Source organism: Manacus candei, unplaced genomic scaffold (genome assembly GCF_025592945.1).
Source record: "Manacus candei isolate 608988 ecotype Guabito, Panama unplaced genomic scaffold, ASM2559294v1 h1tg000014l, whole genome shotgun sequence".
NCBI lineage: Eukaryota > Metazoa > Chordata > Aves > Passeriformes > Pipridae > Manacus > Manacus candei.
In genome coordinates, this window is record NW_026138062.1 from 7,528,661 (window position 1) to 7,672,839 (window position 144,179).

Consider the following 144,179-nt stretch of genomic DNA (forward strand, 5'->3'; position numbering starts at 1 on the left):
AACATTGGAAGTGCAATTTATGGAGGAAGCTTGAAGGTAAAGTGCCAAATGAATATTGGCCTTTCATGCACTTCTGTGGTAAGTACATGTGTAAGTTGGATTCATGATGGAGAACAGAAAGATGATTATTAGATATTCTCAATGCACACTGTAATGACTTTAAAATTAATTTCCTTAGGACAAATCCAACAAATCCAACTCAATATTTTTAAAAAAAATCTTGGTCTGGATAAGATATCATTTACTGTAATAGGCAGCCATTTCCAAAAGTAATGAGAAATGTAAAGAATAATTTTTGGGCATAAATAGAAAACAAGTCAGAAATTAAATCCCCAGAAGCATGGACATGATTTATATACAATTCCATTTCTCACATCTCAAACATGGACCATTACACATTGTTTTACTCAGCCTTATAAACACAGAAATTTTTATTTGTTTAAAATGATCACAATCACATTAAGATCTAATCTTTGGCCATTAAGTTCTGATGGGGAGTTTAGATGCTGTGCAAGAGTTTTTGTACAGTTAGTAGCAGTTAATTTATTTCTTAAAGGCAATTGACTCCTACTCTTTTTTAAACTAATGTTTAAAAATTTATACTTTGGCTGATTCAGTCTCTGACCTGAGTCTCTGACAGGTATATATCAATATATTACTTGAAACATGTACGTTTTCCTTTTCTTCTGGTGACATAGCTTGCCACCCTGCAGCCTGGGAGGAACCCTGTAAAGAAGGTAGCCACTACAGCCCACGGAAGGGATCACATCAGGGCAGACAACCACACTGTAGCCCATGGAGGACCCCACATTGCAGCAGGCAGACATACCACCCCACTGTATTCCATGGAGAACCCACACTGGAGTAGTATTTCCTTGAAGGACTTTATCCCATTGCAGGAACCACATGTTGGAGCAAGGGAGCAGTGCAAAGAGCAAGAAGAGGCAGACACGAAGTGTTATGAACTGATCAGAAACCCCTTTCCCCATCCCACTCTGCACCACTTGGTGACGTAGAGCTACAGGAGCTGAGAATGACAAAAGTAAGTTGAGCCTAGGAGGAAGGCAGGGATGGGGGGAAGATGCTTTAGTTTTTGTCTTTGTTTCTCACCATCCTACTCTTTTTTTAAATTGGCAGTAATGCTGAAAAATCAGTTTAATAACAATGGAATATGTATCAGGACTAGCACTCTATAATCATATGAACAGTTCAACATTTAATCTAGACTTCTTTTTGTTTAGCAGGCAGATAATAATTTTATGGATGCAAGAACAATTAATTGATGTCCCAAGTTTCAGAAAAACATATGTAGACAAATATGATAGTAAAAATACCATTGATTAAATTCTCAATTACTATATGTATATGTTGTGGTTTAAGAACGGTTTTCTTCAATATTCCCACTGAAACTACTCCAAACCATGTGCCACTTGGCCCCCTCTCCCCTCTACTCCTCTCCCCTGCAGAAGGCTGGAGAGGTAAATTGGAGGCACAAAGGTAAAATTTGTGGGTTGAGATAAGAAAAAATTACTGGAAACAGCAATGAGATAAGAAAAAAATGCAGTAACAGCAACAATATTAATGACAGAGGGTACAAGAAAAGAAATATTATTGCTCACCTTCCAGGGAAAACCCCTACCACTCCATCCACCACACTACATGGACCTAGAAGCAAGACCTTCCCCCGCTCCTGGAAAATTATGTGAGGTGTTATAGAGTAACTTCCAGGTCCTAGCCATGCACCCTCCTGGTTAATACAAAAATTAACCCTATCCTGGCTGGAACCAGGAAAGTATAAAATGTTTTGCTGTGGCTGTTCACGTCCTAAAGAATATTAACAGGAGTGTAAACTTTCCAGAAGGGCTTTAAAATATCTCAGAAAGATATATTAGCATAAATTACACATTTAAGAGACTGGAGAGGTTTTGAATGGATGCAGGTCACAGGGAAATTTTAACTTCTACCTTCTTGTACATTTTTTTCAGCTTCTTGGCAACTAAGATTAACCAATTCCTTTATAGGAATTGTAAGCAGCTATAAGGAGCATTTCTCTCTCTCCCTCACTCCCTATCCCTATATTTCTTTCCCCCTCTCTGTTTCCCTCAGGTCACCATCTGAGTTAACGGCTCACATTTTTTTGAATTTATCCTGCTATATAGATACCTATTTTCATCTAACAACAGCAATATTTTCCTGAATTTTTAAAGTGTCATATATTTAAATGAGTTTTTAGCCACATGATTCTCCGTTTCAAAACTCATCTAAAAATACTTTTCTCTTGTCTTCTCAAATTTTGTCTCTTTTTTCAGTATTTCATTATAGCTATAAAGGAGATTTTTGTTATATTTTGAGTATGCAAAAAATTTTTTTTTTACTTTGTCCTACCTAATATTATTATTAGGGTTTGAATTTCTGATTTAACTTTCTCACTCCCACCCCCCACCTCCAGGTATTATTGTATAAATTGCTGTCAAATTTTCAGTACCCTCTGTTATCAATTGTTCTATATTGGGTTTTAGTTAATTTTTTAAAATTATTTCTGGTTCTACTCTTGTTATTCTTTACATATAAATAAGACAGAATTCTTCATATTCAGGAACTTACACAGGATCAAGACTTTCTCATGCATGCCCTTTTCTGTTTTATTTAATTTTAAAATTATTTACTAACAGAATCTAGTATTGCTTTTTTGGTCTTAATGTGTCAGAAGTCCTATTGACTATTGTAAGCACTTTGCCAGAGTACCTATAGTTAGCTGCAGCTTTTAACAGACTGACATAGAAGGGATATTCTGCCTTATGGATTTCTGTATTTTTAATATGTATTTAAAGTAGTTTTTGATGCAAGGATATTCATCTTCATGTAGATAGTCAGAAAAATGTTGCCAATATCTTTATGACTGTAGACATGTATTTCTGAATTCTCCTACTGGAGGTTCAACTTTGATGGGCTTCACAGGGTTTATGAGGTCTGCAGATGCTCCGGGATAGAACAGCTACACTGATGTCCAGAGGTAGTCATGTGCAGAGAGAAAACTCAAGATCTCTTGTACAGTCATTCAGATAATATAACCCTAGTCTTAGTCAGAATAAATGAGAAAATTATTATTCATCCAACAGAGTTTAATTCCCACAGGGATTAGATTCTAAATGAGATTACGTACCAATGCCCAAAGGCCAGATTAGCAACTGCATGAGGCAAAACAAGTGTCCATTCAGGTAGGCAATATATATGAGCAGACTCTATGTATAGCGTCAACCCTGTAAATGATAATTCCCACATCTATTTTTGTCATGATTGTGGACTCAACTCCAGAATCGAATTTGGCATGAATTTTTCATATCCTTCATTGACTACCCGGTATTTAGAAAGTTTAGGGGTGGACATGGCAGTGTTAGCTTAATGGTTGGACTCCATGATCTTCAAGGTCTTTTCCAACCCAAACAATTCTGTAATGCTATAATTCATAGACTATCAGGCTGACATCTGAAGCTGACATCTGAAGCTGATTAGTACTACTAACGTCCATGGCAGATTTGTCTTGGAAAGAGGCAACAGGGGTGGTACAAAGCAGAGCCAGGAAAAGAGCTAGTACTGCAGTGTTCCCTGGATACATAGTTCAAGCCTTTCCATTAATAAAATAGTTTAATAAATTAATATAATAAACCTGTTTCTAAAGGAACAATTACAACTCAAGTTACATTACAACATGAATCATAGATAAGCTGTGACGCTGCCATCAATAGGCCATCCTTCTTCTGTAGGCCATCAATATCCTCATGCAACAGTTACAGATCTGTAAAATTGACAATAACTATATATTCACATGAATACTCAATTGTCATATGCAAATTTAGAATACAGGTTGTGGCACTATAAGAGCTTAATCCTTTAATCATAATCACCACAGGAGTAATTTGTTTGAGTAGTACCTACCTATTGGCACTGAGGGAATTGCTCAGTTAATTTATAAACTGGGAAATTTAAACACACAATGTGGCAGAATTAATCATATTCTTGGATTCTAAAGACAAAAGGATACCAAGAAGAAGTATTTAACTTAAAAAGTTGTAAATAAACTTCACTGATGTTTGGTGCTTTTTAGAACTATTTCTATGTAGGAGCTAAAACAATATATTTAATGGGAATCTACAGCATCAAAAAGTCAGACAAAAAATGATGAAGTTCTCATTTTCACACTGAAAAGTGAAAGATGTTTGAGATCATGAATGATATTTATTACAGAAAGTGTGATTTTGTATTGCAAATTAAGGCACTCTACTGTTCCATGCTAAATAACTTAAAATTTCATGATAGAAAGGCGTGCTTCATTGTATGTAAATTGCAGGATTAAATTCATGGATGCTGAAATAAAATTAAAAAAAAATCCCATTTGGCTTGGCAATGAAAATATATGTTGTTCAAAATATTTATTAGTTAGCTAATTTCTGTGTAACTTTAATAGAACCAGACAAGTTTGAAAATCTGAACATATAAGATAAAATGCCGTAAAAATTAAATTCTGTGTTCTTGGAATCAAAAGAAAAGTGTGTATACTTTACACTTATTCGTCAGAATAGACAGCTATTTTGTTTATTAATAAATTCTTTTGGATGAATGCACGTCTACAACCAAAATAGAGTAGCTATTATTTTCATACATTTACTGTATGATAAAGGAAAACTTGAAGTGGAATTCATTAGGTATCTATTTTGTGATGAAAATTGTTCCTAAAATGCCCTTACTAATAGCTGCATAAGGAGAGGTACTTTAGAATCACAAACATTAAACAAATAAAAAATAAATGGTTTTTCTAATCCCACCTCCCATCATTACATATCCGGGAAAAAATAACAGAACAAGAAGCTTTCAAAAATAGGCAATTCAAAAACTGAAAACCTGGATGTCCATTAGTGTAACTAGACATAAATGAGAGAAAAAAGTACATCATAGGACTCAAATTATATCATCATAGTCAAAAAGAAAAATCTGAATACATTATTGCTACTATCATTATTGCTATTACTATTAGCATTAGCACTGACATTAGTTGCACAAAATGAATTTTTAAAATACTTAAGTACTGCAAAAATTAGATCAGATATTTTAACATATAAGCATTTTCCGTTCTATATTTAGAACAAATCTTCAAAAAATTCATGTTTACCATAACTTCAAATACTTTTTCCAAAACATACTTAAATGAGAACTAAGGTAAGGTAATAAGACTACCCTAATATGTTTTACAAAACTAATTCTGAATAATAATAATCCATTAACTCTTAATATTGTAATATAAAATTGATTAATCAAAATTAATCAAAAAAGTGTTATTTTTATTTTTTGTGTTTTACATGTACTTCTAAAATATATCGATTGAAATATTCTTTGACTTTTTTTAAAATTATGTCAGAAGAGAAACTTTCTGGAAAATGAATGATTTTTTGGGATTTCCTGTAATAGATATGCTGCCCTTACTACAGTAAATACTGTATTAAAAACAGTGTTTAAAATTTGGGCCTGTTTTTTATGCAGATTTTTTTTCCAAATCAATCTTCTTGATACCAATTAACATTTTAAATGATGGTTTAGAACTCTCTCATTGACATATTAGAGCTTTTATTAAGGTTTACTTATTTAAAATAGATCAGTACATAAAATCATATGCATGTTTTCTCCAAATTAACTTTGAAGGTACTGTTGTCAAAACATTTCTATTAGGGATATGTTATACATTAGAGCAGTAGATTAATCAAGCTCTATATTCATCTCACTCACAGATATGTTTCTTTACATTCAATAAGAGATTACAAATCTTAACTTTACATGATTTCACACATGACCAAGGAGGCCAAAGTTTTGAGGTGAATCTGACTAAAGATTTTCTAGTCTGTCTAGTTCCCAGTTGTCATTCCTAGAGAGATACCCAAATCTGAAAAAGCACCTGCAAGACAGTTAAAATACCTGAGGACATTAAAACTGACTTGTGGACATCCAATTGCCAGCAGCTGAATCAAGCTCCAGAAGTAGAGCAAAGGTCCCAAAAGTCCTCTCTTGTACCTGCCAGCCTCCTTTTGACTTTCGAATATCATAGAGCTTCTCAAGTGGAACTAGAGATGGAAATGGAAATGCACATCTCAAGTGGGCAATAGAAGAAGGTGCTTCTGAAGTTAAGCTTCTGAATCTCAAGTTGAGTATCACTATTAATGACTGAACTCCTTCAAATAGCTTTCTTACATCCACTACAAAATACTAATCTAAAAATTAGTACTGATCTAAAAGGTCTATTTAATTGAAATCAACAGTGAATGTCATCAACAAAACCACGTTAAAAGAAAATTATCTATAGTTAGCAGAAACTGAACTTACCAACAAGAAAAGATTGGTTTCAGGGGGTGGAAAACCAGCTTCCATCAAACTGGTATATTTATAGAGCAATCATCTGACAAGATGTCAAAACATCAGAGGAATTCCTGGAAATGAACACAATTGCAGTGTAAAAGAGGTTTAAATGAACTTTCAAAATGTATAAAGAGCAATCTCTAGACTTTTCCTTTTTTTTAGGGTAAATATTGAAAATAAAGTTGTCCATATTGATCTTAGCCATACTACGTAACTGAACATTATACTTAAAATACGTAAATATTGAAGTGGATGCTGAGTAAAATTTCAAATTGAAACATAAAAAGCAGCCTCTTACTAATACATGCACATGGTATAAAAGAAACATTTTCACTTCAATGCCTACCTGAATAAAATCTGAGACTCATACATATGGTGGATTATCAAGCTATACTTCAAGAAACACAAATCTATCTGACTTGCCAGACCTCAAAAGACTGACTTCTATTTTAGATGAGGCACTTATGATGTCTGTGCTTATACAGTAGTTCATGCATCTCTGCTCACAAATCTACTACAAAAAATTATTGTTGATACGGACAAAACACTGTTTTCCTCAGTTATTGTGGTTCAAAACCCTGCTATGTCAACTTCTTCTCTACCTTCTTATTCTCTGATGTATAATGTTTTGCCATAAGTCAACATATGAAACGGGGAGGATTAAAAACTGGCTGATTTAGTAACTTTTATTGCCCTGGTTCTGTATAACTTCTTAAACTCAGTTTGGACATTTTCATATTTTTCTTGAAGAATTTGCAATCTACATTCATTTTATGAGATATAAGAAGAGGTTTTTTTAATCTTCTATTGTAAACACTGAATCAAAAAAGGATATTCTAAATACCACTATCCACACTGTAAGCAGAATTAGTAAACTTATAAGTACTCTAAAATCTTTTAAAGATGTTAAAGGCAGCAGAAAACAGCATGTGGTTATGTCTATAATGTCAATTTCTGTTGTTCAGGCTCTTACCTGGTCTGATATACATTTAACATATTGATTTTAGACTCTTTAGTGTAGTTAGTGAGAATCTAAGACTACTGGTCTGTATAGACCAAATAGACTACATTAAGTCTTCTTACTATATAATATATACTCCTGGCTATGATTCTAAAAATAAATATACAACACACTAAATAAGATTGTTGATGCATATAAATAAAATCTAAATTATGTGGATAACAGAACATATACAATATAACACCATTAAATTAGTTAGATTTCCATGTAATAATAATAATGTTAAAATAATCTGTTGGAGCTTCTATAAGCTAGTGAAGGACATGAAACCCTTTCTTGCTGTGAAAAATAACTTTGTGGTTTCTGTAGTTCTTTTGTACTAAATTCAAAGATCTTTGGTTTAATTTCAAAAGGAATAAAAAGAAATTTTCAAAAGAAATAAAAATACCAAAACAGTAGGGGAATGAGTTTTATTTCTCTGCTCGTCTACATCATACATTTAAAATTCAGGGTGGGGTCTTATCAAGGGATTACAAGCCCTGGTACCAATATAGGCTGGGGGAGGAAAGATTAAGAGCAGCTCTGTGGTGAAGGACTTGAAGGTACTGGTGGATGAGAAGCTGGACATCAGCAGGCAATGTACACTTGCAGCCCAGAAATCCAATTGTGTCACTGGCTGCATCAAATGCAGCTTGGTCAACAGGTCAAGGGAGTTGATTCTGCCCAGCTATTCTGCCCTCGTAAGAACCCACCTGGAGTGCTGTGCCTATCTCTGGGGCCCTCAGTAAAATAAAGACATGAACCTGCTGGAGCAGGTTCAAAGGAGAGCCAAGTAAGTGATTAGAGGGCTGGAGCACCTCTCCTATGAAGATAGGTTGAGAGAGAGTTGTGGTTGTTCAGCCTGCAGAAGAGAAGACTCCAGGGAGACCTTATTGTGACCTTTCAATACTTAAAGGGGGCTTTTACAAAAGATAGGAATGAACATTTTAGTAAGGCCACTTGCAATAGGACAACGAGTAATGATTTCAAAGTAAAAGAATGTAGGTTTAGAGTAGATATAAAGAAGAATTATTTTCTTTTAATTGAGAGTTGTAAAACACTCAAACAGGTTACCCAGGTTGGTGGCAGATGCCCCATGCCTGGAAACTTTTCAGATCAGGCTGGATAGGGCTCTGAGCAACCTAATCTAGTTGAAGATGCCCCTGCTTATTGTAGGGAAGTTGAACTAGATGATTTTTTAGAGTTTTCTTCCAACCTAAACTATTCAATGATTCTGTACCATTTAAAGGTATATGTTCCTATCTTTTATCAAAGTCAGGAATTTCTACCTGGTCTTGAGCAATGGTTCTCAAGAAAGTTAATGTTTAAGAATGATTTTGAGAGTTTACTGAGCCTATTTAAAGATCTAAAATACTTCCTCAAAATTCTGTATTCAGAATAGATCTTTTCACATGTAACCAGATTTTCCAGTTTGCAAAACTTTGTTGAATATTTCAGACTTGACAGGAAATATTCAAGTAAGAACAATGCAAGCTAATGTATTCAAGAAACATAAGATATAGATCTTCTCTTTTTTTCAACAGCCTTAGATTTTTTTTATGGTATGAAGGGCTTTTTTTCTTTATATTCAGCAAATTAATATGTGATTGTATACTTTTTTTTATTTGAGGATGCTTACGATTCCTTATGATAATGTAAAATTCACAATTACCTATCTTATAAAATGTAAATATTAATTCTATATTAATGCACAGTATCTCAAAATAATAATCTAAATATCAGACTATAATTAACAAGATGTTATGGTGAACATTCTAACAGTGACCTGAGGTCTGCATAAAAAACAACAGTATTATTTCATGCTTAACATATGCTGGTCACTGTTATAAAAGAAATGTATGCCATCAGCCAGGGTTTAAACCAATTTCTGCTTTAAAATAACTAAATTAGTATTTCAGAATAAAATCTCAAGTAATTTATCTACACAACTTTTACAATATCGTCGCTTCAATTATGCTATGAAACTGTTATGAGTCCTCTTGGTTGTAATGTGTTACACCATCAAAAGATCCATTTCTTTATCTTCTTTTAGTAATTGCAAAAAAAAAAAAGATCAACCAAACTTGTTCAGAGGGTAAGAAAATTGTCATGAAACTTGATCTTTTTCTTGTAGTTGTTCCAAATTAGTTGCAATAACTTCACAACTCTAGAACATGTATTAACTTTATCACCATCCTAATGGCTTCCAAGTGCTCATTTCTGCACCTTGATGACAGCAAACTTCTCTAGGAGAATCAGCTCTGCCCACTTTTTCAGAAACTTTTCTCCCTTACAATAAATAACTACTTGATTAATTTTTAGTAGTACCCACCCGGCAATTTTACTGAGATCCACTGCTTTTTATTTAAGCCTGTTATATATTTTTATGATGATAATTTCAAGAAAATGCCTAGGATTAGCTGTGCTGAGCTATTTGTCTGTGGAGCAGGAATCTGCAGATGGTGGAAATGCAACTGGATTTTGATTATACTAAAAAAATTAAGGAGTAGTCAGATACACAAGTATGAACATCTCTATAACTCCAGGGGGAAAAAATAAATATTCTTGTGATCTGAATGAAGAGCAAAAATCAAATTTTGTGTGGTTCCCCTCCATCAATCAGATGCGAAGGTAGAAGATCGTTTTCTTAAGTCTCTGTAATACACTCTACAACAAATCCAGTGACTTGTTTAATATGTCTAGATTTGTTTCCCATGTATTCTGGAAGGACTGCTTTATGCTTATTTTTAGGACACAAAATAAATAGATAAATAAATAAATATAGATAAAAGATGCATAGTTGAGCTGTCGATTCTGGCTCTGAACAGGCAATATTCTTGTTTTACCTAAAAGACTCCTACTTTCTTCCTGCCCTATAAATCAAAGGCTTGTCATAATCTAATAAGTGTAATAATAGAAAGATTTTGGACCAGGTATCTATCCAGCTGTCTTTGGAAGAACCTTTTAGGTTAATGATTGTTGACCCTGAAATTGCTAAATCTGTTACCTGCCTAAGTCTTTGAATACAAGGCACGCTGGTGAATCAATCTCATCTTCCGAGGAGTGCAGCAGGAATATACAGTTCATGAAATATCCTCCAGACATCCTCGTATTTTTGCTTAGATTTATCTGACATGTAAAGAATCAATCATCTCCAACACAGTTAGGGTTAGGTTGTGGGTTGGTTTTGGTTGGATTTCCAAATGATTTCTGTGTGAACAGCTATTTAGTACTGGTTGTTTACAGATCTGCATGGATTCTGAGTTAGATTTTCATACCTGATAATATGCAGTTATTTAAGGAACTTATAAGTTATGCTTCCCTGTTGTGGCACTTTATTTGACTATTTTCTTTTGATCTCTCTGACTAAGTAGAAATTTAAATCTGTTTCTGAAGTGTGGTCAAAACAAACCTTTTTACTTAAAGTAATCTTAAATACAATTTATACAGATGCAACTTCCTGATCTAGTATGGCCCTCTGACTATTGTCTTCTCTTAGTTGTTCAGATTGGTAGTGATGAGATTGAAAGAAGTCCTAGACCAAACAAAAGGGACTTCAGGGCACTGGGACCTTTGGTCAAAGGAGTAGGTGCAGTCCTCAATGCCTTCAATTCCAAGGTTAATACTGAAATAAACAGGAAAACTAGCCTGAATGATACATGACATAGAGGCTAGTGCTATTAGGTAAATTTTGGGGCAGTTTAAATGGCCCTAGGCCTGCTCATGACAGATGGGGTCTACATGTCTCAGAGGGGGAAAATGATTATGGCCCATGCGTTGGTGGGACTGATTGAGAGGACTTACAGTACATTTGAAACGGGAAGGAGATGCAGCCACTCTTACTAGAGATGAGCCTGCAGATGGCATGCCAGTGCTGGAGGTGAAATCAATGCCCAGCTGAAGTGCAGCAATGCGTGCAGTACAGGTAACAGACAGGAGGAGCTGGAAGATGTGTAGCAGGAAAGCTATGAAGCTGTGATGTAGTCACTACAATGGAAATGTGGTGGCATGACTCTCATAGCTGGAATGATGCAATGGATGGCTCTGAGCTCTTCAGAAGGAGTAGGCAAAGGAGGAGAGATGGTGGAGTAATACTCTATGTAAAAATTTTTGATTGTAGGGGTGATAATGGTGGTGCTAGGTTGACAGTTGGACTATATGGTCTTGAAGGTCTCTTTCGACCTTGACAATTCTGTGATTCTGTGAACTACCTGTAGGGGACCAGACATAAGCATGTTTTGTTTCAAGCATTCTGAGAATTGCTACAGGAAAGGCAATCAGAGGAGAGGGTTCTGTGGAGGTCGGGCAGTGCTGTTCTGAACCAACATCCTGCTCCATCTTGAGACTCATGCTCAGTCCCCCCGCTCCCTCAACTCACTTCCTGCAGAAGGGCTGGCTGTACAAGTGAACAAAATGCGCAAAAATTCTAACTTACACAAGAGGCGTGCACCAGAAAGGTTATAGATTAAAATTATAAAATTATAAAATGGATCAGATAAGGCCTCCTTGCTCTCTTTTCCCTCTTTTTTCTCTGCCTCTCTTTCTTCTCTCTCTTTCTTCTATCTTTCTCTTTCATTTTCTTTGTTTACTCCAGCTCCAGACCATCCCAGGGCAGGACAAATGTGGGATCTCAGGATAGGTGCTATTTTTTGTTTTCTTCTCTTGCTTTGCCTGAGGAAAGCACGGCTATCATATTCTACTTCATACTCCATACTGAACTTTGTTGTGGGACTAGAGAGCTAGTAAAAGAGTGTATTGTGGCTTGTGAGACATCACCTTTGAAGAGTGTTGTGGGAATTGAGAACTTATTGAAGTGTACTGTACAAAATAAAGGGCTTGTTCCCCTCCACTTTTGTGGAAGTCTATTATATTAATTTAAAGGCTCATTAACCAGCACCTTTTCAGACTAAATAGTGAGCTGGTTTCTGGAGTTATTGTGACTACATAAAAAAAACATAAGATTCCCTCACGCATGGTCCAGTGTCTTTGCTCAGCCTGACAACAATTTGTAACAAACTTCATGGCCCCTACCACTGGGTTGTGGTAAGAAGTGCCACAGAAAAAATTACCTGCACAGTGGAGTTTTAAAGCATATGTCTACATAGTCAATTTTTCCCCTGAAATAAAAACGGTTTGTCTTGATTGATACGAGTACTACTTTCTTTTTTGTAAGCTATAAAGTGATTTTTTTTTTCCCAATAACTAAAATTTTAAAACATTTATGAATATTCAGAGACTCACAGGGTATAGAGAAAGGAGTGAGTAACAGGATGCTTCTCAACATCTCTCAGAATGGATCTTACTTTTCAGATCTTATTCATGGTATTTTTGATTGTACATATAACTGGTAGTCTGAAAACACTGCATAAGCCATTTATTTAAGATTTAAATATTTTCTATTAGAGTTTAATTTTTTTTTCCTTTACTGGTAACTGGTTCCTCTCCTTTGATATCTACATTTCTTCTGTTAATTTAAAATTAAAGGGGGTATCAAGACTTACTGAGAGTGACAGTGTCATCTAAGAAGAAAAGAAGAGAAGAAATAGAAAGGTTCCCATCAAAGTAGGTACTCTGAGAAATGCTTCTGACAAGACCCAGACTGAAGCTGACAGCAGCTGGATTATGCAATCAATTTATGTAACTATGTAAAGAACTCTTCAAGAGTATGTAAAGGTGGATTTGAATTTTTTTGATTCTGTAACATCTGTGAATACGATTTCGCTGCTATGTACAGGAAAAGCTTTCACGTTGCAACACATGAAACTGAAGATGCGTCTGCAAAATACAAACCATTTTTCAGTAAAATTAATTCTTTTTTTTGTTACTCAGTGTATATTAAAAAGTAAAAGCAATCAGTGAATATACCAACTGATATTTTTCATGGATAACAGATCTGTGCTGCATGGACCCTTCAGGTCAAAATCAATAAGGGGAAAATACTTTCTCTCCAGGTTTTCTTTTGCTGTTGCTATCCTTCTGAAGTGATTATAGTAAACCTATTCAAACAGTGTCCTGGCATTAATTTGACATTTTAAAAGATCGAAAAGTACCATGTTAGATAGCTAGGGAGCCCCCAGACTGTAATAACACCAAAAAGGAAACTAATAAAGTAAGGAGCAAGCATATGGCATGCAGTTGCATTTCTTGCTATTGATTCTGAAACTGCTGAAGTGGAACTTCTTTATCAGCAGCTACATAATCAGCAAGTCAAAGCAATGCATCTCTGTCTGAAAATACAGTAAAACCACTCTGTCAATTTAATCAAAAGATATCAGTTAGAGAAACCTGGAAAATTATATGATATTACATACTGATATGTGTAAGATTGTCAAGTCTGATAACTGACAAGCTGGTAAACTCAAACTGTGAAGAAATGCCTGGAAACATACTGATCTTTTAATTATTAGACCAACATGGCATCTGTTGAATCTTCCTAGTATGCAGAGGAAACACTTCTATTGCTATATTCTTTAAAAAAGAATGATTTCTACACTCAGAAGTGAACCATTTCTACTGACTGCATTCCAGCTGGTGTGGCAATGTCTTTGTCTCCAACTTCTTGCTTTTGAGTTGATCACCATAATCTATGGCACTTCATTATATTCACAAAAAAATTTGATACTATTAATAAACCTAAAAAGCCTTTCTATTGTAGACCTTGCTTACTCCAAAGCTGTAAGCAAGACCAGATGAAACTTGAGATGCCCTCTTTAATTCTTTCAGATCCAAGGAGATTTGACTTCCAGGAAAAATATTTTAACAGATTATAACAGCAAAAAAATTAGTCCAAAGACTAAGAATAGGGAAAAAAAAAAAAAAATTAACAGTATACTTAACTATGCCAATATACCTCATTATTCAGTGTCCATAACAACCCAAACTGTAATCCATCAACATTCCACTATAAAAGCTAACTCCCTGATTAAGATTTGAAGAGGAGGAAGAATGATGTCCTTCTGCACATGAAATAAAGTTCCTGTGGCTGTATTCTGCAGCACGTGGCTATGCAGTACACAGATGAGGTCCTGAGGCTGAAAAGTCATTTGACTTCTTTGCCATTCCATACAGAATCACAGAGAGAAGACTAACACATCTATAATACCATAACTAATATTTTTTAAAAAGATGCATTAGTTTAGACCTTAAAAAACATTTCTGTGTAAGGAACACTTTGTATCTGCATTATGTGTAGAAGTAATAGAAATTAGTGTTCTGCACAAGAATGCTTTCATTTACTTATTTTTCAAGTAAATTCATTATAAGAGGGTTTTTTTTTAGTCTGCTGGCACTATTCATGTTGGCTTTTGATCTATCATTTTAACAGGATTCTTTTAAATGTCAGTAATTCCTTAGATGTATTGAGTGTAAAACCATATACAAAGATTTTTTTGGATATTTTGGGAATTTTTAGAACTAATTAGAATTCATATTTGAAGGATCAAATTTGCAGAAACAGGGAAAAAAAATCATTCATCTTCATAAAAATTCTGGCTTAAACTATTAGAAAAACAAGACAACTTTCAAAGTTAGTTTATGTTATGGACTTGAGGAAAATGCTCCATCTTCTGTGTATAAAATCATATATAGGACCAGATCATTAGTTGGTGTTAGACATTATTGAACTTTACCTACTGAAATATGTTAACTCATTTACTAGTTTTATGACTTTAAAATCCATCTGTATATATAAACAAGACTGATCTTCCATAAAAACTACTATGACTTTACAGAGGAACTTACTTGGTCTTTATAGACCACACCTGCAGTAGCAGGTAAAACATATTGGTAGAAGTAGAGATAGAGTGTAATATGTTACCTTGGGAAGCTCTATACTAGATAACTTTCTTATATAATTTATATATGTGTGTATGTATTAATTTATTTATATCAGAAATAACTGGATTATTCTACAGACTCAATGCTCACTTGTGTCGAGCTCCTAGATATCTTTCAACTCAATTACATCCAGAAGAAATCCAGCTCATGAGCACAGCATTCATTTCATGAAGCAAGCACAGTAAATGGTATGATAAAGAGATTTTTTTCAAAACCATACTGCTATGACTTACCAAAACACTATGATAGGCAGTTGTAGCTGCTCATCAATGGAGCTCTGACATGATGTGAAATTTGTCATTAGAGAATAATTGAGAAAATAAGACGCTACTTTTTGCCATAAAGGAAACAAAGCCAGATGAAATGGTGGTGTCCGTGCCTGTTTAAATCTCATTGCCCATATTTAATACTTGTTTGGGCTTCTTCTACTCCCAATAGTCCTTAAGAATGGGTATTCCCGATGTGTTTTGTATTTAGAGTTCATTTGAACTTTGATTTTTTTGTTGAGACATATTCTAGAGCTAACAAAAACAGCCTTGTTGCTTTTCTCTTCAAACAGCATCTAGAGTGTTTGCATCTGACTTTGGATACAGATTTCTAGCACTTTAATAGTTCTTGCATATTCTCATGTTCTCTTTACTGCTTATGCTTATGGGGTTTGTTTGTTTACTTGTTTTTTTCTTCCTGAAAGTAGTTGTCAAAATAAGTTACCTTGTTGAACAGCTTAAGTCTAGCTTGCTAGTAATTGGCATCTCTGTATAACGACCACATGTGAATATATTCTCTTATACATGCACACAGACACATTTAATAGTGACCATATAGACATAACATAATTTGTGCCTAATATACATGTATATACTATATATATGATAATTCAGATTTTGTATATGGAAACATGAAAATGACTGTCTCACTCCAGTGTAAGACCTATGAAGGAATCTCTATCTTCAGTGGCCTCTGTTCTTAATGTTGTTTGGTGTTATGTTTGGAATGCCGTGATTACTTTGAAGCTGTACATGTTGCTGTCTTTATAAGAAAAGTCCTATTGCTGTTTGAGACCATGAAGTTAGGCAAAACCCTCAGCTTTACTAGTTCCTTTCTTTTCAGCCACAAATACATATACATCAACCTAACTGTCTTGTTACATCTTTTCATAATCATGAGTTCTATGAGGCAAGGAAAGTTCCGGATCAGTACTGTGACAGTATGAGAAGATTCTAAGTTTCAATTATTCTAAGTATTCTAAGTATCATTTAAATATCGTAAGTATTCTTAGTATTCTAAGTATCAATAATAATGGACCTTGATATTATTTATTCCCTTTAGAATTTCAAGCTTGGAGACCAATGACTCAGTCACAAAACTCTCATAGATATAAGGGAGATCCAAGCTGTAGAGTGTTTGCCCTTGAAAAAAAAAATCTGTATTTTCTGAGTCACAGTACTATTTGCAAAGAGTTTTGCACTGAGTATACTGACATAATGATTGCAGCAGCAGATTATAAATAGCTGTATTTATACATAGCTCTAAACTAAAAGAGCAGCAGCTATCTTGAGACATTTTTAGTAAGATTTTTTCCCCCACTCTTTAATTTATTCCTTTCTCCGTTATGCCTCAAAGAATCCTGGGCTTGAAGCTTTAAAACTTATGACTCCTCAACATGAAAACAGACAGTTCTTAATCACAGTTTAGGTGTTGTGGTTTTCAGAGAGAGGAGCAGCAGCTGTACAGTCTTCCTGTTCCTTAGCAACAGAGCAAGGGGAGATCAGGAGACTCCACTGGAGGGAGCCTGAGGTGCTCACTTGTTGCTTTCAATATCTTTCTCCACCTGCCACAGACTATGAGTGGACCAAAACCAAAAACAGACTGCCAAGGAAAGGTTCTGTATAAATGATTTAATACTGCTCCATACCAAGTGTCTAATAACAAAACACTAAATTTGCTCAGTTAAGCATTCAATGGTAAGGAGGGGGCAGAAAAAAAAGTGAAAAACATACATGCTAAGCTCTCAGTTAAGCCAATAAAATTTCCTTATAAATTTTCCTCCCAAATCTTCATTCGCGAAGCCTAGCCATGATGATGAAATTTTACAGTGTTTCTTTAAAATACTTGCTCACAGTAAAAAAACTGAATAAAATAGAAGGAACATAAAGCAGACTTATCTTTGCTTGCTTATCAGGCTACGACAATAAAGTAGGGACAAGAATGGTACAGAACAGGTTATCATTTGCAAAATCTGGAGTTTATGAGTGTTTAGAAATAAATTCAAGACAATATGTAATTTAAACATTAAGGTATTCTTAGGTAGTTGAAATTATATTACTTAAACGTAAATATATCAATTTTTGAAAAAAATCCTATGCAAGACTAATTAATCTGTGGACTCACAAGAGTCCAGGCTGCAGATTGTAATTTTCAAAGGTGATCTTCTGTCAAAATAAATCACTACATGCTACATTTCCATGGATACATTTTTTTTAATTCTTTATTATATTTAGGCTTTTAAAGTAGTTTAGTTGTTTTGCACATTCATGGTGTTGTGTTCCATATGTTTCTTTATTTCACAAATTAGGATATGGAATGCTCTTATGATGTCTTGAAAATCTCTACTTTTACTACAGCTGTTGTAACTGATTCACTGTCTAAAATAAAGGAATGTTTGACTTCTCCCTAAATGAACAGTTGTGTTGTTTTTTTTTCTTTATATCAGAGATTAATTTAGACATAAAATCATTCTGCAATATGATAGGTAAAATAACTATAGATAGATAGCATTAATACAAAACTGAAGAAAGACTTTTTGTAATGGAATTAACTTTCTGTAGAATGTTTAAAAAATAAAGACTAGAAAGAATAATTTTTTTCATTACTATTACCTTATAATAGTCAGATATGCTAATTATAATGTACCTTAATAAATATTAGCAATAAGAAGTGTTAGAAATTCAGGTGGATTTCCTTCCACAGATTGGTTGTCTACCCAGAGGCAGGAGGAACAAATAAAAGAATAAATGCTTTACATAAAATTTTATGACCCCTTTTTAGTGCTTTGGTTAAACCACAATATAAGTAAGCAGGTTTCATGTAAATACATTAATTCAGTAGTTTAAGTTAAATATTAATCACTTCTTGTCTTAATCTACTGCCTAATGATGCTATGAGTCTTAAAGAGCTGGCACATATCCCCACAAAGGTGTTTGCATTTAAGTTGCATGTAAAATGACTCCTCTGTTCCATTCCTTCCACATGAGACCAATGTGGATTTAATTAATTTGAGTTTATAAAGCATTCTCATATTCTTGGATGAATTGCACAATAGAAATGCCAAGTGGTAGTGTTAAATAGCAGAATTCAAAAGAAAAATAATTGAAAGAAAAGAAAAATTACGTAAGTTATTTACTATGAATAGAATAGGAAAGGGTTATATCAATAATTTTAAAAGTTTGTATGTTTTACAAGTTTGAATGTATGGCTTGGTCTGGAAGGCAACTTAAAGATCATACAGTTTCAACCCTACCATCATGAGCAGGGATGACATCCACTAGACTAGGTTACTCAAAGCCCCTTCCAACCTGGCCATGAACAGTTCCAGAGATGGGTAATCCACAACTTCTCCGGACAACTTGTTCCTGTGCATCACTGCCCTCTAGGTAAAGAATTTCTTCCCAACACCTAATCTAAATCTCTCCTTGTCCTATCTGTCCATGTAAAAACCGCTCTCCCTCTTTTTTTATAATCCCCCTGCAGGTACTGAAAGGCCACAAAAACATCTCCCTGGAGACCTTCTCATCTCCAGGCTGAACAAACACCGCTCTCTTAACCTGTCTTTGCAAGAGAGGTGTTCAGCCCTATGATCATTGTGACCCTCCTCTAAGACTCTCTCTAACAGGTCCACATCCTTCTTTTTTTGAGGAATCCAGACCTAGATGCAGTACTCCAGGTTACAAATAAAATGCACTTTAAAAATAAATGTATTTGTTATAGTTTCAGCAGAGATTTTAAAGTTTCAGAGTACTAAATTTCACTATACCAGACAGTCTGATACTGAATCATTCAGAAAAAAATTCTGCAGATACCAGGTACTGCTTCAAAACTGAAATTGTTCCAGGTTTAATCATGTAATGAGCTGAATAATATAGAGACAATGCTAGCAGCTTCAGACAAATAGTTTTATTTAGAAGAGTGGAATTTTCTTATGGTTTTAATAGCATTTTAATTAGGAGTGTTTTATGAGTCTTCATAAATTTTTGCTTGTGAAATTCCAAGAGTGTAGAATGTTCTTAATCCCATTAAAAATGAAAATATATTAAAATAAATTTAAAAAATAAAAGAAGAATTAAAAAAATAATAAATACTGTACAGGAATTTAATGCTACAAAACTGAATAGCACTGAGACTCATTAACTGCCATAGACATTGGTGAGAAATGAAACTGCTTAAATCCTTACAGAAATTCTCAAAATTTTGATAGAATTTCAAGTATCTAAAGAGGAAAAAGCTGTGACAGTCTGTCTTTTACTACAAGAGGCTTGCTAAATGAGAAGTGTGATGATTTTTGCGTTCATTCAATATGCTTATGTATGTTGTATGTTGAAGATCATTTTGTGTGCCCATGAATCATTGACTAACTTTCCATTTTCTCAGGTGGGTTATTTTACTGTGCAAATATCATAACTCCAGTTCATTACAATGCCTTCTAAGCAGCTTTCCTGGGCAGCATACCCTATTTTGTACAGTTTATTTATTACCTTCTCTCTGGGGATGTCCATACTTCTTGACAATGTATTCTTCAACACCTGAATTGTCTTCCTGACTCCACATCTAAAAGGGAACACACCATTTGTGTGATGCTTTACATCGCTATTATAAGTTTAGGATGGTCAATACTCGACTTCTTACTACTTGCTTGAAAAGTATTATATTTTTGCTAAGATTTCCCAGTTTATAAATGAGATGTCATTGTCAGATCAGAACACTTCCCAGTTGTAGAAATATTTTCTGTACTACCTCTTATACACTGACTCTTCTGCATTTTCTTATGATTTTCTGATGTCTAAGAGGAAGAAATCCTACAATATATTACTTAATAAGCATGTTACAGGACATCTGTCCTTTGTATAACTGACATAGTTATCTATTTTATCTTTTCTTTGATATGTTAAGACGATTTACTCAGTGAAATAGGTAAAACAGACACTTCATCTTTGAATTGTCTTGAACATACTTAATTTTACTATAACGTATTTCTACTAAGAGTATTCTTACTAATATTAAGAATGTGTGGGTGTTCTCAGGAATGTGAACTAACTCTCCCTCAATGCTTGGAGAGTAGGAGGAAAAAATATCTTCAACCTACAGCTGTTTCAGATTAAATGTTGGAGTTCTCCTGCATTCCAAAACAAAACCAATTCTAAGTGTGTTTTTTGACAAATGATCCTACAGATTTCCCACCCACAGATGCTTAAACATACAGAGGCAGCTACTGTGCAACTTCCAAAATGAAAACTTGGAAAAATATTGTGAAATAAAGTCAAAACAAAAAGCATTACCTGGATTTGAGTGAGAAAATTCTTCCATTTGATAAAGAGATCAAGACACTACTTGATTTAAAATCTGTACAGAGGCTATGCTTCATGCCTTGTGTAGTCTTACATTTGAACTAGTCTTTGTGAACAAGTCCAACAGGACTTTGGTATTATGTCCTCGTGGGAATCTCTGCATTGGAAACTTCCTTGCCTTTTTTAATTTCTTCCTCTATTTCCATTTACAGGTTGGCTTAGAAAAGGTACAGAATCACAGAATCACAGAACATGTCAAGCTGGAAGGGACTCAAGGATCATGGCCCTACACAAGACCATTCCCAAAAGTCACACCATGGGCCTGAGACTATTGTCCAGATCCTTTTTGAACTCTGTCAGGCTTGGTGCTGTGACCACTTCCCTGGGGAGCCTGTACCAGTCCCCAGCCACCCTCTGGGTGAAGAACCTCTTTCTCATATCCAACCTAAACCTCCCCTGACACAACTTCAGGCCATTCCCTCGGGTTCTGTCACTGGTCACTACAGAGATCAGTGCCTGCCCCTTCTCTTCCCCTCACAAGGAAGTTGTAGACTGCAATAAGGTCTCCCCTCAGTCTTCTTCTCTCTGGGCTGAACAGATCAAGGGACCTCAGACACTCCTCATACTGCTTCCCCTTAAGGCCCTTCACCATTTTTATTGCCCTCTCTGGACACTCTCTAAGATCTCTTTCTCATGAAACGAGAAAGGGTCACCTTTCTAAGTGACTTAGGAAATCAGAAGTTTTAACTTAGATAAAATTGTGTCCTAACAAACTAAAAGATTTGCTTTCTTGGCATAGTAGTTGTCTTTTCTTTTAGGACTACAATTCGTTTCAGGATGTAGAATGCAGATGAAACAAAAGAACAAATAGAGAGTGGACTGTAGGCCCACCTGCAAAAAATTAGCTTACAAGCCTCAGAAAACTTGATCAGTAAGAGATTGTTCTGTTAAGAAGTAAATTCAGTTAAAGATTGTTTAAGCTAATGGGAAATTCTAGCTATCTTTAGCCAATCATGAATATATATGTCTCTTAGTTGGTTCTAGAACAATTAGTTTAGGGGTTAAAGGTCAACTGAATCAATTATAGATGTTAGGAGGTCTGCCAAGCTAGTAAAACTCTGAGAAAACAACTGCCCCCCACCAGAAGAAATGAATGCGAGATGGCAGTCTAGCTCCATGAATGAACTCCATGGTGATATTTATTCCCCAAATTATGACATAATTCAAGGTTGGACTTGTGGGAACGAGGTTTCAATGAATACTGTATTTATACCTGAAAACTGTACTGATTCTTTGATTCATGCATGGCAGAGTACCCCCATGAATCCCCAGATGGTATATTGAAGAGATGCCCAATCCAATGATTTCTGGTTCTTTGGTTTAATTCCTTTTTTTCACTTATATTGCAGTGCTCAACACTGTACACAATACTCAAAGCGAGGCCACACCAGTGCAGAACAGAGCAATCACCTCCCTCCTGTGGCACTGCTTTCCAGCATCTCATTCCCCAGAGTGTAAAACATCTAGGGTTGCTCAATTCCAGGTACAGAATCCAATGCTTCCCCTTGTTGAACTTCATATAGTTGGTTATTGCCCAGTCTTCTAATTTGTCATGGTCTCTGTGCAGGGCCTCCCTGCCTTTGAGGGAGCCAAGATGTTGCTAATGAAAAATATTGTACAATTGATATAGAAAATTGAAATTATTCTATCACAGAAATATACAGAGAGGAAAAGCTGGAGATTTTACATTAAATGCAACTATTGTTCCAAAGTAGGCTTTTGAAAATAATGCATATCTGAAAAGTTTGTTTTCTCTCTCTTCCTTTTTTCCATTATTTTTCTTACATCTTTTTTTTTTTTTTCATTTTCCAGCATAAAAATGTCCAGGGGCAGTGTGAGGCTGGGAAGTTTATGGGTTATAGTCTGGACGAACTTATGTTGGGATAGGAACAGCTTCAAGATGGCTTCTAGAGAAATAATGATATTAATAAACCTTTCTGGAACTGTATCTGATCCCTCTCAGCATAGTCCTCATTTTCTCTGCCAAAAGATATACAATGCAAAGGCCAGTTTCTGCATCCCTCTTCTACTTCTCCAGTGAAAAGAAACAAAGGAAGTAGGAAAAGCTTAAAAAAATGAGATGCAGCAGAGTGAGTGTTGATGCAATCCTTCCAATGTAGTCATAACTAGATATTGTCAGTCAATCTGGATTTTTTTTTTTTTATTTTGATATTGGGTCAAAAAGCTGTAGGAAAGTACAAAGTGCCATGAAAGAGTTCTGCTTTTCAGAATTAGTTTTGATTCTTACACAGAACCAATTAAAGCAAGATAGAACAAATGGAAAACTAAAAATAGAGAACTAGTTACCATGAGCACCTCAAATTACACAATTCAACAAAAGCTTGAAATAATCTATATATTTTCCAGAAAATCAAAACTGAGAGCAGATATCAAATAAATACGTTAAAGACTCTACTTTCATGCTAAGCATAGTAAAGAGAATTGTTTTCAAACTAATTTCCTCTAGACATAACCACTGTCTTCAAGAAAAGTAAAAATACTTACAGAAAAGTCTTTACCTGAAAGTCTTTTTAACATCTGATAGGGACAAATAACATCAGAAAATATCTGAAAAATATCATCACAGTTTCTCTATTCTCACTGTCCCCTGAAGCTCAAAGTCTGGACTGCATTTCTTGACTTCTAAGGATAGATTTTGAGGGTCACATTTACATTGCAATTTTGTGAGGAAATACACCACAGAAATAAAGGCTGGGATCACATGATGTTTCCATTTGTACTCTCTAATTTCAACTATAGTTCAGCTTGAGTAGACACGTCTTTGTCAAAGCAAAATCTCAACAATTGTGTGCTGCATACATCATCATCATCATCATCATCATCATGGTTAGGCTTTGTGAACGAAGATCTGGGGACGGCTCTACCCATGGTTGTTACAAGCGCGCTGGTGGCTAAAAAGGTCAATATGAGATAGACGCGTCCTGTTGCAATGCTGCATACAATAGCATTGACAATGTGACAACACCCTCCAGCCTTGAACTTATGAGCTACAAAAATCTAAACTACCCTGCACTACCCTAATAAACTGTACTTGCTTTCAACTTTATCCAGTAGTTATGGTCTTTTATTTCCCTTCTTTTTCGTGAGGAAAACAGTATAGAAACATGCTGTGATAGAAATATAATTGATGAGGATTTGATCTTCAGTTTTCAAAGCAGCATAGGCCTTCTTGAACTGCTAAACAAATTACTTTTGTTGCATTTAGTATACTGAAGGTGTGTTGCATCAAGCATGACATATAATGTTTTTGTTGGAGTCTAGGTAATTTCTAAATTTGTCTATCTAATGTCTGTTTTTATAGGTTATATCTGAGTAGTTTTATTAACTTTAATTGATTTGATTTACCAAAATTAATCTACTCATGCAATCCAGACAGTATACTGAAAATCATCCTGATTACAGATAGATAACAAGCAAGGGCCATCTATTCTGCACAATTTCCCCCTACCATCCCCCCAACTGTAATCTCACAGTGGCACCATGTCTCATTATCTTCAATCACATCTGTTGACACTTACATTCCAAAAATACAAAAATACTTCAACAGTAGAGGAAAAGAAGGTTTAGATTATGGATATTACAGCAGGTGCTGGGAAGCCCACTGAGAGAAAACAGTGTCAAACTTATACAACATGAACACACAGCTTGCTGTTGCTTTGACTAAAGGCAATTTTATGGCAAAGCAAGGACACAGGGGAACACATTCGAGAACAAATAAGTAGAAGGGAAATGGAACACAAAATAACACAGGCAATGCAAAAAGTAGATAAATGGCCAAAAACGCATTATTACCATCTGGCCAAGAGCAAGGTGCCTGATGCCTTTACACATGGGATATTGGCAAAATGAAAAATGCACGTGGTGTTTCTTGCAGTAAGTCGAAAACATAGTTCCATTGTTCAGGGCTCTAACATCACAGTAAAACCAAAAAAGATAACGTGATTCTTATTTCTATCTGCAATCAGTTAGATAGAGGGTAACTGATTTAGTCAAGAAATTTTCCAAACTTCTTAAATTGCACAAATATGTTGCTGTTTTGTTTCTTTATAGACAGCACTAAAAGTACATTGCAAATATAGAAAAAGGGCTGCACAACTTATAGTGTAAGAGAGCTTGAATGATATTCGAAGTAACTGGGATCAAGGGATAAATATGGTACTTGTGTACAGAAAACTCTAAAAGGAAAGTACGGAAAAGAACAGTCTCATTTCAGAGGCTGGAAGAGTAGCTATTACCACAGTAACTATTACCAGGCACATGAAGGAGTATGGAAAAAGGCAACAAGTATTTACCAGGGGGAGTCTGGCTTGACTAACTTGATTGCTTTGTATAATGAAACAACTTAGTAAGCAGATGAAGGAAAGAATGAGGGACTTTTGACATGGTCTCCCAACAACAGCATTTTTTGTAAAATGGACTGGATGGATGGAGTTTAAGTTGTATGAAAAACTGGTTAAACAGACAAGTTCAAAGGATGGTGGTAAATGGCAGTAACCAAGAGTGGAGTCCCTCCAGAGCTGATATTGGGCTCAATACTATTCAATATCCCCATAAATTACTTTCATGACAGAAATTAATATGCTGTCATGTCATTCACAAGTAAAAACAACCTCAGGGGAGACTCAGACAATAGGGAAGGAAAAAATGGAAGGCTGGGCCAACAACAACCACATAAGCTTCTACAAAAGGAGATGTAAAATTCTTACATCTAGGTCAGACTAATCACTAGTAGTTCATGGGAGATCTAATCATAGTCTCCTGGGACCTGCACTCTTCATAACATGTACAGTGACAGGACAAGAAGCAATAGAAAAGAAGTCATTTGAGGGCAAATCCCTGAAGTGACTGACTCTATATATATCAAAACAAACAAACAACAACAACAAAAAACCCCCCACCAAAAATTTGAGGACAATTAAATGTTGGAATAAAATGCCTGGAGGAGTGGTGGAATCTCCCTCACTGGAAATACTTAAGAATTCGCTTGATGGAGTCATGGATAACCTTACCATAGTCCCTCTTTTTTAACAGAAGGCTAGGTCAGTGGAACTACAGAGGTCCCTTTCAAACCTCCCTTTTGTGTAATTCTGTAATTTCTGTGCTTCTGTTGAGGCAACAACTTAAATGACAGGTACTGAGATAAGCCATACAACTCTTCCTTCTCACATCTCTAAATCTGGCACTAAGAACCCCCCACAAACCTTCTGTACCATGCACTATCAATCTAACACTGAGATGATTCCTTTTTCTCCTCATTCTATAAAACATCAACTCTTGAAATTGTGAAACTTTAAGTCATAGTCCTTTTTTAACCTAGAAAATCTCAAGTCGTTTGTCTTTGCAGAATTTTATCAAGCATATATTACATACCATGTGGTAGATGTCTCTCATTATCATTATACATCATGAGCATTTAATGTTGAACATGTGATTTTTATTTATTTTTTTACTTAAGATTTCTTTACTTAAATTTTAGCAACATCTTCAAATTATTTTCTCAAGAAAATAATTTCTCTAGGGCGGTTTCTAGCTAAAGATGTTTTGTTACATTCACTGAGTAGCATATCATGTTCAAACTTTACAAAAAAATGCATTACTTATTCTATTCTAAAACAGTTTTTCCAGTATGAAGTATATAGCGTTTACTGATTCTTTTTTAAAGTTTTTTTTTTACATTTTTATTTTGTTTTTCAGAGATAGTTCACATTCCAAAGTACACATTTCAGATTTCAGGCAAACTGATTTTGTATAATGCTTCTGGGTACCAATATGTTTCATTCTTATCTACAATTGCAGTTTCATAGCAACTAATATAACTCAGAGGAGAAATAGTGTAAGAATACAAAAACCAGATTAAAATGAAGAGCAAAACTAATGACATAAATGAAATAAACAGTACTATAAGGTACTCCAAAGACTTTATTGTCTCTCCTGGATATGTCAATGTTACTATGGGAACTTCAGTTTTTGCATTTGACATGATTCAGCTGTGGTAAGTGCTGACTGAAAAAAATGAAAAGAGCAACCACCAAAAAGATACTGTGATTTTTTTTTTTCTTTAAAATGTAAAATTTTTTTTCCATTTTACATGATCCAACAGATTGAAAAAGAATGTGAAGAAAGCAGAGAAAAAATGAGAAATTCTCTCTCATATCACATAGAATTCATTATCAAAGAAAACAAGTAATAGGGTTTATATAAACTTAATTTTAATGGTTAAAAGATTTTAAATTATCCAGTGAGTGTATTTTCAACAGGGGTCCATGAACCATATAAAATAAAGTCTGCAGAATCTGCACTTAAATCTTGAAAGTCTTTGTCTTTTTTTTCAAAATTTTGAATGCTACCTTGCAGCAGCGGCACACAGGATATTATGCTTCCTAACCCAGCTCCTGGATCCTTTATCTGTGTAAAGACACAGTTGTATTTACAGCACTATACACTATATCTGAGAATCCTTGAAGATAGGATCTAAGTTGTGTACCACCCAAGCTGCAATTACTGTTCCTCACAGTAACAGCTCTTTACACTCTTATTCCCCTTATGGATAGCCCTTTCTCTCCAGTCTGTGCAGTGACAGGAACCAAATATCTCTGCCTACCATGGATAGACTTTTCACTGATTCTGATAAGATTTGTCAGACTGTCTGCAATGGCTGCTAGAAGAAAAGGCTATTTCCTCAACAGTAGGTGACTACTGCATTTACACATCAACATAGCAGCAGAAAGCTTGTGTTCTGCTCAGAGTAAGATGACTCAGTTTATTGCTTGTACAGCTTTTCTTAAGGAAAGATAAGGTGGAAAATTCAGAGGACCATCACAAAGTCAGCACTATGTTGATATCTAAATGAGAGGAAGTTTTATTTGAGAAATGGTGGATTTGCCTGTGCAAATGTAGATACAAACCCACAAAAAAATCTAGGACCTGCTTCTTTCAGCTGTGCCTGAGTTCTGATTTATGTCACCAAATCCAAAATTTTCACTACCCACAGATTTACTTCAGTAGTTACTATCCCTCATCCCATTCTTTCATTAGGAAAATGAACAGTGAAAGCACAGAAGATAGAAGATATTTGAAGATAGACCATCAAAATCTCCATAATATTGTGGTGGAATTTATACAGTGTTGACATCCAGGCAAATCTTCCTTTTTATTTAATTGAAAAGATTGATCTAATGTTTATTTCCTGTATGTTGTGTTAGACGGCAAAAATTGTGAGGAAATAATTGAGGCAAACTGACAAAACACTTCACCAAATTAATAACTTAATTTCCTTTAGTACTGCCCCCAATATTTCTCAGCTAGATCTAGATCTGAAATGTACAAGAGAATCTGAATCTGTCCACAACAGTGTCAAGCAATTAAACTGTACTTTATTACTTATAGAGTGGTTTCTCAGTATTTCTTAAGCAACTCCCTTGAAAATTACTATTTATGAGTCTCATTTCTCTAAAACTACTGCCAGTGCCATCTGCTGTGGCCAGATCAGAGGATGAAACACTAACGTCAGTGCCTGTTTTGTCATTTCTCAAGAGACCAAGATTCTCTTCTCATTCAGATTTCACAGCCCATATCCCTCTAGATTTTATCTATTATCTGACCCTTTCATGTCAGTAGCATAGTTTTCCACATCATTGGACTGACATACACTCTGTAATGAATTGACTATGATTCTGAGCTTGGCTAAACAGTAGAAACCACACAAACCTTTAGTAAGCAATTACTGCTGCAGAGTAACATACTGTACTTACTGCCAGAAACAGACCAACATTTTCTGACTGGAAAAGCTATGAGAGAAAAATCTGAAGGCCTGTCACATCTGCTCATTTTCTACCTTAATTGTTCATGTACAGTTTAACATCCACATGTATCTTCTAGTGCCTCAATGAGCAGAGCCAAATTGTTTAACTCAGTTCCTTTTTAAGTAGAATGGCACACTAGAGATTTTTGCAAAAGGAACTGGTGCAGTTTATGTGAGACTTCTTATCTTAGCAAACTAAATATATTCTCTAAATGTTTTCTTCTTTCATACAATAAAATTGCTGCCTATGTGATTGTCCCTTTGTGCAAAATTGAATTTCACATTTGCTGCTGTAGGAATCTTGCTGATAAGGTTGTGGTTGTGCTTAAAAACTTTCTGTACTGTGTTTATGTTATACAACTACCTTTTCATGATGTTTATAGAAATTTAGAATTCCAAACTCAAATCATTAAAAAAGCACCTTTTCCTGTCAAAAAGTTTGGTCTAGGGCATATTTCACAGACTACAATGCCTTATCACTCTCTGACCTCACAGAAAATGCTAAGGAGTTTCTCATGTATAGGCAATTGTGAAGTAAAAATGTAATATTTGCTCAAGGAGTGTCTAGAAAAAGGTCCTGGTAGCTAAAACATGGCTTTTGAAGAGGTTTCATATGGCAAAATGGAAGCTGTCAATCTTTCGTTGCAAATATTCTCTAAAAATGAATAATAAAATTTACAGGATGGCAACTACAGGATTGCATTAAATCCTCTAATTCATTACAAAATCATGGTTTTAATTGATTTTTTTCCTTGAGGTTTATTCAGTACTGCATCTTCTTCTATTTCCTTTCTTTCAATAAACTTAGATGACATTTGTGTTTTTCTTTCTCAAGTTTATTTCATCCCATTCATAAATCCTGCACAGCTGTGCTGTACAATCGGTATACAGCATCTGCTGATACCAGTCCCCATTTGGGACTCCTGCAGTGTGTCACTGGCATGTCCCTTATGGTGAGTTTCAAATGGATGTGGCAAGATATAGTTGTATAAAGACACAGATTTTATATAGACATTATATCACCTGGACACTACCCTGCATTTAAAGAATCTCCATGGACTCAATTAAGTCAACTTTATGAGATGGAAAGGGAAAATCTAAGGAAGAATATATGATACATAGTCATCCTGAGTGTTGGTATGTCTTGACTGCAGAAGTAAAATTCCACAGATTTGTCATGTCTGTCCACGTAGAGGGCTGATGCTGTTAAGAAGCTACTAGGAAAGTATTCCTTATGTTTTGTCATAGTCAAAAAGAATAATCTTCTTGTCCAGGATACTTGAGATAAATAATAACAAGAGCAACTGCAGTTTGAATGAAATTTTGGCATTCCAATTACAGATAATCATGAAGCAGGGAGCCAGACAGCTAGCTATATAAGGAACCTTCACTAGCTCTAGTATTAGTCACATTTTTCTTTCTTTTTCCCCTCGTGCAAGAAGCTGCTTTAATTCCTACAAATACACAAGACTGGGGGCATTCTCAGTGAGGAGGATTGAAGTACGTTTCCTTGCTTTTATAGATCATACTTAGACTACGTATTTGAAGTTCTTTAATGAGGGTAGTTAATAAGGTTAATAGAAAAAGAGGAAATGACAACCTTTTCCTATGAATCATCAAGAGACAGAGGCTAATACAGGTGCTTTTAATTTCTCTCTGGAAAAAATTGTTTTTCTCCATTGAATAGGTAAGAATGCAAGGAGTGCCCTCTAGAAGGCACCCTGTGCCACTACTACTGACTAGAGTTGGGCATTGTAGTTGTGGACCAAAAGATTTTTTAAAAAATCACACTCTTTGTCATGGGATAAAGATGATTTGAATGGAAAATATAATCATACATTTAATTAAGGTATTCTGATTGGAATAGGACTAAGTAGATCATGGTTATATACACCAAACACTTACTTCATTCAGACAAACCAAAGTAGAGGTTGTGGCAGTTTCAATATAAATATATCAAAAGGCAGAGAGAGAGGAAGAGGCAGTATTGTTCTTCTGCAGAGCACAAGGAAGGCTAGGAGTAAAAATATGTGAAAAACAAAGATAGTAGGCAATATAGACAGGGACTCATTGAAAGAATTGACTCTGGTACTGAAACATAAAAAAAGAAAAACCAAAACTAAAAGAAAATTCAATTATAAAAATGCTGTATAATAAACTGTTTGTGTATTTTGTAAAGAAAATAATTTACATGGATGTGAGGCTAGCCTGTGTAGATTTGGTCCTGATCTTTCATTCATGTTACGTGCATGACTGAAAATAAATGGTGCAAAAAACTGTAGTCTGCTGTTACAGAAAGGAAGCATCTTTTGATGTTGCTTTTGTTGAAGGTTTTAGTCAAAAGTTTTTTGTAGGAATAATGCATATGTAAGTAGTCTAATAATTTTAGTGTTCATGACAGAAAGTTGTCATACAAGTAGCATTTTCAGTGTACACTTTCTTTGAAACTACTTAGCTATCATGATGTAAAAAATATTTAGTACTCAAAAAATAGGATATGCATATAGCCGGAATTTTGTATTTGAGTCAACATTTTATTTTTATTGGCTTAGAAGATCCCAAGTTAACTATAGATTCATTTCTCACTTTTCTCTTTTTGAAGTGAACTCTGATGTTAGCCTCAAGTGCAATTGTTAGGAAGCAGCGGTACAGTCTGAAGTAATTGTGTTCAATATTCAGAAGGTAGTTATAAGTTCATGTCAAGGTATTTCACAATTATCATATTGTTTGATGATATACTGAATGAATTTCAAGTATAAAATACCAAGGACCAATTGTCTAGTTTTGAAATTTCCAGCTTTTGATTAAAAAAAAAAAAGACCTGTGCAACAAATATTTTTCTCCTTTATTTGCCTGAGGAAAAAAAAATATAAAAGACAAACAATTTAGAATCAGTGAATTATAACGTCTGTAAGTTGTAGCTTGTCATTTAAGTCCTTCTCTCCAATATGCGAATGAAGCCCTCTTAATTTTAATGGCATTAAAATGGTGAAGGTGATGTCATGGAAGGGATGAAGAAGAATGGTGAAGCAGTGAAGGAATGGGAGTTCCACTCACCGACATCTATCATGATATGTGGTTATAAGCACTGTAAGGTACTGTTTAGAGTTACTGAATAATGTCATCCCTTCCAGAGATTTTATGAAAATCACATAATAAAAATATATTTTTGTCGAATTTCTGTAAATTCATTGATAATATTGAAAGTTTGGGCTAGTAAGTTCCAGAGACATGAGTAATCTGAGCAGATATCTTAAATCTATGTGTATGTGTGTCATTCTATGTTCTCTTTGCTGCCAATGAAAAGATCATGTCTACAATATTCTCAACTTAAAATAGATTTTTTTTAATAAAAAATCCACAAAATTGAATACAAAATATATTTGTTTTTCTACATGGACTACGAAGTCAAAGGAAGTTAGCTTAGACATAAAATCACTATAGAAGTCTAAAAGATGGAATCCTACTGCAACTACCTTCAACATGTGTGAATCCATTTCTGAGGCTGTATTACTCTGACTATGTATATGTATATCTTAATTTTTTATGCCAAAATCACTAATTATATTAGAAATTTTGTTTTAAATTGCTTTTAAACGTTTCTACTAATTAATTATAATCCCTCATGTCTTCCTCTCTTGCCTCTTTCAACCCAAATGATGAAACTCCTATTTTCTTAATTTTGGGGGCTTTTCTTTTTTAAGGAAAAGTGAGAATTTTAGACAGATTTTTGTCTTTCAGTGATGTTGATGTATGGAGTTAAATATGATAATAACTCTCATTGCTTTGAGTTCAGAACTTAGAAGTTGCTGTAGGCACTTGCATTTCTGTAATAAAAAGTTATCCCCACTGAGACTGACAGACAAAAGCAGAGGGATAAAAGGGAAGTCGTATAAAATATTTTTTTTTTTTGTTTGGTAGGGCATGACTTAAAGTCTTTTAAACTTTCTTTTGCAACAAAACAGCAAAAAAACTCCTAAAACATGGCAACATTTATATATATATATATATATATATATATATATACACACACGTATAAAAAGGAATGTAATGGCAGTTTGCTTCTAGAAATAAAACACAGATGAGAACAGAGTTTACTGTCACAGTTTACGCTTAACACAGTTTGTCTTCTGGAATTTTTTTAAAGAAAACAAGTCATTAACCACATTAATATTCTGTACTGCTCTATCACAGGGCAGATGTTTATCTGCATGCTTCATTGCATTATGAACAATGTGACCAATGCAATTGCCTTTCATGGTGTGGAAATGCTTGCTATGCAGAAATGTAAATACATAACATTTCCCAAAATTTTGCAATAACAGTCTGCTTCATAATTAGTAACATTTTTTGACTTATTTTTCCTACATTCCCTCACTGTTCCATTTTCGACACACAACTACATCTATGTCACTAAGTTCAGCCTAGGATCCTCTGTTTGGGTTTTAAATTATTCCTACATCTCTGCTTACTCAAAAATGAAAAAGTTTTGATTTGTTCTATATTTATCCTTCATAAGGACAGGTTAATATTTTTTTTCTTAGTAATCATAGAGAACTATGATAATCTCACTGTAAAGTAGAGTTACAAAATATGTCAGATGAATACTTCTCACCTAAAAGTGTCTTTTTTTTAATCCTTTACTTGGAAAGGATTCAACAATTATGCACAAAGTAGATGTGTAGATGCATGTTAATGTGAATATGCAATCTCATCTATTACTAGACATGAAGAAGAAGCAAGCAAGATAAAAAAAAAAAGAAATACATAATGGGATATCTAGAAAACCTGCAGTCCCTCCTCATTCATCTGAAATGAAGAATGAGCTCAAAAGCATGAACAGGATCATTATGTTCAGAGAACACACAAACGACAGAAGTAAGGTTTATTCCCTCACAGGTAAGATTTACCTTTACAATAAAATTTTCATCCTATAATACTCAATCAAAATGGAAACTCCCTTGCAAGGCAAGAGCTAGGTACTAATCTGCTAAATCAACACAGCATGAACTGTACTTCAAGTACAACAGTGCCACTTATTTTCCTGCAGAATATCAAAAACACTCACAACTCACAAAGCCATCTCTGCAGGGAACTGTTATTTCATTTTTCTGCAAGTTGACAAGGTGTATCCAGACAAGATACTCTTTTATAAGTAATGTGGGAATTTGGTAGATACAAAAGGAGTAACAGGATGATTTGCACATGCTCAACTAAGTTATAAAAATACTTACTACATGAACAATACATACAATGTGAATAATATTTGATTTGTATAGAAGACGATGCATTTCTGAATTAGAGTGGAGTACAGATAAGGATTTTGTAAAGGGTGATCTGTACATTTCTAAAGTACAAAGGCTGAATTCTTGCACAATATTTCCATCTTGTAAAAATGCAAGTACTAAAGATGGTAATTAGGACATGAGGCAGAACACTGAATAAAGAATTGGATTTCAATTCCAGAGAGAAAATGAAGTTAAAATACATACACAGACCTCAGAAATAAGAAGTTATTTTTGGGTTTTTTTATAACATGGATGATAATAAGAAAATAGAAACACTTTCAAAAATTATCAACTTTCTGAGCTTGCTCTGATAAATCTAGGAGTTTCTAGCTGCTGACCCCTGTAGAAAATGTGATCTTTACTTAAAATCAGTTTTCAAAATTATTCAATCCAGTTACTCAATGCCTGTTACAAAAGAACATTTATAAAGGAGGGTTTAAAAGGTCTTTGTGTATATACATTTTCAGTGCAAAACAAATCAATGGATGGAGTAGGTTCTCAAAGGACATTTTGATCTTTTGTGTAGTATAGCCTCCTAACATTTTACATAGAACACGTGTACAGGTGGTAGAGTTAAAAAATGCTGAACCTGAATCCATTTGATAGAATTTTTAATTGATACAGTGAAAAAAGCAAATGAAATCAAATCAATGAAAAGACAGGTTCAAAGTCCTAGACACCTCATGTTGAAATGTTCTGAAAACAGCGTTGGAAAAGGACGGTGTAGATCCCTGAGGAAGGACACGAAATCAAGGCAGATGCTTTTATAAAAGTGTCAACACTCTTCCAGAGCACACAGTTAACAAGCTTGATTTTGCAGTGGAGAAGATCAATAAATAATTGGGATTGAAAAAGCAGTTCAGAGCACAGAACAATGAATTTTTAGTCTACAAAAGGGGTAACAAAAAAGGAAAAAAGTAAGCCATTTCATTAGACATAGATTTTAAAGCTATCACTAATGATATAATATGAATGATGTGCAGTTTAATGTTATAAAGTGCTAGGCTTTAGTCATCTAGAAATGCTACCTCTGAAAAATCAAGAGTCAGATATTCAGTTGGTTATTTGGCATGACATTAAGTGATGTGACTGGAATTGGTCGTAGATGGAATCCAATTATCAGGTGGCAAAGTTTTCATGTTACGCTTCTAATACTGACCACTGTCTTCTGATATCGTGGCATAAAGAATGAAGTTGTGACCACGGCATAAGTGACCCTTTCAGTTGTGCCTGCTGTTGTCATTTTATTGAGCCATTGCAGTAATATTATAGTACCTTCATAGTAACATTGTAGCAATGGTATAATAATTTCACACACAGTTCTAAATAAAATCAATTCTTACACCAGACTGGCCTTAATCAAACAAGTAGAAGTGTTAAACCACTCTCAATTCTATCAGGCACCAGAACTTTAAAGGAAGATTCAAAACTATGAATACGGTTAGAATCTAAATCTTCAGTAATTTAAAATGGGTCCATTCAGTAATTTAAAATGAAAAAAAAAGTCAGACCTTAAAATAGTGGTGTAATTTAAACTGTGGAATTGAACTGAGACATACCTAAAAAAGGGATTAAATCATACTTACGAGTTATTTTAAAATGTTTTATAAAGCAACCACAGTACTGTGTGCTGACACATTTAGAAAGAAATCAAATAGAAAATTAATATGCAGATTCATGCAAATTTTTTTACAGCAGGTTCTCATTAATTTTGGAAGGATGTAATACTTTGCATGTTGCAGTTGTCTGAACTTCAGGACTGCTGAATTTCCTTTGCTATCCTTCACTTTTCCCTTGTTTGTCATATTGTTATGAAATTTATAATATGACATGGATTTTTGGCTTTCAGTTTGTAAGGAAAGATTTATTCTTGTCTATTTAGATGTTGAGACCTGTGTGGTTTGGCAGTGTCATCTGGTTTGAATAGATTTAATCAAATTTAACCAATAGTTTTGTTTTGTTAACAAGAAAAAGACAGAGAATCAATCTGTGAAAACAAAGAAAGACATAAATTTTAAATAGAGTATACTAGAAACAGTAACTTTAACATAATCACCATAAAAATTAAAATTGTTTGCATGAAAGTGCTCTTAGTTCTGCTCAAAACTACTGAAAAATCATGCAGAAACCTATCTTGCAGACCTATTTTCTTACAGCACCTTGTACTGCTTTCTAGCGTTTTGAAGGTTAATCTCACAGACAGATCTCAGTTTTCTAATGCAGATATCTTTCTGTCATGTAGAACGGTACCTGCTAATTAAAGGTCAGTTTCAGTAAAATAAGAAATGTTAGTCAAGCTTTTAAAGGTTTTCATTATGGATTGTGTCCTATTGTACGCACATTATATACACTGCTGGACAGTGGTGCATAGTAATACTGTAATAAAGCATCATTGGTACGTACATATTTCTGGTGATGATAAGTGTTATCCTCATGACAATGCAGATGTTCCTTCTTTGTTACTGTTATGAGAAAAAAAAAGAGAAAAAGAAAAAGAAAAAAAAAGAAAGCAGAAGCAGGTTAAATTGTCTGTTAAGAGTTAAACAAACCCATGGTTAGAAATTCTTAGGAAAAGCATTCATCATCCTCTAAGTCAGTCTGGAGATTTGATTTGCATATCATGTGTTATTTGCACTTCAAGAAATACAGGTTCTATTCTGAAGAAACTTTTAGGAAAGACTGTAGTTCTGAGGAAGTTGGTAGATATTTCTTTCTCTTCTGTGGAAAAATCAGTAATATGCCACATGGTGACTTAATCATTACTTGTAGAATGATTGAGAAGTCTGTACTCCAAATGCAACCTTTCCTTAAGGTTACTTGCATCTCACATAAAAACTTATTTACACAATCAGATTTTTTAAAAAATGTTTGTATTAATATAAAGTTTCTCAAGGAACCTTTAGATGTGGATCCTGATTCATTCTTCTTGTTTGTAAAGTTGAAAGAACTTCTTCTCATGGGGAATCCTGGTCTTTAATATAGTAAATGACCTATTACTGTATACAGCATGGGTCAGACTGATGAAAATAAATTTAAAATAAGAGTTTGGAAATTAGATCTTAAACACATTACTCAAAGTACTAAAAATATTAAAAATTGGTTTTAAATGGAAATTCTTTAGTAGAACATATTATTCTGTATATTCACAATATTAACATGTACTTCACAGAGCTGCATAAATCAGTGTGTGGCTCAGAAATAAAGTCTTACTTGCAGTGACAGATACATAAAAAAGCTGGACTTGTGGGAGGTGGCAAGTTGAGTTGACTAGTTTTAGTTCTTTTTAGATATGTTTGACAGATTGAGACCATATTTTTTAAACTCCGGTTATAAAGGTCTTTTACCACAAGGCTTTTGACTCTGTCCTTACCAGCACAGGGAGTTCTGAAAACAAAGAAAACCAGAGCCAATATGTTCACAATCTCCATTATGGTATTTTAATGACTGAATTTTTTTAGAATCAGTGAGGTCAATGGTGCATCAGACAGTATGTTGTTATGTTGGAATTTACTGCAATGGAGAAACAACTGAGTAACCTCTGAAAAAAAAGGAGTAATGGGTAACAAGAATAGAATAACCAAGTTAGTTATACTGCTCTTTCCTTATTTAACTTGATAGCAGCAGTTGGTGCTCATGGTCCTCATATGCACTATGTGCAGTTCAGAGGGTTTATTTCAGAGTCATTTTAGTCTGCTGCTCTGACCTGACTTTCCTTGCCGTGAATGTTGGTCAAAGCTGTTCAGTTCCTTTTCCACTGGGCACTGGACTTGGTAAATACTTAGCGTGGACCTTCTGGTTTAGTGTTCTCTAAATGGAGTCTAATTCACACAGTTAAAATGTGCTCTGTGGACAAGACTGAAGTGATAACCAAGGATGGCAGGATTCATGTCGAAATCACAATACTGTTTCAAACAAAAATGATACAGACCCACAGATCATGGGATAAATTGTACAACACTACAACATTCTTTTTTTATGCACATACATGATCCCTTAAGAAAATTCCAAAAGTGTAAACCTAGATGCAAAAACTATTGTCAATATTTATGAGCACTGTATCAATAAAATTATTTCAGGTTTCTGATTCTTTTTGTTTGTTTCTTTGTTTTTCTCCTAATGATTTACAAGATTTCATATTTTTAATTTTAGTCTTATTTGCAAAATGTTCCCTCAACAGAGGTAATGTATTAGATTTTTCTTACAAAGTTTTTTTCATAATTAGAGAAAAGACTTTAATTTTAATTGAGGAAATTACCAGATACTAGTGAGTGAAAGAAACAGACAACTGCTTTCACCCAGAGAAATACAGTAATATCAGTTAAATACAGCAAGAAATATAGCAATTTTGTGATTACATTTACTATCAAACATGGTACTGTCAAGCGTCTAGTGTTTCCTTTGCATTGCTATTATTGTCTTTATCTGGTGTTTGTTGACTTTTCAATAACAAGTCCTATTAGATAATTTTTTGTATTACATATTAATTCATTAATTGCTTTATAGATGTCACTTAGTATGTATTAGTCTCCTGAACAGAGTAGGATTGTAAAATATGGTGGGCAAAATCCTGTGACATTAGTTCAATTCTGCAGTAATTGCATTTATTAAAAAGATATAAAAATAGATTATAATTGAAAGCTGCCAAAAATTGTTTTCCTCTTCCTGTATTAGAAACATGAAGAACTCTTGGTGAGTGCTTCCAGGGTTCTGACTGAGAATTCCTCTATGTCAATGTACAAGTGACCTAACAGAGATTAAAGTCATGCTTCTTCTACAGTTTTTTAAGTCTTATGATCTAACAGGTTTGACTCTTTAATTAGAGGGTTGCAAAGGAGAATGTCAAAAGTGCTTCCTGCTGTAGTACCTTGCTTGTTCTGTAACCATACAATTCAAGCGTCCTTTGTAGAAATATACATGGATTAATGTGGTCCTCGGTTTAATATATCTCTGAGCAAATTCCAAGTTCTTAACTTAATGAAAACTTTGCATTTACATCACTGAAAACCATTTCTGTTCTTCCAAAACAGAATAGGGCATTAGTTCTTCGAACTGATTACTGTTGTTGTTTTAAAAGTAATCTCAGTGTAGTAAAGTTTACCTGAAATTAAGCCTGATACAAAGCAAGCTAACCACATTCAATTCATTTTGATTTGTTGCTTAGCATACAACATTTTTAGCAATTTTCTACCCACACTTTCTAATTTTTTATAGTAAAACTTTAAACAATAAAAAATACATAAATAAATAAAATCTCATAGTCTTTAGAGAAACATTGCACATTCAGGAAGAAAATCAGAAGTTGTTTTCCCATACTAAACAGTTTATACTTTTGTTCTCTGCAGGTTCGAATGTCTGAAGCCATTTAAAATTAGTCAAGAGTCATATATTTTTCTTAATTTTAATACCAAAAACTGTTTTACACAACTACTACAACGAAGAGTAATCCGTTCTAAAATAATCTGCTATAGAAATTGTTACACCAAAGTACTGATGGAACTTTTGTCCAATATCTTTTACAATTTTCTATTATTTATCATCAAGTCCTTTCCTTGTATTTAATCAACTATTTAGTACATCTGACTAAATCTAATCTTCATTCTCTGATTCTCCCCTGTGAACTCCTTTCTTCTCCCACTTATTCTCCTATCTGTATATTTTTCTTAGGTATGGAAATTAACTGCAAAGTCGTTGACTCTATTTGTTCCTTTGTTGCCACTAGAATTCTGAAAAATTGTTGTAGCCTCCTTATTAACGGTTCACAGAGTTTACCTTGAAGTATTTTTATTAACTCAATTAATTAGCATTTTAAAGGTACTTGAAATATCTGATTTGAAAGTTGTTTTAAAAGTGAAGTTAAAATGAGGAAAAGTTTCACAAATATATTTTCTGAGTAAATGAACAGCTATACCCAAATTTTCAATTATCTCTAGAAAAATGATAATATTATGTTTCGTTAAAAGGTTTTCACACAATCACAGATTATTATGAGTTGGAAGGGATCCACAAGGATCTTCGAGTCCAACTCCTGGCCCTGCACAGGACTATCCCCAAGAGTCTTGCTATGTGCCCAAAAGTATTGTCCAGTATTGCTATGTGCCCAAAAGAATTCTGTCATGCTTGGTGCTGGGACCACTTCTCTGGGGAACCTGTTCCAGCACCCAATCACCCTCTGGGTGAAGAACCTCTTTCTCATATCCAACCTAAACCTTCCCTTACCCAACTTCAGGCCATTCCCTTGAGTCCTGTCCCTGGTCACTGCAGAGAAGAGATCAGTGCCTGCCTCCCCTCTTCCCCTCACGACGAAGTTGTAACTACAATGAGGTCTCCCTTCAATCTCCTCTTCAGGCTGAACAGACCAAGTCCCCTCAGCCGCTCCTCACATGGCTTCCCCTCAAGACCCTTTCCCGTCTTTGTTGCCCTCCCTTGGATGCTATCTAAGAGTTTAATATCTTTCTTATATTGCAGTGCCCAACACTGCACACAATATTCAAAGTGAGGCTGCATCAACGCAGAGCAGAGCAAGACAATCCCCTCCCTCGATCAGATGGTGATGCTTTGCCTGATGCCCCCAGGACACAGTTGGCCCTCCTGGCTACCAGGGCACACTTAGTTTCTCCAGTTTCCCTTCATTATACTTTTTTATACTTCAATGTTGACTGTGGAAAACATGAAAAAACCCACTAACACAACCCCCCCTCCCCCAAAAAATAAACCGACAACCAGAAAGAAGAATAGGAACATTAAACAATAATTAAACAAAATAGTATTATACTTCTTTTTTTACTTTGAAGTTTCACTGTCAAATATAAATACTCATGGAACATAAAGTTGGTATTCTTTTAGCAGCTTTGTTCTGTATTTCATGTGGAACCACTTTTTACATGCCCTTTTCCATTTATAGCCAAAGTTATGAAATCATAAAAGGGAGCTATATAATTTTAAACAAGTCTTTTAGTAGAAAAGTTATGGTTTATTATTACTTTGCTGGGTATTATAAGAAAGATGCTTGAAGAAAAACAATGGACATCACAGTAGAACCTGTAACACCATACAAGAACAATGCACAAGGAAAGAAAGGAATAAGCAGAAGTTTTCAGTCTTCTCAAGATGAGAATGGGAGTGTGACTGGCCATACTGCAGGAAGACAGGAAAAGCATCCAAAGGAGAATGACAACAATCTCTCAGATGGAACTGCTAACAAGATGTCTTAGAGTGATACAGCATGACTGCAGCACTTTAATTATCTAACTGTACTGCCTAAAATAAAACAGGAAGCTAAAGGGACTGTTTCTTCCCCACGAGTGACCCTCAAAACCTGCCTGTTGACCAGCTCATTTTCAAAACAAGATTACTAGCTTGGTAGTTTCAGAAATCTGGTTTTGCGAGAGAGGCTTTGTAACAAGTCTATGTTATCCTGAAAGGCTCATTCTTAAAGAACAGGATCGAAGACCTATTTTGCTGTTCTGACTTATTATTAAAACCAGCCTTAACTGGAAACTTTAGTAACTGTGATTTCAGGATGCTTTTTCAAATCTTTTTCAAGGACTTTGGGTCTGCCTTCTCCTAGTAATCTAAAAATCTTTTGGACTGTTCAAACTAGAGACTTTTTCATCAAGTTTTCAGATGGGGAAATTTTCATTTTGGAAGAAATAAATTCTTTTGAACTTTTTAATGTGGCAGTTTTTTTACCAAAAATCTTCCTTATCATAAGCTGTTATCAAACCCATTAACCTCTGGCACACTTTTGAATGGTTTACATGACTCAGTAACGATTTAGGAAATGTTGAAACAGGATAATGAAGTAACTGCATATCATGATCACAATAGTAATACAGAAAAATTAGTAATATTTGAATCTTTATCTGTTTTAGACATAAGTTAACACTTTAGTAGTTTTCCTAAACTACAACTGAAGATAAGTAAGCAGCATGTAAAATAACCTATGAAATTAAATATATTTAAATAGAAGCCAGGGAAATGTTTCAAATCTACTCTAAATTATGATAAACCTCATGATAGTGTTGCTGGATTAAAAAAAAAAAAAAAGATAAAATATTGATCCAACATTATAATTCTAAAGAGAATTTTATTTAAAATATGACAGTTTATTTATTTTTAATTTTTTTTCCCAACATATTCTGTTACTTTAAGATTGTTAGTTTTTTAGTGTCTCTGTTTATGTCTTAGTTTGGGTTGTGGGCGGTGGGGTGGGGGAGTGGGAAGTCAGAATAAATTAACTTTTTGAGAAAGGTGAAAAATTCTTGAAAGAAACAGTAGTTATTAGTAAGTAAGTAAGAATACAGGCTTGAAACTTTAGAAAATCCTGAAAATGTTCCATAGAGAAAAAAGAATGAGTGCATGCAGTATAGCCATCTCCAACTGCCTCAGAAGTTCCCTTTTCTAAGTTAGAATAATTATTTTTGTTCTGTTTAAAACAGACCTAATTTATGTAGATGCAAAAAAATAATGATAGTAGGAAACATTTTTATTTATATTTATTCATACTGTATTGGTTGTAACAAGCATCTAACACTTATCTGGCAGGTTTTATTTCAGACTGATAGTACTTTGATAACAGTATTAGGCTGACTAAGAAATAAATTTTTAGTCATTTCATAGACTTTCTTTTAATCATTATTATTTATTATTGTTATTGTTATTTCAACAAAGCTCCAACTTGTTTGGATATGATAAAAAATACTGAAGACCACTTCAGAGGTAAACAGTTTTAGAACAGAAATTTATTAAAAGACATAAACTTTTACATGGAAAAAAAAAAAATCAGAGTTTCTGTGTCAAACACATTATTCTGGAAATGTTTAAAAATATATTTCTCCCATGTTTTCTTTCTGTGTTTTTTCATAGTAGAACGCTAGTCATGTTTCTTAGTACAGTAGCTTGTATTCTCTGCATAGTTTCTTCCAAGTCCCTAGTAAAACATTTTTTTCTCTATTTTTTTTTAAGTTTGGTTATATATCTACTTACTGCTGCAAGTAGATTCCCTTAACGTCTCAAGAATGTCTCACTTTTTTTTCTACGTTGTAACAATCTTTTATTTTTGGTCATACATTTAAACAAGGAAATGTACAAAATAAAAATAACCCTTAGGATAAAATTTAATATTGCATGAAATAAAGGAGAAGAATGGATTTGGAAATTCTACTTTCTTTTCAGCAACACTCTCAAACACAAGACAAAATTTTCACAAGTGCAAAAAAAGTAGTGAACAGTACCAATAAGTATTTTTTCATAAAGTCGAAAATCTCAGTTGGTCCCACAATGTTGTTTTTCTAAATGTTTTTTCAACCTTTATTCTGTTTCAGAGGTAGAAGGAGAGAGGAAGTTCTCTTTCTCTTAACACAGAGCAAGACAGTAACCCCTGGCTCCAACATGTGATTTAGCATCAGTTTTGACAGCTCGTTACCTCCATATTCTGAGTCAACTTCCTTTTGCCTTCCTGTCATCAGCATGAGAAGCATTCACTGTGCTGAAAATGCCACATGTAATTAGAGACAAAAAGTATTTACTTAAAAGAAAAGACGATGGAATAAGGTGAAATTGAGTCATACTATGTAAAGAGTTCACTTTGAAACAGAATGAGACAATGATCCCTTCCCTACCCACCTTTTTCTCTTTTTGCAAACTTTGAAAAAAAATATGCAGATAGCTGACTTTGCTTATAGGTAAATTTGTAAAACTGTGTTCAGTTCCACTGATTTCTTTTGTTAGCAAAAAATAGTTTTCTCTTGAGGTAAAAATTCTTTTTTTTCTCCAGCATCTGTTGAGCTATGTCCAGGGGCTTCTTTTATAATTTTCTTGTATTATTCATGCATGAGTCCAAAGCTGAATATTAATGTTTATACACTATATGAAGAACTTGTGTCTCAGTCTGCCAAAGATGAAGTGCAGAACACAATACGAAAAAAGGGTCAACAATAAAAGCAAAGAACATGATGCTGCAGGAAACTAATTGCTATGGAATTAATTCCTTTGCTGTAAAAATTGCCTGGATACTTTATTATGTTACTCATACACAAACACTTCTACCGAAATCAGTAGAAAAAATTCTGAGGAGAGAGGTAAATTTTATTTGAGTCAGAATTTTGGTGTCTGAGTTTCTTTCCCCACTTTATCTAACCTTAACCTTAAAATTCCATCTTTCTGCTGAGGCTTAAGGTTCCTTAAACATATAATGCTAAGCTTATGACCATGTTCAGAAGTATCTAGTTTGGGAGGGCAGGAGAAATGTGGTAACATATATATCCCTCCTAAACTGCAAGACATACTTAGTTAAACAGATGCACTGCTAAGTTCTCAGAGGGACACAGTCATGCTCAGAGTGAGACCAACTAAATTCAGATAAAATTGGATCATTACTAATGTCTAATTGTGCTTCTCTTTAGCACATTGCTTTAACCATGAGGATATTCTGATATTTCCATAAAAACACAAAATTTTTCAATGGTTCAGTACGAAACCAATATTAAACCACTGAAAAATTTTCCTTGCAAAGTAGATTTTTTTTTAATTATTTGCCCTGGCCAACCCTAAATCGGCATCTGATTGCAGAGGAACATCATAAATTTTTCCAGAAACAAAACAGATAAATACTTAGTAAGCAAACTGTGAAAATATAAATATGGGAATAAAATGAGGAAATTGAGTTTTGAAAAATCACTGAATCTTCTCCATTTTGCATTATTGAACCAACAGAGATTAGACCCATTCGCAGTTCTTTTTTTTTCTTTTACAAAAACATCTGAAATTATTTTTTAATGGCTTTGCAATTTGTCTTCAGGTTGAAATACAGACATAACATTTAGATTGAATGAAAACTCCAGCTTGCAAAATATTATAAAATTGTTCAAAAAGTTCTATGCAAAACTATAAAGTTTCTGTGATGTACTATCAACACAATGGACTTTTAAAACCACAGGCAAATAATTTATGATTTTTGTAGATATTATGATGACAGATCTGCACTAAGACATGATCAAAGTTTTGAAAACATAATGTAAGAAATGGAATAGTACTGATGCTTCTAGAGACAAATGTCTCATAATATTAGAGAATTAGATGTATCTTCCATAGCTGATAGACCAGACTAGCAAAAAATATTGTGGCTTTGATTTGTGGCTGAACATATTTATCTTGACATAAATTGCAATGGATTATTGGTAGATAATACAGTTTATACTGGTTTGATGTAGTTTGTCCTTTTTCCATTAACTCTAAGAATACATGGATGAAGAACATGCATACACCAAGAAAAATAGTTTTCATATTTTTATTGCCTTTTTTTTTTACTTGTCCCACTTTTCACAATTTGATAAGATTTATAACTCTGAATTTAAATTTTATTTCCTGTACATCAACTGAAAAAAAATTGTTAGGAAAATTGGAATTATTGAAAGGATATGAAAGAATGTTGTGGAAGCATTTGAGCTGCATATTCCAACAGTTGGTGAAATGCTACTGAGGGGGGGCAGGTTTTTTGTTAGTTGTTGGTTGTTGGGGATTTGGTTTGTTTGTTTTGTTCTGCAAATATGAAAGATAGTAAGTAAGAGAATATTCTGTGGAAATGGAAAAAGTCTGTCTCTGGAATGCTACTTAAGGAGGGTTTGGAGAGCACTAAAAACAGTTTGGAGAATCTGCCTAAATGAAAATCTAAAGTCAGATAAAAATATTGCTACTCATTCACTTCAGTCTCAGAAGTATTTTGCCAAGTAGTAATTGGTTCACTTCTCTAAATAGTCAACAGTCATACACATTCAATGCCCAGAGCTGTAATAATCTATGTGTTGGCAAATCCCCATAACTTCACTGTAATGTTTTGAAGACCATGTAGTCTATAAGCTATGGGACAACACTTGTTTTCTGCTTTTGATTATCAAGAAATCCATAGGAAAGCAACATTAGATAATTTACATGATAGTATGGATATTTGCATTTTTTATTTATAATATGAGCAAGTGTACTGAACTTAATTATTTGTTCCCCAGGATCTGAAAATATCTTTATTTTATGCACTAATAGCTGATATGAAACAACATTCTCTGCCAGAAAATGTGAAAATAGGGCAATGACATAATGTCAATTGAGCTATTGTTCTTTGATGGTTGGACGAAAAATTTAAAAAGTACTAACTGAGTCTTGTTTATAAAGTCTGGTCTAATTCCTTTGGAACAATATTATATTGTTTTTAACATTCAGAATTTTGTCCAGGCTTAACAACATTCTCATCAGAAAACAATATTTTTGTAGTAGTGAATTTGGAACTTATTCTTCCTCCTTCCACACCCAGTATTAACAAGACACAAAGGGGGGTTGAAGGGACAATGTGACAAGCAGCAAGTTTACCACTGTCTTTAAATGTCATCATGTAGTGAAACTTTTCAATATTATTCCTGTTGTCTGATTTGCAATACTGGGAGTCACAAGTAATTCTTTCTGTCTTTCTGAAATGATACCCTTATGGCAGACAGTGCAAACAGCTTAGTGTATTTTGTCAAGGTCAGTGGAAAAAGTAACTGCCATAGTGTTAGTGTGGATTTCTTTCTGAGATGCCTTTTGGCACTGGTGGCTGCTGGGACGGCTTCATGCCTGCCTGTACTTCATTTCATCTGCTAATACTGATCTGACAGTTCTTGACCTGTGGGTAATATGTGGTCCATCATCTCCCTACTTTTCTTAGTCAATTTCTACTCTATTTTCCTCCTTTTTTTTTGTCAGTGTAGCCTTCTATCACATATCTTGTTTCAGTGGAAACAAGTGTGGCAGATATCTTTTCATATATTTTGTGTCTATTCTGTTTGAAATCCTTCTAGCTTGTCCACAAGATAAAACTGAATCTTTATTTAAATGAGATTTTGTTGAAACATCCTGATTAGAGGATATTAGTTTTCAAACTAACTACACATAAAGGATTAAAACAAAGAATAAATGTAGGAATAGAATATTTACTTTTTTTCATATCAAAAATTGGGGTTTATTTAGAACTCAATTTGGGAAAATTATAAGGAAGCCAAAACACTGGAAATGCCATTTCTCTAATTAGGCATACAGATATTCAGCTCTTACAGAAGTGCATATTTCAAGGCAGCATGAATACCCTTCCGGCAGTACTAAACTCACACTGGGCAGAAGAAGCCTAAGGTTAGGGGAGCTGATAGATTCACCTCACCAACTTTGTATATTTGCATTTAAGCCATGCATACCTACATTTTTGTGACATGCTCTCAGACAAGGTCAAATGAAAAATAGTCACTGTAGGAGCTCAAACTTCTAATTTCTTTTAATTATACCCTTTGATTATTGTCAGCTTTGGTCAATGACTTATTGACTAGGTCTCTGTTTGCTATAGGGCTGAAAAGTTGCATTTAAGCATCGGGACGTATGTAGTCTTCTATTCTGTAATGCCTAGCCTTGATGTACAAATTATAGGATGGTTAGGGTTGAAAATAACCTTTAAAATGTGGGAGAACACACAAATTATCAATCGTGGAAAGAACACCTTTAGGAACAGAACCATCACTGAAGCAGCTCTCCAGAATTAGGCGAACTAAAAACGCTTATAGTTACTTGCGGTTTTATTGTACGGTATCCCCTTAAAGCTCTGTTATTCCCTCACCCACAAGGTCTCCCTGTACAGTGCCATGATTGCCTTCTTTACTGAGCCAACCCCCACCCCTGTCTTAACCCTATTGGTCTTCTTACCTGTCTCTCCCCAATCCCTGGGTTTCTATTGGAGTTCGAGCCCCCTGTTTCCCCCGTTGGCTAGCCGACTCCCCAAACCACTCCCTTCCCCCTGAGCCTGTACCCAATCACAACCCCCTTCCTAAACCCTCTCCCGAAATCCATAAAAACCCTTTGCTGCTTTGAATAAATTGCTGGGGACCCTAGTGCTAAATGCAGAGCTCCTGGTGTTTTCTCCCAAGGGTAGAGAGGGTAGAGTAGCCGGGATGAATCCTGTCCCTTGACCTGGTGACCACTCTGCTTTTGACGCAAAATGGAACATAATTGGTTTTCTGGGCTGCACGGACACTTTATCAGCACATGATCAATTCTCATCCACCAGTATACTCAGGTCCTGGCAAAACTGCTTTCAGCTCACTCATCCTCTCAGGCTGTTTTGATACTAGGGATTTCTCCAACCCAGATGGAGAGCCTTGCACTTGGGCTGGTTGAACCTCACCGATGTTCGCACAGGCATATTTCTCAAACTTGTCAAGGTTCTTCTGGGTGCCTCCCCTCCCCTCAAGCAAATAAGCAGCACCAGTCAACTTGGTGTCATCTGCAAACTTGCAGTTCATCCCACTAAGTTATTGATAAAGATACCAGGGTACAAATCCCTAAGGGACACCACTTGTTATTGATCTTCATTTGAACATTGAGTAACTTTGATGCAGTAAACCAGTCATTTCCTTACCCACCAAATACTACATGCATCAAATCCTTATTTCTCCGATTTAGCAGAAAGAATACTATGTATCAAAGGCCTTACAGAAGTCCAGGTAGATGACATCCACAGTCCTTCCCTGGTCCACTGATGCAGCCGCTCCCTCATAGAAGCCCATGAGATTAGCTATGCAAATCTAGAACTGTCTTTCATTTTTTGTTTTGGTTTGGTTTCTTTAAGAAGCATACACCCCATGAGAAAAATATTTAACATAAAATTATCGGATTTATTGTTATGATGAAAATATGGAAAAATATATTACTTTCCCAGAAACACAGAGAGAACTTTGTTTCCAAAATAAAGCTGTTACTTTTTTTTATGTGCATAAAGGTTTTTGATTTTAAAACATTTAAGACCTAATCTTTGTGTAAATGTGAAAAAGAATGTAGGGGTTATAAACCCATATTACTTACAGGCAGTATAAATAGACAAGAAGAAAACTTACTCGATTTCCATTCCCTCTGAAAATGTATTGCATAAACCAAGAAGTAATTGAATTATAATTAATGAAAACTCATTTCTTACAAGCAATACAATTTTATATCCATCATGTTGTGAGATATATATAATAAAAAGCCACAAAACTTAGCATTGAGAAACTTAATTCCCAGCATACTTATCGTTTACACTTACATACTTATTTAACAGTTCTATGAACCACTTATTGGTCAATTAATGGACAGTTATAAGTTAAATGAGTTAAATGTTATTTTGTTTGCATGAAGAAGTCTCTAATAATGATTAATAAAGCTTTAATCAAGTACAAGTTGAGACTCAAATATGCCATGATAGAATCTGATTGACTTAAATGTTCCTCCAAAAATACAAAAAAGGAGTTTTCTCTTTCTAAAATAATAATAATAAAAAGTCATGGTTTATTTTATAAGTAAACACTGTGAAAGAGTAACTTACAATTTTGAATATATTTTATGCTTGATATGTGGCAGCTAGCATTTCTATTAAATGAACAGAGTGAAAATTGGGGGTTTTGTTATATGTGGATTGGTGGAAGAATAGGACTTCATGACCTAATCTTTGGTCTAGTGTATCCTTTATAAAAAGTCAATTATAAAAGTGTTACTAAATGTAATTTACATCTAGAAAATGTAGCAGAAAATTACCAGAATTTTTAAAATTACAATAAAAGATAATAAATAAAGATCATAAAAATTATCTTTTTTGGGTTTTGGGTCATTGATAAGACTAAGTACAGCCAGATGAGAATATTGAAGACTGTCTTTTTATGACTTGTCTATTTAACAATTTGGTGTAACTGTAGGTTGTAGATGTGAGGGTAAGTAAGATGATTTAGATTGCTAAAAAACTTTCATATTTCTTAAGAAACTACAGTTGAGATTTATGTCACCTTATTTAAATGCTGAAAAATTAAACATCTATATCTTAATTTGCCATCCTACGTTTCTTTTATATTCAATGGAGAGAAACAGGAATCTTCACAGAACAACTTCTGTGTCCCAATTTAAACACACTTCTCAGAATAAGAGGAAACTCACTGCAAAGCTGTTTCTTTGACAAAATGGTTTGTTCTGAGTGAGAAATGTGAACTTCTAGACAGATATGTTTTATCCCATATGGGTGACAATGCATAACACTGTATGGTAAATTCTGAAAATGAATGTTTTCCTGAAGGAAGAACAGCTACTTTTGAAGGATGTGGATTGAAAAGCAAATCCAACTATTCTCCTCTCTACTGGTCCATGCAATTGTGAGCATGGCTAGAGGAAACACAAGAAACCACCCTCTATCCAACTCCTCACTCTTTTTCATAGTTTACAGCACTGATCAGCCCTTGCAAAAGGATGAACAGGTTAATAAAGGTGGTATCTATTTTTTTGTGTGTCAAAAGAGGTAAACAATAAGAGTAGAGATCAAATTATGAAAAATAGTTCTTATATGCTAGACATAACATGATATTTGTCCTTTTGAAAAAAAATAGTTTAGAGGTAATTTCTTAGGTGTCCTGATTTCTCTCACTTTTAAAAACTATCAACCAATCTCCTACATAAACATGATGAAAAATGCATGGCGATAGTAAGGGATAATCAAGTAAGACAATAAGATGAAAATATATTTCACTTCAAAAATTCATCACAAACATAAAAGGCTACAGCTCATACTGTAGTATTTGTTACATGTACAAGAGTTTCTTAGTTTACATAAATGCATGCAAATATGTGTTCCCCCACATGCATCCATGAGCACACTCAAACTTGTCTACTCACTCAAATTTAGTCTAATACTGGTATATAAGAAGACAGGTTTCTTATGATTTCCATTTTTTTCCCGAAAAAGGAAAGGAAGAAAGAACTACCGGATTATATATTTTTTAAAAAATGGAAATATAAGGATATCCCCTCAAGAACAGGCAACAATTAACAGTCAATGATACAAAAAGCTTAAGCTTCTCTGTTTAACAAGGCACATCCATACTATTAAACATAGTGAGTGAGCTCACAAAAAGACTACTGTCTGCCTCTACTACTGAATTGCTTTCTCCATTCCTCACTTTGTTTGCGACAACGCTACCTAGCTCTCTTCAGGATAAAGGAATAGGGTATTTAGGAAGCCCTGTAAAACAATTATCCCATCCATTTAGTGACTGCTGGTCTTGGGGCATGAATCAATCCTTGAATTCTCTATTTAATAGTTTAACTGTAGTCCAGGAGACAGTAGATTACAGTTTTGTTCTGCCTGATACTGAGAGGTTTTAAATATTATATCATAACTGAATGGCTTGACCTTCAAACTACAGTCTTCATAGAGATCTTATAGAGACTCTGATGCTCTTCCGCTTAAATAAAATATTAACTGGATCTCGGTGGTTAGGGTAGATGCAAGATATCTTCTACATCTCTGTTGAAAGTAGTCATCCATTTGTTTATTGGAGTCAGACTGTCCCTGTCTCTTGCCAAAGAATTCATTTGATGGAAAAATAATCTTGATAAAATTTTGTGTAATATATGTATTTCCATTAATAGTACCTGCTTCAGAACATCAGTGTAATAGTATGACAGAAACAGGCATTGAGAAATTCCCAAGAGACTCTAATGTTCAAAAAAGTTCTGACTGGTCACTGTATTCCTAAAATCCATTATGTATTCATAATTTGTCAGACTTAGTACCATATATTCACTTTTTTCATGACGGACATTAATCTCTAAATAGAAAAAGAATCTACTGTCTTTTTCAATTATATTAATTTATCTCCATGAGAATAAAGAGATCTTTCTTTATAGTTCATTCTGATAGTTAGTTATTCAGCTTTCTTTTCTAAAGAGGAAATGTGAGTAAACAACAAAATTAATTATGGCCCATAGGCAATTTCCTATGGTCATTTTTCTATTTATCAACAAGAAGAATGCTGCTTTGTTTCTACTAGAAAGTGGTTAGGAAGATACCAGTGCCATTAGACCTGGAACAGGCATGGAGATGATTATATTGGTATCAGAATGCTCAACTGATCCATCTGTCAGAGTGTTCTACTCTTAGCCAGAGAAAGTACTTTTGCATCTTTCCCACCTCTGCCTCATGAAGCAGATCATCTGATTTGTGGCATTGACAGAAAATAAAGTAGAGTTTATTGACCTAATTTAAGGTGATATTGTCACGTTCAAGGCTACTTAACAAGCATCCCTGATAGGACTGAACACAACTTGTATTTTTGGTTTTCTCTTTCCTCATTTCTTGATTCTATTTTCTCTATCCTCACAAGTCTTATCCCAGATAAACAACTGACCTGTAATTACTGTTTGTCTTTTGGATCTAGTTTTCCTACATTCATAATGAGAAATTCTGATACCATTACTGCTATCATCTTAGTTTTATATGGTATCACTGGTGGGATTAATGAGTTGGCTTTGGGAGATTCCACTCCCCAGCAGGCCCACAGTGCTCCCCTTAAAGCTCGCTGTCTCTCATATACCTTCTCCTGGACCATCTGTACAATCCACTCATCTGTCATAGGGTTATCTGTAATTTCTTTTGGCTTCTTATTCTGCTATTTATCATTTCCTTTGCCATGTCTGGCAGTTGTACACACACTGGTCAGTTAGCTTAAACTCAGGTCAGAGCTTCAGCAGCAGCCTAATTTTCTGCTTGCAGGACAAATAATGCCATTACATTGATCATACCTGTAGAAATAAAATGCCAAAGGGAAGTTGGTCAGTCTAATGATCAGAATGTAAGTTTTTTAAACTATTTTGGTTTGGAAGAAACATCTTCAGTGGTAGGTGCATCTACAGCTCTTCTTTTAAGATCTCTGCCTCCTAATTTAAGACCTTCAATGAGACCAATATAAAACCACTCCTACCCAAAACATAAACACATATTACTACTCCAAACTAATTTCCTAGTTGAAGAAGAATTGTTTAAAGGGTTCATTTTAACAGAGGTAGAGGAATACAAAACTGTATCTTTAGTGAGTTTAAATGTAGTCAGTAGCAAATCATAGAAAAAAAATCTCATGGAAGCATATAAATTTTTTCTGAACAAAATAAAATGATCAGATCAAGAGCATTTTTGACTGAAATATTGAGTGAGAAGGTTTGAGTCTCTGAGAAACAAAGATCTTTCTTGTTTGATTCTTCCTGTATTCAGGATTAGTACATTATTTGGAAGTATCAGAGAATTCTGAAGTCTTCATCAACTGTGGAAACAGCTATAGTACCACAATTATTGTCAATGGCTTTGATGCCTCAGATGTTACCAGTAAAATATGTGCAGTTCACAACAGATACTGAAATTCTCGTATGGTTTAGCTGTGTTGAAATGCGCATTTTAATAAAAGGTTAGCTGAATATTATGTTAACTGCACTTAGAATGCTTTTAGATCTATCTGAATAGACTTAAAATATTGTCCTTCATTCAACTCACAGCAGAGGAGTGTAGCAAAAAAACGACATGGAAATGAATTGATGTTTCCAGTACCGACAGAGTGACTAGTAGTACCTGATCTACATGAAAAAGGCTAAAATTTGAAGGCCCTCCAAGTGACTGCTCATAATAACTCAACAGCATTTGAAGAACTACTGTGGCAGGTCACAGGTAAAAGTGAAAGAATTTGCTGATACGAAAATAATCCTACTAGGCTTTAGCCTATTTCAAGTCTATCTAGCAATTTTTTTTTAAATGGTAAGCAATCAAATTACAGCAGGAAACATAACTGTATTACTTTTTCTGAGTAGTTTTCTATCCCACGAATTGGCAGGAGGCATAGATATGGGTGCCTTCAGTATGTTGTCACCTATGGATATTCCTTGCCAGTATTTGCATAGGAAACTCAATATAAACTTGAAGACCCCTTTCAGTTTGAACTTGGTTTGAACTAGCATTATATTATTAATTCTTTTCATTACATTTTCATTACATTAATGGAAATATGTATGAACACTGAAGTAGCTCAATAATATGTCTATGTTCCTGTGGTTGTCATTATCTAAAGACCATGTAACCTGTCGGACACAATGCTTACATTGTAATTCAAAAGATACCAAATTGCAGTCTTAATAAAGTTATACTTCTATTAAAATTTCTATTAACTTTTCTCACATCAGCATAATTGTGACTGTATTAGTTCTTATTAATGAAAGCAACTCAAAAGTAGACAACTTGAATAAGATATTTCAGCTGCAGACCAGACTAATGAAAAAAATATCATTGCACTAGCAAACTCCTTTTTTGGTTCATGTGGCACATGATTAGGTAAAAAATACATAGGTGATTAGGGTAAAAGCCCTAAAAGAAAACCTCCAAACCTTTTAGTTTACAGTGAACTCACCAGTAATACCCCAGAAGAAGAACTAAAAAAAAAAATAAACTCTACTCTGGTTGCTCATACGCTACATATCACTCCCACCATGACACAGACACACACACACAAACACACACAGAGTTCCATACAGAATCACGAAATCAAAGAATCACAGATTTCGCTGAGTTGGAAGGGACCCACAAGGATCATCAAGTCCAACTCCTGGTCCTGCAGAGGACCATCCTCAAGAATCACACCATGTGCCCAGTCACCCTCTGAGTGAAGAACCTCTTCCTAATATCCAACCTAAACTTCCCCTGACACAAATTCAGGACATTCCCTTGGGTGCTGCCACTGGTCACCACAGAGAAGAGATCAATATCTGCCCCTCCTCTTCCCCTCACAATGAAGCTGTAGACTGAAATGAGGTCTCCCCTCAGTCTCCTCCAGGTTGAACAGACCAAATGACCTCAGTAGCTCCTCATACAGCTTCCCCTCAAGGCCCTTCACCATCTTCTCTGAGCTCCCCTTGTTTGTTCCTTATGCTGTGTGCATTGGTGTAGAAACATTTTGGGTGTGGTACATTAGGTCATAGCTACACTTTTAAACATTCCTTGAATACAAACTATTTATTTTTTGTATCTGATCTTTGATAAAAAAAATCACCTACCTTGCTGTTAAAGATGAGTGTATCAGATTATTAATACAGATAAGCAGATATTTATTATAATGTAAGAATTTCTAGGAAGTTTTTTGCATTCTTTACCTATAGTATACTAAATTCTACAACTACAGAAGTGTCAACAATACATAGGTTGTCAGAATGGACTCTTTTCCAGCTATTGCATTATTTCTTATTACTTTCTTATTTTATTTTGCAAATTGAAGAATATGATCTTGCATCTTCAGGTTCACTCCTTGGTGAAAACTTGTTGTTAATGCAAAAAATGTAGCAGAAACTTTGTATATGTTTAAGGAAATGATAAACTGGAAAAAAAGAGACATCATCTTACCTGATTTGATTTTTTTTCATTGGCATATGATAGAAAGTGTGAAAAATTTAAATAATATTATGCTTCCAGTCTGGACTGTGATTGTTACATTGGAGTTTTACACCGATAAAAATAGTAAAATAGTAATTTTCCTTTAAAATAGTAATTTTCCTCTAAAATAGTAATTTTTCTTTAAAATCAAGATATCACATTTATATTACATAGTCTCGATGAAATATTAATAGACAAATTATATAATATCTATTTAAGTGTACATGTATCTTATTCAACTATTGCAACTTTCATAAATATGGTTCTACTTACATTTGTAGTGCAGTGAGATGTGCTAAATTGTTAGGAAAAAAAAGCTTTCCATTCAAGCAGGTGGAACAAAACAGTTCCAAATGTGCCATTGAAACTAATGAACCAAAAAAAGTAATTTACTAGGTCCAAACAGAAACTAGCCTTTGAAGAAGGAAAAAAAGTAAAGCCTTATGTACAGTGTTGGCTTTAATATACACTGCAGTCCATTGTTTCCCAAAGCAAAAAGACATAAGGGCAGACTGAACATACACAGCATATGGGCTACTGGCAATTTTATGTCTCTGATAATAAAAGGGGTTAAACATCATGATATTCTTCAAAATATTGTGCATATGTGTTTCATTTCTATTTCAACAAAACAAATTCGTTTTATTGGAATGACATCATTAAAGCTGAAAACCATTGCCTTCACTACAGATACATAAAGGCAGAAAAATTTCACACACTGGAGTTGATTGCCCCTCTTATGCCCTGGCAATTGGAACCTGGTCTTCTTTGAGGGGAGCAAGAAGGTGATTGTGACAGAGTAGGTTTTACAGATCACTGTAATAATCTTAAATGTCGACTCCACAGGAAAGATATGGTATTCATACTTGTGTGATGAATGCAGAACCCTTTGTATAAACTAAAGATATGTGCAAAATAGGTGATTCTGGAATAAATTCTGGTCGTTTGAGATATGAGAATAGGGTTAGCAACAAAGTTTAAGAAAAGTCTTGTAACCCGACATTGAGGAGGACAATATTGATGGACAGCAAGAAAACTAAGAATAAAATAAAACATTAGGAAACAATAGAAAAAGAAAGAAGAAAAATTAAAGGTGAGAATACCAGATATCTTCAGGGCTCAAACAAAGCAAAAGTCCTGACAGTAGAGAAAATAACATCCCATCTGTGGTAGCTTTTTGTTGACCTAATGTTAGTATCAAGCTTTATACACAGAGTGGAAAATAAATGTTATCTAGCTGGCATCACAGGAATGTACAGTACTTTAAATAGAGACTGTGAACTGCAGTTATTGCACTAGAAATATGGGATGCTGAAAATAAATGCAAGATTATTTATTTCTGGGGGAAAATAAACTCTTCAGATCACATTTATAAGGGTGATTCTGAAGAGAGCAAGCATCTGGAAGCAGAAGTCATGCCAAGGTATTGGTAGATATTCCAGGTCACAAAGCATTTCTTGAAAATCACTTTGAATGAAAGGTTGTGCTTAGTGGTTTCTTTATCACCAATAACACTTTAATGTCAAGAGTCAAAAGAAGCAACAGCCAGAGTTCTGAAAGGGCAGGAGCAAAGTAACATTTCATCCAATTATCCTCTTTGTCAAGCAACCAAAGTCTTATCAACTCAGTTGTCTCAGACTCTCTCAATTATTAAATTAATTATAAATGTATTAAATTTATTAACTTTACTGAGTATATTTTTGCATATGTTCCAAGAGTGATGATAACCATGTGGATTAAAGGCTGCAAGAGACATACAGACCTTAATAACTGTAGCAAGCCAGTTCTGAACTTACATTAATTACTCAAGGCATTTTCCTTCAGAAGAAAGCATGATGGAAACATTATAACTGGTAGTAATTAAGCTGTGTGTTTGTGTTTAATAAAACCTTGTGAATTGTTTTCTGTTTCACATCTTCCTTCACTGCTTGCAGTTACTGAAAGAAATTCTAACTAGACAGCATGAGTTCATCTGGAATCCATATTAATTTGATGGCAAATTCCAAAATGAAAAGATTTTTCAAATGTATAGCTAGTACCAGCATAAATTATCGATTCTATCAGTTTTATTAGTAATGCAGGTAGAAAATAATTCCTGGACTGATTATTCTTAGGATGATTTTTTTTCCTTGAAGAATGCATAGCTCCATAATTCTTTTCTGGAAGTTTCATTAGATACTACTGAATCAAGTTTTCTATCAATTTCCATCTGTGATAGAAAATACAAATGAGATTGTTAAAAGGTAGTACAAACTACTTGATTCCAAACACTGGGAGTGGAATATGAAGGAGAACTGTCTAACTGAAGTGTATTTTTCAGTGACATGCAGAATTTTCCTGTTATGGTTTATTAACACTTAACCAGTTGGTTAAATCTATTGGAGCAAATTATATATTATTATAATAACTTGAAATGTAAAAATTTTATTTTTTCCAATAAACTCGGTAAGTCTTAGTGAACACATTGCACAAGAATATGTAATTAAAAAATGTTCTTAATTGTGTTATACAATTATACAATTATACAATTATACAACAAGACCTAGGACAAATCTCTCAGTTCAGTTTTGTTTCCTTGTTTTTCTTTTGACCTTTAACAGTCTTTGGTAATTATGGCAATAAAATTCACTGAAAATAATTTTCAAGACATTTTCTGAAAGCATATGTGTAATACCATCATATTGTGACTGCCAGCACTGAACTTTTTACTATAGTCCTGTAGGTCCAGTGAATAACATCTTTTGGTTTATAACCCTAAACTAATTCATCTAATGCTACCTATAAAATAATTATGGGGTTTTTTGGAGCATTTTCAGTCAGATTCCAGTTGTTTCCAGCTCTATGCTTTTATTCCTCCTATGCGTCACTGATAACCCCTCAATATTATGTAAGTGCCATGCAAACCAAAAGAGTGTCAGAGCTAAACAAAAAAGGCCATGTCCTCATCAAAATCCCGATTTTTTGTCATACATTCCAAAATGTCAGGATCAAGTTAGATTACTATAATGAAATCTTCAAGGGACCAACCCTTCTAACCTTTATGAGTCCAGGTCCTGTTTATTAATGTTATTACAAATTTCAAGGTCTTTGCAATGCTTTGTTCGTAAAATTGTATTTTTTTTTTTTTTTGGAAAAAATCCTTTCACATTATTCCTTCTAATACTTGGTTTAAAGACCAAGTTACATTAGGTTGCTCAGTGCATTGTGCAGTCAAATTCTCCACACACAGTTTCATAACTGTCAAGAAACATTACTACATCCCTTTATCTACTGTATACATTCCTGTTGACCTAGCTCACTAAGCACATAGCTTTTGTTTCAGGAAAAATGCTGACTGATAGTAAAGTTATATACTGGGACCCCTCGATTTTATTTTTGCATAGCAGCTATATAGACCATAATTCCTCAGATATTTTTATACATGAATTTTAAATGCACACACAGAACTCTGTATTTGTTGAACTTCAGCAGGTTCCTGCAGGTCCATCATTCCAGTTTACTGAGATTCCTCTGAATGTCATCCCTATCCTCCAGAATATCAGCAACATTCCCCATCTCAATGTAGTGTCAGTCACAAACTTGCTAAATATGCAGTTCATCTCATTGTTAAGCATCAATGAGGATGTTGCACGTTTCTGAGAACAATTCTGACAAATCATATCCTAACCTTTTCACACCAACAGTGTAGTAGGTCATCCATTCAGACTACATCCCCTTAGTCTCCTACAGATGACTGCATCTACAGCAGTTTTGAACTCAAAATAAATGACATTTAATGCTCTCCCATCATCATTGAACAAGTGATGCTGGAGGTGTCGGAGTAGACACCTGGTGAGACACTGGTAAGACAAACAAAGACATAGCCTCTTTTGTCAAAAGACTGGCTTTTTTGTTCCCTTACATCACCCGCTCCATCCAACAAGGAGTTAACAACTTTGTTTTCTTTCTGCTGTCAGTATACATAGAAGTCATTCTTACTGCTTATCACACCCCTTCTGAGTTTCATCTGCTTACCTAATTCCATCTTTGCATTTCTAGAGATGCTAATTTACTGTTTGATATTTTCCAACTCCTATTCACTTCCATTTCACATTCAAGCTTGGTCCTTATTTGGTAAGACTGCCTCCTGCAATCTTTGCCTTTTTCATTGTACATCAGCATTAACAGCTTTTGTTCAGTATGGATGCTGATGATCTTGAAGACCAAATAGCTATACTGAGCAACATTGGCCTTCAAAATAGCCTTTTAAAGGACTCTGCTTAAGATGTCCCTGAATGAGCTGAAATCTGACTTATTGAATGTCAGAGTTTATTCTGCGACTTGTTTTCCTCACTTTCCTAAAGATTCTACTCTCTTGAGATGACTATAGATACAGTAAAAAAAAAAATACATTGACCAATTTTCATACACTGATGAGTAGCAGGCCCAGAGGACTACTACTTCTTGCTAATATATGCCAGCACTTACTGACAGAAAATTGTCATCAGAGATCTCCTGGACTGTTTGCATCCTAACATGTTGCCCTTTTAGCAGGTGTCAAAGTGGTTCGAGTCTCCCACGAGACCAACCATTTTCAGTTGGGGGACTTCCCCCAGTTGTTTCAACAAGACTTGTCTACCTCCTTTTTTAAATTGGGCTGCCTGTATCTGTATCCCAGTTCAAAAGCTCTCAAGACAGTTCCATTTCATTGGTAAGGTTTGGAGACTTGGCAGGGAGCCAGCTTCAAACCATATCACATTATTATTATTATCACATTCATAAAAAAATTCTTGCATGCAAGATGCTACTTTGAGTAGAGCACAACTTGCCTTGTCTTCCATAAAGAGTTTAGAAGGACTTTATGGCTGTTTACCTCATTCCAGGAGTGCAAGCATTTGTCCCACCATGTTGCTGTAGTTCCTATGACATCACAATTCCATAACTGAACACAGACTTATGGTTGCCAAAAGTTCTACTCCTTTTATTTGTCCACTTTGTCTTTTTCAGTTCTCCCTCCAGTCTTCAGGTTTCCAACACTAGTTTCCTTTAAGTCCTATTTGTTTGTTTGTCTCCCTACTTGACTATTCCCTGATGAGAGCTGGTTTGTCATCTCAGGTTCCTGTTTATTTTATAGATTCTGCATCTTTATGTGTGGACACTTCAAATTGACCCTCAATTATCCTATTTTCTCAAAGGGAGTGAGACAGCTTCCCCACTATACCCTGGGTGCATCCCATTATGGGCAAGTTTTGTTCCCTCCTCTCTGTCAAAATTAGCTTCTAGAGCCTAGCACAGGAGACAATTGATTTAAAGATATAATGAGAAGACCATACAAGGCAGCTGTTCTTTCCATTATTAGAACAGAAGGAAAAGTATTCATGGCAAGCAAATGGAGTATATGAGATTTCTTGAGGACTTTTTTTTTGTGCACTCTTAACCTGCAATGATAAAATGCTTTAAACCTTTGCTGGTACCTTTCCCAGATTCTAAAACATACAGGACTTCTGCGTAGGTTAAGAAAATATATCTGATTATTATTGACTTAACAGAAGTAATATAAAAATTTTAGATATTTACTTTTTTCCTTAGAATTGTTAATGCTGGGGTTTTTTCCCCACACTTCCTTCCTTGCATCTTTCAGATGTACAGAAGTATCTTCTTCAGAGATGACAGTTCCAAAGTTTAATTAGAAGCACCCATTGGATTTTTCATTCCATCCTTTATTGAAGATCAACTAATTGCCATCCATCTCTTTATGAAAGCAGAGTATGAAACCTGCTACTTCTAACTGTAATAAATAATCAATCCTTCCTTCTAACTACATGAACTATCCTTTAAATTTAGACACCAAAGAATTAGTTTTAGAGTACAGTAATCCTAAGCTGCCTAAACAGTAAATAAGGAAAGACACATTCATGGAAACAATTACTACAGTCTCAAATTTTGAATGTCCAGGGAGATAACACTCTTAAGGTGCTTAAAGTTAAGTATAATGAAGCTAGAACTCAATATTAAATGATTAGCAAATCACAAGTTTGTGTTTATTATAACAATTTAAGAAAAAATAAATTAGACAGTTGAAATTATATAATGAAAAAATCTTAAATAGTTAAAAAGCAAACTCATTATATGAAAAATAGTTTAGAAATGCAAATTCTCACATAATAGAAAAAAGCTATTTGGCTAAGTTTTCTATGCACAATGAAGATAATTTCTACTGTTGTGATGTAATGGAGTGTTACAGAGAGAGTAAATTGCATTTTACTCTTATTTTAAGATATCTTAAGGTGTACACATTAAAGCTAAATGATTCCACTAAGCTGCTAATATTTACAGAAGAGTATAAAGAAATCAGAATCTCAAAGAAAGGCAAAATGTTAGAGTTATTTTCAGTGAGTAATGCTCTATCATTAGTTGGATAGTTCTTCAGTTTAAGTGTTATATTATTCCATTTTTTTGCCAGTAAGCTCAAACGAAATTACTAGTATAACTGCAGTAAGTTTTGAATAAAGGTTAGATTTCATATATTTTTATAGGTTTTCTCATTTCCATACAAGTGTTACTGATCTGTTTCAAGTTTATTAGTGCACAAAAACACAAACTGTACTCTCTTATGAGTTTTATCTGATAGATTATGTTTTCCAATCATATGTTGCATTAAAAAACACATATATATAAACTTTATGCACTATTCATTTTATTTCAACATGTAATATTAATTGTATTCATTATATTTGTTATATTCAGTTATAAATTTATCTTAATATTAAAAAATTCTGAGTAAGTCACAGCATTCAGGTGAATTTAACTTCATTATATTTTATGTTACTGAAAAAAAAATATTAGTTTAAATTTTTGATGGTTTGATAGTAAGACTAGCTCATTGATCTACCAAATGTCTCCAATAAAATTATCACTTTATCATTGAATCATTGGGATTTTGGTAGTAAGAAGCAAAAATTTCAGAGGAAGAGATATCACAGTACTTGTCTTTGCTGCTTGCAGGGAATAGACCACATCTTTCACGGTATTTTTAACATTCATTATTTTCATATAGAAAATCACAAACTTTCTTAAGAAAAGCTTTTTAATCATTCAGTGAAAACATTGTCCAGGAGTTTTTTTCTCTGCTAGTCAGCTCTTATCAAATAAGCAAACCGATTGAAAAATTACTAATAATAAGACTTAAAATTACATAACCTTTCTGAGCCTTAGAGCATTTTAAAATCAAACAATTCTCACTACAACAGCATTACTTGGTTTATTTAAGTATCACTTTTACAGTTAAAGCCAGAAGTAGAGTCTAACTTTAAATCATATAAGCAGTCAACAGCAAATCCTATCTTAAAAAAAATAGACTTTTAATTATATGCTTTTCTACAACAAAATGTCCGAAATCTAGACTTTATTTGTTACATTTTCATTATCATTGAGGTAGTCCAGAAAACAACTATTTTCGAGGTGAAAACAAAAAAAAAATTAACTTATAATTTTTTTTATTTTCCTTCTTTGTAGAATGCAACTTTAACCTTCTTGCAATTTCACAAAGGCCAGAAGAAATACTATAATCTTAAGGTAGTCTATTCAGTAGATTTGTTTGACAATAAAAATGCTTGACTGATCGGGGTCTTTCTGGGTCACAGTAGCTGCTTATAGCAAGGTTTCCCTTGTCTTATCCCATCTCTCTCTAATAGTGCCTCTCCTTCTGAAATCCATAACAAGAAGAACAGCAATAAATGGTACATCCATTCAAAACATCTGTCTGTCAAAAAGTGGAAGTTTTTTGGTCATGGTGATTTTTATTTTTTTCTTCGTTTGGTTTTTTTGCTGTCTTCAGTATTTATTACATAGAATTCTGTGTACCATATGGGTATGTGGAAGGCAAGAGGAGCTCCCTTGCATTAATCTGATCAAGGACCTTGTCAAATGGGATGGTATGAAAGAGGAAACAAAACACAGAGAGGTCCAAACCTGACCAGCAAGCAGGAAAAAACCTGGTCAGTTACAGCAATTGATAAAGATGGAGTGTGAGAATGTTTAGCTTGGTAAGGTCACCTGACAGAGGACCTTGATCAAAATGGGATGACAGAGAAGGGGAAGGCAGTAAGAAAAATGTACAGAGACAGGAAGATACTGAGAAGAAATACACCTCATCAGTCATAATAATTAATTGGCCATCAAGAAACTGCAGGAATCACTTAAAAGCGAACCAACTTGGATTTTGCGACTGATAAGGATGCAAAGCTGAAGGTTCAGGATGTTGGAAAGAGTCTCTAGGAATGTATCAAATCATGAGGTAATCTACAGAGAAAGGGGGACCGGGTTGGAACAGAGAAGGGGTTAGGCAGAAAGGGGTATAAAAGGGGTCAATCGTGTGTAAAAAAATCCCATACTTGTCTGGCTGAGCACAGCGTTTGGTCACTGCAGTCTTTCCTGTCTTCTCATATCATTTTAGTAAATCTTTTCTTATCTCTCTGTGTAATCTCACTCTCCTGTGTATATTCTTGCTGTAAGAATTGAAACTGTGAGTGTGGGTGGCCATAGCCTGAGGTGTCAGTAACTGAAGTCAGTGGGGTTCCATCGTTAGCTGCTGAAGCCAGTGGGGTTCTTTAACCTCCATCCACTGAGATGGGAACAGTGTGTGTCCTCAAAACCAGCTACTGGGGGTACTGGGTGAATGAGGAAAGTGAGGGGCTCAGGGCTGGCAGATGGAGCTGGACCACAGCCCATGTGCTTGGTATCAGTTGCTGGGGGTGAGTATTTGTAGCTTTACCAAATTGAATGTACTTGGGGGGGGTGTGTGTACCTGCTAGCAAATGTTGAGCTGGATCACCTGACAAATACAGTTCCTCAGATCTGGGATGAATATCAGGCCAGCAGAGTGTCTGCACTTGTGTCTGGGGAGAGCCATGAGTGTGGGGTGCCTGCGGGATGAGTATGTATGCATTGCTTTGTGTGTGTGTGTGTGTCCCTGTGTGCTTGTCTCTGGGATATATATTCAGCAAACGGGAAAGCAGAGGCCAAGTCTCTCAGTCTGGGCAGACACCCTTGGTTCTCAGACACTGAACTGAGCTCCAGGTCCTGGGCTGAAGCTGCTCAAGGACATCCCTCAACACTACATGTCTGAATTATGATGAAAGAAGGAGAGCAAACTCTACAGGTCATGACTGTAAACATGAGATGGAGCTTTAAAAAACAGAAACCTGATGCAGACTAGTACTGGAGATTTACAGTTTCCCCACAGTACTCATACTATAAATTTTACCCTTAATAAAACCTTTTTCAAACATACTATCTAAGCTAAAATTGTGTATGAGAAGACATATCAAGAGTTTTCAAGATCCGTAAGTAGTGATTACCCCTACACTGCTTCTTTAAATGCAATAATGGTCTTTTCCAAAGAAAAGAAATGTTTCTATCATGGCTAAAGCGCTACAGCTGTCTTATTCATTGTAATGAACTCTTTTAAATGAAGAGACTCATTTGTAGAACAGAGAAGTGTGTTTCAAGTGGCTCAGTAATTTGTAGGTTTTCATTCTGGAATTAAATATTTCCTTCCTGTTATACATAATTTTTGTCCCTTGAGAACTCTTGTTTTCTCACAGTAGATTATACTCCTGAGAATATTAAGTCCCTTGAGATACACTAACGATAGTCTCGTCATTAAATGTGTTAAAGAAATACCAAAGAGTAATGTGATAGAACAGGAAAGAATAGTAATATTGTACTGTAACCAAAGGTAAAAACTGACATTTCAGTAATGGCCATTCTAAATTTGAGAGCTTGTGTGTTTTTGTTACAAGGTTTAAGTAAACTTTTATAAGTCTGAGAGAAAAAATATTTTAAATGTAAGAACAAGGGTATAACAAGGATGTGCATTTTACTCTTCTTCTGTTCTTTTTTTTTAAATATTATTTTAATTTTGCTAATGTTGTATGCTGCTTTTGATCAAAGGGTGGAATCAGATTTCATCCAGTATCTTTTCTGTGTAGTTTCTATACCATGTTAAAACTAAACCAATAAATAAACAAACCACTTAGCCCCTCAAAGCCCTCATATTCTGCTAAAGACAAATGCCCCATTCTTTTTTCCCAGTGAAAAGGACAGTTTATGGTGGTACTGAAAACTGAAGTAATGATTAATGTAGCAAATCCACCTCTCATCTGCAGTGCTTCAAGAACAAAGCAACCAACAGATGTATGTCTAAAATGCCACAAAAGTGCAAAGCAGTAGCTGTAATTTTCAGTTTAGTATGGCAAGAATTAATTGTGTGTTATCTTAAAATCTACTTCACCCTTACCAGGTACGGGTGGATCTCTGGCTGAAAACAGAGCCCAAGGCTCTCAGTGCACAGACAGCACTACACTTCGTGATTATGCAAACTGTAGGGATCATGCTGGTAAAAATGTGTATTGTTGAATTGAATAGTATCAGAAGCAGTCTGTGGAAATGTAAAAACAAACAAGCAATCAAAAAAACTACAGCAAAACATCAAACCCCAGAAAAAATGCATTCACTGATTTCCACTGACAGACTAAGGAATAGTATCTGGACTTTCACTTGTTTATTGTTCTCTTGTTTATTGACTATTTTCATTTATCTGTTCAAATTTAATCATAGTCCAATTATAGTATTATGTCTCTGTAAAGAAGATTGGAAAGTAAGAAAAAGATGGAATCTGAGGGGGAAAGGAACCAGAGAAGATGCGACATTGCTACTTGAAGGCAGATGAAGTTGATTTTCTTCCTTATTTTTAATGAGTAGATGTTTGACCCCCTAAAAAGACCAATGCAGCTGGCACTGTTTTGTATGCCTGTTGGAAAGCTCAGGAAAGAGACCAGGGCACACTGAGCATGGAGAGTGAACTACCTTTTACATCCTGGCTGTAATCAGTCTGATTAAAATGGGAATGAAAACTGGAGAAATCTACTACTTTTCAGCGATTTATGCCATGTGAATAAAAGACTTCAGTCCTAAGATTCATAAAAATGACAGAGATGAAGTAAAATAAACCCTAACTGGCTTTCATTTTATGTATAAGATATGTAATCCTAACATAACTAATGGGTAGCAGTGAACTTTACCTTTTTTTCTTTTTTTCCTTTTTTTCTTGCAGTGGAAAGAAATAACTTCTACCTAATGTAAAATATATGTATTTGTTATATTTCTATGTCTTTATATACTCACAAAATAAATGGATATGGCTGACGCAATTTTTATAGACCTTATGGGAAATAGCTATTCTGTCAGCAAATCATGTACCTTCCATTAAGAGCATCCTATTTGCAATTATTTTCAGTGTTATAAGAATAAAATTAACTTGTTCTTGTTGGTAAACTGCCTACTATGATCTTTTTCAGGAAATTAGTCTGAAGGTACCTTTATAACTTGGATAAATTTGATGACTTGATCAGTTAATATGTTTCCAAAGCTGTAATGAGTTTTCTAAGTAATTCTATAGCAATAATATATTTTACATTCTTTTCAGTGCATTTATCAACATTTTATATTGTCTTTACATGCTAAACATCTTTAGGGACCCAATCCATTCATGAAATGTCTAGCTCTAGAGTAGTGTGAAAAGTGTTAAGATGGAACACAGCTATTACATAATTAAATTCTACTGCTGTATTGGATGAGATTTTGTTTTCTTCAATTTACAAAATTGTTCTGAAGTTGATAACACTGGGTAAAGAAAGAAAAAAGGAAAAGTTTGATAATTATGACTAAAATACTAAAAAGTGTCTAGTACCTCTATGCAAACATAAGAAAGGCTTTTTTAAAAAAATATAATATGATGTAGATTTAAATTTACAAAGAGGTATGCTTCTTTCTGAGGATGAAATCTGTAAACTCATTTTTGTCACTTGCATATGAATTATGATTGCAGTTGCAGTACTCCTTAATTTAATTATAAAATTTGTCAAAGTGTTTTTCTATGTCTCAGAAAATATACATGAGTAACAAAGGCTTATGAACTCTGAATTGTATTACCCCTAGTATCAGCAAAACCAGTTATGTTTTACCATCAGAATGTAACTTCAATTACTTTCTCTCTTCATTCTTATTCTTTGTCACATACTACACGTAAGCTTTTATGGTCTGCATTAAAATTGTTGCAGAAAGATTAAAACAAAAGTTTAAAATATAAATTAGGATTGTGCATTAAAAATATTTTTACATTTATTACAAAAATTTAAAAGCCCAGGATAACCTTTTTGTCTTTCCTGAAACACCTCTTAGGTTATAGAATAGGGAGAGTTCCATTATTACACACTAGCATTTTGTTTTATTTACTGTTAAATTTGTACACCCTTGTCTGCACAGATAGAACCACTGTTTGGAGGTAGAAATAGTAATTAACTCCTGAGCTTTTGTATCACATTCTGCTATATTAATTAAGCAAGACAAGGAATTTACATCCGAAGTGGCAATGATGATAAATATAACAGACAAATAATAAAAATATTAAGAAAGAGTGTGAGAGAGACAGAAATAAATCTGTGCTATTTGTTTCCCAGCCTAATTTGTCTTGAGTCTCTACTTGAAACTAGAATGTTTTCAAGTTTCAGAAACTTAAACTTTTTTGCAAAGAAAAAAAAGAATTAGACATAAATACAGAAAAACACAGAATAAGAGAATCACAGAATGGTTGAGATTCAAAGTGAGCTGTGGAGGTAACCTGGTCCAACCTCTCTGTTCGAGTACAGCCACCTAGAGCAGGTTGCCAAGGGCCATGTCCAGACAGCTTTTGAATATCTCAGAAGAGGAAGATTCCACAGACTCCTTGAGCAATCTTTGCCTGTACTCAGACAAAAGTATTTTCTGATGATCAGAGGGAGCCTCCTGTTTTTCGTTTTGTGCCCCATTGCCTCTGATCCTGTCACTGGGCACCACTGAGAAGAGCCTAGCTCTGTCCTCCTTAGACCCTCCCTTTCAGTATCTAAAAACACTGATGAGAGCCCCCTGAACCTTCTCTTCTTCAGGCTTAACAGTTCTAGATCTCTCAGTCTTTCCTTATGTGTGACATTCTCCTTAATCATCATCTCATAACCTTTCACGGGGTATCTGTGTGTCCCTTGTACCGGAGAGCCCTAAACTGGACACAGGACTCCAGGTGTGGCCTCAGCAGTTCTGAGTAGGGGGCAGGAGGCAAGTCCCTTTGAAGAAATTTCTTCAAAGTTGCTTTCTAGCAGATCATCCCCAACATATAGTAGTGCCTGGCATTATTCTTCTCCAAGTGCAGAACTTTACACTTTCCCTGGTTGAACTGCACAGGGCTCCTTTCAACTTTTTTCTCCAGATTATCAGAGGTCCCTGGTGGCAGCACCAGTCTCTGGCTTAGTAGTCACTCCTCTAGGTTTGTTGTTATCTACAAACTCTGACCTACCACCGAAATAATTAGCAATGACCTTAAACAGGACTGGACTCACTATTGACCCCTGGGGTACACTGCTACCCTCAACTAGACTTCTACACCAAATAGACCAAATATTTTCAATATTTAATATTATCGTTGCATCTCTTTCACATATATCCACCGTAATAAAGGCTTTCAATCATGATATTAAATTGTTGGCTGTTTTCAAAATGGCTTTGTTTCTTCAAACCATTTTCTGTAACTCAAGATATTACATTGAGATATGTACTTGTGTGCAGCTCAGAAGTAGTAATGTGTCCCCCTGTGTAGAATAAAGATTCCATCCAGTTGATACATCTGCATGTTTGAGTTATTCCAATCAATATTTATTCTCTAATGTTATTGCTTTACAGAGTAATGCTGAAACCTTTTTCTTTTTTTTTTTTTTTTAACCTGTGAAGACTTTTTTGAGTAGACTCCCCTTTTTGGCTGTTTTTTGCAAACTAGCGCTGTTTCCTCTAAATACAGATATCCATAGGTAAGATATTGATAATATATAGAATTGCTTCTGTTATTTGGCATTTGCAAGCTTCTCTTCAAAATTTTCAGGTTTATTTTTTATTCATCTTCTTCCTATTAATCTCATGATGCTAACCCAATTCACTAGGGCATCAACTAGTTTTGCTTTTACTTATTTTACCTTGAAACATGCTTTTGTGTTTCAGTCTGGCAAATCCAATTTTCTCTTTTTTAATTTCAAAACCTTTAGAAGACTTAGTGCTTATTTTAATTGGATTTTTTCTCTAGCCTTGTTTTGGTACACCCTCTACAGAATTTCATGTTTGACTTACTTTCCTCAGATTCTGCTAAAAAATTTTCTTCCTTTCAAATTCTTTATTTTTAAAGTGACAGTTTTCAGATTTTGCATCATTCTTACTATCAGCTTTAAAATTCTTCAGGACAGGGTTGTAAATGGTTAGTCCTTCTTCACTTTGGTTTGAGTTTTTAAATCTTTGATCTATAAGTACAGATATTTTTAAAAAACTGCTCTTTTGATCATTACTCTTTTTAGCATCTCTGCTTGAAAGACAAAAACTTATCCTGGAAATTGCACTGACATTTCCAGAAGTCTATGTGCATGGTTTTATGTCCTGGTTTTCACTTACTACCATTTCTTATCTGTTCTTGTGTTTCTAGATGTTGTCTTCAGTTTCTTTCTGCCCTCCTAATGGCATCTGACATATGCAAGACAATTTTTGAGAATCTGAACTAGAAGACTACCACTGAACTAAAAAGATAAGTAACAAACAAATAGTATTTCTGTAAGAGAAGTGGCAATTACTAATTACTACTTCTGTGTAAAAAGACTCTGGGCCCTACTTCAAGAATATGACATTGTTAACAATTTAGTAATAAAAATTGTTGCACAAGATAAGGAGTTTCATATTTCAGAGAATATTAAGATACCACAACAAAATCCACTGACTTAATATATATGATGGCTTGTTCTTCTTTGCAAAGATTTTCCCTTCCACCTGAATCAGAAATAACACCTGTGTGCAGAAAAAAAGCAGCCACTTCTCACACTTTTTGTTCCTTCTTTCTCTCTCTGTCCAGCATTTTATGCTCTTTATTAAATATCTTTTCCGTATGGCTATCTCACTTCTATTTCTTACTCTCTACCCCACTCTCAAATGAAAATATGAAAATGTGAAAATATTCTTCAGAAGTGCAGATTTTTACATATATTTTTTCCAAGTAATATAATGAGTTAAATATCAAGACTTGTCACATCTGATTTTTTTACAAAGGAACATATATTTTAAATACCTTTTTAATTATTTTCCCATGGTAAATACTACGAAAAAGAGGTTATCTGACAACAGCCAGTAAAATGGAATTTTTAATTCACACACTACTAATGGAACTGCCACAGTTCCTGAGAGAGCAAGGAAACCAAGAGGTATGCATATTGCTAGTCAAAGTAAACAATGCTTAGCTTTTTCCTTTCTCTGTCACAGTTTGAGAAGCACAGAAAATAACAGTGTTATTTTCCTCTGAATTTGTTATAAACTATCAGTTGCAACTATCAGTCTTTATAAATCACATAAACATGGTACATCAGTGTTGTAGAACAACTCTATTTTCAAAATAAAGAATACCAGGGAGGAAAAAAATTTGGAGTGACTGCCCCCTTAAAAGTTAATCAACAGCCAAAAACTCAAGTTCTCATTTGTTCACCTTTGCATGAAAGTCGTGTATATTAGTAACTTATGATAGGCCTTGTGATTTTCAAATTAAAACAAGGCTGGAAAATATGATGTCTGGGGTTTGACTAGCCGGAGCAGAACATTAGGAGAAATAACTTGCATCTTGGTTGAAATGGAAGAAGAAAGTAGAATGGCTCTTTAAAGAGAGGACAAACAAGGGTATATTCTAGTGAGGTACATGGGAAAATAAGAGTCTGATGAGAGGGCTGAGGGTTTGAAAGTCCTATGAACAGAGAAGAAAGAAGTAGTATATAATAAAAGTAAAATAACAGATTTAGGAAAAGAGTTATATTTTTGTGGAGATGGACAGTATGTGGCTTGCTATTCCTAGATTACAATCTTTAACAACACTTGCAATTGTTTGTGATTGTCATAATCAGAAGCATATGCCATCCTGAAATACCATACCACACAAAAAATCTTGAAAAAACAAATATTTTAAAACCCAAGAGTACCATATAAGAGCATCAACTAACTTGTCATGCATGTAGATGTTTCCTAAATTCTTTGGGAATCAAGTACGTGTAATTTGCCTTAAGATTAAAATAAATCATGTGGCTGAATTCTGTAACTGTGTATCTCGAGGTAAGAATAAAACAGATTATTTTAGTATCTTTTTTTTCCCCCAAGGGCTTAGAAAGAAAGGCAAACATCTGTTGTTACTGCTTTGGAGGCTAGAACACTTACTGTTACAAGGGACTGCAGTGTAGGAAAGGGAATACCATCAAGTAGTTTTGCTTTTTTATTATGAAATCTATCCATTTCTAATCACTAGTTCTTCTGTTAGGATATGCTATACCAAATGTTCTCTGTATATAAACATGTTTTTTCTTGTCAGAAAAAATGAAGTTTTTTCTACAGAGGTTTCTAAGAAAAATTGTGGATCAGGAAAAGTTTCATCTTCCTTCCAACTTCAAAGTTCAGTTAACAAATAATCCTCTTTTTCACTAAGAGTTACTCATTATTCAACAGTTTTCAATGTCAAACTCTTCTTTTCAGAAGCCAAATTGCAAACTTAGAATCCCAGGGGTTTTTTGGTAAATTTTTTATCATAATTGGTGTACTTGCATATACTTTCACAAGTAAAGTGATGACTTTATGTACTGTTTTGTACTGAACATATTAAGAAGGTTTGCACTGCAAAATGTTTCATAATGACTAGTTTTATCACTTTTTTTTTAAACTTCGGAAAAGAAAGATTTTGTGACCAAAACTCAAGACATACGAAATACAAATATGATACACTATTTAACACTGCAGATTGCTGTAGTATGCTTATCTATTGAAGTATCATCTCAAAATAGTATTACTATTCATTTAGAAATTCTTCAGTTCTTGGAAAGGAAGATGTTTTCCAAGTGTGCTTGTAACAACTTCTCTGCTTCACACAGAGATAATATAAATTGTAATTGTATCCTTTGTAGATATTATCAGGTCATTGTTTGCTCTTAATTAACTGAACATCTGATAATATCTTTGTTAAGAGAAAATTAAAATATGGGTACAGTTCTTGATATTATCTTTGATTTAATACATAAAAGAGCAAACAGATTACAAAAAGGAAAAAGAAGATGAAATGTTATATTTACAGAAAAAGTGTATCTAAAAATCAATACATTTCTTCATCTTGCTACAGTCAAAACTGCATTTCACAGTATCTACTTGACCTTAGAAATTGAAATAATCTTAGATTATAGCTAATTCATTTGTTTTGTCCAGGATATTGACAAACTTAACAAATGAGATAGCCTGATAATTACTGCTGGAGCTGGGATTTGTATTTGACTTCTTAGTCATTGATCACGACTTCAAAGAATGATTCATGGGCTCTGCCTCTAGAATGTAATTTCTCAAGGGAAAGTTCTAGACCGGACCAGAGTTTGCTGAACAACCTAAAGTAGCTTCAATTGTTTCTTAAGCAAAAGGAACTTTAGCTTTTCAAGCCCTTGGCCTTCAGAACCTTGACACTGTCAAAGCTAGTAACATATTCCTGTTAGGGTTAATGTTGCTAATAGAAAGGCTTTCTTTAGCTTTCTTTTTCTGTTTTGGTGTGAGGAGAAAAGGAGGAAATTTCTCATTCCATTTTCCCTGTTTGTTATCACACTTTCAAAATTTATGAATTGTTGAATAACTTTTAAGTATTCATTCTTTTTATTGAGGAAGTATATCTGGCATTAAAACATCATCCTAGTACCAAAGAAACCCCAAAAAAGAGACACAAGCAGATGTCCCTTGATTGAAGTGATATTGAAAAAGTAGCTCACTTTGGCATAAACAATGTCCTCATCATTATCAAGACACTGATAGCATGATTGAGTTACTTTCCATACTAGTACTGCATAGGAATATTATTTGTAGGTAAAGATAATACTTTACTTCAGTTATCAGACGTATGATAAATGAGGATGCTGGCATGATTATATTGTGAACGTATGATAAGGACAAGCATAGAGCCAATAAATGATAGATTTTATGACACGACCAAAAGCATCATAACAAGTTGTGTTTCAGCATAGGTAAAACTAATACTTCCAAAAATAACTAAGATTCAGAATCTGCATGCTGATGGATACTGAAGTATTCTGTCTTTAGAAAATAAATAGTCCAATGATAAGAAAAACCAGCATAATGAGAAGGTAATTAGCACTGGTAACATTTCAAGTAAAAGAGGGATAAGTGCTGATCCCTTCTCTGTGGTGACCAGTGATGGGACCTGAGGGAATGGCCCAAAGTTGTGTCGGGAGATTTAGGTTGGATATTAGAAAGAAGTTCTCCACCCAGAGGGTGGTTGGGCACTGGAACAGGCTCCCCAGGGAAGTAGTCACAGCACCAAGCCTGACAGAGTTCAAGAAGCATTTGGATAATATTCTCAGGTCCATGGTGTGACTCTTGGGGATGGTCCTGTGCAGGGCCAAGAAGCGGATTTCTATGATCCTTGTGGATCCCCACAACCCAAGATATTCTGTGATTCTATATTTGTGTCCAGCGAAGGGCAACAAGGTTTATGAAGATTCTGGAAAACACGTCTTATGAGGAATGGGTTTTTATGGTCTAGAGAAGCGGAGGATTGGGGGGACCTCACTGCTCACTAAAACTACCTGAAAGGAGTTTGTAGTGAGGTGGGAGCTGGTCTTTTCAGCCATACCTATAGTAAGAAGACCAGAGGAAATGACCTCAAGCTAAGACAGGGGAGATTATATGTTAGAAAAAAAAATTCACTGTTAGGGTGGTCAGGCATTGGAATTGCCCAGGGAGATGGCATCATCATCCCTGGTGGTGTTCAAGAGACATCTGGATCTGGTGCTGGGTGATGTGGTTTAGTGGTTTAAGAGTGATAACAGTGATAACGCTTGGTGAACAGTCAGATTAGAGGACCTTGAATGTCTCTTCCAATCTTGATGATTCTATGATTCTATGATTCTATGCTTCTATGATTCCATGATTCTATGATTCCAGATATGAGGAGACTTGACCACTAGCTTAGACTAGTCAACTAGGTTTTGAGCAGCAGAAATTAGTAAAAGATATTCTCACCATTAATTTAGAATATTGTTTTGGCTCAGTAAGTGATATAAATTGTAAATCTACAAATTACCTGAATACCAGTTACTTTATTGTATTAACAAGCTACTTAGTGAAATAATGGATTTTTTAAAAAAATAATAGCTTAGATATTCTGCTTGCTGTGCAGAATGTGTATTACAATCCCTTGATGACAGCTAAGTAAGATATTCAAAATATAAGACTGATCACATGTTAATACATATGCCCTTGTTATACGAAATTAGTACAAAATGAAAACCGAAGAAAAAATCACATTACTTCAAAACACATGAAATAGTGCAGCTTATAGCTGAATTGCAAGTCTTACATTAACTGAAAGGTGTTGGCTACTTCCCTGACCTTGTACATTTGGTACTTTTGGCTATCTAGATGTTCAATATTAATCAAAGTGTAGAGAACATAAGTTGAGGTCCTAGCTATTTTTGGAGCACTCATTTTGAAATCAGAAAAAGGATGATCAAAAAGGACAATCAAAATCTCTGAAGATTAATAGGATTTCAAGGGTTTTTTTCTTCAAAATAAGCTGCAAAATGACACTCTCCATCACCTGGAGTGAAAATAATGATGCTAAATTTCAGGGATTCTGAATAGAAAATATTTCTTCTGATCAGAACAATGAAAATTTTGTTAACAGTTTCTGAAAAGATGAGATTTCATTTTTTTTAAGAATTGTGGTGATGACTTACCATGTTGCTGGGAATCCTGTAAGTTGTAGTAAATCATATGAAGCTTTAAAACCTGAAATCATACCTTCACACTCTCTTACAGGCCTTTCTTTTGAACTCAGTCTGGTAAATCTGTGGTGAAATGTAATAGCGGTCTTGAGACTGCCATACTGATTTACTTGGAAGGTTGTTTAATTGCAAATTCCACTGGGCAAGAAACAATAATTTTTAGTACTACCTGTCTTTCAAGAAGATACAATTTTATTTTAACCTATAGCTTTTTCAAGTTTTCTTATTTCATTACCAATAGTTTGCATTTCACTCATAAAAGTAAAGCTGAAATGTTAGCTGGTCTTCAAGTAACCACATGCAACTATTTGTTTCTATTTTCTTGTCCTGTAAAAATATGTAAAAAGTGACTAAAGAAAATGAGACATTTCACATACAGATCCTTCATATATTATAAGCCTCACCAGCGGAAGAAATATCACAAAAAATTATAGAGCAATTAGCATAAGCACATGAATTATTTTAATTACCCACAGTATTGGTGGAGCTATATCTAGAATGTACCCAAGACATTTTCTGTGGAAAATATAACTAAGAGAAACCTGTTGCTTCCTTTGTGATCAGTGGATCACCTGAAAATACTGTTTTCATGGTCAGAAATATTAATATGCATTTATCAATGCAAGTACTGTAACATGCATCTCTATTTATGAATCTATCTATCTCTCTGTCTATCTATCTCTCTGTCTATTTATCTCTAACCATTGTTGGTTATCTGATAAAGACAAAGAGGGGGAGGGAAATTCTAAGAGGTAGACTTTGGTAAGTTGTTATTTTTCCGTCTGTCTGTCTGAATTTTAGGTACAATAGCTAGGGATTCAATAAAAGTAAAACAAGAATATTGGTATTTCATTAGACCTTAACTACTACAGTCACTAGGAAGATGTGTCAGAGCAAGAGGAGAAATTTGTATTCTATGTATTTATGATAATAGAATAAAGGGGAAGAAAAAAACCACAACAACTCAAACCAAACTGTCAACTTTGAGATATTTTACAAACATAAAACAAAAATATTATTTGCTCAGAGCAGCTAAAATTTTCAAACCTAGATAAAGTCCACGGTAATGTATTTTGGAATGGAATCAAATTCTTAGATTCTGGGTTAAAGGTCTTGTCAGTGACTTCTTTATGGAAATATGAGGGATTAAAATTCAAACAATTTCTTTGTTCTGCAAAGTTTTTGCTCAAAGTAACACTATTTGAATTATAATTTCCAGACCCTGATTTGCTATAATTTCTAGCAGGAGGCTGAGTATTTACAATCATAGCTATATAAAAATTATTAAAATACACACAGAAACTAGAAGAAATATTCTAAGAAATTGGCAGCATTTACATTAATGGAGAAATGTTGAGTTCTTACACCTTTTTTAAGCAAAATTCAAATTCATTTGCCAGTGTTTTTAATATTTTTTTTCTGAAAGCATCAGTTGCATTGCGTATTTTTGTCCTTCGATAGTGATAATAAATTGTTTGATAACTATCCTCAAAGGACAGTATGGCCAGGTTTTTTACACAGAAAATTTAGCAATGATCTAATGTCCCATATATTATTTCCATTACTGTAAATGCAGATAAAAACTGTATTTCACCTCTAAGTTGTACTATTTGCCTTCTAGCTTACAGTAGGAAACAGATTGTGCAGTAATGCTTTCAAATTGAGTTCTATTATAATGACTTTTAGATCCATTAAGTTAGGATAAGAAGGATCGCCTTTGAGTTAAGTGTTTAAGTCACTACAAAATGCTCTATAGAGAACAGACCTACAGAGATATGAACAAGTCAAGCTATTAACTTTTCTTTCTATTATGTTCACTGAAACTATACAGCATTTATTTAACTGTTTATTACAGTATTACTTGTCCTTATACTGATACTGCTAGAGGACAATTTGCATGTCCATGAACACATATGCACACAAATGTATATATATATATATATATATATATATAGTTTCATATAACACATATATTTGGAAACACACAACTCCTTGAATTCTATGGAAAAAAATTACTATCAAATTCACACAGGTTGCATAATTATAGCACACTGGCCACATTCAATAGCTAATCATAATTTTCATGTTCTTTTCTTCCTATAGTAGCCTAATCTTCAAGTTTTTAGAAAAAATCAGTTTACATTCCAAGCCTTCAAAACAACAAATTCCAAAATTCCATTAAAAAAAATTGTGATGATATTAACTTAATTTTTTTATTGAAATAATTTTCCTAACTTTTGAATGGTACAATAATTCTGCTATTTATATATATATATATATAATTATTGCTACTGATTTTCATACTTGTAAAGAAAAAACCAACAAGCAAACAAAAACAATCAACAAAAAAAAATGAAGTTTATATTTTCTTTAACTGAGAAACCACTGGAAACATTTCAGTTTAATAATTAGAAATTTTTTTTATGCTTATAAACTCAGCTTTTCCTCTGAAATCTTCATTACATGATAAAACTAGTGATATTGGTTTGTAGTTTTCTTTTAACAGCCTCTCAGAGCCACTGAAATCAATGGTAAAGCTCTCAGTAACGTTAATGGTGCTTTAATGGATTTTTCAGTTTTAAGCTTTTGCCCTGTCTTTTCCCTTAACACAAAGACTTTTACAATAATACAAAAATTCTGTCTTTATTCCTTTTGTTTAATCACACAAAAACATCTGTAGTCTGGACCTGTGTATGTCTAGAGGTGAAGTATAATCTTGACTGGAGTTCCAGAATATTATATCCAATTAATAAAGAGTGGGGAAAAAACAGTAGTAATAAATCTTTGAACTTTCTGAAGTTTTTTTAATTTTCTCGTATATCAACAAGATATCATTGTATTAGTGTATTTTTATGTTGGCTCTAGCCCAACACTTTCTAAACATTTCACTTATTCTGCAGATTAGAGAATGTAATATATGCAGAATATATTTTCAGTTAGACAGTTAGTATTGGTCTTCTTTAAGTTTTCAAATCAAAAGTGCACTTGCTTCCAGATTTATTATTTTTCTTTCCTTTCTGACAAAATTACCCAAAAAATACTGTCCTAAAATGTAAAACCTGTAGACAGATCACAGTATGAGAGATGTCCTATAGGAAGGTAGGACTTCTGTCATATGTGAAGACTAGAGTTGGATCAGTTCTACCTGACGCTTAACTCCAATTTGCACCTACAGTTTTTGCTTACTATATTGGCCTTCCTAACTTTTCCTAATGGAAAGAGATTAGTTGAATGTGGTTAGAACTTTTGAGGATCCCTTGAGGTACTATCTAGTCTCAAGCCTAATGTTAGGCAGAGAAGATAATAGAATCAGAGAATCATTTTTGTTGGAAAATGCTTCTAAGATCATCAAGTCCAACCCCTAACCTAGCACCACTGCAATCACCACTAAACCATACCCCTAAGGGCCACATTCCACCATCCTTGTCAGCCTTGTCCAATACCTGACCACAATTTCAGTGAAGAAACTTTTCCTAATATAACTTAAATCTCCCCGTGGAACAATCTGAGGCCATTTCCTCTTGTCCTATCACTTGTTACCCGGAAGAGGAGACCAACCCAACCTCATTAAAATCTCCTTTCAGGTAGTTGTAGAGAGCAATAAGGTCCCTCCTGAGCCTCCTTTTCTGCAATCTAAACAACTACAGCTCCTTCATCTGCCCCTTATAAGACTCCAGAACATTCTCCAGCTTTGTTACCCTTCTGAGGACACACTCCAACACCTCAATGTCTTTTGTACTGAGGGGCCCAAAACTGATCACATCACTGCAGATGTCGTCTCACCGGTGCCAAGTACAGGAGGGAAATCACTGCCCTGGTCCTGCCGGACATACTATTTCTGGTACAGGCCAGGATGTTATTGACCTTTGTGGCAGTTTGAGCCACATTAGAAATCCAAAATCCAATTTACAGGCTTCCCCACCCCTTCCCACATTTTATCCCAACACCGGAGAGAAACTTTCAGGCCAGAGGCTTCTGTAGGGGAAGGGGGAAGTATATACATTTATTTGCACAAATAAATACTATACAAACTAAAGGCAACTTTATATATATTACATTACACTTCTATCAGTCCTTTAAGCCCCTCCCTTTAACTTTAGTCCAGGAGAAGCCTTTTCAGGCTGGGAAGTAACCAGTCTCTCCCTCGTGGGAGTGTTCGGGGCCTGAACGCTCCCCCCTCACCAAGCTCCAGCTGTTTGTTGAAGTTTTTTCCTCCCCATGGAGTCCAAAAAGATAGCGTTGAGTCCTTTCTCCTCGGTCTGTGTCATTTCTGCTGTATGATCTCTCTCTCTCTCAGTCTCATACTGCTACTGCAGTGTAGCTTATCAACGTACGCGTCCTGGAATGTTGATTCCTCCTCCGGGTTTTCGGCTGTCCTGTGTTTAGATCACAGTAGAGACATCCTTCGAGCCTCTCTCCAGTCCATCTCCAAATTCGCCTGGGATTCTTCTCCCAAGCGCAGAGTTGTTTTATTATCAACCTGTCCACTTGGCTCTGCTCAAAGGCTGAGCCTTGCATCCACTCCCACTAAACAGCGAGAGGGAAAAACATCCCCCTTCTGCAGCCTGGCTGCAAAGGAGGGAGGGGGAGAAGAGGGCCTAGCCGCAAGGCCTGCCTCTCTCTCTCTCTCCCACTTACCAGTTGTTTGTGAGTCATGTCCCTCACAAACACTCACTTCAGTGCTGCCTCCAACTCTGGCCTAGGTAGAGTTGGTGGGGCCACAGGGCTCCCGTCTCCCTCCCGGAGGGGGGAAGAAGGAGCCCAGCCACCCCCTGGCCTCCTACACCTACACGCAGCAGACATCAACAGCAAAACTGCCAACAGCTTCCAGTGCTGTGTATATATGATTTTTCAGCTGAAGCGAACAACATGAATGGTGACTGGCTCTCCAGGGAACACTGCCCTGGCACGCAATCACCTCAGAGCCCCCAAACTCTCAAGGGGGGGCCAATTTCAAACTATGACACTTTCTTGATCACATGCTAAAACTCTGCGTTACAGGTTGCAGCTATTATTTAATCCTGATGATATGAACAGTTAACAGAGAACACTCACAAATGGCTATTTTTTAAAGTGGCTAGAACTTGAGAAGATTAAGTGGTTCCTTCGTAAGTGTACAGTGGTCATTTCCTTTGAAGGATTAAAGACAGAGAGCTTGAAGAGATTTCATCTCACTTTAGAAGTCCCTGACGCAGGCATCTGCTTCTTAGCTGGTTGCCCTACCTATCAAATATAATAGAAGAAAAAAAGTAGTCAATCACACTGAAAAAATGATTCGCTTTATGTCTCCTTCTACTTCCTGATAAAATTAATTATACTATAAAACTACCTTTCCCTCCTCCCAGAGGCTGAACTGTCAGTGATCCAAGGCCAAGTTTTGATAGAGAAAGTCTGCTGAATAGAGTCATGTAAGATAAGAAATATAATATTGCAGACAGAAGTAAGATGGCTAGTGGAGGGAGAGTCTGCAGTTCAATGACTTCAGAAAAAAACCCAAAAAACGACACCCCCACCAAAAAAAAAACCCAACCAAACCAAAAAAAACCAGATTGAAACAACAATAAAGCAAAATCAAGAAATCCCCCAAAGCGTACATAAAGAGATAAACAGGAAACCTCATGATGACATTCTAAAAAGGAAGCTGATGCAGGGTAAACAAAAGCTGAACCTTACATCACCTGCTGACAGCTGCCCAGCCAACAAAGACTTTTGGATGCAGAGTCAAACATCATTCAACCTAGTAGTTTATTTGTTCTAACAATGTAATGGCTTTATCTTTTAAAACTGTGTCATTTGGAGTCCCTTCAAATACACAAAAGTTGCTCAACACACTGACGGAGAAAGTAGTGAGATTCCAAGGTGCTTATTATAGACTCCTATTCACCTTGTCCAGGAATATTTCCATGAAAGCTATGAGGATAAAGAAAACAATAAAGCTACCCAAATGTATAAAACAGAAAAGAAGGAGTAAGCAGTCCACTGCTATTTAGGAAGGATTCAAGTGGAATCCCTTCTAAGTATGACAAAATACTTGAATTCCTTAAAAAAAATCCCTTCAGCACTGGCGATATGTAGGATAGCTTATGCAAATGTGGTGAGAAAACATTCAGTGAGGAGTTTAACTTCAATAATCTCAATTGCTTATGTGAGAGAGAATCACAAATCATAGAATCATGAATCACAAAATTATTTGGGTTGGAAGGGACCTTAAAGATCATCTAGCTGCAACACCCCTGCCTTGGGCACTGATGCTACCCATTGAATCTGTTTGTCCAGGGCCTTATCCATCCTGGTCTAACCTAGAGACCAGATATTTCTTCATTATAGAATTCTGAGAAAATTGCTGCATGTGAGCTCATGGGACGAGTGTTTTCAGTAATGCAGTAAAATCAAACATTATTCATTTTTATAGATAAACAAAAAATATAGCAGCTGTTCTATACAAAGATCAAAACATGAGGGAAGATGTGAATGAAATGGCTAAATTTGGAAAGAAAAGTTACTTCATTACATAGAAGTCAATGAATTAAATAGCAGATAAAAGGTAGAGGGGTTATATCAAAGTAACAGATTAACCTCCTATGTTTCTTTTTTAAGAAAACTTCTGATTTTTTTTTTCTTTAGACAAAGGCAATGCTTTATCTAAACTACTTTATCTGGACTTCAGTAGAGCAGTTGATATATTGCCAGGGGAGGTGTTATTAATTAAGATGAAGAAGATGGAGATTAATGTAAGAATAGATGAACCATTCAGTCTGTACTGAAAACGAAGTATGCTACTAGTAAGGCTTCACAAGTCTTACATGTGGTTTTGGTTTTGTTTTATATTTTGCTTACATTTTGTTTAGTGTCCTGGGCACAAAACACTTGATAATATTTTTATGACAGAAAACTGGAATGCACTGATACAATGGAAACATGAACAGGGTCAAGTAAATGACAGGAATAATACAGCTGAGTTCAAAGCAATATAATACAGTAAAAATCAGAGATTTGGAAGCTAACAGTAAAACATTTCATAGCAAGGGGGGAGATCCTCAGAATATGGAAGGTGGGGGAAAATCTGGATATTAGTAGATCACATAATGTTGCAATCTTTTGTCCCCTATTCTTACAGAGACAAGAAAATATTTACTTTTTCTTCCCTTAGAAACATTATCTTCCAGTCTGATCATCTCTGTTCAGATAAAGTAGCTTCAAAACTGGAAAGTACAGATAAACTCCATTTCTGATGAACTGAGAAATTAAATTGGTTTATATTTAAAGACTAAAACAACTTGACCTAGCAAATTGAATACTGTGCATAGATATGTTTGTGTCACTGACCAGTTTTGTTCTTAACATTACCTCCTTTATTATGTGTTGGCCAGGTCTTTATGTCTCCTTTGACCAGATACCCTTGAAGAAGCAAACACTCTCCTACCACATAACCTTACTTAAGCCTAAATCAGATTTAGCATTTCTTGGATTGGATTTATTCTCATCTAGCTGTAGTGACTACAGTGTGAATAACTACAGTTGAGCAAGGCTTACCTTTGCACTTAATATGGAGAAATCAATATATACCTATTGCAGTTCTTCTGTCACATTACCAACATCTACTTCAAGCTGAACTGAGTTTTGCTCATACATACATACACCTCAGATACAGATGGTGATGGTGGGATGCATCAGCCTTTCACACCAGATCAATAATATTATTTTTGATATCATGCAAAGGTGTCCTGCACAGGGCCAGGAGTTGGACTTGATCATCCTGATGGGTCCCCTCCAGCTCAGCATGTTCTATGATTCTATGATAACTCACCGGTTTCTACATTTGCTAAAAAATGAGGACAGAACCTTGAGTCAGTACATTTTAAGCGGGGCTTGCACCATTTTCCCATAGTTAGCTTAAAGTCAATATACAAGAAACATTTTGACATAAACTCTATATGATTGAGTAAACTCAATATTGGTTGAATTAATAAGAGCATTATTAATAAGAGCATTATTATGTGTTTATGCTTAGTACTGATTGCTAGCAGGTAGATACTAGGGAATTTACAAGTTCATATTAATGATAATGATACTATCATACCGACAGAAACAGTATTTCACTCACCAGTTTTGATTGCTGTAATGTGTCTTCTCCTCCTAGTTAAAAATCAGCTCCATAGGGTGGTACTAGTTCCTCTTTCTTTTTACACTTCTGTGTCAGTTCTCCTCCTCTGCAAATTATGAAATTCAAGTTTAATATTAAACTGAATCGTATTTGCAGGTATTTTTCTTAGAATCATTCCATTCAAATTATTTTAGTAACTCAATTTATAGTGTGGTTGCACAAAACCTCGGATCCAAACACATGAAAAGGAACTGCTGTATGCTAATGAAAAGAAGGCACCCTGATGGAAATTTCTTCAGGTGGCTTTGCGACAAAGTGTTTTGTTAACTGTGTCTCAGCTGACAGCTCTGTAAAAAAAGATATTCAGGTTCCTTTCCTCCTCTGCATGAACTATCAATTTTCAAGCTAGTTTAAGACTTCAGAAATTCAGTAAAAGCTTTTGAGTAATTTCTGCTTGTGGCCTGATGTAGTTGTAGAAGTTGTTCACTCTAGATGGGTGAGGGACTAATCACTTTTCTATTAGAAATCAAATTTTTTTCTGCAATTATTTTGCAGTGCATTAATATTATATATATTTAAATATTATATATAATTAATATTTTTATTACATACATATATATGGCATTTCATTGCACTGTATTGTATTGCATTTTATATACTTATTTTTTAAAAGTAGGATAAAACATCACTCTTCACATTATACTGAATAATCCATGATTATACATCTCAGACTGAATTTTTTTCTCCTTAGCATCCTTAGCATCTAAGTTAAAGGAATTTCCCCTTCCTTTTCTTTCATTTTCTTTATTTCCTCTGTCATTTTTGAAAGCCAATTTGATACTTACTCAAGAAAAAATGTGTAACAGTTTTGGCAGCCCTCTCTTACTCCATTTCTTCCTCCAGCTGTTTCTATATACTTACCCTATTTAGCATGCATGCTCACATGTTGCTCAAGGAAAACTCAAGGTGAAAACTACCAGCATATTTCATAGTAGAATTTCTGTTCCATCTGTCATTTGGGCTTTTCCTTTTATTATTTGTTTGATGAGCTACAGGCACTCAAATGTGGCAGTGGCTGTTTTGGTTTTTTTGACACTGAGCAACTTCTGGTATTCTTAAGATGAAAATACAATCTAATACTATTTTATTAGAAGATCTTTTAGAATTATATATAAAAGGTATTCTAAATTTTCTCCCCAAAGAAACATTTCTGTTCATACTGTGCCTGTCAGTGAAAACCTCCTGTGGATTCAGTCTTACTGAAATAAGTTAAAATGTTCGCATAAAGGCCATATTGTAATTTTACAGCAGCTCCCAAGGAAGATTAAGCTTAACTACACACAGGTTTCAAAAGCAGACCAGTGATTTTATTTTGTCTCAGTTGTTCTGGATGGTTTACTGTGTGAGAGAGAAGCTAAAAACAATGCTCATTCTCTCAGGTTTTTCCTCTTTCATTTCTTTCCTACTTGAAAACAGCAAAAAGTAAAAGTTTCACATACTTCTACTACAGATCATAGTGATACTCAGTGATGAAAACTATTGTATGAATAAAAGACACAGTTCCACAGTTCTTTGCAAAATGAACTCTAAAATGGTAAGAAAACTGGAGGGATGAGGAATGATTGATTTACTTCTGGTTTACAGTAAATCCAATATATGGTAAGAATGAATAGTTGAAAGTTTGCTGGTTATGATGTTCAAGTAGTCTGGAATGTACCAATAGAAAAATAAATTAATGCATTAGTTACATTGTTCAGCTTGATGGCTTTATACTTACGCAGTTGTATGGTTATATACTTGCATAATTATTTTGGCATCTAGGTTTCCTTAGAATTACACAGAATTTCACTCAATTTGCCAGTGTTTGCCAATGGTGGGTGTCATTCTAACATAAAAATTCACCAAAAGTCTGTATAGCTTTTACTCCCTAGCTACCTACATTTTTGTGATGCAAACTTAAGTAACAACCAGAAAATTAGAAGTTGTCACCATCATAACTACACTAACCACATGACCACAAGATTTATTTTCTTTAATCCTTGTGGCTTTCACAAGCTAAATATTTTCTGTGTATGAGTTTTCTGTGAGGTCTTGGATGAAAGACATTCTATGAGCACTCTTAATACATGTAGTAATAATTGAACTCACTATAAAACAGAATAGCCATGATTAAATCTAATAAATTATATACGCAAAGCAAAGCTTGAATCTTTCATGTAACGGTACAGTGGTTAAAGTAATCAACCAGATTATGAACTATTTTTAGCTTTATTTTTCCTTCTCAATTGTTTTATGACTACTCTTGGTATTGTTCACATATTTTATTTGATGGCTTTTTAATTAAAAATGTGGAATAAGTACCTCAGTAAAAAGTTGTGTTCTAGGATTTCTTTTCCCTTTCCCTGCATGCAGGGGTTACTTAAGTCTAAGTTTCATAGTCAGTACCTTTCTAGATTGATTTTTTTTTCTGTTGCTCCCTTGAGTTGTTCTTATTTTCTGGCACAATGATTGAGGTGAAAAAGGAAGGGTAGGAAATTACTCAATTCCATATTTTTTTGTTAGGGCTCTCTGCTTGGAAACTCTTTTGGTGTCAGGAAAAGTCATTATATCTTTCACCCTTACTAAACTTTCAAAATACAAAGATAATCACAAGCATACTTTAAGTCTGTTTAAGGTGTTCTCAGTAAGCAGTAAACTCAAGAAAGATGAGTATCCAAAGAAAGAAAAGTGAGGAGTCTATATCAAACCTTTTTCTTTCAGTACGTAGTTCAGCTAATATTTACACTTCTTACCTTGAGGTAAGTGGTACCTGAAGTGTAATTTAATGTGTTAGAAAAACAGTATCTCTGCCCTGCACCTAAATTACAGATGAGTACACAATTTCAGGTGTCAAATCTCGTGCAGTATTCCCATTTCAATACTAACCTCAATTCTGGCCATGTAGCATTGTTACAGTGACAGAGAATTCTTTAGGACTTAATAGAAGCTGTTTGTCTCTGGTTTTGCACGATGAGAATTCCTCATATTACTGTACTTAATGAGACATTAATTCCTGATTTCAATGTGTAAAGGACTAGGGTTTTGTTTCTGCATCAACAACAATAACATGGGGAGGGGGTAATTTTCTTTTCTACATCAGCTTAAACAGAGCTTCTTGTATTTTTTTGTGGTGTTGTTTGGTTAGTTTTGTTTGGGGTTCTTTTGTTTGTTCATTTTTCTTCTATATGTGTTGGGGGTATATTTTTGTTTGTCTTAATTAAGTTCATGGCACTGGAAAAAAATGATGGTGTTCACCACATCGAAATATAGGTTTACATTTACAACCGAACTAACTTATTTGGACTTTCATTGCATTTTATGACAGGAAATGGAATGGAATCCATGTGACTTAAACAAAAATTGGTTTCAACCAAGAATTGTCTGTGTTTCTGTTATCTAAAGACATAGCTTCAGGTGCTGGTGTCAGCATTGTAGATATCCACATTTATTCAAATCAACCTTGCATACTGTACATTTCCTGAATTTATGAAGAATGAATGTAACTAAAAGCCAAAGATCCATTTTTCCCTCCAAACTGAGAAGTGATTCTCAGCTGCCTGATATATACCTTTCCTGATGTCACACTTTTCTACTTAAATGTAGGTAACACTGATGTTCAGTTTTTAATGTGATTTTTTTTGGATATTCATGATTACAGCACTGATGAAAAACAATGAGCTGAGAAAATGACATAAAAGATCATAACCACACTGAACTTAAACCTCTGCCATTTGTTTAACAATGAAATTTGAAAATAAGTTCACTCTGATATTGTAATTTTTTTTAGGTCCAATCTTATGGTGATAAAAGTGAGTTCTGTAATAAAAATTAAATAATCAAACCTGTAGGTATTCCTATGTGTCTAATATGAAAGGGAGAGTGTGAGCATGCTTTGGTGTCTGCTCCCTCATTTGTTTGGGGGTTTGACTGGAGTTTTTGTGGGTTTGGGTTTATCTATTTATTTATTTATTTATTTTCTTTGCCAAAGCTAACTCTACATTGTACAGGTAACATTTAGGTTATCTGTCTGTCTATCTATCTATCTGTCTACCTATATATTACACATATTTTTAAAGTCCATGAACATGAAATTTCGTGCTATTTCTTTTTTGCCAGTTTCAGGCATACACATTGAGTCCTGGTTATAACTTCATAATTAGATGATGTTGTGTCTTGTTGTGTCTAGTACTGAGTTCTCTCTTTCATAAATTTTCTCTTTTCAGAAACATTGTTCCTTTTTTTTTTCCTCACATATATACATTATCCAAAGAAGGGCTAGAACATGGCACAGGAGGTTTTTGACTTGAACAACTAGAGATTCAAACTGTCCTGTAACACATATCAGTGAGTAAATCTAGATATGTACTAACATTATATCTTCACTGTCATTTTGAATCACATCCTATTTTCCTTCTATTTATTATCCAGATAGTATATTTTCTAGGTTGCTTACAGGAGCCACTCTAGGGAAAAACAGGTAGGTCTCTTCAATTTATAGGTCTCTTCACCTATAAATGAAGTGATTTGTCGGTCAGTTCTCTTACAAAAGACAAGTAAATTTCAACACATTCAGAGCAGTCAGACATATAATTTATCCATCTTTCAGATGCAGGAGTGTTCCCCAACCACACAGAGACCTGGTAAGGTTGTTTGATTCAGATGTATTTAAATAACCTCAGTATCACTGTTTAAAATAAAATTTTAAAAAAAAATTGAGTTTCCATAAAGATGAAAGAATTGAGTCAAAGAGGCTAAGACTGGAGTGAATCGAGAATGAATGAGAATCTCTGGATGTGGAGGCACACACAGCAGGGAAAGGGCTTTCAGTGCCTCTGTTAGTGGTATCCAGATTAGCAGGTCATCAGCACCCCTGCACGTCTATTTGCAGTTTCATAAAACACACAGATTTGGAGACAGAGATGGTATTTGCTCATAGATATGTATCAGAATAGATACACTGACAACTCTAAAAGGGTTAAAAAAGGTATATCTGAAATCTACATGGGGTCACTAATCCCATACGTAATGAAGCGATAATTGTCTTCCCCTGTCTTCCAGGTCATTGCACAGGATGTATCCTAACATCTGGACATGAGCCCTGAGGTGGCCAGCTGCTGGCCAGACAGCCTAAGCACTCCTGCCTTGGTCTCTGACAACTAGGCCAACCTCTCAGGCATCAGATACAGCCTAGTGCTTGATGCATGAGGGGATAAGAGTGAAACAAGTTTCGTTTCCATTTTTCTTTTAAATAAAATTGCTTTTCTGGCTTATAATATCTTCCATGTGTATTTGCTGCATTGTGGATACAGTGCAACAGTATTTCCTACAAAGGTGTGTGATGAGTATCCACAAAACTATGGAGAGCAGGTTAAAGGTATGTGTATTGGGAATAAGGCACTGCAGACACGCAGGCACAAAGTGAAGTAAACCTGTAGCATAATGCTGAACCAGACTTCACTTCATACACTGTTCACCGTGGAACAGGTCAATCTGCATCAATAAACTTTGTAAATGTAAACCATTTTGCTCCAGGTGCCCAGGAACAAAGTATTGCTGCCTGAATGTTTTCCAGGACCTATAAAAAGAGCTTTTTTTTTAGGGCACAGTAATAATAATAATCAGGTTAATATTGTTAGGAGGTAAGTATGTGAAGTACAGGGACTCAAGTGGTAGCTTACTGGCTGATTTCACAAAAGAAAGGCTTTGGGTTATATATATGTAAATGAATAGAGAGCATTTTTAAGGCAGAGGGCCTGTTCTTGTCGCTTCTAATCTGCAATAAAAATTCATCATGTGAGAAATATGCATGTGAATTTGAATGGGCATGCCTCCAGTGTATTATCATAATACAGGCAGTGGAAACCATCTTTCTTAAGTAAGGGAAGACTATCTGCAAATAGCTGACATACAAAATGTCTCCATATTGGCATTTGAACACAGAAGCCCTTTCAGAAAAATGAAAACAGAGATGAATGGGGACTGACGTGCTATCTGATCAACTACTTCTAGCCTGTCACATCTATACTCAGCTCTCTTTGGCACTGTAGGCACCTTCATACTCCAGGCTGCTTCTAAATTGCTCAAAAAAAATTAGTACCAGAAAGAGAAAAATGGAAGGCTTCCATATGTAATATTTTTTCCAACATTACAGCAACTGTGGTTTCCTTATTTACAAACTTACTTTAGAAAAATAGCTCAAAGTTTGCTTCTCTCGCCATTCCAATCAGAATTTATTTTACTCATTTTTCATGATCAAAAAACCTGTGACAGTAGAGCTTATTAATATTGATTATACAAATGTAGAATGGGGTTTGTTTGTTTGTTTGTTTATTTGTTTCTAATTGCAACGAAGTTTTCACATTTCTTTAATAATTGAGTTAACTTACGCATTATTTCCACTAGGAAACCTGGAAATGCTCACTGTCTGAGTGTATACTGCTGCTGAAACCCAAAGCTATCTCAAGAGCAGGACTTGAGCATGCTCTGCTTTCTGCTGAAAAGAACTACAGGTGCTTATCCCAGATGAGAAATGGTGCACTAAATGGTATGTCCTATCTGAACAACAAAGAGTGTTCTGTGCTATACACTGGAATATAAACACAGCCTTACAATGCAGTTTTTGCAATTTTCCTGGCAGAGATGGGCCATTGACAGAAAAATAGTAACACTGATCTTATCAGTGTGTATAAACATCTGAAGGGAAGGTGCCAAGAGGATGGAGTCAGGCTATTCTTGGTGGTGCCAAGTGATAGAACGAGAGACAATGGGCAGAAACTGATGCACAGGGAATTCCACCTGAATATGAAGAACTTTACTGTGTGGGTGACCACACACTGGAACAGATTGCCCGGAGAGGTTGTGGAGTCTCCCTGCCTGGAGATATTCAAGAACTGTCTGGACGCAAACCTGTGAAATGTGCTCTACAACAAGGAGGTTTGGGCAAGGAGGTTTGACCAGATGACCTCACCTCTTGTCCCTTTCCAACCTTAACCATTTTGTGATTCTGTGATTCTGCGATACCAGTAAAATTATTTGAGCAGCATTCTACTCCAAATTGTAGACATCAATATTGAGTGGCATTTTTGCCAGTTGCATTTGGAGTTAGAGGCCACAATTTCCTACCCTTCTATATATCTCATTACAATCAATGAAAGTTTAATTTCTGTATTGCTACCTTCCATAATGCAAACAACTGTAAATACAGTTCTCTCAATGGCAAATCAATATCCATCTTACAGTACAGGGACAATTTTCCTCTTTCAGTGGTTTTTTTAACAGAGTTCCATTTGTTGTCTATCAAAAAAAAAAAAAAGCTAATAATGACAATATAATGAAATGAAAGAGAAAAGGAGAAAATCCATTGAGGAAAGTATAAAAGGAACACATGTAAAATCAGAAAATCTTTCCAAATATTTTGCTTTAATGATTAAAAACAAGGTATTGCACTTCTCAGAAATTTGTCTTTTTATGAAATACCATATCAACAGAGAGATTGTCATACATATTGAAATCAATGAAGAATGAACATCAGCAAACATAATTTGTATAAAGCGGAAACATAAATAAACAAAAAAAAATCTCATTTAATGGCACATTAACAATTCTGCTTGGTAAAACAGTGTTCTGAAGACTGAAGAAAAGTATTGTACTTAATCTAAAAGAAATATTGCAAAATGCATATAGAAAATTAATTTTGGAATAGATTTTTTTTTAAAGGACAGTTCAAGAGCCTCTGGGTAAGAATCAAGGGGCAAACAAATAATGCAGATGTCATCATGGCCAGGATGATGACACTGACAAATTATTCTTTGAAGAATTAGGGACACTTCCAAGTCAACTGCCCTTGTCCTTATGGGGGACTTCGACTTGCCAGAAATTAACTAGGAACATCACAGCTGGTACAATCTGGGCCAGAAAATTCCTAAAAAACCTGGATGACAGCTTTAAGGAACAGGTCCTAAGGGAGCTGACTTGGCAAGATGCCTACCTTGATCTTCTGCTTGTCAACAGAGCAGATCTTTTGAGTGGATATTGGTGGCCGTCTTGACCACAGCAACCATGAAGTGATCAAGTTTAAAGTCCCTGTTGACAGGAGGAAAAGTGCCAACAAAAGCTCAGCTCTGGACATGAGGAGGACAGACTTAAGGCTGCTCAGGAAATTAGTAAGTAAAGTCCCCTTGGAAAAAGTTTTTCCAGCTGTTGGGGTCCATCGGTGCTGCTCACTTTTTAAACTACATGTCCTAAGGGCACAGGTGCAAGAAATTCCCAAATGTCAGAATTCAAGCAGTCAAGGTAAACAGCCGGCTTGGCTGAGCAGGGATTTTCTCTTGGAAATAAGGCAAAAAAAGAAGGTGTATGCCCAGTGGAAGCAAGGTCAAGTAACACAGGAAAAATTCAGGGATGCTGCTTGCCACTATAGGAAAAAAATTCTGACAGCCAAAGGTCAGCCAGAATTCAAGCTACCAGAAATGTGGAGGACAAGAAGAAGAGATTTTTTCAAATATATTATTGTCAATAGGCAGTATAGAAAGATGTTATAGAATGTTATAGACCTGTTGCAGGATGAAGATTGTCACCTCACAAACTGGGACAGAGACAAGGTAGAGGTTTTAATGTTTTCTTTCTCTCTGTCTTCATCACGGATGATGGACCAAGAGGGTCTCAACACCCTGAGCTGGAGGACCATGACAGGGAGAATGATCAGCTCCCAGTTGACCATGAAATTCTGTGGAATCTTCTGCTCCAGACAGATCTTTACAAGTCTATGGGGCCTGAAGGTATTCATCCCAGAATTCCCAAAGAGTTGGCTGATGTAATTGTAAAAGCTCTGTCAATGACTTCTGAGCAGTATTGGGAATCCAGAGAGGTCCCAGCTCACTGAAAGCTGGACAACATTGTTCTGATTTTCAAGAAGGGCAAGAAGGAAGACTTTGTAAACTACAGGTCTGTCAGTCTCACTTCGGTGCCTGGCAAAGTTGTGGAGAAGATTATTCTGGATTTGTCTGAAATCCAGAAGATTATGTCTGAAAGGCAATGTAGTCATTGGTCACAGCCAGCAGGGCTTCATGAGAGGAAAATCTTGCTTATCAAACCTGATTTCCTTTTATGACAAGGTAACGCACCTACTTGATCAAGGGAAGCCAATTGATATAATCTTTCTGAATTTCAGTAAAGCTTTTGATACTGTCTCTCATAGGATCCTTCTGGACAAAACACGTCATGCAGTGGGTGAGCAATTGGCTCATGGGTCAAGCACAGAGGGTAATAGTGAACGGGGGAACATCACCCTGGGGACCTGTCACTAGTGGGATTCCACAGGGCTCCATCTTAGGTCCTCTGCTCTTCACCATCTTCAAAAATGACTTGGATGCAGGACTGGAAGGGATACTAAGCTGGTTTGCAGATGACACAAAAGTGGGAGGGAACTGTAGACTCCCTTGAAGGCAGGGACGCCCTGCAGAGAGACCTCCAAAAATTATAGGACTGGGTAATCACTAACCATATGAAGTTCAACAAGGGAAAGTGGATTCTGCACCTGGGACTGGGTAACCCTGAATGTTTGTACAGACTGGGGAATGAGATGCTGGAAAGCAGTGCCACGGAAAGGCACCTGGGGGTCCTGTTTGATGGCAAGTTGAATCTAAGTCAGCAGTGCCCTGGCAGCCAGGAGAGCCAACCATGTCCTGGGGGGCATCAGGTAAAGCATCATCAGACAGTTGAGGGAAGAGATTGTCCTACTCTGCTCTGCACTGGTGTGGCCTCACCTTGAATATTGTGTGCAGTTTCGGGCACTGCAATATAAGAAAAATATTAAGCTATTAGAGAGTGTGCAAATGAGGGCAATGAAAATGGGGAAGGGCCCTGAGGGGAAGCCATATGAGGGGTGGCTGAGGTCACTTGGCTTGTTCAGTCAAAGGAGAGACTGAGGGGAGACCTCATTGCAGTCTGCAATTTCCTTATGAGGGGAATGGAGAGGTAGATACTGATCTCTTCTCTGCAGTGACCAGTGACAGAAGCCAAGGGAATGGCCCAAAGTTGTGTCAGTAGAGATTTAGGTTGGATATTAGAAAAATGTTCTTCACTCAGAGGGTGTTTGGGCACTGGAACAGGCTCCCCAGGGAAGTGGTCACAGCACCAAGACCAACAGAGTTGAAGAAGTGTTCGGACAATACTCTCAGGCACATGGTATGACTCATGGGGATGGTCCTGTGCAGGGCCAGGAGTTGGACTTGAGGATCCCTGTGGGTCCTTTCCAACTCAGCATATTCTGTAATTCTGTGATACTTTAGCAAACACTGTGAGATTATAAAAATGCACACAGAATAAGTATTGGGAAAGAAATATGCATATGAATTAGAGTTAATTGATTTTGTCCATAAGTGAATTAAAAGTTTGAGCTTTCATTTTAGACTTGGATCATATAAGCTGGATGGAAAATTTCATAAATTTACTCAAATATTGTGAATAATGTTCTCAAATTTTAGTATGACTAGTCTCAACTTATTATGTCTTCTAAATTTCAGTCTTCTGTGACCTTATAGTCAGAATGGATGAATTTTAAACCAATAGCATGTTAATCACAATGAAACACTGTGATTCTGTTATTTCTTTCTTTTACTGCTCCTTTGTTCATAAGTCAAATAAATGTTTTACCTCTGCATATATTCAATTGAGACAACAGTTACTGATTCATAGCCTTTCTGCTGAAGCTAGAATATAGTAATCTTCTGTCATTGTGTGAAGAAAGTATCTCAATGCATAGCGTGAATAAAGTTACCCTTAGTGACAAGGTTAATGTACCAAAATCAGGTACATTCTTGGTTGAGTACTGTCAAATATTCTTGAGCTGCTATAACCCTTTGAGACTCCAGATGGAATGAAATGGAAAACAATTTAATTAAATGTGCTGGGAATGTAATTTGGGACATTATGTATTTTTTTATGAAATCCAGTTTGGAAGAACTGTATTACATTGGGAAATTATGTTTACTAGTAAACAGACTACGTGTCGGCACATCTTAACAGAGTGGCATAAAGGCAATACATAGATATTTAATACAGTCACAAATTAAAGATCTGGTACTAAATCAATGTTTTTAAACAAAATATATTCATTGGACTTTCATAGCATATGAAAGCAGGTTTCGTTAACATGTTATAGATCCGTGGCATTGTAGTGCCTTCTTGTAAGTGTAGCTATGATTAATTTCAAACACCTATTAGTCCAGGGTTATAATCAGGTTAGTCTGATAATGTACAACATGTCAAGAAAGATTTAGAGCAGAAACCCTATGGGTGCACAAGTTTCTGTTTAAAATTCCTTAAATCACACAGAGACTGAAAATTATATTTCAGATTCTGTACTGAGAAAAGATTGGGGTTTTTCTCTATTCACCACTTTTAATTTTCACAAGATCAAGGTTAAAAAAATTAGCTACAAACCTGCTATTTTCACCTGGATATTTGAATACAATAACAAATAAATATCATGTTCTGCTTTTATATTTCAGGCTTTTCACTATTGTTACCTCACACAGTTGACTCTGGTTTTGTTAGAATCACACCATTAGCACCATAGCAGCAAAACAGATAGAGAAACAGATTATCTGTTAAATCCTGTATATCCTTCACTTCATGAGTTATTTCTTAGCTCATTACATAGCTTATTCAACTGAACTGTTCTCTGACAGTTCTGAGGCTTAAATAGTGAAGGGAATTTCTTTTCCAGAGGGAATTATTTCCTTCTCAGACACTGTACTCTGCGTTGGGCTTGATGAATATACAAAAATCCAGAAAATAATAAAACAAAAATTGTATCCTGAATTAGTTCTGCATAAAAAAATCAAACTGTTCGACTATTCACATTGAAGAGATAAATGGCTGCTGTTTGTAGAAAACTGTTTCACAGGTCTCCACTTAGGGTATTTGACTAGTTTCAAGTCATATAAACTTCATTTGAACCAGGTTTTTGATCCCAGTTTTTTCTCTACCCAGTATTAAAAAATACTGTAGTTCAATACTCTTAAAATTACACTATTGCAATGCAGTAAAAAACCAGACACTCAGACACAAAAATTATTCAGGAGAATAGGGAAAAGAACATGTAAAAGTATTATCTTTTAGCAGTTTTAAAAAGAATCAGATTTGAAATAAATATATGCAGGTGGTTTGGTTTTTTGTTTCCAATAGACATTTATGTCATGTTTGTATGATACTCAAAAAGGAGATGGTTTATCCTACTCCAAGATTTTTTGAGGTTAAGGTATGAACAGGAATTCAAACTCAGTACTGGTATATGTAAAATCAGTGATTTAAATAGTAGAAAATAAGAAAAAGACATAATTCTAGTCTCTAATTTTAATTTTGTAGATGACATAAATTTTCTCTTTGTATCATGGAATAATGAAAAAAAAAATATCCAACCATTCCATCCTTCTTAGATTTCCCTGACCATATATAATATTTCCTTGGCCATTTTCTAGTTTTCTTTCACACCAATGATATAAGACCCAAAAAAAGTGTTTATTGACCTTTTCAGAGTAGAGGGAGAAACAAAATAAAGGCGAAGTCATTATACAATGTGTGAGATTCACTTTAAAAGGTGGTGACAAGTGGCTATAGATTTATGAAAAAAAAAACTTACAAAAAAATTATCTATATCTCAATCATAAAAATATTTAGTTTTTATGGCTCAATTAAATGGATATACAAAGATATTTGACAATCATAGCTAATTTCCTACAGGATCTTGGCCTCAAAATGAAAGTGCCTTCTTTTGCTAGACAACTTTGGACATTGCAGATTTAAATATATTTTTTACTTATTTATTATAAATAATCTTGTTTGGAAAGAAAACAGGTTATTCAATTTGACATTACACTATATCTTTTTAACCCTTTGGACTGGGCATCTATTATCTAAAATATCAGGTTCTTTCTTTTAATCTGTAATATAAGCGTAATTGTGCATAGAATTTATTTTTTAATTTATTTTTTAAACTTCTATATTGGCAGTTAAAAACACAATCTAGAAATTGTTTAAGCCATGTCTTGAGAGTTGGAAGTATTTAGGGCTCAAGGATTCTTCTTGAAGGAAATTAAGTCACTACATGCCGAGGTTTTTAAAAATAAAAAAAAGGTTTTATTCATTCTAGAGTTCATAAGTAGAAGTCAGATGTCATTCCAGAGTATCTGCTTTTCTCCTGAGGAGGGGATAAACTACAGGGCGGTTCCAGATTAAACTGGATACCCTTCTGACTGTGTTACAATGAAAAGTGGAGGAGAAAAAATGGAAACATTTTGTTGCTTCCTCACTTAAAATAACTTTTAAGTGAGCAGAAATTAAAGTTAGGAAATGCACACTGGAAGATAAGTCACATGCTTGATACTAAGTGTAGTGGGGGCATTTAGGGATATTAGTTAAAAAGTGAATAAAAATTTGCTGTTTTATTGAAGTTTAGATCAGATTTACCTTAACACTACAAACCCAATCTATTGCTGAATATAATTACTTTTTTTTTTTGCTACAGAATACTGTGGATTAACATATATTCTGTTTCCTTTCTGTTGACCCACACACTGAAAAATATAGTGTAATTCAATCGATTTTCTGTTTTGTCAGTAAGTTGACTTTTATTACAATAAAATTTCCATGAACTTATTCTCACTAGTCACATTCTCATTGGCCGTTCTCTATCACTTTTTCTTTTTTCTTTTTTATTTTTTAGTAATTCAAAGCTTTCTAGTTTGTTTTTTGACACATAATGTTATACAGAAATTACAAATACTTCAGTGAAATTGAGGTATATAGTGGTCACACTATGGAAATAATGCCTTCCCAAGACAGTGACAGCTGATGTTAGAGTAGTGAAGCATTAGTAGAAGCAGAATAAAATGATTGACCCGTATCAGCAAAAGGAAAGGGACATAAGGGACAGGCAAACCAATACATAAGTGTTATACCAAAAATAGATATTATTTTAATATATAGTGGATAAGCACCACCTGCCTCAGACACTCATTCTTCCTAATATTCTATGTTTGTTTACTTTTTTTTCCCTTAGGTATCAATCTAGGATAGTCTATCAGTCTTGCCAGCAATACAAAAATCACTGCAAGAGAAGAAAAACAGGCAAAATGAAGACTTGTTGTAATATTTTTGCTCTCACCTTGAAAGGAGCAAGTTCTGATCTTTACTTCTTGTTATATTTATGTATTTTGCACTACACAGGTGCTGTATTGAAGATGACATATACAACGACATAGATATAAGTCCTCTAATTTAAAGGACAAACAGAGATTGGGGTTCCAGAACTACTCCTATACACGTTAAATATCACCTTGCTGTAAGACTATATGAATTTCTGTGGATATAACAGATGTCCAATTTTTAGGAACTGCAATTCCTTGGTTAGTTACCTAAATAATTCTAAATGTACCTCTGTACTCAAATTCTTTTTTTTTCAATACATTAATAAATGCAGATTGCACTTCTACTACATAAATTGGAACATTCTTGCTATGCTTACATTATAAAAGTTAGTAGTATAAAATGACCTTTCATTATGTTTGGTTTTGGTTTTTGCTGTTGTCTCTGATCACTAACCTAATAAGTAGTTTGCTTTTGAGCCACTGCTTGCATTGTTCCATTGAATCTTTTGGCTACTATTAACAAATATTTCCCCTGACAGCAGCAGCAGGCAAAAAACGTTTACCTGAAAAAAACATGAAACATATAGATGAAGCTGGAAGCCCTGGCCTTTCCAGATGCTCTGATCTAAACATTTTTTTGTGAATGAGTAACTAGGTAAGAGCTATGCAGTACCTATCAGCATTTTCAGGCATAGATGACAACCTTTTAGTAGCAATGTCTTCATGTAGATTGTAAGACATAAACAACTTAAAAACATTTATAAAACCATTACCAAACAAATGAAGTGGGCTATATCCTTCAAAGATACAGAAATGAAACACAGAAAAGAGGAATCTGCGAGGAAGGGCTCTGTATAATTATTTAAGACTACTAATTATTTAGACTACTTGTGAAATGTTTAAAAAAAAAAGAAGAAAGAAAAGAAAAAACAAAATCAAAACGTACACACACACAGACACAAACCCCCAAAACTTAAAAATAAGGAAAAAAGTCCATGTTAATTTTATAGAACATAGCTTAAAGGAAGCAGAATCTGTCGATCCAAATTTGGATTTGTCCATGCAGACTGGGTTTACATCCAACAGAGAGTCAGGATACAATTCTTGGTGAAAAATCAGTGAAAAATTTTAACTTGGAATACAAGCTCAGTTTGAAAACAAGGAGTGACTCTTGACCTCAGATACCTTATTTTAATATTATCAGCAGTAATTGAGGAATTGATTGCTATTGTAATTAGAGGATAGATACCTGTAAAATATTTTAAGATCTCAGAAAACAGATGTTTACTAAGCAGGTTGAAGTGGAAATTTTTAGGTAGTAGCAATGTCAAAAAAAACCTTTAGAGATGGAGATCCTTAAGAAAAGAGAAATAAGATTTAGGAAACTAGAAATATTAATATTTTAAAATTACATGGAACGACTTGGTTCTACAAACTCTTCAATACACTGAAACATTTCAACAGATGTGAATAGTGCTACTGGACCTAATATTTGCATGATTCATCTTTTTAATTAAAAACTCATGTTGAAATGGAAAGATTATATTAAGAGAACTAGGAGCAGGTCAATAATCCCTAGGCAAAAAAAAACCCTCTTTGTATTGAATATAGACCTTTGCCTGCTGAATTTGTTTTTTATTTAATGACCAAAATACTGGTGTAACTTGGTCCTGTAAGTAGATGTGATCCAAAACCTCTTAATGAAATGGCATGCAGCAGAAAACAAGTCTTGGATGTGGAGGTGAACTTCTGTGTTTTTTACTCGGTGACAGAGATATCATCGTGTTCTCTAAAGACAAAACCACCACACACAATCCTGCCAAACCTACAAAACTTGTGTAGGGTTACTTAGCTAAACTATTTCAAGTTGGAGTAGTGGCACATTAAGTGTAAAAGGATCTGGTGTACTTCAGCTGGAAAACTGGGCAATGGACATGGCTGGCTTTGTAACTGTGTTCTCCAAACATTTCGTGGGGCATAAAGGAAAGAGATGTGAATGTAGAAGACAATAAAAGTCATAGAAGTTGTTTTGGTTTTCTTTTTTACAAAGTATTGCTATGATATAGACTAGAAAAAAGGTTTCCTAGTATATTTTTAATCTGTAATGATCATCCAGCACATCGTGATCAAGCAAAGGTGATGCATATAAACCATAATATTTTCTAGAATCCTCTGAAAATCATGTATGAGTGAAAGAAAGGCTGAATTGTGTACTGGAAGAATGCTAAAACTTGCCACATCCCATTAGGTTACAAACTGTAATTATAGCAAGGCTAAAAATTTTTAGACAAAAAACAGAATATGGACCAAAACTGGTCTATATGATTCCCTTCTGTAAGATCCATTAGAAGTAGATTGACATATGATTATAGATTTCTTCACTGTGGTTCTCACTGCAGTCTTGGACAGAAGACTATCAAACTTATCAGGACAGGAGGAAACAGGAAACACGAGGTGGTACATTACAAAAATCTTTCCCTTTAATTGTGAGAGGTCCCTCATAAATGTACTAAAACTAAAATATTTTTCATATCTTCATGGGACATGTTTGACTGAAGAATCTTTGTCCAGCAATCTGTGTTTACAAGAGAACAACTATAAATGTAGCAACAAGGACTGTAACATTTGTATTTTATCCCAACTTCAGTCTAGTATTTAATTCTTTTAAAATAGTATTCCAGAAATATGAACGAATGAGAATATTTTTAAATTTTGACTATAAAATTATATTTACCTGTTTACAATCACAAGGCAAAATCTTGCATCATACACAGCACTAAAGGCTATGTCAAAGTGTTTAAATCAATATTCTTTAATAGGAAGGAAAAATGTGTTTCCTTAACATACTTAAGCAAAACAAGGAGCAGAGTTCTTGGAAATTATTTAACAGGCTTAGTACTAGATGGCTTGCATTTCATCTCTCTGACTTACATGTTTAAACCTTTCATTGGTTTTACTGTATGGGATTGATGTGCTCCAGCAGAGTTAGCTTATCATTGCAAGCCATACTCTGTTGTGAAGCCTGCCTCAAACAAAAAGCAAAATGTATCCCGAATCTTTTATATTTCAATGCAAATTCTATAAAGTGTTTTAAAGAATGTAAAACAAACCACACCACAGTATAATTGGCATTTATCTCAGCTGATAATCTATACATGCTTACTTGTAAACCTGGAAATACAGGAAAAAAAAGAGTACATACTAAAATGAAGAAAATAAAGTATCTTACAAAATACAATGTATATAGCTTCTTTTTTTTTTTCCCAAATCTATGACAATCATTTAAGGGAACTTCCATTTCTTTGGGGGAAAAGAGTTTCAATTTTGAATCACTAGAAAATTCCAGTGTGTTTCCAATGTCATCTTTACAGGTAATTATTTGTGTAAAGAAAGAGTATTTATTAATTTTTAATGTATTTGTATGCATTTCATAAGGTACAACATGAAAAAGAATGAAACAAATGCAGACTGAAATGTTCATACTGCAAATTCTCTATCTGTGAAAACGTACTGAGGAAGAGACATAACATCTGACAAAGTCGGTGATACTGTGTCAAAGGAGATGAGGAAGAGGAAGAGAAAATGAAGATAGTGGTCTTCTTAGATGTCCAGCTCAAATTTGGAAGGCGTGTCAGGGGCATGGTGAGGGTGGTACTAGGGGAGGGATGGTTTTGGAAGTGGGTGTAACAGATGAGGAAATGTCCAAATAGTGTAATTAGAATCTGAATATTGTAATTAGGTGATAGTATAAAATGGTAGAGCCTATGCAATTCTGTGTACACCATTTAGAAAATATTCCTTTACACCCTGCACTGTAATAAAAGACTGTTACCCACTAAAACTCACAAATTGAATCTTGGGGTTTTTCTTCTAAGAGACAATTTTAGTCACCAACCTGTACATTCTGGATATTCTGGATATGGGAACTTCCATCTCTTATGGACAGCTCATCTTTTTCAAAACTTAGTATTCATTTTTTCAGCCTTCCTTGTTTGAAATACAATTTTGTATTTCCATATAAATTAAAAACCCCAAAGATCTCAAAAAACCCATGGAAAACCAAACTTGGTTTTCAAAATATTGGGGGTAGATGTGATGGGTGTGTGAAGCTGATGATACCGTGGAAATATCCTCTTATGTTTCTTTGGGATTATTAACATTCTGTGTGGATCTTATATAGAAATCTCACTGCAACAGTGGACATGTAAAGATAATTTTGAATATATTTAAAGCTTTTTCCTTCAGCATTTTTTTCAAAGCATCATGGTAATGCTACTCGTTTCCACAGCAACAAATAGCATTTCCCACCTCCTCATTTTCCTCTACCCTCTTGCCTGGCAGCACTCCCTGTAGGACTGACATCACTTTGTGTAAAAATAAACAACCATAATTTTGTGTAATACTATCCAAATAATAATGCTGCAGTATCTGGATGAAATATGTATTTTTGCTGCCAAATGATGGGCTTAACTCCAGGTTTTATGTTCCCTGTTTTTTCTTCTTCTTTTTTTGTTTTTTTTTTTCACATATGATTTGGGGAGGAGTATGGAAACCAATCGAAACCAAGCAAGGCACTGGCAAATGCCATTTCTTCCTGTCACAATGACTCTCAAACATCTCAAAAGACTAATGGTCAGACTCTCAAAAATAAACCCATGAGTTTTATGAATGATAGATATGTTTCATTCCTGAATCAATCACAAACTCATCCTGATTTCTCTGACTACCCTTGTTAAAGATCAGTATTCCCAAAATAGCTTTAATCAGTTATTTTCAGCCTAAGGGTTGTCAACAAATTGCTTGTTATGACTGTTTCTCATTCATTATTCATTCAGTGTAACTGGTCATATGAATAACATGATACCACTGCTGTCAATGCTGATGTCCAGAACTTGTTGAACAAGATGATAATGAATAAAAAGCTCTTTATATAAATTTTAACATGCATAAATACTTTTATAAAATAAATAAAACATTTAGTTTGTGAAGAATTTACTTAATGTATTAGGAATCAGATCATATATTTTAATCATTTTAATGTGAAAAATTCTATGAAGTGAACAAGACATGTTTTGCAAGTTAATAGCCTAAAATTAATAAAAATAAAAATAAAAATGGAAATTGAGTCTTTAGGGGTAGTTAGTTTTGCTGTGAAAAAAGCTTGTTCAGTCCATCCTTGTAACTTTATTTACATCAATAAATTTTGCCAAGGTAAAACCCGTGTGTTAATAAAATCAAAATATTCTTACAGAAAACCGCTATATATTAATCCTTTCAAGAAAAGACATTTAAAATTTTATGTAACATATTATGGATTACTTAATAGATCTGTTTGCGTAGTTATCTGTTCAACAGGTATTCTTAATATGCAATATTTAATTCTACTGTCAATATCAAGCATTCTTAAGTAATTAATCATTAAGCAATTCCTGAAATTGAAAAAAAAAGTTTTAAAAACCACCAACCAACAAAAAAATCCAAACCAAAACCCCAAACATATACAACCATTGGTTTTATTTCTTTTCTTCCAAACTTTTGGGTAAATTGTCATCTTATATTGAGATATTTTTAGAAACTATAAAAACAGAAATATAGATAAGATGGAAGGGAAAGAGTACTTACACAAAAACATATTCTGAGAAATTGAAGATTTAAGAAAAAAATTAGTTATATAACTACCAATTCAATAAGTTCCAAGAGTCATCAATACTGATTTAAAAGCAGAATTCTGCATTTTTTTATGTATTTTTGCTACCTCTCACATCCTCATTAGTACTCGAAATTGTTTACTGGTACCCTACAATCAAGTAGACCTTATATTTGTACACGAAAAAATTGATTTCACCTTTGCTTCTTTGTACGTGTGTTATTAATACACATATTCACAAATTTCCGCATTAACACATTTTCAGATTTCCACGTTATTTTGGAAAACGAAAAAAAATACCATTTGCCTTTTTTATTTGTAGCAGTAAATTTTGACTGGTACAAGTGAAGGTATTTTTGTTAGACATAGAATCATTTGATTGACTGGGTCCTAGCTTATTGCATGTATGGTATCATGCTCAGTCAAAGATGAGCGTATGTAAGAGTAATTTGGTTTGGCTGTCCTGAATGCTCCAGAGGGCAACAATAGAGACCGCCATTCTTTGGAGACTCGCATTCCATGGAGAAATTAGAGTGTTCAGGCTGGGGCAGTTTCTCAATGAAAGGGGAAGAAAGATGAGAGACACAGCAAGACTGCAAATTTTCAGTATCTTGTGGAATGTGGAGTGCCTGCATGCAACAGGGAGAAAACCTAAACCTGAGCCAAGCCTCAAAGACAAAAGCTTCTTTCTTAGAAATAAAGATGGGACTCCATAGAGTTTTTCAACCTAGGAAGATACTAAAAACTTTTGGATTAGAAAGCAAGATGACATGAGTGGCTCAGAATATGTGGGGAATAGTGTCTGATAGATTTAGCTTTATTTTAATGTCTCACAGAGAAAATGTGAGTTGCTCTGCTTAAAGAACAGCTTTCCCTAGTTTATTGTTTTCTGCTCTACAAACCATAATGGAACCTTATTGGTGTTTTGGGAAGTGCTTGCTTTAAGGAAAAGGGCAAGAAAGTTCCCCTCTAGTGTACTGCAATTCCATCATAATATCCCACAGTATAAAACAGACATCTATATAGACTGTCAATGCTATCCATTCCTGAGCTTGTCTAGATCCTAGACTATCTGGAAAGTGAACAGGGAACCCACTCCCTCATGACTAAACATAACTGATTATAAGCAAAGGTGCAGGAAATGCTGAGTGTTTGTAAAAGAATAGTACATCTTTCAAGCTCTGGTCCGACAGTTGTGACGCATCAGGGTTTTTTAAATCTCCTATATTTCTTATTAAATATTTTAGACTTATTTTAGTTTTACAGCTCTTTAAAGCACTGTTGCTTTTCAGATCAGTTTGTGGTTTTAATCCAGGAAAGCTTTATTCAGATGGAAAAGAAATTTTGAGGTGGCATTAACTACTGTTTCTTGTATCTACTTTATATGAGTGTTAGCTTTTGGCAACACAATAACTATGTACAGGTATATCAATCTGACATTCACATTCATTATAAAGCTAGAATAATGATTCACTCTTTCAAAATGAACTGTTCTATAACTAGTAGTCAAGAATGACTTGTGGTTTATTGCTTGAGCAATAGCAAAGAGAGATAATTTTCATTTCTTTGCTTTAACAGCACCTTCAACTCAATTTCTGTGAAGCATTCCCTCAGAATTCAGATTTTATTTTTTTTTGTATCTCATATTAATGGGATTAAACCAACTAGACTATTTTGTTTCTCTTCCAAATTCTTGCTTACTTCCTTCATTTCACTTCATTTATAACCAAAAAAAAAAAAAAAAAAGCGAGTCAAAAGCTATTCCACTTGATGGATCAGCCAGTAGGGCTTGCTTTTAGACAGACAGATGGTATCTTGCCTCCAGAGGTAGACCATTCCACCTGCACAAGTAAGCTTCCATTACTCTTGAACCAGACTACCTCCCAGTACTTTTGTAGAGGAAAATATCGTATGGATCATCTTACAGGGATTGAACCAAGAATATGATAACTAAAATACTAATATTATTTTTAGTCTCCTTGCATTTGGTGCTGGTTTTGTTTGTTGTTGGGTTTTTTTGGGGTTTTTTTTGTCTTCAGTAATCCTAGTTATGACTTCTAGGACTTTGTATTTGTAGTTTAAATGCTTCGGTGCAGTGGCACAGAGGGCAGCACTGTTCTTTTTCAGGAATGAAGCATATGTAGAAAGACTTGTGTTGTCTCAAAGTCTACATTGGTAGTGATTGTATGTTTTGTTGTTTCTTCTCTTGAAGAGTAAAGTTGGTATGCTGTGCCCAGCTTTTGTCCCCCAGAAAAAGGGACAGCAAGAAACCGGAAGTGTCCAGACAAAAGTTTACTAAGATGGTCAGAAGCCTAGAGGAACACATCCTGCAAAAAGAGGTTGATGTGCTCAGGTCTCTTCATACATGCAAGAAAGAAGCTGAAGGGTGATTTAACAATGGCCTACAAATAATTGGAGTTACCAAAATGACAGAGCCAAACTTTTATCATTAGTATAAATGATATAACAGGGTGGAACAGACAGAGGTTATGGCTTTGGAAGTTCAGATTAGATATAAACAGAAGATTTTTTCCTAGGTGGTGCAGGAACAAAACAGGAAGTCCAGAGAAATTTTGAAATCTCCATTTGTGAAGATTTTCAAGATTCACCTAGAAAAAAATCATAGCAACCCTAAACTGGTGCAATCCCACAGTTTGTGGGAGACTGTACTACTTGACCTCCCGAGATTCTTTCCAATCAGTATTTCTACAACTCTACGATAAGTTCTATGGTAATAATGGTATCCCAAAGACAATAATCGTCTTCAGATAAATAAGTTTTTTATATGTTTTCAAAACTGATAATACTATTTATTGCCTGTCCTAGTTAGAACAGCTGGGACCATATCATCACCGTGTGGGTGTGACCCAAAACCGTGTATTCTACACCCTTCCATGTCATTTTCCCAGAAACTGTTAACAATAAACCATTTATGGCAGAGCACACCTGACCCCTCAGGCTATAAGCTGGGTATTAAGAAGCCTGTGAGACAGGAGGATGCTCCTGTCCTCACACCCATTGTGAAACTCCCTGCCCTGAGGGAGGTACTGGGTATTCCTGCCTGAACCTGAGGATGTATAATCTTGGGGTCTTGGGACTTCGGTACCACTCGTGGGATCCAGAGAAGGACCAGAACTTGGACTGGACTGTGACCACCACTCCCAACCGGACTGTGATCACCACCCTCGACCGGACTGCAACCAGCACTCTCCCCAACAGGTTTTCCCTCTCCTTTTACTTTTTGGACTCAGGGGGCCCAACGAACACCACTTTGTTCATGCCCCAGGGTACTGGGTTATACATCTGGATTTTGTGGGTTAAAACCAATTGTTTGTCTGTGTAATTGTATTTATTGTATTATTTTTATTAAATTGTTATTCTGAATTATAATCTCTTTTGAGTTGAGTTCATTTTCCCCTGCCAGTTTACCTTTAAACCAGCACATTGCTATTGTGAATGACGAAACTGAAGAAAGCCCTTGCATCTGCTGTTAGTTGACTCATTGTTTTTAAGTACAGATTTTTTGTTGAGGCGTATATACTCCTTTTACCAAGCTCTTATCACTGTAAATTCACTATTTGTTATTAAATAAATAAATATTAATTAATATCCTCATTTACTTGAGCTACAAAAGCTTGTCTCATTGGAAGGAAGTATGTAATTTAGAAGTGCTAATTGTTTTATTCTACTTTGAAAGTTAATTAAACATTATTGCTGATACTCTTTTTATATGATAAACAACTTCAAATTGAAATGTTGCATCTTTAAAGAAGAGTTACCAGCATTCAGTAACTTTGGGTATCTGATCATAATTTGTAAATTTCTCTCTTTGAATAAATTAGCTCTGACTTTTTTTTGGACTAATTGTGTCCTGTTTTTTAGTACTATACTGTAATAAGAAATATCAATCTAGTGTAATAATAAATATTTATTGGTCTTGAAAATAGTAGGCTAATTTATTGTCATTTAATTTAAAATACTACGATTCTTCTCTACCTGAAAAAATGTGGCAATAGCAATTTATTCAAGGACCTAAACTGCTTAAGGCAAATACTAAAATAAACACCACAGTACAAAAAATAGATGTTTCACCTGATTAGAAAAGACTCAAATATCTAAATTAAAATATGGTTAGTATTAAATTTCTTTTACTCTGTCATCTTAATATGTTTATGTCTAGTCTTGGTTATGCAGACTGTCCCTTTATCATCTGTTAATATCTTTAATTCTATGTCTGCTTATAAATATGTCCATTTCTTCTCTTATAAAGTTTCCTTTGTAGAATTTTCACTTACCTTGTTTTTTTTTTCCCTAACACATGCTTTCTTCTGATCAAAGCAATTTTCGTTTGTTTGCTGCTTTGTTTTGCTTGCAAGGTAAAAGTCTCATCAGGTTTGAGAAACTGTAAGTCAGCAATTACTTAGTGCTATGACATGAATAAAGTATTTGAAGGCAGCTGAATACTCCATTCTGACTTTAAATGTATTAAAAAAAAAAAAATTAAAAAAAAAGAAGAAGAAAGGAAAAGAGCCAAATATGCATGAGTTTTATAAATTATTTACTTTGAATCTGAAGATCATTATTAGAACCCATCTTTTTTTACAAAACATTGAATTTATTGTAATATTCTGAATCACATTTATTTATACATCATCTATGTGTTTCTGCCACCTTTAGATTCAGAGTTTTTCAAAAATCCAAGATAGAAAGTGTTTCTATACATTCACTTTGCATATGAAAGTTGATATTTAACCTTTATATATTTAATATATTTGTATATGAAATTATTCCCTGTTTTTGTTGCAGAATATATTAGCTAATCTGGTGCATTCGAAATAAAATAATTAATTAATAAGACAAATATGCTTTATTTCTAGGAAGTTACAATGTAGCATAAATTGCATCGGATACATAGACAGGAAAAAAGATGGAAGGTGACATTAGAAGCAAATACACCAGTAGAACCAAATGACTTTAAATCCACTGCTTTTGCCTACCCACCCCTCTCCAAGGAATACATCAGTGTTATTTCAGCATATATTTTGTTATTGCTGAAGAGGAATAATATATAATGATGCAGATTTGTATATGTTTTATGCTTCACAATGCATAGATGGATGTAAGCAGAAAAATAACTTTCACACAAATGTTTAATTTAATCATAAGACAATTTTTTTAAAAAATTCATTTTGTAACAAACTACACAATGATGGAAAAAGTGGAGATAACTGATGATGAAATGAAAAATACATCTTATTCAAAGGACAATAATCTCATCTAAAAATATGCTAGTCTTTCAAAAGAAAGGCAAATAATTGTGTCAGTGTTAAAAACTATCAGTGATCTCTCCCTAAAAGTAAATGGATGCAGAGCTTTAAAGGGAAGAAATTGTGAAGTCTAATTCACCATTGCTCTGATGCCTGTAGATCTAGATTGACTTTGATAAAGTTGGTGTAAATCTTCAAATGAACCCGTGTGCTCACAGATGCATGAAAGACTTAAAGAGCTCCATCTATTTAGTTTTTTAAAGGAAATTTTAGGAAGGAATTTCATTGAAAGAATTTTAGTATCTTCAAGGGGAAATTATTTTCGATAATAAAAGGCTTCTTAATGTAGCACACAGAAGGGCAACCAAACAGAGTGGTTGGAAGTGGTTTAAAAGTAAAATCAAACTGAAACTTACTTACATGTATTTAAACATCTTGGATTATTAGTTAGTATAGCAATTCAGTGAAAAGGTGGAGAAATTGAATCCAGACCAGAAATCCTTATCAGAGCTACATTCTCAATCAATCAAAACCTTTAAGGACTGATGCAAGAATCAGAATAACTGATATTAGATTACCTCTCTACCTCTTCTTCAAACTGAACTGCAGTGTTGGTTAGGTGGTTATGAATGGTTTCCAAAGTATTTGCTCTTCAGTTTCTGAGAACAGGTAATGTTTCATTCAGAAAATTTTGTCAAGTCATTATGGATATCATTTGCATCTTAGCAATTCCTAGGCAACTCAATTCTACCTCTTTTGTAATATAAAATAAAATTCTTACTGTTTTAATAACCTGATACCAGTGGAATTGCTTCAAAAACCACAGCTATTTCAGAGTCTGTTTTGCCTTTTATAATAATGTTCCAAACATATTAAGATAATATGTCCATCACTGCTAAGATGTACATAACACCATCATTGTGTTTGGAAAGCTATTTCAAATCCAATAAGTCTGCCTGACACTGTGCATCCACCTCTGCCACAATCATCTTGGATTTTTAAGTGGATTTTTGCAGCCTTCTGTAAACTGTAAGGATCCTGACTTGCAAACCAGATTGCTACTTGGCTTCTGTTCAGATTGGCAATTCACCTTATAGCAGTTTCAGAAAGGGGATTTATACCCAAAGTTTCCCACCTGCCTAGCCGGACAATGAATCTCTTTCAAAAAAAGTTAGTGATGTTACATGTTTGCCAATACGCTGCTACTACACACACGTACAAAACGAAACACTGGGAAATCAGTTTAACTCTAATACAGAGACAATTTTTCACAGGGGATGTGGAGAGTTGTCTACCAGTCAGTCATTTCCAGGCTTCCTCCTTTTCTCCCTTGAACACTGCTGTCACTTCCATGCCCATTTTTCATTCTTCAGCTACTACAGGCACAGATGCAAACAAGTGACAGCACATTTCTGTCTCTTCCCAATCAGTCAACTGGAGCTTTCTGAAGTTATGTAAGATCATTGACCTGAGGATAACACATACAGCCATATAGCACCAGCCTGCATCCCATAATGGTCTGACAGGTAGTGGTAACATGCCCAAAACCATGGGCAAAGGGAGATCTCCTACACCACCCACCCTTTCTTTGTGACACCTCAAAGCCCAGTTTGTAGTTCAAGAGCCCATTGGCTCACAGGACCTGCCTCTTCTTAACATGTAACAGTGGTTGTATCAGGGGGCCCTTTTTGGTCTTCCTAGAGGGTGCCAAAAGAATTAGGCAACCAGTCAGAGGATGGTCTGAAAATACACAGTATGACAGTGTCAAAAATGGCCATCAGCCAGTCACAAAGCAGAATGAAAATACATGAAGCCTGTTGCTCTCAGAAGTGCCATCCTCCCTGTATGTAGTAAGAGGACACTGCCTTTTCTTTTATGCTTCTGGGTAGGGATGGCTCAGCAATAACTGAGTACTACGAAAACACATAGCTCTCGACATTGTCAAAAAAGGAATCTCCCTGTTATAAAATGATGTCTGAAGCAACATGGTGGACCCTGAGCATGCAGTGGGAGGGCCTTCCAGCTCTGCTAACCTTTGGCTATCCTCCCTGACATAAAACTGTAGTCAAAACAAAATGGCAGTCCCTGAATCTGTAGGGAAGGGACTTCCTGGATGATGTGTGTCTGGGTAAACAGAGTGGTTGTCCCACCAGTCATAAAACACCATATGACCAGAAAAGGGTCATTCACCACTTCCAGGGTGAATGGTACATATGGCTGTAGGCAGGAGTGTGGAGAACTTCTGCTGGAACTGTGGTACAAACTACTTCTTATCTTGAGTAAGAGTCCTCCCTATTCTATTATCAAGGATAAGCTCAAGGAGCTATATGCACTCAAGTACACTATGTACTACCACATAGTTTGCTATTTCTTGTCATGATGAGAAAGTTCTCATTCCCATTCTCATATGTGCATAGTTCCTTAAGTACAGTACAATCAATGTTACAGACTTTGCCTAAAACTGGAGAGGATCAGCATTGACAGAGACTTACAGCATATAACAGTGGACTGTGTTTATGGGCATACATGTCTAACAACTCTCTATTTGATAAGGGACACATGAAACAGAAGACTTCTGAATATTAAAGGACTATTAGTGCAGAATTTTCTATGTTAACAACTGCAGTGTCTACTACTCCACTGCCAATTAGTTTAGGATACTTTACTGAGGTTATATGTATGTTCTGGGAACCCTGCCTCTGGACTACTCGAAGGAACATATAAAGTCATGAAAGTTCATAATGTACTTGTTCTATAGGTCTTAGGGAAAACATGTTCTTTCTCTGACCTTCTCCTTTGAAAAGGGTTTAATTGCTAGTTTTTTCCTTCTGTTTTTTCTAAAACAGTATTCCAGCAGTAGAAAGAGTATTTTTATGCTGAGTTGGAGGCTGTTATAAATATTCTGCTGTCCTTATGACCATCAAAATGAGGGAACTGGCAAGATGCTTACATTTTCTATGACTTTTGCCTGCAAGCAGGGCAGTACACTACTGGCACTAAACCCCACGAGTGAGTCAGTGAGCTGACTGTGTCATTCCCCTGAGTCACTGACAGCCCTGGTTATTATCAGGGTCTCTTTGGTTGGTAGCTATGCAGCTAGAAGCAGATGGGGAAGATGTATTTGCCTAGTCAAGACTAAGAATGAGGACTTGTTCTTCCAAGCCTGAGAATTATCAGATTCCCTTATGAGGATCATGTTTGTCTTCAGGATTGTGCACAGAGTCTGTGAGAGCAGATAGAGAGAGAAAGCAGAAGACTGAGAGTAGGAAGCTCCCACATAGCCATGGTCACTAGCAACCACTGCCCACTGCAGCTTATTCACTTGGTCAGTACCCAGCAAGTCAGATTTCTGCCCTTTCTAGTTCAAAAAATCGTAAAGTGGGGCAGGGCATGTCTGTCACAGGGAGAGATATTCACCTCTGTGGGATGGATATTGGTTATTTGGAGCAAGCTGGAGGTGTTTGAAGCTCATTCTTCCACCTTGCTATTCATGGGGAGCTGCCAATGGCTGCCGACCAGCTGGGAGTGAGGACCTGGCAAACCCAGAGTAGGGGAAACATCCATTTGTGTCAGGGGGTGAGGGGCCACCTTTTGACTCCTCATGGGGCCCCCAAAAAGAACCTCCAGGGCAAGAGACAAACATGCACAGAGTACTGTAGGTGCACCTACAGTAAGCACCCCACTGGCAGGGACTGCAGAGAGTTGACCCTCACTGTGGCAGCCAGCACGTTGTCCTGAGGTGGCAGAGCCCAAGAACACAGATAGATAGGCTTCCCACTAGGGAAGGGGTGTTGGTGTTAGCTACTTTTCTTGTGTAACTCTTTCAAGGGTATTATCAATGATAATTTTCTGTACTAATTTAAAAATTTAATTAGGCAAAAGTAAATTTCTGGATCCATAACTTCAGTTTTATCCCTTAGCCCATAATAAGAGTTTGACTGTAAAAGCCCCTGAACTGGGAGAGAATCCAAAGTATAAAAAAATCAATAGTAAGCTAATTATACAAAATTTCTGATCACCTCAGGCTGTTCAAATAGAAAAGTATCTATTTTCTAATTTCGAAATATTAGCTCATAAATATAGGCCTCTTGATGCTTGACTGTGCTTTCTGCTCCAGTTCACTGCATAAGCTTTCAAACCAAGCTATAACCTTTGTGACAGATACACTTGAACCCTTAACCAAACTAACCATAACTTGGTTCAGGCTTCAAAATAGGTAAGGGACTGAGCCATAGCCAGGTCTAGAACTTCTTTTGTTCAAACTTGTTCTCTGAAAACCCACAAAGGAGCAGAGTGACACAACATCGATGCACATGAACTTAGAATGCTGGTCATGCAATTAACTCATGAGTAGTGGATGGATCTTCTAAGACTCATTTTTCAGTTTCACAACAAAGAAAGTTGTGGGTACAAGGAGTCTCACGCATATGCTTTCCATTTGACTACAAGTCAATCATTTTATTCAATAAATATGACCGCTTCAGTGAGTCTTCTTTGAGGTCTCTTGTAGACTGCATTTATGACAAGGATCTTCCCTTGAGCTGGGACACCTCTCAAAGTCAATCCTTAAGGCAGAGAGATCTTTTACTGGCAGAAGATTTTGGGTAAGCAACCAGTATCATGTATAACTTTGTAACGGGGTTACTTTGATTTGTGCCCTGGTAACAGATTTGTGTCTTTGTAACTTTGATTTGTCTTGATAGTTTTGATATTGTTCAAATGATTGAACAATATTGTTCAAATTTGAACAATTTGACGGTGTTCAAATGATTGTATTGTACAATAATAGGAGCAAAGTTTGACATCAAACTTTGTTAAGTGGTACTTTTACATCACATTAAAACTACTTTTGCTAGTACCTTTGACAGTGGTCCTTTCAGCAATGAAAATTACCCAAGTGCAACAGCCTGTTGATAACACTAAAGCTCCACAACATATGTGTGTAACTTCTCATGATCTCAGATGCCCTTTCTTGACTTGCTCTATCCATAATTACTTATGCCTTGTTTAACTTTCCCTTCCAACACTATCACTTGCTATGACAAATACTTCATTTTTTTGAACATGCACACAAAATTATTAGTTCCACATTCGCTAGAAAGAAAATGTTCCCTTTTATTCAAAGATTGTAATCATTAGCTCCTTCTTCTTGGATGAGACTGATTTTTTGCTGTTCTTTCTCACTGGTTGAAGCACTGAGAAAGAAGTCTTCCTGTTGGTAATGTAACTCATACTTGTAAACTTCCTGGGATAGAGCAGGGCTCTTGATGAAGGAAAGAAGAAATAGCCTAGACCCCCTCAGAACAGCTCCTACAGACAGTCCTCAACTGAGTTACTGATCCTTACCATTACAAGTCATTTAAACCACCTTTTCTACTGATCTCACAATTCTTGACCAATGTGTCCCAGAACTGTCACTGTACTTTGTGCTTTGAAAACAGTTACTTGCAGGATTGTAATTTGTAAAGGGACAGTGAAAAATAAAGAAGTATCTAGAGACAACTGTTTCACTGCACTGAGAAGAAGCGCAATTTTATACACTCTTAGGTGTGAAGGCAAGACTGTTTGACATATGATAAGTCCTCTGGTTGAGAAAATGTAGAGAAGATGCAATTTAGAGAGAAAGAAGATAATAGAAACCAAGATTTGCTGATAGAGGCTATAGAGACCAAGTCTTATTTTTGAGCAAAAATTGAATAAAATCTCTTTGTGTCAAATCCGATCTGCTTTAAGTCAGATTTTGCTTTGTCAAACATCATTGTCATTTGGGTTGAGTCTAATGAGTCTGGAAGAATTGGATGGAAGAAGCAGAGATTTACAGAGGCACATAAAAGGAAATGTGTCAGAACTAGCTGCAGCAAGAGGGAAAATTCATATAGCCAAGGAGTAACACGGAAAAAAGATTGTGGCCATAGTTTTTTCACATTTGATTATTTTCTCTCATAGTGATCCGGATTCTACTTTCTGTTTGAGAGCAGATGATGTGCTCTTAACACACAGAGGAGCAACACACACAGAGGAATATTCTTTTCCTAAACAGAATTCCTGTTGTATTCAAAGGATTACATCTGCACTCCAATTTAGGATGTAATTCAATACCTCATAGTTTGAATGGGATACTTAAGCTGCCCAAGAATGTCTACTCATTTCAATTGCATTTCTGTATGTTTGTCAAAGATCAATAGTCCAGACCTTGAACATTTTTCCAGTCTATACAAAGCAACAGATGACATAATTTTTTTATTTTAGGAGATGGTTCCCTGCATAGAGGCTACTTGTCCTTTCTTAATTCCTACATCTCTTCTGGGATCCATTAGAGATCAAAGTATTTATTGATAGGAAACAGAGTATGTTTTTCATGCTGAATACTTCTATGCTGTTAAATAATGGAGCAATGGATCAGTCTTGGAGTAGAGTTCCAGGCCAATATTTTGAGGTTAGTTGTTTCTATTAAAAAATTTGCTTGGACTGAGCTCATTTGAATGGTCAGAGAAAGCAAATGAATGAACAGTTAAGTATCTCAAATGACCTAGAGATGATCACAGCCTTGCCCCATATATCAAGAGTCTCAAGGCCTCTGCCTCACGACATGCTTCCTATATGAACTAAACGTCCACTCTCTGCATTACATTCTTGACCAGGTTGAAGTAACGATACAGACAATGCTGAAGTCCTGCCAGAGAAAGATCTGAGCCTAACAAGTGTACAGCCATGAAAACACACTTTCTAAATGGAAGACTAGATGGGTCTGCTGTTGGGGAAAGTGTATGTATGTTCATAAAGGGGAGCAGCAGCATCAGGAAGAACTGAAAACTGGGCCAGAAAAACTCAGGTTTGCCAAGAGAAGCCCAAGAGCATCAACTGAAAGCAAGATAATGTGAATGAGTGTTTGCCTGAGGCCTTACTCCATGGAATAATTTTGCATAATAACAGAGTAGCTTTATACCTGTTCAGCACTTCATAACTGGCAAGATAATTTTGTAATCTGCTAATTAACCCTCTGCGGTGGAACCATGGCATTGTTGCACAAAATTCTATGCCCAGTGTTGTTGGTGGAGGCAACAAATTAACACAGTGGAATTATAACTATCTGGAATGCTGAGTATCCACCTAATTCAGAGTATCTCCCCTTTGATGTCAAATTACAGTGATGAGCAACAACCTCATCATTGGCAACTCTTCAACAACCTTTCTGCACTGGTACCTGGTTAAGAATCTGTCAGCTAATCAGAGAAAGTTTTAGGTCACACAGTAAAAATGCGGTTACTGCAAATAAGGCTGGTGTCATGGGGTAAAACACGAGTCTTCAAGTCTACTTGACTAAGAAGACATGATCTATCATGTCTTTATGTATCAGGGCACAAGATAGCTGTTAATTGCCTGGACAACGAGTACATCTCCCTGTCTCACATTTGTACTAACAGATTGTGTCAAATGTGTCCTCAATTTATGCAGCACTATTTATATATGCATTGGCAACTACTCTTCTAGAGCTAGTGTCAAGTCTCTATAATAACATAGTGCTCCTATACTATAATAGTGCTTTCTAATTGTTTTAATTGTTTTAAATAATGTGTGGAAAGTGTTACAACCCACAAAAGTTTTAGTTTGGTAAAATGATGTTGGTTTGTTTCATTGCATGCCCTTGAGTTTGACATGAGGAAGTAGTGGGATATTTGACTTTGCAAAGTCCACAGAATTTTGGAAGATATTATGGCAAAGAAGGGTGCCAAAGGCTTTTTGGGAGATTGGTTTTAACTGTGTGACAACCATATCTGGTTTTGGTTTTGTGTTTTTTTGGAAGAAACTGACTAATTTGTTCTGATTATCATCTTTGGAATTAATGAACATTTATGAAACTTGTGTAATTAAGGGGTTAGAATCCAAGAGTGAACTGGGAAGCTGAGTTATCTGAACCTGTGTTCAACGATAACCAATGTGTTGCTATTCTACAAATATCAAACTGCTGCTACCTTAGATCTCAAGAGACTTTTCCCAGAAAGGAGTCTTACTTTCTCATATGATACTGTAAAATCTCATAATATATTCATATTTAGAGAAAAAAAATGGAATCAAACTATGTAGCAAGGAATAGTGATTTTTGTTTTAGTGCAGACATCCGTTGGAAAAATTTTTATATAATCATCCTCTAACACAAGCAAAATCCTTTAAGAATTTTAATACATACAAAATATATTGGTGGAATTTCACTCCATGGAAGGTTCCTCATGCAAAAATAGGCATTAAATTTATCCAGTAATTACCAAATACTGTTTGTAGAAAACAACTCCTTTGTTTCTATTCCTCTGTTACTTATTTTATCTCTATATAGATGTAAGGATAATTTTATATTTTAAAATATATATTGATTTGTTCCACTCAGGACAGTTTTCCCCCCTTTTTGTGCTTGTCAATCCTTCTTACTTCAAAACCAGCTTTATTATCTACATGCTTCTGAGAGACAAAACTTGTGTCTGCTGTTTTCATGTGATGTCATAGATTTCAAGAGCATTTAGTTTCTTGTTTAAGACTGTAAAAGGTCTAGCTCTGGAAGACAAAAGATCCTCTGTGTTCAGTCAAGAATGGAGCAGAAGTTCATATTTCTCAGCTTTTGGATTGCAAGATAGAAAAAAGAATTAGTTCAATGACATAGCACGGAGCTTTCTGAAGAAAGGCATGGAAGGATCTTTTGTTTTCTACTGAATTTCTATATCGCTTACAAGATTTTTTCTGGTTTTTGACTTACAACCTGGGCTTCTTGTTCTGCTTGAATCACTAATGAGAGTAAAGGTTTGGAATCTACTTTGTCAGGTAGTCAGTAGTCACAGCTCCATATGATATCAAGCCACATTTGTGTCCTAGTTTGAGACCCCTAAAATCGAATTCCTGAGTTCAAGCCCCCCTCCCACATCTCAATCCAGAATTCAGCAGAATTCAACAGCCCCATCTGGCCTGTGCGTAGAATTCTGCTGTTTATATAAAGATTGTTTCAATTTTTTATTTCTGTGGAGTTTTTATTTATCAAATTATGTCTTAATCATGCCTTATACATTGTCAGAAGAGAGATACTCATACATAAATAATATAAGCATGCCAGCTTAGAAGAGCAACCACAGATTTCTCAGCTATTGACAACAGCACATACTAAATATATCATTTGGTTTAGGTATGATTAGAAAGGAGAAAGGGAAGAATAAAACCAGTTGCATTATCTACCATTTTGTTCTACATCTTGCATTTTCTTATTAAAGGCCTCTGTTATTAATGTGAAAAAAGGAAGCTTCTCCCAGTTTGAGAAATATCTATGATCTCATTTAGGCATTTCAGTCAGTTTCATAATGATAGTTGAAATTAATTCAATCCTAGCCCCAGTTATGTACTATCTGTAAAATAAAAATGTAAGAAATACGGCATTAAAAAGAATGTTAATTGCAAAGACTAGAAATAGAGATTACTGAGTTCTTACAAGATGTGTTTTTGTATGCTGTGCCCAGAAGCCTGTATGTAAATCTACATTCCAGTAACTAAATATGGTTTGGCTTTCAGAATGCTGAATCACTCAAGAAAGTTGTTGTCATAACTGAAAGCCAGAGAAACTTGTACTCTGAAAATAAAGCCACATTTTCTTATACGCATAATTTTACCATATTTATTGAACTATTTCAATGAGAAATTACCTAACTCTTCTTCATAAATTTGCCTGTCTATATTCTCTGTTTTGTAGTCCATTCCCTTTGTCATCATTTTACCTCCTATATACTGGACAACCAGTATCTCAAGAACAAACTTAAAATGCAAGGGAATCAAAACAAAGATCCAAATCTAGTAATTATTTCCTGAGCGCATAATGAAAACTAGAGCAGTTGTTCCTGAAACCTTAAAACTCTAGGGAATTTGGTCTACAATTCTACATGGTTGGCTGAGATCCAAACTCATTCATATTTCACAGAAATTTGAGCAGGAATATTTTTATAAATGTTTACTGCATTACCTCTCAGCTGGGCAATCTCCATGTTAAATGAAAGGATTATACTATATGTTAGCTGAACCCTGAGGCTTCTAGAATTCTGTTTTGCAAATTATGACTAAGAAAATATTAACTGCATTAGCAAGAAGAAAATAGCAACAGTAATGGCTTAACGGACAGAACAGCTGTTTTGCTGTTGCTGATACTCTATTACTATTGAAAGCTCGCAAAGTCTAAAAAATACACTTTTTTAACTAGTAAATGCTCAGTGTTATAACAAATTATGTTGAAAGATAAAAGATAAATTTTTTAATTAGATATAGGTCTAAATCCACTTTAATTATTTACATGAATCCTATTCAGAATTTTGTCATCCTAGGTTTTTGAACGATCTTTGTTTCCAAGTCGAGTTATGTGCATTTGTATTCATACAGAATTTAGATTTGTGCAGATGATAGCAATCTAGTTTCTTCCCTGAGTAGTCTCTGAAAGAGACTATGGTGCAGTAGGCCACCATATTGGGTATACACGGCAACATTTCAGTAGCAGTAGAGACTACAGGAGTCACTTCTATGAGAAAATGCCAGAAGCTTCCCCTCTGTCCAATAAGAGACAATGCCAGCTGGGTCCAAGACAGACTAGCTACTAACATATTTAAGAATGGGAAAAAATCTGATGTTTAACAAAAGCTGGAGCAAGAAGTGAGAAGGTGGGAGAAAAGCAACTGTGCAGACACCAGGGTCAGTGAAGATGGAGGAGGGGGAGGAGGTGCTCCAAGTACCATAGCAGAGTGAGGCAGGCTGTCTCTCTGAATCCCATAGAGGTCCACATTGGACCAGATATTCATCTGCAGCCCATGAAAGGCCCCACACACAAGCAGGTAGACGTGTCCTGAAGGAGTTCATGGAGGACTGTCTCCCATGGGAGCAACCCCACACTGGAACAGGTGAAGGAGGAAGGAGCAGCAAAAGCAACGTGTGATGAACTGACCACAACCTCCACACCCTGTCCCTCTGCACTGCTTGAGAGAAGGAGGTAGAGAAGCAGGAAGTGAACTTGAGTCTGGGAAGAAGGGAAGGGTAGGCAGAAGGTGTTTTCAGATTGCATTTTATTTCTCATTATCCTACTCTGATTTGATTGGTAATAAATTAATGTAATTTCCCTGAGTCGAGTCTGTTTTGCCTATGATGGCAATTGGTGAGTGATCTCTCCCTGTCCTTATCTTGAGCCAAGAGCCTTTAGTTATATTTTCTCTCCCCTGTCTAGCCAAGAAGGGTAGTGATAGAGTGGCTTTGGTGGACATCTGGTGGCCAGCTAGGGTCAACCCACCATAGACACAAAAACTGTAGTTAGTGTAAGTAATAGTTACTATTATCAACCTATGACTGAACTCAAAACACAACAAAAAGTGACACCAGTAACTGGTATTGTGATATTTATTACTTTCAAATAAAACAGAAGAAAATAAAGAAAGGACTATAACCACTGGAAGGAAAGGAAGTGCTAAAGTCAAAGGAGGCATTATCTGCTTCAAAGAAAAAGCTGTTAAAAAAAATAGGGGGATTCAGAAAAATAACTTGTTAAGACTTGGAAAAGCTGAATTTCCCTCTGTAAGTTGACTGTGTCCTATTTCCCTAGATTCTAACCAACACCTTAGTGACTTCTTTTTTTAAGAGGGACTACATATCCTGCTTAATTTTGATTAGCTGTACATCTATCCAAAGAAGTATGTTCATTGGAGTATGTAAATACCCATTGCATTTACTGGCAAGCAGAGTAACAATACCGAATGATATTTTAGTCTTTCCCACAATATAACATTATCAAGTATTCACCTCTTTTTCCTTCTGCTCTTACCTTTTTCTTTCTGTGTCATAAACAAAAATCACAATTTGAACTCCTTTATTTATGGACAAGAGATAGTTATCATTGTTTGGGCTTAATAACAATTTGTATATTCTCTTTCAATATTTATTTTTCACCACACATCATAGAACAGTCTGTAACTTGTTGCAAGTTTTTAAAGGAGAAAAAGTACTTTTAATGGTGGTAGGCTTTTTTTTTTCTTTACAAGAAATTTTTCAATTGAAACTATTAAGCTTAGCCATTCCTATTTCCTTTTTACAAAATGTTATCATCATTCTTTCTGCAATTAACCAACAGGACAATTAAATGCTAATATTACGTCAAACCAAATTAATGTCAGTTGTTAAAACTACTGAATTTTTTCAGTTATTTTAAAAACGAGAAACATTTTTGTTTGTTTATTTTGGATTTGTTTGGATTTGATTCTTAGTAGGTTGAATTTCTTTGTAAGAACCATATCTTCAGGAGGCAATTTTTTAGCTTCCTCTATGAGGACAAATATTTTGGTGTACCACAGGAAAGGCATTTGGCACCTCGTAGAGATCTTATCTGAAGAGAAGGTGTGGGAACTAAAAATCCCATGAGGTAATATAACATAAGTGGATACAACTTGAAATTAGTCAAAATGATTACTCCTAATGATTAGGAGTAATCAAGTAATCAAACAGTCACACATGAAAGAAGTTTCATGTTATCCACAGACTTAAGGCCCTGAGATGATTCATTGATGCTCATAAAACTAGATAGTGGAAAGAAAATGAGTATTTTTGATTCAGACACCAGAGCAAGTTATTTTGAAAATTCATGATGATATATTCCATTTTGTCTTAATTATTCATTGACATATTTATATATTTTTTCCATCAAGAATGTGATTATCTCTATGTAAAGTTACTGTATTCAAAATGTAAGTAAAGGGCTTTTCACATCTAATAGTTAATAAAGGATTTGAGATGTTGGTTCTTGCCCTACCGTGGTTGCATTTAGTCCCTCACAAATATTTCCTTAGATACACTAAATTGTAATCTTCTCTTCACCAGACAAGAAAGGCCATTTTAATCTTGTTTTCTTATTTCCAAGAGAGAAGAAATTTTACCTGTTTTATCTGTTCTATTACATTTTTGAGGGTCAAGACAGAAAGTTAATAACTTTCTCTTGCCCATTTGCTCTGACAGCTGGCGGTCAATTAGTATTCCCTCATTCCATAATTGGAATCGCTGATTACAAACCACTGTTGCTAAGACTCAAATATTGTGGCTCATTTGCAACTTCACTGCCAGGTGAGATTAAGGGAAATGTCCCCCTGGTTAAGCCACTAGGAGCTGTGCCAAACTATAATCAGTCTTTTGCATACATCAGAGACCTACAAACACAGTGGAATGATTGTATAAGCAGCATCTGCAAGTTAAAGCTGCATCAAATTCTTCAAACATATGCACTTTGCCAGATATCCAGCCATTCTTGCAAATGCCAGTACTTCATTACTTGGCAAGTCTTCTAAGACACAGAGCTAGCACAAAGTAGAGGAATACCAAATTGCCCATACAATATGTAAAAGAGTTTTTTAACCACATACAGATAATAATTCTGATCTTGCTATTGGTGAGATTATAATCGTTGTTCCTTCTGTGTTCAGTCTTCAGAATACCTAATGCTGAATCCTGGTAAACACTGAATTTGTAGAAAATCCAATTTCTGAAGTAGCTTTTCCATGAAGAAGTACTTATTATCATGTTATCTTTTTACCAAAAGTGGTTTAGCTCACACTGAACGTTAATTGTGAAGTAAAAGGTTTTGGTGATAAGGTAAAAATTTGAGCTAGGGAGCTTATTCAAAAATCTCATAAATAGTGAAGTTTAAGATGAGGAATATGGTTTCTTAGAAGATGAATAGCGTTTTGATACATCCATCACCTTTTTTTTTCCTCTCAATAAATCTCAACTTTTAATACCTCACTCCTGTCTAAGAAGCCCTGTTTGAGAATCAGTCTTTCCAGATATTGCCCTTTCTACCCTGTGTGTGTCTCTGCGATCATTCAGCTAGAAATATTACTGTATTCTAGGATCTAACCAGGGAATCAGAAGACTATGGTTCTGTGGTTCACAAATATAAACTCCTGATCTGATGAAGACTCCTTTTCTCTAACATTTTTCCCTTTGTCTCACTTTGTTTACATTATAACCTCTTTAGGACCAAGATTCTCTCATATTTTTGCTGCCATGTCTCAGCACACTGAAGACCAGTGAACCTACTTAAACAGTTCAGACAATAATTTGAAGAACTAGTTTCAGCATTCAGCTTGTTCTTTCAGAGGACAGTACCTAAAACTGTGTTTAAATGTTTTTAGGCTTTCAGTGTTTTCTTCAATTTCCATAAATGCCTGTTGAAATCCTCATCTTTATTAGCTGAGAGTTCAAAGTGAGCTTGCTCATTGAAAGCAGTCAGTGTGTTTAATGTTCTGTTATGTGCAATAGGAATAAGATTGCTGTTCACTTCAGAGCAGTCCTTGCTTCACTCTGAAATGTGCCAATAAGAGCCAAAAAATCTTAACAGACTGTGTTGCAATATATTCTTCTGTCATCATGTTTGAAATCCTTGCCAATCTCTTATCCTCTTACATTCACATGTAGAGCTCGTATGTTGAAATGTGCACTTCTTGAGGTCCAGTGTGTCTGTGATTTCAAGTGACACAAATTGGCTTTAACGGAATTATGTTTTCCAATGATCTCTCATGGGCTCTGACTGCTTCTACATCAAATGTTGGAGCTTCCCTGATCAAGCTATAAGGGCATCAGTGGAGGAAGTGAGTGTCAGAGTTCCTTACTTCTCTTCCCGTGCTTGTCTTCAGAATTTTAAATAGAGAGTACTGAGGAGATTAGCTTGTTTCATTAGCAAGAAGGATGTACATAGTCATTGACTGGGCTGTGATGAGAAGATTAAACTCTCAGCTACCCCAGAGAATATATAAAGAGGTGCTTGAAAGTCAGCATCTGGAACAATGAGTGAAGAGATAAAGTGCAATATGTGTGAAGTTTTTAGTGCTGGCAAAAGTGATAGAAAGAACAGACCCATTAGAAAGAGAATCTCTGAGATAGAAAATTTTAGGTAAGATGAGTCCACTGCCTACTTAAAAAACGTTTGGTAAAATGACTGAACAGTCCTATACTGCTTCTCAACAACAAAGGTGGATCTTGTCTGTACTGAAGAGAACCACTGGATAGGAGAATTAGCAAAAATTCCCATCTATACCTTAAGATTATTACTGTTTCCATTTATGAGTCAAAAACAAGGGACATGTAATAAGCATATCTTCAATTTAATGATCTTGTACTATTCTTACAATTATATTTTCACATCCAATTTATTGCTTTCTCAGGGAGTCATAAAATATTGACAAAAAAAATGTTTTTTCTGGCCAGTATGTAATTGAAAGATTTGCCTTTGGGTAAATTTAGAGACCACATTTTCAAGCAGGACAAATTAATCTAAAGTATTGGATTTCAAAATATTGTCTGTTTGTTTTGAAAATTTAAGTCCAGGTATTTTTACTACTTTTAATATGTCATTTGTGTTCATACATATATATATATATATGTATATATACAGTAATATTTTCTTTAGAATCAACAGTGAAAGGACAAAACCAGGTTACTATGTCTTATCCTGTCCCTGAAGTGTATCCTTGTAGGCAAAAAATGACTCCCCTGTAGAAAAACACAACTCATAATGCAGAAAAACACAGCTCATAATACAGAAATCCAAAACGGATAAAAATAATCACATCCCAAGAACCTGTACACCCAATCAAAAAACCTTGTGAAGTAATTTAGACATAGATATGGACACTGTATATGTCTGGTATTAGTTTCAATGAATCATCTCAAACTGCTTTAGTTTTTGCATACTCTTTGACACTGCCACAGTATGCTAGTAGACAATCAGTGACTGGAGATCTGTTACAGTTCTATTTTTTTTTTGCTCTTTGGCTACCTTTTTTTTTTTTTTCTGGCAGTGTTACAGACCTGACAGGAATTACATTTTTATGCCATTGGCCCCAACATATGCTGAGTTGTTTTTTATTATGTTTTATTTTAATAATTTAGTTTCAATTGTATCATATCCTTATTGAAATTTAAAACTCTTTAAAACACTTGTAAGATCTGATAAATTGAGAATTTGCAATTCAGAGATAAAAATGCAACAACAGTTTAAGATACTAATGCCTGTTTAGCCACACAGAATCTAAACCAAACTACTGGTAATTTATTCAGGTTTCTTGCTTATTATGCCAATGGTTTTATCCTTGACCTGGAAGGACCACACACTCCAGGGATTAGTGGTAATTACGTTTCAGGCTAAGATGATCTCCATAGAGCAAAGACTGCCAATTGAATCATATTGTGCTGAACTGCATAAAAATTATGCCAAATTATATGCAGACACTTTAAAAGCAAGTTGTTTATAAAAAGGTGAGTGGCAGAGTATATTGTACTGTAAAATAAAGGTAGTGATAAGAAAGGTTACTGTTGCTTTCTTGGCTAATTTTTGAATTTATATTTAAGTTTATTGCTCTTACTGAAGCTCACAGAAAAAGCTACAACTTGGATATAAATATTCAATATTTATAAAAAAAGTTCCATTTTGCTGGGTTTTTTTTAAATGAAAGTTTTGTAAGCTTGTTTTCTAATAGTAACTTAAAATAATACTTAGCTAGTAGCTCAATGTTCTGAATTGACTCTTAACTTTCTAGATATTGAGAAAAGTAAAGGATCCTTTTCTCATCTGGGCTTTGGTATGTACTTTTGCTGTTACATTCTTCTATAAATGCCTACATCACTTTACTTAAGCAATTCCCTTAAGATGACATATGTCCTGTTTTTTGCAGTTGCCATTAATTGATGATATATTTAGTATAATTTACAACAGATTCAGTTTGACTACAAAAGTCAATATTTCATTCCTATTTGCTTACCTATATAAAATTGTATTAGATAACTGTACAAAAAGTATCTTGTGTTTTTATTTTTTTAATTTTATTTAATGTTCTTAAATATTTTTTTAACAATAATACTTTTCAACTACTATAGATTCCTCAACTACAGAGAAAAATTTTTAAAGAGAGATTCAACACATCTACTTTCAGTTAAATCATCTCTTATAAAGGGCTCTTAACCAAGTGTTGAAGTATTCAGGTCAATTGCCTGGACTAAAACATTTAAAGCATATTTAAGATGGGTTATTTTTGTGTTGTTTTTTTTTCCCTTATGACATCTTAGTGCAGCTCTTCTGAAGTACTATCTGTATGAGACACAATCAGACTGGTAGTTTTAATACAACAGCAAGGATATTACTTGTATACAGCTGAATGTGATAGGAGATCATGTGGAGCAATTTGAGGCCTGACAGGATTTCATATCTATAATAACATTATTAATTCTGTTCTGTTTTACATAATGTACCATAGTCTACAACAGGGATCTCCAAACTTTTCTCATCATGCAACCCTATCATTATAAAATATGAACACAGATAAACAGTTAGGTTTCTTTATTTATAAATTACATCATCTGCTACTTTAGTTTTAATGTTTTCATCTTGCACCCCAATGGAACACCTTGCACAACTTTAGGGGGTGTGCTTACTCCACTTCAGAGACCACTGGTCTACAGAACCTACAAATCTAGTTGGGGTTGCCAGTTCAATGACAGAGCCATTCAACCAGAAATTTAGCAATGCAGGGCTGAATTTCATGGCGTCAGTGACATTTTTGATGAATGGGAGAAAGCAACGGGGGAGTGTGGGTAGGAGGGGGGTGTGTACAAGGAAAAAAACCTGTGAAGCTGTGTAGATAACGAGAAAAAAATTGCCATTTGTTCAATTAATATTAGAATGTATAGACATATACCACGAGTATTAAGAATAATCACAATTTCAAAAGTACCAAACTACCCCATTTCACAGGACGTGGTATGTAAAGCTTACTACAGCTTTTTTAGTTTGGTTACTAAAACTAGAGGTCACTAGAGTTCTAGTCTGAACAACATGGCCATTGTTAAGGAACTGTAATAGCCTCTTAACTTTCTGAAAGTGTCAGAGACATTCATGGGCACAGAAGACATTAGGTTTCTATTCTTTGAGCTGTAATCTCAGAAAAGGTTTTACCTGCATTCTTTGGATGCTACAAGAGTGGACTTTCACTTAATTGACAAATCATCAAGTTTAATTTACTCTTTGATCTGCAGGGCAAGAACAGCAGATCTAAATGTTCTTGAAGACTATCTTCTTCCCAAATCTGTAGCCATTAAAGCCCAATTAGCATAAATACAAGTGTCACAGCTTATATAAATTGATATTGGATAAAATTCATATGAAGTGCCTAGAAAAAAATTAAAATTCAGGCTTCCTCGACTCTGATGTGAATGCTCTAAATTCAAACATATTCCTTTTCTGAATGGTTATCCATGTATGTGTCTATGAAGTAAGGCCCTCTTTTTTAATATTCCCTTGTCCTGAAGGCATCTTCCAGAGAGCTAAGTTTCCATTAGACTGAAGATTATATTGAACATGAAAGGTTTTATAAGTGCTCTGACTTTAAAAAAAAAAATCTATAGAACATATAGGTTTGGAACAGAATGCACTTTTTTGACCACATGGTGATGGATGGGATTTACTGAATTTTCTGTTGGGTTTTTTGGTTGTTTTTTTTTTATTAGTTGGCGGTGTTTTTTTTTTATTTTTGTTATTTTTTCCTGGTAGACTTATTCTTTAAAAAGTGCACTAGATGTGCTTTGAGAGCCTTTAGATCACATTTCTCCTGAGTTGCAAGAAGGTGTAGTCTGTATAGTCTAAGAAAAAGAAGTCTGAGGTAAGTGGTGAGCTTTTTGGTCCCCCAAAAAGCATGAATTTAGGCAATGATGGCAAGATAATTTAAGCAAGTATGGAATGCACTAGCAAAGTATTAGATATACAAGGAGATGGTAGGGGATGTTTAAACTCATACTTTAGATTAACCTAATTTAATTACCAAAATTATCTTTTAGTCCTAATTGAGGAATCCAAGTCTTCCTGAAGAATTAGACACACATCTCTCTAATCAGAGGGCTGAAAAGCATGGTGAAGAATACAAGAAAAGACTGAAAAATATCAAGAGGTTCCTTTAGGACAAATGTCTCACACAGAAGATTTTGTGTTGTGAAAGTAAATATCAAAAAAGGGTCTAAGGAGGAAGCCAGGGGAATGTAGCAAAACAGAAGGAAGAAAGGTTTCAGAAAAGGAAAGGTAATTTTTTCATTGTATTGTTTAGTTTTTAATTCCAGCATATGTTCAATATGTAAATGCACTATTCTCTTTTAGAAAAAGAGAAAGTAAGTTACCTATTTCAAGTCACCTGCTTCATTTTGTTCCAGATTCAGAAAGACACTGTCTTACATTCTCCCTCAGATTTCTTTCCCTTGGTCAGGAGTCACTTGGGAGCTGTGAGAATGGTACTCTAAAGTTCAGTAGTTACCTGCTGAGCAGAGCAACTCTACTATAGTATTCACAGTTACTGGGGGTTTTTTATCTCTCATACTCAGATACTTCCATCAGTCTCTGATGTTACTAGGTATTCTCTCTGAAATATTCATTGCTCGGACCAGAGTTGTTTGAGTGGCTGTACCTGGAAAAATAGAAGCACAATCCTTTCAATCCTTTCAGCCTCTTGTACTTTATTTTTCTCTTTTTTTTTTTTTTTTTTTTTTTACTGAAAGGATAAATGTAAGCATTTTGCTGCAGTAACTGTTCAGTTTTAGGGTACTAGCTTTACTTCACTGTTGTGCAACTGTACATTTCAGATGTAAGAATGATTCTAGTTTTTCACTCTGTTTTACGTGGGCTTGATAGGGAAAGGATGAGAAAGATAAACCTGCTGATTCTCAATCATTCTGCCAACCTATTTGATTTGTACTTTTCATGTTATAGATGAGGGTGGGAGAGGTGTTGCAGAAGTAGCTTACCTCCTGCTGTAAGTCAGCACTACTTTCACAACTTTCTATTGATATCATTTTTCAAAAGAGAATTATGAAAAAGAACTCCTTACATAAAGAAATATTCCATTCCCAATCTAAGTGTTTCAAAATTTATAACCTTAAATATACTATTTGAACTGTAAAAGGAAGGGCTGTACACACATCTGTTCCTCCAAAGAAACAAAATAAAACCTCGTAAAGGTATATATATATATTTTAGATATAGATATATAAAATAAATAATCTTTTAATGCAGCAATTTTCTGGAACTTTAGTGTAAGTTTTAAAAGTGTTTTTTACCATATGCTTCATTTTTTGCTGTGCTTGCAGCTGTAAGGTGTGGTATATAGCCATGGGAGAATTCAGAGCTGGTAATCCATAGGCAATCTTCAGGGGAACTGCTCATCTGACCTTGTTCTCCTTATAGTCTCTGTAGCAGTTTCCATTACTGGAAGAGTAATGGAAATATGCTGGAGAGTCTTCTGCCAGTACACTTGTGCTGAGACGTCATTTATTTTGTGTGAAGCACAATTATGCATCTCAGATTATTTGATCCAAAATGCCAAACAGAAATACCAGGACTGGTCTCTGGTCTGCTGTCCAGTTCCCCCTGGGCTGGATGGCACAGAGATTGCAACATTGCAAGGCATGTGCCTGAAATACCACACTTAGTGAAGTCCCACCAGAAGGGCCTCAGCTCTGAGGCTCAGCAGCATCCCTCTTCCATGTCACCCAGTCAGGCTGGGAGCAGACCACACACAAGACCTGCAGCATCTCTGAAGGGTTTTTAGGAAGCTGGTGAAGTCTGAGAGAGTGCTAAGGGAAACAGGTCAACAAAGGAGCCAAATATATACTGTTTGTCATGCACTGTTACGGGATGGAGAATGCTGGAAATGTGGCCAGGAGGAAGGTCTGTGGTGTAGCAGCAACACATGGAGAGGTTGGGAAATACTCTGTACCTTTCAGGGCAACCTAGTAGATAGTACTTTTTTTGAGACTTTTTCTACTTTTCTTGGGAGTTTTTCCACTTTCCTTGATATGAAAAGATCTGCAGAAATAGTCTTTTCATTTAGTCAAATTGAGAACTTATAAATGTGAAAGAAATATTTTATTTAAAAAAAACGAACTTTTTTTATTATTTGTTTTAAATTTCATTGCAAATTAGTAAAATGTCTGTTCAGATCCAGTAATAATACAGAGGCAGATTCTGACTTCACTTGACTCTTAGGAGTTATCCAGCTATTCATATGGTGTCATTTTGAGCTAGATACCATGTCAAATGAAATTTAAATATTCAAATAGAAAAATAAGATATTATTGACAACATAGCTTTACATTGTGGACTCTACCTCTTTGCTATTTCCATGCCTGATCTTAAACTGTAAGGCAAGTACCAGCCCCATTACAAAGAGCTTTCCAATGACTTGGTAAATATACTGTCCAAGGAGCTATCAATAACTTCAAAGATTAATTACTGGGTAAATTGAAACTTGCATTTTTCAAGATAAGAAAGAAATGTTGAAGGATTTATATTATTACAGTACATGGCATGGCACTTAGGTGCTGATGGTTGAAAAAAACCTGTGGGAGATGTAGGAAAATTAAGCAAAGAAATGGGGTCTATACTTAATTAACTGTGCCTTTTTTACAGTTATATAGCATGTATAACATGCATCATACTTACCTGATCTAATTTTATTAAGATAAAAAATAATTGGGAAAAAAAAATCTTTTTTTTTTCCCTTCTCATCCTTCTCACTTGTTTTATATTGATATTATGTCTTGACTTTTGCATTATGAAATTCTCTGAGCTGGGATTATCACTTCCTGTATATTTTCAGGGTACTTTACACAAAAACATCAGCCTAGTTGAGGCTTACTATGTTGTGAATAAAAACACACTGCTAGACTCACAGGGATGTTTCAGCTGTGTTAAACCACTTTGACAGCATAAAGCAAATGCAGATGTAGTTGTGGTAGCTAGCTAAATTAGATTTATTAAAATTCTCACCCACTGGAGAAGTCAAGGTGAATAAAGTGTTCAGTAAACTGCACCCAAATTCACAATGCTACACAATTTACTGTGGAAAAAAAGATTGAAAAAGTGTAAATTGAAGTGAGGAGTGGGAATACCAGGTAAAATCAAATTTAGTAATGGTTCTAAACTGTTCTAACATTTCTAAACAGCTCTAACTCACACAATCCTATATGCATAATATTTCATTGGATCTGATTCTAGTGTAATGGTGGAAGTGGAAATATTGCTTGACCCATTAACCCCAGAAGACTTTCAGAATACATTTTTTCATCGTAATTTTGTACATTTTTTTCAGTATTTTCTCTTTGAGTGAGTTATACAGTGAAATTGACTGATCCAATAGTTAGCTGAAGTGTAAGCCTAAATCACAGAAATTCCACCCATTTAGTTTTTGTCTTAATCTGATACATACAAATATTTGATGTAAATTCTTGATTTAAATGTATCACAGTATATGGAAATTGAGGGAACAGTAATGCCAGATTGCCAGAAATGCACAAAACACCTGACATCACAGGTCACTGAATATGAAAATTATTTTCATTTTTTTTGTATAGGTATTTAAACCTCTGTCTTCTATTTAAATTACTCTTCCACTACTACCAAGTCAGTTATCATATTAAGTAACTGCTCTACAGGGATTCAGTATTGTAGTCATTTTTACGTAGAGACTCAAATAATGTATTTAATATTGTCTTAGTTGCTCCCATTTTCTCTTCAGAAGACTTTTCTGCCTTAAAATAGTATTATCCTTATTTCTTTCATTTTATTCCCTGATACGTGCTTTGCACTTGACTGAATTTCTTTTGCTATATATACTTCCTTTTTTTCCCTCATTTCTTCCTTAAGGGTAGTAATCAAAACTTTCCAGGCTTCATCTGTCTTTAGCAAACTAGAATTTTCATTTGCATATTATGTTTCCAAAGAATGCACAACAGTATAGATACAATGGTTTTAAGGCATAAGCCTGGGATGGCCACAAGGAAAGAAATCATTAGTGAACTTTGCCTATCATCCTAAATTAGTGCTACAAAAATCTTTACATGTAATTTTAAAATTATCTTTTAGAAAAGCTTTAAAAATATATTTTTCTGCATTGTAGAAACAAAATAATACAAATTCCCTTAGTGGCATAGAAAATATGCATGACAGAAAAAATAATCAACCAAACAAATACAGAATATATCATGTTTTAAAGAACCTTGTAAGTAAACTAAATAATTTTAATTTGTATGGTATTGCAGTGTATTTGCTCTGTTATCTCTTGAGCTAGCATACCAGAATTGTTTATTTCTTCTATGAAAAAGTTTCTATTTCTAGTCTTGCTGTGATGGTGTATATCAGGCCTCTTCAGGCTAGCACAAATCAAGGATGGTATGTGTCATTTCTAGCAAAAAAAAAAAAAATTGTCTTCATGGATTTAATAGCCTAAATAATAATTTTTAAAGCTTGGGGGAAAAAAATCATACTTTGCATATCAATTTCTCTTGCATTGTTATCCTCATTCTTCCTCCCCTCTTTGATTTTAACATTCATTAATCACATCTTTTGTTTGATCCTCTCCTAAAAGTTTTGGGAATGGAACTACGACTCTCAGAAGGAGATCAATGATAAGAATGTAATCTAAATCATGCTTTCCTGGACAGACCAGTCTAGACCAGCCTGTCTCCACAGAGATGACCAGAGGTATATTTAGGGAGAGCACATGAGCCTCGCCCCTGTCTGTGATCCACTCCCGTCATTCCTTCTCTGACTTCATGACTGTTGTATTAGGGATTGCAGCATGTTGCTCCTTGCCCATTTCTTTCAGTTTAGATTTACTCTCTTTTTATTCATTCAGCCATGAATTTGAACTTGCTGACACTGGTTGCCTCCATTATTTCCTATAACAGCAAGTTGCAAAAGTTTTTTTATGGAGAGTGTAATCAGACATTGGAATGTGCTGCCCAGGGAGGTGGTGGACTCACTGTCCCTGGAGGTTTTTAAGATGAGACTGGATGTGGCATTTAGTGCCATGGTCTAGTAACCACGGCAGTGTTGGGTCAAGGGTTGGACTTGATGATCTCAGAGGTCTTTTCCAACCCAGTTGATTCTATGATTCTCTGACTCATTACCTGCTATGTAAAGAGATACTTTCTTTTATTTTGTTTAAACTGGTTTCACTGAGATTATTCTAGTTTTAATGCTATGGTATTCAGTGAATAATTCTTGTTCAGTCTATCTAACACCCTAATCATTTTGTAGACCTGAGTTATCACCCCTATTGACTGCTCCCTCTCCAAACCAAAGCCCCAGACTTAGTCCCAGAACTGACAAAATGATCAAGTGATGGAACAACTGTGATATAAGGACAGACCATATCACAATCTAATATCACTGATCTGTGAGTGCTCAGAATTAAAGAATTGCTGAGGTTGGAAGGAACCTCTGGACATCATCTGGCCCACCTGCTCTTCTCTAGCTGTGAATTATGAGAAAGAGCACCTAGTCCACCTCAAACAAACTCCAGTATGAAGGTGATACTTAGTATCTCAGCCCATGTGAGATGGTAGTGCCATTGAGCTTATGGAGTGCAGCCCTTGAAATGCCAGAACAAGATTTCTGGGATGACAGCAAGGCAACAACATTACGTTTTTGTAAAGGTTTACCTGGCTTCTCCATTCAATTCACTTAGGCACCGGTCTCTTTTTCCATCTGCCATTAAATCATCTTTTATAGAAAACCTGACAGTAGCTTCTTCATGCTACCATGTTGGTTTTGTGGGGGGTTTTTTGGGTTTGTTTTTTTTTTTTTTTTTAGATATAGACAAGCAGTGTGTTAATCTCTGTATGTAGTGTATACACAGACATCACTGATGTGTGTTTGTGAATGCATGTATGTGCTTGCAATTAAATACCTATCTGACATTATTCTTTCTTTTTTTTGCTGTTTCATTCAGCACTGGAATTCTGATTTGCTTTGAGATATCCAATGGCCCTATGTCCTAATCAAGACCCTCCAGCAATCACATTATTTTCCTTAAAAGATGTCAGAAGTCCATGATTATATAACAGTACAGAAGTATGCCTATAAAGAACAAACTGCAGGACCATACAAAATGCTCACTGTGACTCCACTGTTAGTCCGTTTATAAATCTGGCTTTCAGAGGACAGCTTCTAGTCAAAAATATAAAACAGCTAAATTCTTGTTCCACAGCAATTCTGGCACCTGACACCATTGGTGGACATCTGATATCACAGACAAGCTGTATCAGATATAGAATTTACAACTAATACAACTCATGGAATTTGTATCACAGTTTAAGACTGTGGGACACTGCATGACAGCATATCATGGGCACAATGAGATCAGAAGTAAATATCAAAGATGTATAAAAGTGGGACAAGATCCAGCTGGAGTTCAAAGATCTCAACCTACAGACAAGAAAAGGGCTCACTCTAGTGGTACAAGCCAGCAAAAAACAAAGTTACTCTATCTGGATGTCAACATCTCACAGCCTTAAGGCTGGAGAGAAAGGAAGTTAGGAGGTCAAGCAAACAGAGGTGAATAAATTGGAAAAAAATAATAAAACATGCAAATTTCATGATTGATAGTGTTTCAGGGTACAGCTCTGCACTTGATCATTACAGCCTAAATGAGGAAAATTTGTTCTTCTAACCATACCACACAAACATATGGCCTGCTTTGGCACTCAGGAGGACTAGAAATGCGGTAGTTTTGGGTCCCTTCTCTGACCAACAGGAGAACACCTGGACAGATAGTCCAAACATGCTGGTATCATCATGGCAATTGTTTTTGAGGTCTGAGAGCAAAAGCATCTTCCCAACCACTTCCAAGCTTGTCATATAACTGATATGCAAACATATTCCCTATCCATGATAGCGTGATGCATTATGTGGCTCCATTGCTTGGAAGACAGAGCAACAGCTGAACTGGATACTCCATCACTTGGTATCACAGTGCAGCTTCTCCTGACAGTTTTTATTTCTATTTTGTTGCTTCCTCATTGCCACTGCTACAGTGACATTCATTATTATTTAAAATAATTTTATTTCAGTAAAACATTTTCAAAATGCTGTCTTTTTTTCAGATAAAAGTGTTAGTTTTGTCACACTGGTTTCACAGACATCTTCAAAACAAACAAATAAAAACCCAAGCCCCCCAGAGGTTCCCATAGCAACACAAAATGATTGTAATCACTTATGAAAATATTACATTAGTCTTGCTTTACAGTCCGACACAGTTAAAAGTCACCATATAATAGGAAATATCCTTTCCTTCACCACATCTTCTGCTTTATATTCTATAAATTATGTAATATGAGCAGTGTTCCCCAGGGCTCAGTATTTTAGACAGTCCTGTTTCATCTCTTTCTCAATGACCTGGATGAGGCAATCAAATGTACCTTCAGGCAGTTTGCAGATGATACCAAGTTGGGCGGGAGTGTTGATCTACTGGAGGGTAGGAAGGCTCTGTGGAGGGATCTGGACAGGCTGGATTGATGGACCAAGGGTATGAGATTCAACAAGGCCAACTGCCAAGTCCTGCAGTTGGGTCACAATGACTCCATGCAGCACTAAAGGCTTGGGGTAGAGAGGCTGGAAAGCTGCTCAGTAGAAATGGACCTGGGGGTGCTGATCAACAGCAGCTGAACATGAGCCAGTAGCGTGCCCAGGTGGCCAAGAAGGCCAATGGTATCCTGCCCTGTATCAGAAACAGTGTGGCCAGCAGGACCAGAGAAGTGATTCTTTCCCTGTACTCGGTCCTGGTGAGGCCACATCTCAAATCCCGTGTTCAGTTTTGGGTCTCTCACTATAAGAAAGACATTGAGGTACTGAAGCCTGTCCAGGAAAGGGCAACAGAGCTGGTGAAGGTTCTAGAGAGTAAGTCCTATGAGGAGCCGCTGAGGGAGTTCAGACTGTTTAGCCTGGAGAAAAGGAGACTCAGGGGAGGCCTTATCACTCTCTACAACTACCAGAAAGGAAGTAGTAGCAAGATGGGCATCAGTCTCTTCTCCCAAGTAACAAGTAACAGTACAAGAGAAAATGACTTCAAGTTGTAGCAGGGAAGTTTTAGATAGGATGTTAGGAAAAATTTTTTCATGGAAAGGGTTATCAAGCACCAGAACTGTCTGACCAGGGAAGTGGTTGAGTCACCATCCCTGGAGGTCTTTAAAAGACATGTATATGTGATGCTTAGGGACATGGTTTAGTGGCGGACTAGGCAGCGTTAGGTCAATTTTTGGACTCAGTGATCTTAAAGGTCTTTTCCAACCTAAATGATTCCAATAATTGTATATATATAAAAAACCCAAACAACAAAAAAATTTAAAATAATCAAACAAAAATAAATGAACAAACAAAAAAAAAGACCAAAAAAAAATCCCAAAAAATCTGGAGCTTAGGAAACATGGTGCAGCACCCTCCTTTTCTGCTGTATTTTTTTGTATATTTTCCTCCTCCTGTTTATTTTGTCAGTACTATCATTTTATTGCATCTCTTTTTATCTACTATGTCTACTTACAAGATTTTCAAGAAAACAACAGCATAGCAATATTAGTTTTTTTTTTTTTAATTTAGCCATAAAAGTCTCTGTAGTTGATACAAATGAAAGGACTGCTCCACTGTGACAGAGGATGAAACCTAGTTCCACTATGACCAAATAGTTAAATTGAGTGGGACAAAGATTACACTCACTACATTAAAAGAGAGTTTCATCAAAAGCACCAAGCATTCATTATTTCATATAGTTGCTGTAATCAACGAAGCCTCTCTTGGGGTTACTTTCTTTTGTGAAGGTGGTATTTTTACAAGTGATTCCTATTGCCATAGAATTCAATTTGGGCCCAGTTTGGTCAAAGATGAGCACTTCTGAACATTTCATCAAGATGATAAATGAAATCTAGGGTGTCTTTTCGTTGGGGTTGTTTTGCATTTTGGTTTTTTTTTTTCTTTTTTTTTTCTGCTCCCTTATCTCTGTTCAGCTATCAAAATCTTTCTCTCTAGCTGAGCCAGACAGTACAGTGCTCAGGACTAGCCCCGTTTGAACTGAAACATCTACACTGTGCTATACAGACTTGCTCAAAGCCTCATTGCAGTCTAGACCCCTCAGCCCAGTGCAAAATAGATCAGCCACAGACCACTTTACCAGTCATAATGCTTCCTGTTTCAGAGTTTTCCCAAGGATCTCTGTGTTCTTCTACATGAACACAGATTAACATGATACCTGTGTTGTATGAGTATATTAAGAGAAATTCCATACCTCAGTGTCACTCTGAAAGCTACCTGAAGCTCAGTTAATCTATTAAGCATAGTTCTGCAGCCAATTTGATTATTTAAAGCCTAGTTGAAGACTGAATAGGAAAATAACAAAAAATATTAACAGAAATCAGCAGAATTTCCTTCAGTGATAAGTGCAGATAAGAAGCAGAAAAATAAAATAAAATAGTCAAGCCGTTCCTTAAAGAAAAATTTTAGTATTCAAATCTACTGTTTTAATGGTATGAATGTTATAGGAAAAATGTGATTTTATTTTCAGAGAATAGCTGATTGTAATGAGTGAAAAAGAGAGCCAGACTCTTCTCAGTGGCCACCAGTGAAAGGAAAAGAGGCCATGGGCAAAAAGTGATAGGCATTCACTGAAATATGCGATTAATTTATTCATTTATTTATTTATTCATATAATGGTGCTCAAATAATGAAGCAAGTTGTCCATATTACCATTTCCAGCCCAGAGGAACACAAAATCTGACTGGACGAGGCCCTTGTCTCGCTTTGAGACAACTTGGAGAGGCGGAAATCTCGGATGGAAGTCTCCTTCCTCCAATTCAATACCCCTAGTTCTCTCCAATACAGAGAGAGAGAGAGACCAAATATATCCAGATTTAAGCGAAAATAATAACTCTTTATCAAGAAGAATGCTAAACAACCATGCTGGTAAAACTGGGTTAAGCTAACCAGCGAGGAGAAAATTCCCAACCTCCAACCCACCAGACCAAAACGAGATGGTGGCTGGCCTCCCCGCACCAGTTAAAACCTGGTGGGAATGGTTTGGATGGCTGGTGTTGGAGTGAGACTGCAGTGCAGGTGCAGGTAGTTGGAGCAGGGCTGTGGACACCCCAGACGACTGGAAGGACCCACAAGACACCCACTGGATCCAGCAATGAGACCCGGTTGCTGCAACTCTGATGGTGGTCATGGTCCTGATCTGCTGAGGTGGTGGTAGAGGCCTGGGTGGTAGGTGTCTCATGGTGTGAGGGAAGGAGACACTGCTGCATGAACTCCAAATGTGGTCTTTTATTGGACTCAGGGTAGGTGGGAAAGCCTCTGATACCTCCTCTGGGGTGTGGAGTTCATCACTGGATTATTTATACTGGATCACAGGACATTTCAAGAGCCTTTGACATCTTCTAAGATGTTACAGCTGCCTGTTCTGTCAGCACAGGTGGATCCATTATGGCCCATCAGCAGAGATGATAACTCCCTGAGGGGAGTTATCACAGATGAGTTGTTTGTGTAAGGACAAAGAAGCAACACCCAGCTCATAGTCTGAGGTGACAGGTGTGCACGCCCTCAACACCTGGATTGTCTGCGTCTTTAGCATTCCGGTCTTTTCACACTTGGGGATACATTCTTATCCTAGGATAATAGAGTACCACCCTTAAGTCCCTTCCCACAGCCTAAATTAGTAGGCATATTTGGGGAAAAAAGAAAAAAAAGGTGGATACCAGTCTTTGTATAACCCAGCGTAGCCTGGCACAGACAGCTGACTGTGCTTTGAGTAGGGCAGGTAGACCACATGATCTCATGATCCCTCCTAACCTCAGCCCTTCTGTGTTTCTGTTCTTTTAAATTAAAAGCTAGATAAATTACCGTGGCTATATTAAAGATAACTAATGTGTGACATAGGGATATCTCTACCATTGTTAGGTTTGATAGAAGAACTCTGCATTAGAGTTCAGTATTTACAAAGATAATGTGTATAACTCTAGATGCAGAAAATCAATAAAACTATCATGGCTGCAGAATTCACAAAGGAAGACAGTAAAACGGAGAAAAAAAAAAAACAAAAAAAAAAAAAAAAAAAAAACAAGAAAAAAAGCTAAATCCCTGGAAACATACCAGCCTAAAGATGTCTTATACTTGAGTGCTTATGTGAAGTATCTTCTAATTATACCTGTGTTTCCTGATGTGGACTAAAGGTGGAAACAAAAGAGTGCATAATTCCAAGTTAAACGTTTGGATTCATGAAAAGAAGAGATATATAGAATATTTTGATGTTATAAAGGCAAAAGTCAGTGCAAGGAAGACTTGATCAGAAACGATCCAAATGACCTGACCTTCATAAAGTATCCAGAATTAAAAATTAAATTGATTAAACATTGATTTAATTAATTATTTATTTTTAACTAAGTGTTCAAGTGCATTGAAAATTGCAACAGAGTCTCACACTGGCTATTCAGCAGAAATATCAAATTATTTTTAGTCATTTCATGTGAACAAATGAATCAGAAAGAAATAAAAAAACACTGAAAAAATGTTTGAGTTGCTTGGCATTAGGTTGTTTGTTTGTTGGGGTTTTTTTATCATATGCAGGTTCTGGATTAGAAAGAAAACAGTTAAAAAGAGATTGTTGTTTTTTATATTTTTTGCAGGTTTTTTTAGGATAACCAGTAGTTTCATATACCATGTCTTTTCTTCAACATTGTGTAGAAAACAGGAAAGCTGTTTGGCTGAAAAGTTATTAAAGATCAAAGCCTTTTTTACAACATGCAGCAAAGCTTTTGAATTCAGGTGTCAATTACTTTATTAATGTGTTCAAGTGCCTGCTGTTAAAAGTTCAAAGGCACTGTTGCCCTCACCAATTAAAGCTTAGCGCTCTTGAAAAGAGGTACAATGGTAGTTAATCTCTAATACTTGGAGATTACATCTATTTGATTTGTATTTTTACCTCTTTTGTCACAGTATTAGAAGATATTATTTTGTATGACAATCATAGAATCATAAAAGGCTTGGGTTGGAAGGGACCTTATAGATCATCTAGTTGCAACTCCCCTGCCAAGGGCTGGGATGTCACCCACTACATCAGGTTGCTAAGGGACCCATCCAACCTTGCCTTGAGGAGTTCCAGGATGGGGTATCCCATTTCTCTGGGCAACCTGTTCCAGTGCCTTACAACCCTCTGAGTAAACAATTTCTTCCTAACATCTACTCTAAATCTCTCCTCTTTTAGTTTAGCCTTGTCCTATCACTATCTCCCTCTGTAAAAGGTCCTTCTCCAGCTTTCTTGGAGGTCCCCTTTAGGTACTGGAAGGCTACTACAGGTTACCTGTGAGCCTTCCCTAGCCTGAACAACCCCGGATCTCTCAACCAGTATTTTTAGGAGAGGTGCTCCAGCCCCCGAATCATCTTCATGGCCCATCTCTGGACCCATTCTAACAGGTCCACATCTTCCTTGTGCTGAAAACTCCAGACCTGGATTCAGTACTCCAGGTGAAGTCTCATGAGTAGAGGGGCAGAATCATCTCTTTTGACCTGCTGGTCACTCCTCTTGATGCTGTCCAGGATGTGGTTCCACTGTTGGCTCATGTCCAGCTTTTCATCTATTGGAACACCCGAGTTCCTCTTGTAGGGCTGCTCTCAGTTTCTTCTTCCAGTCTTTACTCGTGTCTGAGATTTCTCCAAATCAGGTGCAACACCTTGTGTTTACTCATTTACTTTCTTTACACAATGACTTTAACCATTATAATTTGGAAAAGAATGATTTTTCTTTTACTTTTCATCATATGAAAGACTATAAAATAAACTAAAACACAGATTCATACCTATATTTAGCCTTTAGTGTAAAAGGTAGGGTTTTTTTCTTTTAGTTGTAAACATATTTTTAATTATTAATTATGGTTCACCAAGATACAGTAATTTCATAAATCCTTCCATTGAACAAGTCCTCATTCCATTACTTTCCAGTATGAGAATTCAGGTCCATCAGTTTGCTAAGAATGGCATTCGAAAAGCAGAGACATTTCTGCACTCATAATTACCTTTCACAAGCTATATTTATTTACTGGCATAGTTAGAGTAATAAAATCATTTCTCCTCCCTTTGCCCATAAGTAGATGTTTAGTTTTATCAGTATAACTGGTAGATTAATTGCCATGTCAGAAGAGAAACAATTGTTAATCAGTATCTACTACGTTTATTATTTTCTAGGTAAATGTTGCAAAATTAAATCTTTGGTGTGAACTTAATGAACTGGATGATAGCCCTTCAATTTTCCTTCTCTTTACCTAACACAAATAAACATTTTTATAGAAAGGAAATAATCAATTTTTTCTTTCCTTGCCTCTGTTAGAGGCTTCTGGTAGTTATTCAGTACTTGACAATATGTAGTAGTCTTTAGTTATGACAGGTGAAATAATTTTCTATAGAAAATTGATATATTAAAATTAAACAACGGTGTGCATATGGTGGACCGATATTTACTACATACATTACATATACCATTATAATTCAGTAAAACAAAGCTTGTGTTGATGAAAACTAGAAACCTTTTGAAGAGTAGTTAAATATCTATTCAATATTTAATCAATAATTAAATATTTGAGTGTATGTGAAGGGATGAATTTTCCTTTTCACTGTGAGTCATTGGTGTTGGAGTTGTGGTCTGAAGACCATAGAAGAGTAACTGAGTCAAGAAATTTAAAAATATTCTGGAATGAATATTTGAATAATATATCCCTCTTGGAATCTTTTTTAGTATTTTTTTAAACAGTTTTGAGCAATAAAAAAAAGAAAATCAAGTGTGTATGACAACGGTCCAAATGAAAAGCTGTGGGAAGAAGACTCAGACAATTAACTTAAATCTTTCCATGCAGTGTCTAAAAGAGAGCTAAACAGCCAGGGAAAGCCCTAACAATACTTGTCAGAGGTCTGCCTCAGCTAAGTAGCTATAGATAATAATCAATTTTAATAACAGCATTGGATAATTTACATGGTCAAATCATTTTGTTCTCTAAAAGTCATGTTATGAAGATCATCTTTTCCTTGGGCTGTGTTCCCCAAGTTCTGTCTTCATAGAAAGCAATAACTGAGAGTTACTAATTATATCTAGTAAAATAAGGTATTTTCTTTGCTATCTATTAGTAACAGCAATAAAATGCAAGGATAATCTGTGAATAATCAGTCCTTCAAGATCAAAATTCTTTTTTTTTTACAGAAAAAAAATATTGAAGTGTGCAAACTAGAGAAAAAAAACAAATACATATTCAAAGGGGGCTATTTAAGTCATAATTGTTAGTGTGACTTGCATAACTTGTCACAGGTCAGTTAAAACAATTAAGATAAAAATTAGAAAGAAAAATAATTATACTGTATAGATGAAGATGAAAGAGCTAGGAGTAATTAATAACAGGATCAAAGCTGGACTTATACATGTTATGTAATTTTATTGGACTACACATGAAAATTTGGCATTTATTGGCTGTAGGTTTTACAGCATAGGCATATTTTTGCCTATGAATAATTTTTAAAGAATTGCTGTTGCACAAACATAGGTTATGGGGGAGTGATGGAATGAAAAGGAAAATGTGTTGATGATTATGGGAGGGTCTACTTGTGACCTGCTTGTTTCTGTGAGTAGATGAGCCGGGAAAATGTAGGGAGATGTGGGTGGGTTTCTAAGGTTACAGTTAATCAACATTTTACTGCTTTAGTTGCAATGAGTTATGTTATTAATAACATTATGACTGGCTAGGCATTTTTGCAGTTACAGCCAAGTACTTTTGTTTTTGTGCAGCATTTTCTCTGAGTTTAAACTTCAGTTTTGGTCAGCCTTGTGTGTGTGTTTTGGTGGGTGTTTCACTCCTTTTCTTAAAAGAAAAGAAAAACTCAGTTATTAAAATAAAATCAGCAGTATTTTGAATAGTTTTCTTGCCACCACTACAAAACTTCAGTAAATATCCCTTTGAAAATAAATGTACACTAAACACTGAGTAATGTGAGCATTTGAAAAAGAAATCAAACAGGTGAAAAACTATTTATTATCTAGAAGTTTGGTTTTCAGAATCATATGTGATGAAACTACATTAAATTCTTTTCGTTGAGGTTCAAATAATTTCATTACAGAATTAATATACTTGTCTTCCATCTCTTACATTAAAAAAAACCCAACAACCCACAAACCACTTTGATATGATTTTCCAAATATTCACTGGTGTGTAACTTGAAATTGTGGGCAAGACTTATTATTTTATTTTTGTAATTCTGATTAATATAATGATTAATATCATAATAAAATTTCTCATATGAAATTGTTCAGTGGAAAGAAAATTTTTAGGATCTCCTTTTGTTTATTCATAAAATGCTAACAAGACAAGCAGACGAATATAAATATTTAATGAAGTTTTAAGGCAATTTTCTTTCTGGAAGCTGAAAAGTTGTCCGTAGTTGATTCCTAGTCACTAAAGAGGCATAAACACAAACATTTTTCAAAAGATATTTTAAAAGCTCTTTTGCTGAGAAATATGCCTAACTATTTAAACTTTTTTTTTTTTACTTCTGAATAGCTTTAAATACAGGAAATAATCCTGTTGAACTTTACTGTCTATGCCAATCAATAATAATAAATGTTCACAAAAAATAAAATAAAGGTCTGTAATTTAGGCAGTATATTGAAAGTTTGGGGTTTTTTAACAGTACTGAAAATCTTGCAATGAAAAATCATGTTAGCCTCAAAAGTGAAGTTCAAATAAATTAGAAATTTATTTGAAAGAATGCATATTCAATAAATTACTTCACTGAGCATTTTTTTAGGTATATCTCAAAATTTCATAGTAAATGGTATAACTCAAGTTACAATAGAGTGTTCTGGTAGGCTTTCGCCTAGTTTTCTGAGAGATATTAAACCTTCCTGTACAACTATGAAGGTGTTTCTGTGTCTAAAGGTTTTTCAAGTGGCATTAGACAACTGAATTGAATTTCTATGCTAAAAAATTTCTAGTCATCAGAGTTTGCTTTGGAAAACCACATTGACAAGTATGATCTTAAGTAAGAACACCTCTGTTCTGTTAAATGCAAAGAGAACTTAGGTTGATTAGATCAAATGCAAACATCCAAGTGTAGATATCCAAACTTAATTTAAATGAAACCTGCCTAAGTAAACCAAGCCACAGCTTTCATTAAATTTATTTCACTTGTTATAGCTACATAATAGGCTGATAAAATCACAGCATAATTTTGGTTGGAAGGACAGATCATCCAGTGTGGACAGCTGATGGACAACTTATTTCAGGTCATGCAGGGCTGTGTCCAATTGACTTATGAGTATCTCCAGCCTCTCTGGGCATTCTGTTCCAGTGTTTGCCTTCATTCTTTTTACTATGTAATTTGAATTTACCATGCGCACCCCAGAGAAGATTCTATCTCTGTTGTGTTATACCTTCACTTTATGTAGCGGTAGACAAAAGTGAGATATTCCACTCCCCCTTCCTTCGGTTTTAAGGTTTTGGCAGACAGCCAGCCTCTTCTTTTGTGGTATAGGCTTCAGCCTCTCAGCCACCTTGGAAGTCTTTCCTTGGACTCAACTCAGTATGGCATTGTCTTTGTTATGCTAGGGAGCTCCATACTAGACACAGTATTATAGGGACAATTTTAGTGTGTCAAAGAGAGGGGAAGCATCCCTCTACCTGGTTGGATAATACAGCCAGGATGTTGTTGGCATTCTTTGCCACAAGAGCACACTGCTGTCTCACATCCAACTTGACCACTAGGATCCTCCATACCATTTAAACCCCCAGTCGATCCTTAACTTGAGCAGGATCTGCTTCTCTAGCTGGATCCCTATAAGTCTTTGTGGCCTGATGGTATTCATCCAAGAATATGCAAAGAGTATTCAGAAATCATTGAGGACTCTATCAATGATTTTTGAGCTGTCTTGGAAGTCTATAGAGGT